The 140,400-nt window shown below is 34.0% G+C and overlaps 15 protein-coding genes and 1 long non-coding RNA gene across 24 annotated transcripts in view; 9 read left to right on the forward strand and 7 right to left on the reverse strand.

Moving 5' to 3' along the window:
* LOC132037988 (uncharacterized) overlaps window positions 1-2,127 on the reverse strand; it is a 3,528-nt gene extending 1,401 nt beyond the window's left edge. Inside the window, exons 1-2 of one of the 2 annotated variants that reach the window (XM_059428702.1) lie at window positions 2,004-2,127; window positions 1-71 (exon numbers count right to left, since the gene is read on the reverse strand). The exon at window positions 1-71 is cut by the window's left edge and continues 1,401 nt beyond it. In XM_059428702.1, coding sequence (XP_059284685.1) covers window positions 1-50 — 50 coding nt within the window. In that variant the 5' untranslated portion in view covers window positions 51-71; window positions 2,004-2,127. Of the gene's footprint in view, window positions 72-1,927 lie in introns of both variants that reach the window. The other variant, XM_059428701.1, reaches the window with a different exon arrangement.
* An 8,512-nt stretch (window positions 2,128-10,639) lies between these two features.
* On the forward strand, window positions 10,640-17,208 carry LOC132036476 (kinesin-like protein KIN-12F). 2 transcript variants are annotated; one of them, XM_059426829.1, is made up of 16 exons: window positions 10,640-11,047; window positions 11,619-11,753; window positions 11,958-12,041; window positions 12,167-12,292; window positions 12,377-12,436; window positions 12,521-12,574; window positions 12,669-12,761; window positions 12,925-13,020; window positions 13,221-13,369; window positions 13,777-13,926; window positions 14,205-14,334; window positions 14,426-15,358; window positions 15,443-15,541; window positions 15,621-15,755; window positions 15,837-16,601; window positions 16,688-17,208. In XM_059426829.1, exons 1-16 carry the CDS (start codon window positions 10,751-10,753, stop codon window positions 16,943-16,945), a joined length of 3,564 nt encoding a protein of 1,187 aa, XP_059282812.1. In that variant the 5' UTR covers window positions 10,640-10,750; the 3' UTR covers window positions 16,946-17,208. The 2 variants fall into 2 exon arrangements, with proteins under 2 accessions (XP_059282812.1, XP_059282813.1); XM_059426830.1 differs by having other exon boundaries at window positions 14,426-15,334.
* A 3,088-nt stretch (window positions 17,209-20,296) lies between these two features.
* LOC132036215 (chloroplastic import inner membrane translocase subunit TIM22-2-like) lies at window positions 20,297-24,440 on the forward strand. Its single transcript, XM_059426492.1, has 5 exons — window positions 20,297-20,611; window positions 21,912-21,976; window positions 22,094-22,166; window positions 22,241-22,294; window positions 23,968-24,440. The coding sequence occupies exons 1-5, from the start codon at window positions 20,389-20,391 to the stop codon at window positions 24,207-24,209; spliced, it is 657 nt and encodes a 218-aa protein (XP_059282475.1). The 5' UTR covers window positions 20,297-20,388; the 3' UTR covers window positions 24,210-24,440.
* A 1,283-nt stretch (window positions 24,441-25,723) lies between these two features.
* LOC132037270 (uncharacterized) lies at window positions 25,724-27,995 on the forward strand. The gene is made up of 2 exons (XR_009409815.1): window positions 25,724-25,905; window positions 27,768-27,995. It is a non-coding gene; the product is annotated as an uncharacterized LOC132037270 (long non-coding RNA).
* Window positions 27,996-29,531: 1,536 nt separating this feature from the next.
* LOC132037127 (transcription initiation factor TFIID subunit 6-like) lies at window positions 29,532-31,304 on the reverse strand. Of its 2 annotated transcripts, XM_059427587.1 has the most exons (4): window positions 31,157-31,304; window positions 30,938-31,075; window positions 30,175-30,299; window positions 29,532-29,628 (listed from the first exon to the last, which is right to left on the reverse strand). In XM_059427587.1, the coding sequence occupies exons 1-3, from the start codon at window positions 31,268-31,270 to the stop codon at window positions 30,222-30,224; spliced, it is 330 nt and encodes a 109-aa protein (XP_059283570.1). In that variant the 5' UTR covers window positions 31,271-31,304; the 3' UTR covers window positions 29,532-29,628; window positions 30,175-30,221. The 2 variants fall into 2 exon arrangements, with proteins under 2 accessions (XP_059283570.1, XP_059283569.1); XM_059427586.1 differs by lacking the exon at window positions 29,532-29,628 and having other exon boundaries at window positions 29,925-30,299.
* Window positions 31,305-46,417: 15,113 nt separating this feature from the next.
* LOC132037886 (heavy metal-associated isoprenylated plant protein 32-like) lies at window positions 46,418-47,716 on the forward strand. The gene is made up of 3 exons (XM_059428524.1): window positions 46,418-46,631; window positions 46,754-46,829; window positions 47,168-47,716. The coding sequence occupies exons 1-3, from the start codon at window positions 46,578-46,580 to the stop codon at window positions 47,557-47,559; spliced, it is 522 nt and encodes a 173-aa protein (XP_059284507.1). The 5' UTR covers window positions 46,418-46,577; the 3' UTR covers window positions 47,560-47,716.
* A 1,035-nt stretch (window positions 47,717-48,751) lies between these two features.
* LOC132036756 (cytokinin riboside 5'-monophosphate phosphoribohydrolase LOG4) lies at window positions 48,752-55,829 on the reverse strand. 2 transcript variants are annotated; one of them, XM_059427136.1, is made up of 4 exons: window positions 55,555-55,829; window positions 50,298-50,426; window positions 49,791-49,975; window positions 48,752-49,272 (listed from the first exon to the last, which is right to left on the reverse strand). In XM_059427136.1, exons 1-4 carry the CDS (start codon window positions 55,750-55,752, stop codon window positions 48,897-48,899), a joined length of 888 nt encoding a protein of 295 aa, XP_059283119.1. In that variant the 5' UTR covers window positions 55,753-55,829; the 3' UTR covers window positions 48,752-48,896. The 2 variants fall into 2 exon arrangements, with proteins under 2 accessions (XP_059283119.1, XP_059283118.1); XM_059427135.1 differs by having other exon boundaries at window positions 48,752-49,287; window positions 55,555-55,827.
* Window positions 55,830-59,582: 3,753 nt separating this feature from the next.
* On the forward strand, window positions 59,583-62,550 carry LOC132036613 (small ribosomal subunit protein eS8-like). Its single transcript, XM_059426984.1, has 5 exons — window positions 59,583-59,719; window positions 59,841-59,913; window positions 61,269-61,602; window positions 61,901-62,067; window positions 62,258-62,550. Exons 1-5 carry the CDS (start codon window positions 59,716-59,718, stop codon window positions 62,343-62,345), a joined length of 666 nt encoding a protein of 221 aa, XP_059282967.1. The 5' UTR covers window positions 59,583-59,715; the 3' UTR covers window positions 62,346-62,550.
* A 2,373-nt stretch (window positions 62,551-64,923) lies between these two features.
* LOC132036048 (pirin-like protein At1g50590) lies at window positions 64,924-68,498 on the forward strand. The gene is made up of 6 exons (XM_059426275.1): window positions 64,924-65,138; window positions 65,697-65,746; window positions 65,872-65,910; window positions 66,025-66,053; window positions 66,913-67,079; window positions 67,916-68,498. The coding sequence occupies exons 1-6, from the start codon at window positions 65,041-65,043 to the stop codon at window positions 68,427-68,429; spliced, it is 897 nt and encodes a 298-aa protein (XP_059282258.1). The 5' UTR covers window positions 64,924-65,040; the 3' UTR covers window positions 68,430-68,498.
* Window positions 68,499-72,648: 4,150 nt separating this feature from the next.
* LOC132035788 (beta-1,2-xylosyltransferase) lies at window positions 72,649-77,755 on the forward strand. Its single transcript, XM_059425905.1, has 3 exons — window positions 72,649-73,490; window positions 75,563-75,712; window positions 76,597-77,755. The coding sequence occupies exons 1-3, from the start codon at window positions 72,783-72,785 to the stop codon at window positions 77,317-77,319; spliced, it is 1,581 nt and encodes a 526-aa protein (XP_059281888.1). The 5' UTR covers window positions 72,649-72,782; the 3' UTR covers window positions 77,320-77,755.
* A 376-nt stretch (window positions 77,756-78,131) lies between these two features.
* Window positions 78,132-80,350, reverse strand: LOC132038262 (protein FAR1-RELATED SEQUENCE 4-like). The gene is made up of 4 exons (XM_059428950.1): window positions 79,600-80,350; window positions 79,248-79,375; window positions 78,801-78,881; window positions 78,132-78,215 (listed from the first exon to the last, which is right to left on the reverse strand). Exons 1-4 carry the CDS (start codon window positions 80,348-80,350, stop codon window positions 78,132-78,134), a joined length of 1,044 nt encoding a protein of 347 aa, XP_059284933.1.
* Window positions 80,351-80,424: 74 nt separating this feature from the next.
* On the reverse strand, window positions 80,425-81,327 carry LOC132038263 (protein FAR1-RELATED SEQUENCE 5-like). The gene has a single exon (XM_059428951.1). The coding sequence runs from the start codon at window positions 81,325-81,327 to the stop codon at window positions 80,425-80,427; it is 903 nt and encodes a 300-aa protein (XP_059284934.1).
* Window positions 81,328-83,558: 2,231 nt separating this feature from the next.
* LOC132036473 (putative MO25-like protein At5g47540) lies at window positions 83,559-88,518 on the forward strand. Of its 3 annotated transcripts, none has more exons than XM_059426825.1 (11): window positions 83,559-84,146; window positions 84,832-84,993; window positions 85,142-85,260; window positions 85,591-85,665; window positions 85,936-86,029; window positions 86,768-86,827; window positions 86,932-87,000; window positions 87,210-87,308; window positions 87,705-87,749; window positions 87,840-87,942; window positions 88,019-88,518. In XM_059426825.1, exons 1-11 carry the CDS (start codon window positions 83,901-83,903, stop codon window positions 88,075-88,077), a joined length of 1,131 nt encoding a protein of 376 aa, XP_059282808.1. In that variant the 5' UTR covers window positions 83,559-83,900; the 3' UTR covers window positions 88,078-88,518. The 3 variants fall into 3 exon arrangements, with proteins under 3 accessions (XP_059282808.1, XP_059282810.1, XP_059282809.1); XM_059426827.1 differs by having other exon boundaries at window positions 88,040-88,518; XM_059426826.1 differs by having other exon boundaries at window positions 83,562-84,146; window positions 88,037-88,518.
* Window positions 88,519-94,557: 6,039 nt separating this feature from the next.
* LOC132037111 (glycerophosphodiester phosphodiesterase GDPDL4) lies at window positions 94,558-102,709 on the reverse strand. 2 transcript variants are annotated; one of them, XM_059427568.1, is made up of 9 exons: window positions 102,570-102,709; window positions 101,577-101,870; window positions 100,617-100,732; window positions 99,927-100,428; window positions 99,041-99,079; window positions 97,779-98,063; window positions 96,823-96,965; window positions 95,544-96,021; window positions 94,558-95,261 (listed from the first exon to the last, which is right to left on the reverse strand). In XM_059427568.1, exons 1-9 carry the CDS (start codon window positions 102,679-102,681, stop codon window positions 94,963-94,965), a joined length of 2,268 nt encoding a protein of 755 aa, XP_059283551.1. In that variant the 5' UTR covers window positions 102,682-102,709; the 3' UTR covers window positions 94,558-94,962. The 2 variants fall into 2 exon arrangements, with proteins under 2 accessions (XP_059283551.1, XP_059283552.1); XM_059427569.1 differs by lacking the exon at window positions 102,570-102,709 and adding an exon at window positions 102,408-102,429.
* Window positions 102,710-114,677: 11,968 nt separating this feature from the next.
* On the reverse strand, window positions 114,678-122,682 carry LOC132037001 (uncharacterized). Of its 2 annotated transcripts, none has more exons than XM_059427434.1 (6): window positions 122,222-122,682; window positions 117,767-117,878; window positions 117,489-117,660; window positions 117,198-117,397; window positions 116,116-116,267; window positions 114,678-115,071 (listed from the first exon to the last, which is right to left on the reverse strand). In XM_059427434.1, exons 1-5 carry the CDS (start codon window positions 122,614-122,616, stop codon window positions 116,142-116,144), a joined length of 1,005 nt encoding a protein of 334 aa, XP_059283417.1. In that variant the 5' UTR covers window positions 122,617-122,682; the 3' UTR covers window positions 114,678-115,071; window positions 116,116-116,141. The 2 variants fall into 2 exon arrangements, with proteins under 2 accessions (XP_059283417.1, XP_059283418.1); XM_059427435.1 differs by having other exon boundaries at window positions 117,767-117,900; window positions 122,222-122,495.
* Window positions 122,683-125,799: 3,117 nt separating this feature from the next.
* Window positions 125,800-129,601, forward strand: LOC132036081 (putative protein phosphatase 2C 76). The gene is made up of 6 exons (XM_059426315.1): window positions 125,800-125,979; window positions 126,085-126,380; window positions 126,827-127,038; window positions 127,118-127,253; window positions 128,058-128,232; window positions 129,170-129,601. The coding sequence occupies exons 1-6, from the start codon at window positions 125,966-125,968 to the stop codon at window positions 129,426-129,428; spliced, it is 1,092 nt and encodes a 363-aa protein (XP_059282298.1). The 5' UTR covers window positions 125,800-125,965; the 3' UTR covers window positions 129,429-129,601.
* Window positions 129,602-140,400: the final 10,799 nt, after the last annotated feature.

Here is a 140,400-nt window from a genome sequence, read left to right on the forward strand (position 1 = left end):
AAAACGGAGGAACCCTTAAACGGTGACACAACAGACTGTGGAGAATCCATGAAGCTGACTACAAATAGAACCTAAGAAAATTGAAGGATAAGTTATTATCAGATATTACCATCAAACAAGAAGTATCAACTGTATTTAAAGTGAAAAAACTTAACCAATAAACTCATTAACCTAACTAGGAAACATATCTAGATCAAGTGACAAGAATTCAGAGCTCATAACTCATAGCATAGCAAATAAAGGATAAAAGCTGACAACAGTATCATTTTAAGGAGGAGAATAAGAACTCCATACAGGAACAATCAGAATGAAGTAAAAGAAGGCAAAACTGCAATCTTTATCCTATATTAGAACCAAAATAACCAGTGGCGAAATCAGAAAAATCACTAAGGGATTCAAGATTTATATATATCTACAAAAAATAACTTTTGATCTATATTCACTATAACGTCATTTTTTATCTACACAGAATAATTTTCGACGAAGAGTGCATATACCTAGGCCACTGAAAAGAACCCTATAGTGAAAGATTGAGAATGGAGCTCCATATTAACTTTAAAATGAAGGATAATATAGCATAGAAAAATTAGGAACCGAAATAATGATAAAAGAATCAGCACAAGCATACTAAATAAAGTATAACCAAGAGCATAAGCTCATCAAGAAGCAGAAAATTCAGAATCTAATCAACTGGTTAACTCAAGCTGTCAAGCAATCCTCCCAACTTTAAAAGGAATTCGGCTTTTTACTCATAGCAAACTGAGAAAGCTAAAAGGAGGGAAGAAGGCCCAAATCAAACAAAAAGAATCACTTTAAAGCTCAGGTACTCATCAGGAGAAACAGCTTAAAGTATCAAAATCACACAACTCTGATCCAAGAAATAAACTGAATCCATAAAGTGTCAACTGTTAACTATCCAGCCCCCATGAGAAACGAATAAAGCTACAATCTCTAGCTTTCTCCTCAAGTGTTATAACTTAAATCCAGCACCAAATATACATGAATAAAGCCACAATCTTTAACCTCTTTTCCCCTTCAAGACAAAAAAATAATAATAATAATAATTACCTCAAAATCAAGAATAGAAAAGAGATTCAACTAAAAAAATAAAGGGGTGTTAACTATCCAGCACCATGAAGAAGTGAATAAAGCTACAATCTTTAACTTTCTCCTCAACTGTTAACTTAAATCCAGCACCAAATATAGTTGAACAAAGCTAAAGTCTCTAACTTTCTCCTCAAGTGTTAACTTAACCATGAAGAAGTGAATAAAGCTACAATCTTTAACTTTCTCCTCAAGTATTAAACTTAAATCCAGCACCAAATATAGATGAATAAAGCTACAATCTTTAACCCCCTTTCCCCTTCAAGACAAAAACAACTTACCTCAAAATCAAAATTAGGAAAGACACTCAACTCAAAAATAAAGAAGTGTCAACTGTCCAGCATCTATGAGATGTAAATAAAGCTACAATCTTTAACTTTCTCCTCAAGTATTAAACTTAAATTCAGCACCAAAAAAGATAGGCCAATAAAGCTACAATCTTTAACCCTTTCCCCCCTTCAAGACAAAAACAGAAAACTTACCTCAATATTAAAAATAGAAATAAAGAACTGAACCAATAACTAAAGAATCCATAAAGTGTTAACTATAAAGCTGCAATCTTTTACTTTCTTCCCAAGTGGTAAACTTAAAGCACCAAATAAGATGAACAAAGCTACAATCTTTAACCCCTTTTCCCCTTCAAGACAAGAAACAGAAAAACTTACCTCAAAAATCAAAATTAGAAAACAAACTCAACTAAAAAACAAAGAAGTGAACCAAGAATTGAGCAGAACAAGTCAAAAACAGTAATATTGTGAAATCAAGAAAGAACAAAAGAAAATATCACACAAACGACTAAATTTCCAAGAACCCCAGTTCTTACTTGCAGGTTAAGCGTCTGATTATTGAGCAAAAAACTATTCAAAAGAGTAATATTTTTTGTGGAAAATGAAGAATACCCTAGCTCGAAAAACGAAGTGCAGAGAATAAAATCAATGGAATGATGGTGAGTGGATTTGGTAGCTTGTCGGAAAACTCCTATATTTGTGCTCTAATTTATACAGAAAATGGCAAAAATGGTCCCTTGAGTTTGAGCCTAGTTTCAAAATAGTCCCTTAAGTTTTGATCTTTTAAGCTTGTCAAATACATGTGCATATTAACGGTTAAATCAATAACCCGAATCGATTATTGAGTTATTGGGTTAATGGTTCGGGTTAATGGGTTATTAGTTCGGGCATCGAGTGGTGTCCTATGGTTATTAGGGTATCGGTTCAGGTCTCAGTTTGACAACTTTTGTTAATGGGTGAACCGATAACCCGATAACCATTTATTTAATTACAATTATACCCTTTCATATATAAAGTCATTTGACTAGACTTAGGGTTCACTTTATTTCTCAAAGCATCTCGTATCGAAGATGTAGCAGTAATATTACTTATTTGAATCATTTGAAGTTCTTTTCACTGTTTTACTCTTCTTCCATTCCTCTTGTATCAATTAAAACGGGTCAGGTTCTCCTGCTTGAATTTCACAAATTGGTACCTTTAAGAGTTCCCTACTTCGATTATATTCTTTAGATTCTTGCCTCAACTGGATGGACTCTTTGTGTTGTGTGATGACAATTTTTTTTTTAAGCTACTTTCAGTTTTGAAAATGTGTTCTTTGTTCTTGAAAATATTTTGTGTGAAATCTTAGCGGTTGAACCGATAACGATCAACAACCGATTAACCAATAACCCAGTAACCAATATCTTAACGGTTCTTTAACGGTTTAATATGTCTACAAATCGATAACCGATAAGTTTAACCGATAACTTTCATACCCGAACCGAACCACCCGATACGCAGCCCTATTGCCAAAAGTTAACATTTTAGTCTGTTAAGTATTTACAGAACTATGTTTGTTAAATTTAACGAAAATTATTTAAAAAGAAAAAAGAAATTAACGGGAGCTTACATTTAGAGTTACAAATTTTGTAGTTTTGTTTTTTTCTGATTTATTTCGCATAACCTTTTAAGATGTAATTTCTGCTATATTTTTATATCTCTTTTAATGCAGTCTTTCATGTTGCATTTTACGATTTGGTGTAATTTTTTTGGTGTTTATCGATAAATTTTTTTCTTTCACTATCTTCGTTGAATCTTTTTTTTTTTTTTTCTTTTCCATCCTATGTTCGACACCCGTATTGTGCTTGGCTAATTCGGATTCACGCTGCGTAAGGCTCATTTAAGGGTAAAGCGCTTCCTATCAAAGATTATTTTTTTCATATCTTAGGCTTGAACCAGATACATGTGGTTCGAGGTTGATGGATTCTATTTATCCTGCCACAATCCTTGTTGGTTGTTTCTGTCAAATCTCACAAACATAAATTATTAAATATTTTATAGAGACTAAAAGTGTTAATTTTTAACAAATTTAAAAGGCCAAACTACTCAATGAATATTTAAAGGACTATTTTGAACCTATCATCAAACCATAAGGATCATTCTTGTCATTTTCTCTTAGTTTGTATACTCATATTGGAATTTTATACTAATATCAGTAGATTAGTATTTGGGGATAAGGACTTGCTTTCCCTTTTTTAATTGCAAAAAGTTAATACCCCACAATAAACACCGACCCATTGCAATTGGCTCACTACTCCAATCAATCAATGGACCTTCTAGTGCGTTTAACAGTTGGTATCTGCACATTGGGAGAGTGTCTACCACTTTGCAATTTTCTTGGGATGTGATAAATTATGTTTGCATGGTTGATAATCAGAGACGGATTAAAAATTTAAACTTTTGAAATCATGAAAGTAATTGATTCTAAATATAATTATTGAGTTTAATTGAATCCGAATATTTAAGCTTATGACTGTCCTTTGAATAATAATTTCATACTTTGCATAAGTTATAGTTTCTTCAATGAGTCGTCTCGTGTAAAATCAATAAAATACAAAGATTTGGAAGTTTGATGTTCAATTTAGTCCAAACACAATTGTATTCCTTTCGTTTTAATTAATATGACGTAATTGACTGGACAAGAATTTTAATGGACATATTGTTAATGGTAATGGTTGACTATGAACTTGAGACTCAACTAGGAAATTTTTCCTTTGTGGACAATTCCGTCAAATGTGTGGAAATGACACCAAGTAGCAACTTTTAGTGCTCTTAGTTTAAAAAAATTATTAAAGTTTAGCCAATTATGGCAAGTTTCATATTGTTCGTGGTGTTGTTGTTGCTTTTCTCTTTCAAATTATAGTTCTGAAGTTTGAAATATAAAGTGTCTAACTTCATATCCAAAGATACTATGTACTTAGTTTGAATTGGTAAAATCAAACTTTCGGACAAAAATTTAGACAGCTACATTGAAATTTAAACAGACAATAATAATTCAAACTCAATCTAAAGTGATTAAACTTTAAAAAAAATTATAAACTTAAATAATGGTTTAAATAGCCTTCCTAAAAGCGGTTATTTATGCAATTTTCCCATTAAATGTTGAACATTGGAAAAGGTATCTTGAAACAGCCATTTTCATTAAATATGGACGGAGAAAAGTTTGGCAAAAGACACGAAAATGTAGCCAAATTTTCTTCCTTGATCTTTTTCGTCAAAAACATGACGTTTCTCCTTCACATGACTTCTTTTCTGTATGACACTTTTTGTTGAAGAAAGGGGACAAAAGGATAAGATTGAAAAGGGGGAAATAAACGTCACGGGTGACCATATTCTACGGCAAATAGCGATTTTAGTTCCTGTATTGTAGAATTATTCCAATTTTGATTCCTGTATAATTCGCCAAAGCATAATTATACCTTCAATTAATATAAACGGATGATTTTGATACCTCAAACTAACGGAAAGTAAAAACTTAATGAAATCATTAATTTTAAAAATATAGAAAATTAAAAAAATAAAGTGAAAGGTTAGTTTGTTAGAAGGCTAACCTCCAGCCTCCATTAACGAGCAGGAAGGTCAATATCATCATCAACTCATACCCTCCAACCATTAAAAATATCATGGTTGATCATCAACCGTTCATGACCCAAACTCAGTATTTGCATCATCAACCGTTCATTATCCGTATTTGATTTCTAATTTTCTATAAAGTATATATAGGTAGATCATAACTCTCATGAGGATTTAATTCAACCAAAAAATTAACAATATTACAATTATAAAGAAATTGAAAACTTTAGCTCAGGACTTCTCAAGCAAGAAGATGAAGACAGAAGTTGGTCGACCTGCCATTTTTAGTTTTAGAGCCAAATCACCCTTTAAGCATTTACCGTTGAATCATATTCTTATTTTTTCTTTTTTCTTATTTAGTTTTAATTAGTGATTCCGTTAAGTTTTTAATTTCCGTTAGTTTGAGGGATCAAAATAACACATTTATATTAATTTAGGCAAATTATACTGTGATCAAAATTGGAATAAACCTATAACACAGGGACCAAAATCGCTATTTGCCCCGTATTCTATGCTTTGTAAGACTTGTAATTTTCAACCACGACTGTCAAGATTGCAGTGAATGATATTCGTAATGCTTTGATAGGAAATGTTTCATTTCCGAAAATGGATCCGAATTCTGAAAATGATTCGTCTTTGATAGGGAGTGTTCTATCTCACAAATGGAACTTTCGCCGTGAACTCGGATTAATTGAACATCAAAATAGGTAAAGGAGTTATATAGAGATAGTTACGGGTTCGGCTAAATCCATTAATTTTAACTCAAATTGTATATTTGTATTGAAATTTTAATTTAATATGTACAAATAATTCTTTAGATTCAAATGCTGATGAAGCAAAAACGTTTATAATTTAGAACCCATAATAAGAAGTTCTTGCTCAACTTCTAAATACGGATGCTGAACACCGGATATAAAACTAAAACAAAACTCTTGTGTTTTTTTTTTTTTTTTGTTGTGACCCATGAAAAATATCTATAGTTTCTCCGCTAATTAAGGTTTTTTTATTCCTTATAAAACAAACCCTCCTTTTTTATTTTTCTTTGTAACTTGCCGCATAATTCAAAGGATTAGCCCTACTGCCCCAATAAGCCAAAAGTAAAAGCTAAAGTGAGATGGGAATTGGATCTTTTTGTACATTTCATTGGCCCCTATTAATTCATCTAAGATCAATTTCGACAGTTTGCTCATTTTCTAGTACTATTTCGCTTTCTTTCTTTTCTAGAGCCTATACTAGCCATGCATCTGGGCCGACCAGAACTATTACAGCATGCTGGCACTATTTTTTTTTTTTAAGAAAAACGTAAAAAATACATTACTATTTTCGAAAAAAGACTAAAAATATCCTCCGAATTTATTTTGGATAAAAAATATCCCTCTCATTTTTAAAGTTTTCAAATATACCCCTGTCTTAATGGAAATTATCCCCCAAAATAATCTGAAATTATTTTTTAAACCCGCTCCATCATTTAAATCCGACGCAACTAAATAATAACTCATAAGATCCCCTTATTCCCTCAAGCTTCAAACCTACGTATTGGGGGGAAATAAGAAGATCTTATGAGTTATTATTTAGTTGAATAAATTTAAATGATGGAGCGGATTTAAAAAATAATTTCAGGTTATTTTGGGGGATAATTTCCTTCAAGACAGGAATATATTGGAAAACTTTAAGGATCGGAGAATATTTTTGACCCAAAATAAGTTCGAAGAATATTTTCAGCTCTTTTTTCAAAATAAAAGGGTATTTTTGACCCTTTTTCCTTTTTTTTCCTTCAGACTTAGCCACTTAGGTACGAGTTTCAAATTAAAGTAGGATAAGTGAGAAATTAGGGATACTCATAATCAAATGCAATTAGCTAGCGTAGGGAATCGTGATAGTTCAGTTCGAAAGGAAAAATAATTCAATTTTGCCAGTAAATGTTTTTAACATATATGTCAAATAACTGGCTAATGTGTCATTTTTAAATTCCAAATACTACTTTAAGTTGTATTTGAAATTCACATCCAAATATTGATTTTCAAATAAAATCAAATAAAATGAAATAATTTTTCAAAAGAAAGTGAAATAATTTTTCGGAAAAAAGTGAAAACTCCTCGTGGCCAAACGGGTCCTAAAATACCAAGGATCTCTATCTAACAAGACTACAGCTAAAGTGTTGCTATAGTATTTCATTTCATTAAAGGTGATGGGATATGAGAAAAAGGTTAAAAAGAGCATTCTCCCAATTATTTTTAATTTTCCATGATTATGTCCCATTCGAAACTATATCACTTTTTCCAACTTTAGCTGTTTGTTATTTAGTGATTTTAAGGACCTGTTTGGCCATAAGAATTATTCACTTTTTTTCTGATTTTTTTTTTTTACTTTTTTTAAAAATTAGTATTTAGTTATGAAGTTGTATTTGGAATTTGAAAAATAAGAAAAACTTGTTTTTCACTTTTTTTACAACCAAAATAACTACATTTTAACAAAAAATACTATTTGCAAAAATTATGGCCAAACACAACTCCAACTCCAACTCAACTCCAAAATTTAAAAAAAAGTGAAATTTTTTTTGATTTATATGGCCAAACGTCTACTAAGTCTCAACAATGAAGACGACAACATTAACAATAAGGAAATCATATAATCATGGCTAGATATTTATTTACATCAAGTCCCTGCTAAAACAACACTAGTATTCTCTTTTTCTTTTTTAATGCTGATGGTGATTTTTGCCGTATCCCTTATACGGTTATACCCCAAACACTAAGCGAAAGGAAATATAATCAAATTGTATAATTTTGATACTTCACTCTTAAAGGACGTGGTGGAATGGATGAAATTTTTTTCAATAAAGATATTTGATTCAAGTCTCGAGAAATAGAAATATTTAATAGGAAGTGTTTCTCATTTAATGGGCAATATACGACGCTAAACTAGGTTAATCAGGTCAGTGAATATATGATTGTAAAATATATATATATATATTGATATTTCACCGAAGAATGTGGTGAATTAGATGGTATCCCTCTTCACTTAACAAGAGATTCTGTACTCGAATCTAAATTAGATGGTTTGCGAATGATTATACCAAAAAAAATCTTGATACTTCCACATAAAGTGCCCAATCTGATGACTTCACACCAACTATCCATAAAGTATGTTTGACAATTGCTGTTTCATTTAAGTGACACTGTTAGGTACGGCTTTAAAATGGTGCAATTTTGACTTTGTGAACATCCCTTTGTCTTAATCAACTACTAACCCTCAACCAGCATTCTCCCCCATAATTATCTTTGTTTTTTTTAATTATTAATAATTAACGTCATCAAGTATACACTAGAACATGCAGAAAATTCATAATAGTGATGATCGATGTGCAAGGAAACAACTTATTAATAGATTGAACTTAAAATTATAGTAACACGAGTTTGAATTTTAAGGACCGTCCAATGATAATTCAGTTTATCTTTTATGCTCCATTGTTAGTATAATCATACTTTGATGTGGTCTCCTAATGGTTAATACATTTTATTTTAAATTGAAGTTAAAGTAGGAGTTCAAGAATTTTATCAGTATGAATTTTAATTGGAGCTAAGTTCAGTGAATTTATAATTATACAATCCGTAACTTCATCATTATAGTCAACAAGGAAGCATAAAAAGGTTCAATTAACAACAATGGCTCAAAAGTTAATGAAATTTGAACTTACGACGCTGCGATTTAAATTGTGACATTTTGCGCCAGAGCTGTTCTCATCCAAATGAGTTGAAATCAGATTTGAAAATCGCTTTTAGCATTCATATTTGGAACATATTTAACTTTTAAAATACATGTTTTTAAGTTAACCTTGTAGCAACGGTTTCTTCGTTTCTTTTCGTCACACTTTCAGATTTGAAGTTTTGAACCACAAGAGCGTAACTTCAAATTTATGGTATGAATTTGAACTGCATTCAAGTTTCAAATCAGTGATTGAAACTTCAAACACGAAGGTCTGGAGTTTATTGTGAGGTAGCTAAACTTTAAAAAAATTGTACACTTAAACTATTTTTTAAATAATAGTCCTAAAACGGGTCATTAGCACTTACGCCGATATTTTTTGTTGGTTTTAAGTTTTTGGCCCTCAAAACAAATAACTTTTTCGCGGGAAATAAATTATATTTTTGCATTATAATATTCTATAAGTTATTCGCCGAATGACTTTTGCCCTTAAAGAACTTACGTTCACTGGGCATAACTTCGATTGCTAAAGAACAAAAATTAAAGACCAATCCATGTGAAGGATTATTTATGCGATTCCTGCTCCTAAAACGGCTATTTGTGCACTTCGCCCTAAAATTGACATGGGATACAATTCCTGCCAAATATTGACACAAAACAGCCCTGGTTTTAGCTTTTGACATGTAATAGCTCAATTATAAATAATCTCTATCACACAATGTATACACATATCGGGTCAAATGTGCATTATTTGATATACTCTGTGTATTCGGCTATGGAAAATTTGCACTATTTCCCTTATTTGGGGTGGTCTTTAATTTTTGTCCTTTGCCTAAATAACCCGAGGTTCTGGAAACGAACCCCAGCTCAGTCAAAAAGAAATTGCAAGGCACAGTTTTGTAGCAAAATTAGGCCTAAACTTTTGTAAAATTCTAGCAGAGTTTAAAAAAAAAAAAAATCCCTTGCAAAATTTCGCAAGGCAAACTTTTGCCTTAAGGCATAACTAAATTCTGCATTAAGGCAAGACAGAATTTTAGTGAAGCCTTACCTTGCGAGTTTTCTTTTTTACTGAGCAGGAGTTCGAATCCAGAAGCTCAAGGTATTTTCGGTCACTTTTTTAAGTGAAGGGAAAAAATTAAAGACCATCGCTCTAGAAGGACAATCCGTGCAAAAAAATGTTATTTTTTTATGCGGGCGGATTGCCCTTCAAATGCACTAGTCTTTAATTTTTGCCCCTCAAATTGTTGGTCTCTATTTTTTGTCCTTCGCCTAATACCATGAGATTAGAGGTTCGAACCCCAGCTCAATAAAAAAAAAATATCGCAAGGCAGAATTTTGCCTGAAGGCAGAGTTTTGCCCAAATCTCTAGTTTGAAACTTTGATGCTAGGGCAGATGTTGTGCAGATATGTGAGAGGTAATTCATCTTGATAGTGAACTTCTCCAAATTGGACTTACTTTAGCCGATTTTGCTTTGTGTCGGCACTCGGTAACTTTTGATGTTTCCATAAATTTGAGGGATGAGAATGGACACATTATTGAGAACACTCAGGTAATGTTTGAGATTTTTAAGGCAGAGTTTGAAAGTCTGCCTGAAGCATGCAAAACTCGGCCTTGCGATTTTTTTTTTTTTTTAATTTTTGACTTAGTGAGGGTTCGAATCGGAAATCAAGGGGTTCTAAAGAAGGACATAAATTAAAGACCACCCCAAAATAAGGCCATTCCTGCGAATTGCCCAAAAAATGTTGGGCTGTTAGATGCCGAATCACGCCAGATTAAGCCCATCATGTCCTTGGCCCAAACAAAAGCCATCTATAAAAAGCCCAAACAAAAGCCTATTATTGAAAAATAAACGATCACTTAAAAGGACAATTTAGTCAATTCAATCTTTTCAATTCAAACATTTAAACCTCAAATCGAACAACGGTCATTTCATCACTATATACATCTTTAACGTCTCTCTAATTATTCCAAATCTCACATTCAAAACTCATACACGCTCTTCTTCTTCTTTCTTCCAAATCTCTCTTTTTTCTTTCAAAAAATGTCAGAAAACAAATTCTTAAACACCCTTTCAGCCTCGTCGATCCGTAATTTCCTTCCAAGATCAGTTTCAACTAAGAAAAAATTGAATTCAAGTCGATTTAAGAATAAAATGAATACTGAAAATGTTGCTCCTATAGATCCCAACATTCAAATCAGTGATCCCCCACTGTTACCTACAAGTTCCATACTCAAAAAACCCGTTTCGAAGACGATTGATACTGATAAATTGGAAGAACTTAACAGATCTTTGGCCCCACAAGAACAACTACTAGAAGTTCATGATCCACCAGTCAAGGTAATTTGATAAACTATTTCTTGATTTTTTTTTTCGTGTTTTTGTATAGTTGTTATTTTAAGTATGTGGGTGTGGAAAAAGGTGAATTCTTGATTTAAATTTAATGAGTTCAACTTTGCAGTGTATCTTGTCTTACTGTTAAAACTATGTGTTCAAATCAAATGCTTGTTGATATTTTAATACTCCCTCCGTCCCAATTTATGTGAATGTATTTGACTGGTCACGAGTTTAAGAAAAAGTGGAAGACTTTTAAAAATTATGGTATAGGATAAGCCATAGAAATTTATGTCGCTAGTAAAAATGGGAAGTTTGAAGTTAAATTGTTACTAAATATAGAAAGATGTTTTTTTTTTTTGGACTAACTAAAAAGGAAAGAGTGTTGTATAAAGCGGGAAAGAGGGAGTATGATTGTACATACATACACACATATATGGACTGTGTTAGTTTTTTGACAATAGATTTGGACTGTGGGTTTATAAAGTTCCTTTTTTTGTTATATATCCTTCATGGTTGTTGTGTTTTTGGCTTTTATAATGATCTTTGTATACTATGTATGCTGGGTGTTTGACAGGTTGTTGCAAGGATTAGACCTGCTAATGGTATTGAGAATGGAACCCAAGCTGTTCGCAAAGTTTCTGATAATTCAGTGTGTGTTGTTGATAGAAAGTTTAACTTTGACATGGTTTTTGGTTCAAATTCAAATCAGGTTGGTAAAATTAACTCCCAAGTTTCTGCCTTTTCAAGCTTTTTATTTTTATTTTATTATAGAGGATTCATATAGTTGCTCTACTAGTTTGGATAGAGATGCAGTTGTTATAGTTTAGGAGGGATAGTGATTTGGCTGAATGTTGATTTTACAAGTTATAAAAGGGATTTTTATGTTTAATGCTGCTTTTTCTTATGATAACAGGAAGATATATTTCAATCAGTTGGTGCCCCTTTAGTTAAGGATGCATTGGCAGGTTACAATACTTCTCTCTTAGCTTATGGACAGGTTAGTCTTACTTGTTATGTTTCATTTTCATTGCCTCTTTGTGTCACAATAAAACTGTATCTTTTTTTTTTTTTTTGATAAGTAAAACTGTATCTGATGCCTGAAGTGATTCTTTTTGGTCATAGACTGGAAGCGGTAAGACTTATACCATGTGGGGACCTCCTAGTTCCATTGTTGAGGCTCCATCACCTAATGGACTTCAAGGCATTGTCCCGCGCATTTTTCAGACATTGTTTTCTAGTATTCAAAAAGTAAGTCCCTTTATCCAGTCATGAATCAGAACTAAAGACTGTTAAGGCATCTCTGATATTTAGGTAATTTCCCTCATTGATTAGGAGCAAGAGAACTCTGAAGGTAAACAGATAAATTACCAGTGTCGTTGCTCATTCCTAGAGGTATGTATTTTTAATATTTACCCTTGCTCATGTCTGTTGCATATTTGCGCCAAGTCAAATAATGTCTGACTTTTACCTTTTCAGATATATGATGAACATATCGGGGATCTACTCGATCCTACACAGCGAAATTTAAAGGTTAGTTATAAATCTTGGAAAACAATGTTGTTCTGATCGTTATTAACTTTCTGAAGATAGAATGCTGAAGATTTGGCCTGGTTGATTATTCCAGATAATGGATGATCCAAGAGTTGGATTCTATGTTGAGAACATAACTGAAGAATATGTGTCTACCTACGAGGATGTCACCCAGATGTTGATTAAGGTGCACAAGTGCTTTCTCTATCATAATACTTTTAAATTTTGTTGGAAAACTCTTGTAGCTGTGTCAACGCAACAAATTGAGATAACAATTGCTTGCCATGATCTTTGCTTTATAGCTTTCACTTGTGTTATTGTTTCTTATTCTTTTGCATCCGAACTTGTAGGGCCTTTCAAGTAGAAAAGTTGGATCAACGAGCATAAATTCGAAGAGTTCTAGGTCCCATATTGTTTTTACCTGCGTCATTGAGTCCTGGTGCAAGGTATCTTCCAACAATGAAATCCAGTTTCTTGTGTATTATCATTGTCAGGAAAGAATTTTATACATTCATCTTCTTATCAAATCCCGGCATTCATATTACCTTCTAATTTCTCACTATATTTTTTTTAGTGTTTTAAGAATGTGTTCATATTTGAAGACCTTTCATCTTTTCAAGTGTCTAATTAAAAAATATTGCTTTAGGAGTCCTCATCGAAGTGTTTTGGTAGTTCAAAGATGAGCAGAATGAGCCTCGTTGATCTTGCTGGATTTGAAAGAACTGTACCTGATGATGTTGGTAAACAGTACCTTAAGGAAGGGAAGTACGTAAAGAAGTCCACATCACTGCTCGGGTATGGTTTTATACAAACATTTAGTGATTGTTCTTGCATGTTGTGGTTGTTGATTTTAAAATGTCATCTGATGTTTGTTGCCTTTTGCTTTCAAAACTTCCTTTTGCCAAAATTTATCTTCTTCATCTATACATATTGCCAACAGTATTGCCATAGAGGTTCAAATGTTTACATTCTCAAAGTGATGCCTTCATGCTGTAAAAGCTGTTAAAATGTCTAACATGATTACTCCGTTCGTAAATTAGCTCATATATGTTAAAGAAACCTTATGTTAAAAATGCACATTTCTGTTAAAACAAGTTTCCATTGACGTATTACACAAGTGTAATGCTTAGAAAGAAAATAAAATGTAGTTCAAGATATTTATGCATGTTACTTCTATTTAATTGTTTCTTAAACTGGTGCAGGCATTTGGTAAATGTCCTCTCTGAAAGGAGCCAGTCCAGGAAACTTGAGGATGTTTCGTATAGCAGTTCCGCTTTGACTCATTTAATGAGAGAATCACTTGGAGGGAATGCTAAACTCTCCGTCATATGTGCCATCAGCCCAGAAAACAAGTATTTGTGAAGCTCAGTTTTTTAATTAATATTCCAGGGATACTTAGTTTTTTAATTAATATTCGAGGGATGCTTTGTGCTTTTCGATTTAGCTGGGCAAAGCATTTTCTGTTATCTAAATGTCATGCATGAAAATATAACATACTTGATGTTTAATATTGTAAAATTACTGTGGTGTAAGTGACCCTGAATGAGAGGTACCTTCATCTGGAACAACTTGCATATGAAACATCAGTTTTTTTCTCTTTTAAATGTTAATTTGAGGAACATTTTTGTAGACATAATAGTGAAACTATAAGCACTCTGAGATTTGGGAATCGGGTGAAACTCATACCAAATGAGCCATTGGTAAATGAAATATCAGAAGATGATGTTAATGGCCTGAGTGATCAGATTCGCCAACTGAAGGTACTTTCACTTGTCTCAAGGGGGCATCTGTTCTTCCAATTCCTAGAGAAAGTGAACAGTTTCTGATTTTATTGTTCTTTATTGCTTGCAGGAAGAGCTTATAAGAGCTCGGTCAAGTGCAAGCATTTCAGTCGGAAGCAACTATGGATCCTTCAGAGGAGCAAATGTACGTGAAAGCTTGAATCAGTTGAGAGTGAGCCTTAACCGTTCTCTGATCTTACCTAGCATAGATAACGAGCGTGAAGAAGAAGAGGTTCATATAAATGAGGATGATATAAAAGAACTACAGCTCCAGATTGATAACTTACGTGGTTCACATGGAAATAACTCAAAAGCAACCTTTGAGAAGAGAAGCTCTCTCAAATATTCTTCTGGAGAAAGTGAACACTATCTCAGCTGTTCAGAAGAAAGTGAAGGTGAAGAAATTAACTCAGAAGAGATACTGGAGGAGACCCTTGATGATGCTGATCAAGAGATGAAAACAATGCAGCCTGAATACTGTAGTAGTATCTCAATCAGCCCATCCCGTCATTCTGCTGATCTTCAGGGCCCGCTGTTGTCAGAGTCCCCAAAGTTTCGGAGCAACCAGAGGAAGAGCTTAATTATCTCCAGTGAAGATAATATTCAATGTTCCTCCAAAAGTTCTGAATTGTCTGCCCTACCACAGAAACAAGGTGACCTTGTCCAGTCTTCTTTGAGGTCCAGCAGAATATTTCCGGGGCCAACTGAGTCCTTGGCTGCCAGTCTACATAGAGGTCTAGAGATCATTGACTATCACCAGAGGAATTCCGCATCAAATAAATCTTTAGTTTCCTTCTCTTTTGAACATTTGGCAGTCAAACCAAGTCCAATGTCAAATGATAAGGCCAATGCTTCTATTCAGACATCATCCGAAGGGGAACAAACTTCTCCTTTTGTAGCCACTTCATTCCTGTGTCCAAAGTGCAAGACGAAAGGAACTTCCTCTAGTATTGGGACATGGATGGTCCCCATGGAAGAGGCAAGTTCAGATCAAGCGCCTAAAGTATGGAAATGACTAGCTTGCCTCTTTCTTTTATTGGCTCATTGTGACTGTTAAATTTAAATGTCATTCTGTGTTCTTTGGCAGGATTCGGAGAAAGTTTTGTTCCAAGCTCTAGAGAGAGAGAAGCAGCTTGAAAGTGTATGCAAGGATCAAGCGGACAAAATTGAGCAGCTAAACAAAAGAGTGAGTGTTTTCACTTGAGTAATTTGTTTTAATGTGACAAAGTTTTACTTAATTTGACATCTATTACGAATCCTTGCAGCTAGCCCAGTGTAAATGCTCAATAGAACAAAGTTCTCTGATTGAATGCGGCAAGGATGCTGTTGATCTCAAGGACAATGAGAAGCAAGCTTCAATACTCTATCAGAATGGAAGTCAATCACCAAAGAACCCAAAGGTGACTGCCGTTTAACTTTCTTTTGTTGAAGTTTAGCTTTTTCTCATTTTATCTTAATAACTAATTGCTGTTTGTTTGCAGCTCCTGAAATGGGATGATGATGAAAATCCTGAGCCTGAAGCTGTAACAGAGAAGTATGAAATTAAAGAAATTCAGGGCGATGTGGACAACTGTGGTGGCAAAAAATTGTTTGATATGGCTGAGAGAGAAGCAATGCTCAAAGAACTTGGAGGTCTAAGCACTACAAATAAATCAATTGAAAGAACCAGATCCTCTTTGTTGGCACAATCAATGCAGCTTAGAAAATCAATTGCATGTGCTAAAGGTTCTGGTGAAGAACTTGAGAAGGAAAGAGAAAAATGGACTGAAATGGAGAGCGAGTGGATTTGTCTAACTGATGAACTGAGAATTGATCTTGAGGCTCATCGCCAGCGTGCAGAAAAGGTGGCAGCAGAATTAATGTTGGAGAAGAAGTGCACAGACGAGTTGGATGATGCCCTCAAAAGATCCGTCCTTGGGCAAGCCAGAATGATTGAGCATTATGCGGAATTACAGGACAAGTACAACGACTTAGCTGAGAAACATAAGTTGATATTGCAAGGGATCCAAGATGTGAAAATGGCTGCAGCAAAAGCAGGAAAAAAAGGTCATGGTGCTCGCTTCGCCAAGTCTCTCGCTGCAGAGCTCTCCGCTTTGAGAGTGGAAAGGGAGAGAGAGAGGGAAATGCTGAAAAAGGAGAATAGAAGCCTTAGAGTTCAACTTAAAGACACTGCTGAAGCTGTTCATGCAGCTGGAGAACTTCTTGTTAGGTTGAGAGAAGCAGAGGAAACAGCTTCATTTGCTGAGGTAATTTTGAGTTTTACCATTGACACCGGTCTATCCAATGATTAAAAATTATAGTCATTTTGATCATATTCCTTACTTTTTTACAGGAGAACTTTACACAAGCAAAGGAAGAGAATGAGAAATTGAAGAAGCAAATAGAGAAGCTGAAGAGAAAACACAAGATGGAGATGATAACAATGAAACAATATCTTGCTGAGAGCCGATTGCCAGAAGCAGCGTTGAGACCGCCAGTGTACAGGCAGGACTCGGATGTTGCAAACAATGAGAAAACCATCCAACATAATGAGTATGATGATCAATCATGGAGAGCAGAGTTTGGTGCCATTTATCAGGAACATATATGACTTGTTTGATTGAACTGTAAACTTAGGCAAAATACTGAAACAGGCAAAGACCCTGCTCGGGACTTTGCTGACAAAAATTGCTATCCTGATCATTTCCTTTTTGGTTGTATTCTTATTGATCTCATCATTCTTTTGAAGAATTTTTTTTTATCTTTTTTTTTTTTTTCATCATTCTTTTGAAGACTTGATTGACTAGATTTGACATTTGTTGTGAGCTGTTTCTTCAGCTTGGTTAATAACAATGTGTTTCATTTTTACTCAAAGGATCTATTGCAGTGTGCTAATGAGCCTATTAACTCCATATTTTTCCTACCAAATGTGAGTAGTAGCAGACTGTCAACAGTCATAATCATCAACTGCTATCAATATCAAACTAATTATCCGGTTTGCTCAATGTGAGGTTGTAGTTTAAAATGGGAATCTTGTTTACCATTTCTTAGTCCATATCACGTTTATATGACCATTTCAAAGGTCCTGAAGCACAGCAATATCCAAGTATCACGAAAGGCACTCAAATTTGGATAAGTATCGCAAAAAGTCACCGGAACGAAACAACTGAAACATTTACTATAATACTTAAGCTTGACCTTTTTTTATATAAAAAATTGTTTCGTGACTTTCTATGATACTAGACACTTGAGTGACTTTTTCATTTAAAAAAATGGCTAAAGTGATGCAATAAATAAAGAAAAATTTACTTGTCATAGCTACCTCTAAGACCTATTTATGAATAGTAATTACCTTTTATTTTATTTATTGTTCATAGCTAAAATATTTTCTTAAATTACACATCACAACTAGTGTCCTGTATTTCACAAGTTTATCTTTTAAATTGGTTTTCTCTCACCTCTCAAATCTATTTCTCCTTCACCCTCTCTCTTCTCTCTCTCTCGTTCCCTCTCCTGCCCCCGGATACGTGAGATCTACTTCCTTGCCTGGACCTCCGAATGCGCCCTCGATCGCGAGATCTACTTGGTTGATTGGCTTATGATTAGCGAAACCGATCTCGACGCAAATTCACTTTTATTCTTTGACGACCCGAATACCCATCCACAGCTTTTCCTTCCATTAGTTTGCTTGATTCCAAGCGTACTCAAAAATCCTTTGAGACCCTCCAAGTTTCTACGATTTACAAATCTACGAAGAAAAACTCACTTGTTTTTTCATCATAAGCGATTAAAGAAGTCTTATTTTTTCTAAGTGGAACAATTCCAGATTCATCAGTATCCACAGCTCCACAAGTTATCAAATTCCTAAAAATACATGAAGCCCCATTTGAATAGCTTCTACTCTTGTTCAATTTGGGGTTTTTTTGACGTTTTTTCGGAACTATGAGTACTATTTTTTCTCCATTTTCTTTAATATGATTATCTGTTTTCTTCTTGATTTTCATTGAGCCAAAAGAAGCAGAGGAAAAAGAAGAATTTGATGAAAAAGAAGAAGAACTGTTCTCAAAGTTGTTAACTTTTTCTTCGTCTTGAATTTTTGGTGAATCCTGTGTGTGAAAGTTGGAGATTCTTCTTCAATCTACGAAGGGATTTTCTTCGATGAATCCATTGAAGGATCTTGATCTTGTTTGGTTTGTTCCTTACTTTTCTGACACTGCCACTTCTTCTCCGCGGCGGCAGTGGTGGTTCACCGGCCATGGGATTTCTACTGTAAGGATAGTAGTGAAGGCAAAGAAAGTGCAGTGCATCAACACGCCCTCAAATTCCAACGCCCGTCCACCATTAAACTGCTCTTTTGATCGAATTGCTCTCTGTTTTTCGTTAATAATTGTTGAATCTCTTCTCTCACTGATAACGGCGCTATTCTACCGCCCCTCCGGCATGAATCCAACGTATACTCCACCTCTGATGAGAGTTGTGGAGCTTCATGCCCACCAAGTGTTTGATAAAATGTTTTAGTATATTTCAGTGTACTGTTTTAGTATATTTCGCTGTATTTCAATGTATTTCTAATTTATGAAACAGTTTCTGAAATATTTCATTATATTCCATTGTATATACGCATACTGCAATTTTATATTTCTTAAACAATTAACCATATTTCATTGTATTCCGGTGTATATTTTTCTGTATTTGGAAGTATTTCTAAAAGTTTGGAATGGAGCAATTTGGAGAGAGAAACGTGGGTTGTTATGGAACTTCAACCGTTATGCGTGATACATGGTTGATTTAATTTGACTTACCATTTAAAATGAAAGAAGAGAATTTGTTCCATAAATACAACCTATTTTTAATCTGCCATATTTTGTATTTCAGTGTATTTCAAAAACGCGAACTCTGCCGAATTTTATATTTCCCTATATTTAAAAAATGCAAAATACAACCGAATACAATAAAAACTAGCTACAATTTGTAAATATAGAAAAAGTAGCTATAATTGTTAAAAGGTATTAAAAGGTAGCTGTTTATGTAAGTTTCACATAAAAAAATATTAAACTCATTGCAGGATTAGAAAAGACTGAGAGCCCATTTGGATTGGCTTATAAGTTGGTGGGCAATTTGCAGAATTGTCCTTCGCTGGAGGTGGTCATTAATTTTTACCCCTCAAAATGGTGGTCTTTAAATTACGCCGCCGAGAGCGGTGAATTTACTGCCTGCACTATGAGTAAATTTCAGCCCGAAAGGCAGAATTTGCATGGGTAGAAATTCTACCTGTGCCGATGCAAATTCTGTCTTAAAGCCCAAATAGGCAGATTTGCAAAATTCTACTTTGCGATTTTTTTTTTTACTAAGATGAGATTCGAACTCACAATCTCAGGGTGTTAGGTGATGGACAATAGGTAAAAACCACCAATTTGAAGGGCAAAAATTAAAGACCACCCCAAATGAAGGGCAATCCGCGCAAAAAAAAATAAGTTGGTCAAACCAGTTTATAAGTCATTTTTAACTTATTTGAGTATTTGCTAAAAATAGAAAACAACTTAAATTAAGTTAAAAAATGCTTAAAATAAGCCAAAACAAAAAGTTGCTCAACCCCAATTTTTTTTTTCTGGTCTGAAAAGCCATTTTGATTTGACTAAATACTTTATTCTTTTATCCCTTATATTTTCCGTTAATTTCAATACTATCCTTACTTTTAAAAATTCTTTAAACACTTTTATTCAAATACGTAATTGCTTATTTGTAAAATAACTCTTAGCATACTTAAAAATACTTTAAGTACTTATGCTTAAAAGCCATTTTTTTTGGGTTAATCCAAACGAGCTCTGAGTCTATTTCACCTTTTACGGTGACCTACTAATTTTACATTTCACAAGCCATAGGGAGTTGGGACCTACGTAAAGAGGTAAAACGATGTCGTTTGTGGTAATAACACACTGTTTAACAGAGCAAATTTGGCATATCCACAACTCATATCTCATGTCAAATCCTCAAAAATATCTAAAACTTTAAACTGTTCACCAAACTTAGGGTTTAGTATTTTGAAAATTGAAAATGGCGACACCGGCAAATCCACCAAACTCCGAACCCGATTCCGACGACATCGAAACAGCTCCGATTTCAAACCCGAACCCGAACCCGACACCCGGCCCGAATAATCCTCAATTCACTTCTGATGCTTTAACCGCTTCGATTCCGTCTAGTCCTGTCGTATGTCTCCTTAGGTTCGCTGGTGACTCGGCTGCTGGTGCCTTTATGGGCTCCATTTTCGGATACGGTAATTGTTTTTGCATTTTTAGCCGTTAATTTGTGTATTATTGACTGTTTAATTGCTGCAATTTGGTTAGTTTTGTTAGTTCAGCTGTGTTCTCTACTGAGTCATCTGTAACCTATTTTTTGTTGCTTTATGCGGTTTCCTCCCTTAATCTGTCTGTTATGGATTCATTAATTGTTGCAACTTGGCTAGTTTGTTGGTCCAGTTGGAATTCTGTGAAATGAGTTGCTTCTTATACTTATTTTTGGCTACGGGAAATGTTTATGTGTTTTTATCTGTTAATTTGTGTATTATTGACTGTTTAATTGCTGCAATCCGGTTAGTTTGTTAGTTCAGCTTGAATTTTGTGAAAATTTTGAAATCAGTTACTTCTAAATGTTATTTTCGGCTACGGTAATTGTTTATGTGTTTTCCTTGGTTAATTTGTTTATTATCGACTGTTTAATTGCTATAGTTTGGTTAGGTTGTTAGTTCAGCTGGAATTTTGTGAATTATTTTGAAATGAGTTACTTTTGAATGCTATTTTTGGGACTGTCATTTACGTCCGTTAATGTGTCTATTATTGACTGTTTAATTTTACAATTTGGTTAGTTTGTTAGTTCAGCTGGAACTTTGTGAAATATTTGAATTGGAGTTACTTCTGATTGTTATTTTTGGGACTGTTATCTACGGAGTTATCTGAAACTTAATTTTTTTTGTTTTATGCATTTAACAGCTGATGTCGGTCCAAGTTGTAGATATTCATTGTAGGCGCTGTGTGTATCAACCTGTGTAGTGCTGTAGCTAATCCATTTTATGTAGTACTTTGTGCTTGACCAATGTTCCAAAAATAGCTTCTAATACTAAAAACACTTATTTTCCCCTAAAAGCTTGGCCAAACGCCTCAATTTTCTAAAGAAGCACTTTTTTATTAGAAAAAATAAACAATTTTGGCTTCCCAAAAGCTTGGCCAAACAAGCTATTAATCTGGGTCTTTGCAATTTTTTTTTTTTGGATCTATTGCAATAGTATGCTTCTCACTCTTGTATGATTATTGAGTGCTTACATGGACTATAGTCTATAGTTGTGTTACTCCCTCGGTTTCAATTTGTTTGTCTTAGTTTGACTTGGCGCAAAGTGTAAGAAAATAAAGAAGCTTTACCATGCATGTTTCAGAGATTTTTTTTTTTTTTTTTCAATGCCCTACTTCTGTAAGATTAAATGACTTTTGGGATTTCATAAATGGGATTCTTTCAGTGCCAAAGATTTGACCTTGTAAGTTGGTGATGTACTCAATTTTTCTCTATGTGATGCTCTGTTTCAGGGTCAGGATTGATAAAGAAGAAAGGTTTTAAAGGATCCTTTGGGGAAGCAGCAGCTTCGGCAAAGGTATTGCAATCTTTGCTTGATGATATTTTTGGTAAACTAAAGTATAACTGATATTACTGCTTCTTGCTTTGATCTGTGTAATTGTGACTTGGTTAAATTCTCCTTTTTGTGGTCTAGACTTTTGCAGTTCTATCAGGAGTTCATAGTTTGGTTGTCTGTTTCCTGAAGAGATTACGGGGAAAAGATGATGGTATGACACACACCTTGAACAGCCAGATTTGTAATCACCTTCTATTTTCATTTGACTTTCTCCTCTTTCTACAGTTATCAACGCTGGAGTAGCTGGATGTTGCACTGGTCTTGCCCTAAGTTTTCCAGGTATTTCAAACATTTCCTACTTTATAACATAGTTATCAGGTCTATACCCTGCTCTTTTAATTTTCTATTACTCGAAGTCTTCTTAATTGTATTCTAGGCATGGATTCAAATGATTATAGGTCCCTATCAGTTGCAGATAGAAACAAGCACTATCATGATTAAACATGTTTGTTCTGTTCCTGAACCTGATTAGATCCATGAAGTCTAATGGTTTTCATTTTATAATAGTGCAAAAGGCATAAAACTCTCTGACTATTATCCTTACTGCAATGTCTTCTCTTTCCACCTTTTACAGTCATTAGATCATCCATTTTGCACTAAAATTCTGTGATTATTATCGTCAACAATGTCGTTCCTAGCTACCTTTTACTGTCATTAGATCTTCCAAATTCTATCAGTCCAAACCTATTGTCCTTTTCACCAGCAGCAGCTGAATCGGCCAGGAGAAAGTAGACTGATATGACAAATGCAAGGGTATTTTCCCTTAGGTTGTGTGGTGGTTAGGGAGACAATGGCGATGGGATGAGAACGATAAGGGTGGGGATGTCATGGCGGTTTGTTTCTATTTTTCAAAAAGATTTTGAGGTCGATTGGTCAACATGTGCTTAACTTTGTCACACAAAAGCACAATTAGGCATCTAGAGCTACAAATGCCAACACTTACTGCATAAATGGAGAACTTCTATATCTGCGAATGAAAGTTCAAGTATCTCACTGCATTTGTTAAAATAGGTAGGACCTATGATGCTTTTGACTCTATAATGTGGTAAAATATATAGCTATAGAAGCATGGTTGAAAATATGTATTGATTGGCTGGTAACTTGTGGTTCCCCCCAGTTGATTTGCATACTGTGGACAGTCTGACACCAGATAGATAGTAAACTTGGAAATAGATATAAAAAGGGAAGATGTTTAGATTTCCACCCAATAGAGCAGAGGTGTACAAACTCGTGGATTTGAGAAGGTACGTTTTTACACCTCCTCCATTAGGAGTAAATGCAAGAATCGGTGTTCAAATGCTCCCGCAGTTGCAGTATGAGCATTTGCATAAAAGATGTGGACACTGTTGTTAAATAAGGTGGGAGATATAAGGGTGTCACCAGGCTCACCTCCATAATGAAATATGTTGGAAAAATTGGTTTGGGTTGAGAGAATTAGAAGGAAAGTTGGTGAAAAAGTACAGATGAGCAACGGGGCGCAACTGTGTCTTTCAATATATAGATTTATCCCAGCATGTCATCATCGAAGAGTTACTCAGGCTCTTGGTTAAGCTCAACAAATGCAAATTAGATTGGGTCATGTTCATGTATTTCAACAATATTATCGTGAAGTGCGCATGAGTTTCGTTTATAAATCTAAATTCTCGTTGTTTGCTTTATAGAAGCATCTTTCTTCGTTTTCACTATTTTTTGAATTGTTGTTTCTCGTTAATTATACCCAAGTCACGACAAGCTCATGAAGTGTTGCTCATTGAAAGGTTCCTATGTTTCTACTTTTTAGTACAGTACCAAATTCCTAACCTGATTCCCGTTTAACTTGTCTATCGTTTTCTCTTATTAAATTGATCTACTATTAAATTGGGACGCCATGTGGCTTTCACCATAAATGCTTGTCATCCCTTGTGATGAAGTGAAGTGAGGATTAATCTCTCTTTGTTAATGATGTTTCTCAGGTGCACCTCAGGCGCTATTACAGAGTTGTCTCACCTTTGGGGCTTTTTCGTTCATCATCGAAGGTCTTAACAAGCAGCAACCTGCATTAGCACTTACATCTCACATGAATGTCAAAAATAGGCAATATGGGGTGCTTGCTCCTTTATCACTACCTCTACCAAATGAGCTTAAGGAATCCTTTTCATTCTTCTGCCAGTCCCTTAAAAAACGTCACGAGCACAACAACCGCGGGTCCGATTAGATAGCGAAGAAATGCAACAAAATGTGGTTCAACCTTATGTCCATTTTGGCATGATTCTGAAGTTTTGTAAATTGTAATCGACTTTTATTCTGCTTTAAGAGTTATAATTCGTGGCTTTCTAGCTGGCGTGACAAATGTTTCTTTTATTAATACGCAATCTAGATAATTTGCTAGTGACTAGAATTATCTCCTTGAAGGTTTAAATCCATTTTCATGGTGAGTTGTGATTTAGGCTTGTGGTGTTGAGAGAGTACCCCATTAATTTGCCATTGTGGTACTCTTGCTCCTGACCAGAAATTCAGTATAATGTTCATAAGAAGTCAATATGGCGCTTGATAAATATTTATATGCACTGGTGTTTATACCAAAACAAAGTATGTAAACTTTAGTAGTTAAAAGTTAAGAGTGAGAATACATATAACTTAACCATAATTAAGTGATATATTTATGTTTTTCATTCATTGGTTTGGTGGTGTAACACCTTACGTGAGTAAGTTTTTATATATTGATAACTTGAACCAATCACAAAAAGGAAAATATTGTAAACATTCCAAAAGTAGCTTTATCCTCCTTAAAAGTATTACTTTTTGACATTCAAAAAGCGTTTAAACTTTCAATCTTACATTTGACGTCATATACTATATATATATATATATATATATATATATATATATATTTTTCATATACGTATTAAGATTCAAAATTTATTTTTTATCCCTATATTCAATTATATTTTTCTACTTATTCTATAACAATTGTTAATTAGAGACATATATGGCTGGTGTATAAATTCGTAAAGCAAATAAAAATATTAGTACCATTAGGCATTAGGCTATAAGCTATGGCGGTGACATATAAAACTTATCATTGTTATAGAATATACGAAATTTATTAATTTTATGTAGCCTTATACATTTTACTTCAAAGTATAACTCATTTAAGAAGTATAAAGTAGGAGAAGATCTCTACATTTCTATTTCCATTTCCAAATAAGGAGATGATTACTTTTAGATTTCAAGGGATGTATTAATGGAAATTTGTCTTAGAAGATGTTGTGGGATGCATAATAAAAAGGAAACATTAATTAATTTTGTAGAGAGAATCAACATGATCTTTTTTAGCATTGTTACGAAATCAAATCTTTCCTTCTCCATTAAATCTTCTCTTAAAAAAAAAAAAGATCTACTCAAAATTTTATTACTAATACTATGCTAATCTCTTACAAATTAACACTCATATTCATTCGCATAATATCAAAACAGGAATCATGAAGTTATTGAAAGGCCTTTTTCGAATAATAAGTGATTGCTTTGAACCAGCTCCAATTCCCCGTCCTAATGAAGCCAATCTTGCTTTCATGGTTAATTTCCTTTTTTTTCTTCCTCTTTTATTCTAACATTTATGACATATGAATTATGATTAGAGACGGATTTAGTATTTAAATTTGACGCCGAGTTCAATCTTTATGTTTTCATCACCGAACTCGTTGCATATTTTTAATTATGAGTTTAGATTTTTGATATTTATTGGAATTTTGGTGATTCTTTCATACATCTATGTTCCGCCTCGACATATGATTGATGTAAACTTTATTTGACTCTTTGGAATATCTTTTTGCAGGTTTGTGTAATTAGAGTTAAAGTACGTTCTCGTGGTTGGCAAAAGGCAGTCAACAGAGTATTGAGAAGCACCAGAGGTAGAGTTACTTATAATCTGTGTTCGTATATGCTTCAAACATACTAGTAAGGTTTTACACATAGCCAACTCCTTAAGACTTGTCAGGATATTCTATTTAAACACTCGAATATAGCCATGTTCCAATTGAACACCTCTACTGCTAATAAAGTGTTTCAATTAAACACTTTCGGTTCAAATTTTGCGAAAAAATTTGCGTGTGTTTTTATTCGTCTATTGGATAGTTAAGTTAACTAAATAAAATAATATGTCATCTCCTTTAATTATACGCATCAACCTCAAGTAGCAAATGTCTGGGATTTTACGGCTAATTGAGGCGAATGCATATAATTAAAGGAGATGACACAGTTTATTTAGTTAACTATCAAATAGACGAATAAAAACACACGCAAATTTTTCCCCAAAATTTGAACTGAAAGTGTCTAATTGAAACACTTTATTAGGAGTAGAGGTGTTCGATTGGAACATGACTATATTCGATATCCTGATAAATTTAAGGGGCTGCGTACGTATTAAGCTTAAATTTTTACTACACATATCAACAACAACATGCCCAGTATAGTTCCACAAGTGATGTTTAAAGTGTACGTAAACCTTATCCCTACATTGAGAGTGTACAGTATACACATATCCTGTCTTTTTTTGCTCTCACTAAATAAAAATCATTTGCTTGGCAAAAAAGTGGATTATTCAGCCAGATTCTTTTTTTTTCTATAGATTGATGAGTAGATGCGAGAACTTATCATAAGATGGTTTCTGCCACGCCCAATGTAATACGCAGTGATTGAATTTTATGGTGGAGTGTGAAAATAAATTTTATTCTTTGTAGGTGTGTTTGGCATGACAGAAAAATATTTTTCTAAAAATACTTGTCTAGAAAATGAGATGTTTGGTTGTTAGAGAATATTTTCCAGGAAAATTGAAAAAAATGATTTCCTCCCTTTAAGTGTTGTCGACTGGTCGTATTTTTACGTGGGAGGGGTTAGTCTCCTCTTCTCCTTATTTAGTAGTATCTTATTCTTCAATTTTTACTATTACCAATTGCTTTATTTGCTTTAGTCATCTTGCTATTTTGTTGTGGTTATTTTTCTTTTAATCATGTTATGAGTATTCTTCGCTCGAGCCGAGAGTCTACAGAAAACAACCTCCCACTAAACAGGGGTAAGGTCAGAATACATTCTACCTTCCCCATATTCCATTTGTGAGATTACATTAGATTTGTTGTTGTTGGTTTCTTCCCTTTTAAGTGGATATCATTTTCCTTCACGATTATTTCAACTCTTAATCTCATATCATTACTTTAGCCAACACCAACTCATTATTATCAATCTTTAATACACAAAATTTTCATCAAAACACTATTTGATTGGCTAATCTATCTTTGATAAATCAAAAAAGTATTTCCACTTTGCAACCAAACATCGAAGATTATTTTCAAGCTAATATTTTCTTGAAAATAAATCATTTCTTTGAAAACATTTTTCAAAAAGTAACGTTCGCCCTACCAAACACATCCATATTTAATAAACAATCCATCTTGTTTTTTTTTTTTTTTTTTTTTATTTTAATGATTTCTTACGTTCCTCTTATGCATCCTTCATTATTTTGGCACATAGTAGCTAGTGAACCTATTTTTATTCCATTGGTGACTTTTTTTTTTATGGTCTCATCATATTTTACCAGTGGCGTAGCTACATAAAATGAAGGGTAGTCAGTTAAACACCCTTTATCAGAAAATCATACTGTATATATAGAAACATATATTGTGTCTATAAGTCAAAAGATCCCTTTATATATATATATATATATTGGATCTTGAACACCCTTAACGAAATTTCTGATTTCGCCACTGTATTTTATCAGGAGTGCGTCAATTCAGACTGATAGAGGATGGGAAAGTGGAAGTATCGGGGATTGTGGATCCGCTTTTATTATTGAAAAATCTTGCTAAATCTAAAAATTCTGTAGAATTAGAATGGGTCCAATATGGTCAATGTTCCAGCAATTTATTTCTTCCACCAAAACCTTCAAAGGCCCCTGATAATGGGCCATTTAGTCAAGGAGGACCTTTTCGTAATTTCAATAATTCCAGGTATACTTTACCCTACCACGGTGGACCCCACGTCCTACCTCCGCCACCACCGCTGCCGCCACTCGCGCCTTATTCCATGGCTGCCCCGCCACCACCGCCGTATTATGAATCGGATTATAGAGATGGTCATATAAGTAATTGCAATGCTATGTAATAACGTCAGTGTAAAGGAATTTTTATATTAATTAGTGCACTTATTACAGCTAGTTGTTATAGATTTTACTAAATTCAATTTAGTTGGATTTTTTACAATATTTTGTTAATCTTCTTTTAGTTGTCTTATTTAATTTTATTTAATCACTATGATCTTTTTACGTGTTCATGAACTTGAATTTCGCATAACTAGCTACAGATTCAAGCTTTTGCATTCTAGTAATTGAGATTGGGATTCCATTAAAGTCAAAATTAATGAAAATCAGCAGCACAACGCCTGTTCTTTTCACTTATTTTTTCAACTTTAACTTCTAATGCTTTTTTTTCCTTCAAATTTCAACTGAATATTATTCAAACGCCTACTTAAGGATCGTTTGGTTCACTTACCAGTTATATGAGCAAAAGAATATAGTGCAGGAAACCAAAAAAAAAAAAAAAGTGGTGTAAAACATATTGGTAGTCCTTATATTTTGGCCATACTTTGACAATATAGGTAATGTAATCTTTTAATAATAGGTGAAGTACGTATATATACATATTATGAGAAATATTTATGAAACGTGACTATAGTTTTCTATTTAAAAAATAAAAAAAATATTTTTTTAAAAAAATAAAAAATATTTTTTTAAAAAAATAAAAAATAATTTTAAAAAAAAATGATTTTGCTCTAAAATTTAGCACAAAATATGTTATCTAGACAAAATGATTTTGCTCCAAAATTTAGGTATATCTAGACAAAAAATGATTTTGCTCTAAAATTTAGCACAAAATGAGGGCTAAATCCTTACCTATGAGGGCTAAATCCTTCGTAGGTATATCTAGACAAAAAATGATTTTGCTCTAAAATTTAGCACAAAATATGTTATCATAAAAGGAGATGTCAATCTGATACAGAAATAAGATACTATAAAATAACTATGGAGTCCTACAGAACATATCTTTCTCAAGACAAATTCTCTATTAACAGTTAAAGCGGAAAGACATACTTCGCGTACAACTTAACACAAATATTTCAAAAACCTGAATAATGAAAAAGTTGCAGTTATTGAGTATAGCAAGGATAGACTAAGTAAATTTCAAGACGTACTCAACAATGTAGTCAAGACTTTCAATTTACTCTTCAGGAATGTCCGATCTGATGGAGATAGAGAGGCAGGAAGCATCTTGAAATGCTCATACATGCATAGACCCGCAGCACACTGTAAGCGAAAACACAGTTCGAAGGATTTTTATCAGTGATGCAGAATATTAATCCTAAAAGAAAATATTCATGTTAGGCCACATAAAACATCACAAAAGAATTAAGATGACGAGATGATAAAGAAAAACTCTTAGAGCATGCGAAAGAGTTACCATCTAGGCCCCGTATACTCGCCAAGCTTCATGTCTTTTCATTTCATTTTTTTATTTCTCAAGCTGCATTTCAGGCTCCAACAATCGCAAAGAAGCTTCAAGATTGGGCAGCACAAGTAGGGGAACCTGCACAAAATTTATAAATATCACAGATTGCTAACAAACAACAATTGCACCTCAATCCCAAACAATTGTGGTCAGCTATATATGAATCCTCATTGCCCATGTTTCTCACTCAAACGTTACAGATATCTAAGAGCTTTATCTTAAAATTTAGAAATAATAAGAAGATGAAAGAAAATCAGGGACATCAAGGAGATACCACACCAGGTCCAGGAGCTGCTAAGCCCTTGGGATGGCTCCATAATGCTGAGGCAGTGCCTTAGCTGAATCAAGATAAGCATGCAGCAAAGTTTTTTAACTTGTGAATGACACAGTCCCAATTGATTATGGACACTCAATTGATATCATGGAAGTGAAAGTCAACAATTGCCAAACACTGCCATTCAATCAGATTAAGAAATGCTTTACATGTATCAACAATTATACAGATATATAACCACCCCCTTCCCAAGGGACCCAATAAAAGTAGTAGGCAGCAGAGGAGATACGTGCTTTCATAGCCTTCAATGAAACAAAACCAATAGAATGACTGAATAAGGAGATCCCTACCGCCTGCATATTAAACTAACCAACTTTCCTGTGAAGTCCCTCAGTTCCTAAAGGTGGTCAGAGATTTTATTTCCCAACCTTCTCGCAACAAGGCATGTCATTACAGATGGCATTGATTGATGCAACTGGAAAGGTAAACAAGAAAATCATCAGATGCAACTATAGGAATATCATGTTGACCCATAGCCAAAGTTGCAGAATAAACACAAACCAACTTTCCGATTATGCATAAGACACTAATTTAATGAACAAAGTAATTTAAGTACTTATTCAGAAAAAAGAAAATTTAATATTGTTCATGAAAGCTAACTCCATCTCTTTTCTGAACAGACATCTGCTTAGTTATCCAACACCATTCTCCAGATACATATTAAGGTTTGAGAAATCCAATTATAAAAATGACATCCAGCATTATAGAATTAGTTTTTAGTAATGTTTTATTTGGTATCCACTTAGAAAAATAAAAATCATTAAATAATTCCAAATATGGTCATCAAGGATAACCAGCTTTATAAGGATAGAGGTTATAAAATTTTATCTGCATCCCCTTAAAAGATAAAAGGATAAATAAACTGAAGTAAATGGCACTGAGATAACGTAAATGAGAATTCTGAAGAAGGCTCCAGACCGGCCTCATCAAAGCAAAGAGGAGACCACATTTATTCAAATTCTGTGCGACCTAACGTAAAATAGAAGATCACTGGATCATTTATCCCTCACTTACAAATGTTACATTGCCGAACTTGAATTGGCTTAGACTTACCTCATCAGCAACAAAATCTGTGAAATAAGGACCTATAGGATGAAGCCCAGGATCTGTTGCAAAGCTTTCTAGAGCTTCTTTAAAGAGAGGGGAGTTAGATTTGTGCACTGTAAGCTCTGTAATCCTGTCATAATAAAGCTGCAAAACAACCAAAGAAGCATAAGGATAGAATCATATAGGATGGACAAAGAGGATGCAATCATATTGGTACATATGTACCTGAAGCTCACAGGATAAGACATGCTTAACAGGTATTTTAAGATCAGCAGGAACTCCATCCTCCTTATACTCGGTCTTTCGGTTATCAGCAGGCAGCTGAGCAAGTGCTACCATGAAATTAATTTGTCAGTCACAAGCATAAGAATATTTTCTTAGAGTGAGCATGACTTAAAGTAATCCAAAGAGTAAAGTCGCTAGGTTAAGTTTTTGGTAGCTTACTATTTGTTAGGTTGCACTTCTTGAACATGTTAATATTAACTTGAAATACTGTAAAATTTGTTCCGGGCTAAAAGTTCAAGCATTATGCATGATTTTCTATTGATAAACCTTCATGCCCGTTTAAACTTTCATTTACCTGGAAAAAAAAACAAAGGATTAGTAAATTTTTCAATTGCACATACCTAGGTTGATGCCTTCATATTGCGCAGATTCCTTATACATTCAAAGTGGTGCAAAAGACGTAAAGAGAATTCAAGAGGATGAATAATCGCAGTCGCAAAAAAGTACTCCTATGTATGATATATATGTTGCGTGAACAACCAATAACAGAATTTACAGAGATGTATATATAATCTATACTTCGACATACCTCCAGCACAAGAGTCACACAGTGGACTTATAGACTCATCGTCATTTGTTCAGCCTTTAACCTCTAAAAATTTCCTCCTAGCTCTAATTGCAATAAGTCGACGAAATATATGATTATGTCAATCACTTCAATCCACAACAAAACAACATATATAAGCACCGAAAATTTGTTAGGATAATAAAAATACATCAATATAGGTTCGGAGAAAGCTTACAATAGATCAAACAAATCTATATATAATATAAAGCTAGGCATAGACAATCCTATGTGGCACCTCTCTATGACCTCCATTGGCATTTATCTTTTTTCTCCTTTTTGTGACTTTTTCCTCTAATTTTTCTATTTATCTTATTTTTAAAAAGTTAAAAGTGTCTTAAATGCATTCTCAATTAAAGACTAAGGCATTCAATAAAATGAAAACTGAAATTACATGCTTTCAAATCCCATGACTTTTCATCTACAAAGAACGTATAATTAAATACTCTAAGAACGTATGTTTATTCATTTTCTTTGGAACTTTTATAATGTTTGGCATGTAATTTTAATGCTTCAACAATGTTTTAGAATTCTATTCTTCAGCTTCAGCCCTTTCCAAATTCTTCTTATAGTAAAATGTTGCTTCCTCCAAACAGTCAATTAGTTCAACATGCAAATTTTTTTTTCCAGGTGAAGGGCAATATAAATATTAATTCTTGATGATTACAGTTTGCGGCCATCTTAACTATTCAATCAGGTCATCGTTTTCTGAAAGAAAGCTAACTTGATCATTCGATAATTTTGTTGCTCTAAAACAGCAATTCAAGATCTCAGGGGAAAGAAAGAAATTAACTATCCAAAGTTTGGTACAGAGTAATACCGCTCACTGTTATCTTCACTATCTGGTAAATTTGTTCCTTCACATATCTATTTGTTTATTTATGTATTTGTAATATGCATCACGAATTTTCTATTGTGGTGGCGATTTTCTAGATCGTTCTCAGTTTTTTTTAATCTCTTTTGAACTTTGAAACTAAACCTTCCGATCATGATATTTAAGTCTAAGTTTCCAATTTGAATTTTTTGACATTTTGGCTGGGGTTACTAGATTTTGGTGATTCTGGAGGTTCTAAATGGGCAATGGAAAGCAAAAAAACCTAAAAGCTTCTTGCTGTGCCATTGTTTGAACTTTATGACAATGTTTTATTCTCTGTTGCATTATAATTTATTTACCCAAGTAGAGTCAGAGCACACTGCTGATCCTTTGAGTTGCTGGATTAGGAGAGGTGGAAGCAAAATTCAAAAGAAATGGCGGAAAGAGAGGAATGGTAGATGTTTTGAGGATAGGTGTAATTCCAAAGTTAAATGGAATTGTATCATATTCTTGCTTTTTTGGTGTAAAAAGAAATGTATAGATGATGCTGAAAAGATGGTAGATCTTTTGGGCTCTTTGTAATCTTCCTCTCCTTTCTCTGTAATTCTCTTTTGGGTTGCCAGGAATACAACATTACCAGTTTTTATAAAAAGAAAAATATAGGTTTTGTTTCTATTCCAGATTACTCCAGTAACCGATCTGTCAAATGCAAAATTTATACATTGTTCTCTTAATTCTTGAAATGTTACAATGTCAAATATTGGAATTCAAAATGGCAAATTGTTCTTTCTTTAAAACTAAGGAATCAAGCTCATATGAAAATAAGAGGATTCATCCTATGAACCAATTCAATTTCCACAAAAAGGAATCACATTCTCATTCTCAAGGTACATTCTAAAATATGTGTATTTCCTTAAACAATGGAGACACTACCAATTAACCATCCAAATATTTAGAGAAAATAGGTGAGCATATCCCTCTACAATTTAGAGGTTTTACTGTCTTAAGTTCTTTCAACAAATAAGAAAAACTTGAAAAATATTTAGGTCAGAGCTTTGATCTCTGCATTTTTAGCATGATTCCGGTCATGTCTTTGAAAAATAGTCCATGTTCTGGAGTTTCAAATATCACAAGTTATTTCACTTGTGGAATTTATATCTCCAAGACAATGACTATTTTCAATTACAAAAGTTAAAGAGTGACTATTTGTGAATTTTTCCCTAGCTAACATCTCTCTAATGCTTTAGTCTATTTGTTACAAAAGCTGTATATCCCCGTTCCAAAACGTCAACTTATGCAACATAAGGCCAAAAAAAGTGTGTATTACGGCTCTCTATTCATAAAATAAAGAGTTCTTTTTGAAGTAATGCTAACGCATGTATGAATGAAGTGCATGTACGGCAAAGTAACTACCTTATAAACTACTTTTAGCCATCATAAATTTCAGTAAATACAGGAGACAATGAAATGAAGACTGCAACATCAATAACTTGTACACTTATAAGTTGCTTTTGATTGCCAGATATGATCAATACCACAATTGAGGAAAGCAACCTCTTAGGAAGATAACAGAATCTGTCTGTCTTTATGTAGTGTTTTATACTTTCTCCTCCGTTACTACAGAGCTATTTAGCTTTGCAACCTTGTTTTAACACCCATGCATGCTTTCATAAGTTAACATCCAAACTAATACGAAATATACCATAATTTTTAGGCCAAACCCATCGACAGACACTTGTGGTCGTCCACTTTTTTCACTTGAGCACCTAAAGTGCTCCTTGTTCCATTTAGACACTTCAGGTTGACACTTCCTGTTCCACTGAGACACTTTTTGTACTATCAGTCAAATATATCGAGTGAGTGTAATACAGTCGCCGATGACGTGTCAAAACAGCGAATTAAATGAAGACACGTGGCATATATACTAAAAATAATTATTAAAGAATAAAATATGAGTAGAAAAATTATTTTAAAACTATTTAATATTTTTTTAATCAAAACTTTAAAACTAATTAGTAAATTAAAAAAAGGAACAAAAAAAAAAAAAAAAAAAAAAAAAAACTATTTTCACCCCCTCCCATCTAACCCCTCCGTCCTCCACCTGCCATTCCCCCAACCTCACCTTCTTCCTCCATGTCTCCATGTCTTTTTTTCCTTACAGATTCATTTCATTTTCAACGATGATTAATTTATCAAGCAAGCAATTCCAAAGAAAATACAGCAAACCCAGATGAATGGCTATTGCGGGGAAAATTTCTGATTGAAATATTTGAAATTTCACCTTCAAGCTTCATATGAGCTTCAATGGAGTTCTATGAGTTTTCAAGTTCAATCTTAGCAATATTTCAGTTGGTTTTAGCATCGAGTTAGTTCAAACACAACTCCACTTTAGTTTCAGATTCGACAAGCAATACAACTCCAAAACTAATACTCAAGTCGAAGCTCCGTCGGCCAACAATGGCGGATTTAATTTTTTGCCCGACAAATGCTTCAAACCCGATGTAGCTTTCATATTTTCAGCTGTGATTGAACAATTTCGAGCTTACAAACATCAGAATCAGCTAACATCAACAAACAGACCCAAAATCTGAGAATCGAAGCCAAACCAAAATTTCAAACTCAAGCTTAGACTCCAACAATGTCTTTCAAATTTTCGCTCAAATTAAGGAACGATCACGGTTTTCAGCTCTAAATAATTGTTACTCGAAGATTTAAACCCAGATCCAAGAAACTCCATCTCATCAACTTCCAATCAGATTTTTCAACGCTGATAATAATTTATCTTCAAGTTCAGATTTTCAGTCACCCAGTCGAGTTTCAAAGAAAGACCAATGATTTAAAATTGCAGAACCAAAACTCGTGCAATGGACTAGACAAGACCAATACTGATAGATTATTCTGTAATTTTCTAATGATTTTTTTTTTTTTTTTTTTGATGTAAAAGAAAGAAAAAATGAAGAAGAAAAGAAAGAGAAAAGGAAGAAGAAAATTAAAAAAATGCGTTTTTTTAGGTCTTCACGCTCCTATTTGCTGTGCAATTCACCCAAATTGGCAGGTCAACAAAAAGTGTTTAAATGACACAGTCTAGCCCCACCTGAAGTGTCTAAATGAAACAAGGGGCACTTTAGGTGCTCAAGTGAAAGAAGTGGACGACCATAGGTGTCTGTAGATGGGTTTGGCCTAATTTTTAAGCACCACTGTTAACCACTACACATGTTGTCACATCTATACGTAACCTTAGGGAAACATCAAAAATATTCTAAAATATAGAAAGGAGATGGAAGCCCCAGAACAACTACATCCTACAACTGTTACTACATATTGGGCTTACTTTATTACTACTTACTACTCAGTTTGTAGACTTGTAGCATATCCGTATATCACAAACATAAGTTTATTAGGTCACTAACAACAATGGTTGTGGCAATGCCTTGTGTAATGACTAATGAAACAAAAGAGTATCAAAAATTTTATCCATCGTTTGCTGGACAGGGGAAGATTAATATACAAGCCCAACTTATTGACTGTTTGAGCTACCCACCATTATTAACTTCCCCTACAAAAAGACATCTCACAAACTGTGTATACACTTTTCTGAAAACGACAAAATCCAATTTTTCCAATACAACCTCGAGGGTCCAATTGCCTAATAGTCCGTAAAGTAACATTAATACACCAAATTTCAACAGCCCAACCTCTCCATGCCGCCTAATTACAATAACTACCCCTCGATCCAAAACTAGTAAGCATCAACTATATGAATATATTCATCCCGCTCCCTTTGGCCCCGTTTCATTCCAATACAAGAAAAGTTACACTATACCAAAAGGGGACAAGAACATACAAATAAAAAAATACAGGCAACAAGTTTCTATCCTAGATTACAGATAGACTGAAATGTTACAATGTCAAACATACACTTATAGCATAACACAGTTAAAACTAAAATTAGGCGACAAAAAACACCAGAATCAGGAATGAAACTCCAATGAATTCTGAGGCTTTCTCAATGGCCTCGGGTTCACTTATGAAGTTTATTTTGAGATTTGGTTGTCGTTTCTTCACCGAAACTACACCTTGGTTGTAAATCCGTGTTGCATAACTAATGTATGATCTGAAATTAGGATTAGACACTGCCCGATTTTTAATTATTTTAGCAAGCTTTTATGTTGATGGATCAAAATGTGCCTTGAGATATGACCCAACATATAACAACCTTGGACCTAACTCTCACCCCAAAAGCTAGCTATTAAGGTGGGAGAGCCCAAGGCTATTTAAATCCACATAAACACATTATGCCCACCAATGTGGGACATAACAAACCACCACGCTCAGCCGACGGTTGTGCGCTAGACATTACTAGCCCTGGGCGAACACTGCCATACCGGCGTCACCATCCAAGGCACAACAGACATGAAGGGAGGTGGGTGGCTCTGATACCATTTGTAACAACCTTGGACCTAACTCTCGCCCCAAAAGCTAGCTATTAAGGTGGGAGAGCCCAAGGCTATTTGAATCCACATAAGCACATTATGCCCACCAATGTGGGACATAACACAACACCATTGCAAAATTTATGAAGGGTTTATAATCAGGGTTTATGATGGGTTTATAATCGAAGTGGCCACATACAGTAGGTTTATAATCATTGTGCGGGGTTTATAATCGCAATGGCCACATACAGTAGGGCTTATAATCGTTGGGCGAATGAGGTGAGAGAACTTTGGATGGGGTTTGATTTTTGGGAAAAAGGTCAAAAATAACCCCTACCTTCATAAATTAGCTACTTTTATCCCAAGTTGAGGCCAAATCTAGCCCTCACATTACAAGTTGGAGCCAAATATACCCCTACTATTTGCAAAGTATTCAAAAATACCCATTGTATATGGTAAAAATCGCTATGATGAAATTGAGTCAGTCCAGCGAAAGGTCGGGATAAATTGGGAACATGGATGTCAAGTTGGGACACCGGTCCGGGTTCGATGATAAGGAGTCAGCAAGGTCCGAGATGAGGTCAGTCCGGGAGCCGAGATGATGCCAGTTAGCCTCAACACGAGAAATCCATGACAGACTGAATTTCTCGCCACCAGATACGCCGTCCGTTATGCTACAGCCGAGGAGACGCCAGTTAGCGTCAATGCGAGAAATCCGGCCTGCCTTTCGGTACCTTCGGACCATTGGCGCCGCCAGCTACAGTAAATACATTTTCACCTTTTTACCTTATTTAGGGGAACATTAGGGTATTGCCTTGTAATATAAATAGGGGTAAAGCCTCATCAGTGAGAGGATTCTACTTTTTTGGCACACAAACTCTATAACACTCATTGTTCAAAGTTATAAGCTATACACTTGTTCAGTTCGGTCAAGAGGCAAGAGAGCTTGGCACCGGACAAATTTTTCAGTGGGATTATTGTTACACCCCATATCTAAGAACTAAGGTTAGACTCATATCATTAGAGTTTTAGTGGAAAAATTAAAGGTTTGAACGTTTTGCAAAAAGGGTTGATAGGCCTACTTCGGGCAGTAATAACTCTTTGATTAGTTGGAAATTTGGGAAAGTACCCTCAATGAAAGTTGTAGTACATAAAAATAGCTTTCTAACGATATAAGGACCGGGCCAATCAGAGATCGGAGCAAGGAGATATGATCGTCTCAATATGGCTAATAGTAAGGCATTTAAAAGTCTATAGAATCGGCTAAGTTTTTGATACGTCTGCCTTCCAGTCGAATTTCGTGAAAATCCGTTGGGAATTTGAGGAAATTTAAAACATGAAAGTTGTAGCCCTTTGAAATATCTTTCCAAAGGTATATTATGAGCCTTGAACAGAGCTATATACAAGAAGTTATGCCTATTTTACCGAACACTGCACAAAACCGACACACATCGCTTCTCGGGGCGCGTGAGGGCGCGTGAGAGCGCGTGCGATGGCCCCGCTTCGCGGGCCAATCGCGCAACTCTGAGTAGTTACCTGCAGAATGTTGCGCGATTCACCCGCATCGCGGACCCATCGCGAAACAGGTCGATTTCGGGTCAAAAGTTGGATTTCGCGTTTTAAGTTATATTTAACCTTGGAGTTTATTTTCCTAACAACCCTAGTCACGAAAAATCACCCTAAAGTCAGAAGGAACAAGTTCCAAGCCTCAAGAACCATACAAGGTAAGTTTTATCATGATCCTAGGTTGAATTCAAGTCCCTAATCTCTTTCTAACGTGAGTAAACCCTTATAATCCATAGAGTTGTGATTGGAACATTATCGTTGGATGTGGAAACCCTAGAACCCAAATTCAAGAGGATTGAACGTCAAAAAGGTAATGCTTCTACACTCTAATCATTCATAATAGTGAATTGATGAGTTCTTGGGAGAATAGTAAATGAGTTTAGTAAAGAGAATTACACGAACTATAGTAGGGTTTTGGATTGTTGACTTGAGATTGTTAGAATCATATGGGTGATGGAGAATGATGTTAATTACACCGAATTAAGATTATAGAATCACCTAGAAGTAATAGAATGGGAATTGGGTGAATAAATCACCATTAATGAAGGTTGTGGAGCTTCATGCCCACCAAGTATTTGATAAAATGCTTAGATGATCAAAGCACGAATATTGTTGCTAATATAGAACCCCTATGACCTGTATTGCTATAGATTAAAGTCGAAGGGATTGAAGGACACTGTGATACGCTCAAAAGCAGGAAGTCAAGGTATGTAGGCACTATCCACGTGTGGGAACATCCTTGTTCTTCCCCCATGTTTCGATATTCCATGATTACACACCATGTTTTAGGATTCTAGGTATATTCATGATAAACCCTAGACACTTGAACCACGATGTATATTATATGGTCGGATTACAATTCCGTTTAATTAGTCTTAATTTACTATTTTGGTGATTGAGACTCGATCCGTAATCTATGAAACCCGTGACTTGTATCCCATGGGTTCTATAACGTAAGATATGAGATGTTGTGCTTATTTCCATGAAAAGCTTGTATATATATTTATATATGTATTTATTTTCATGTACCCGTGTTCATGTCGAAGACTCGAAATCATGTCTTCGGTTATTTTCATGTTCGGGAGTTGTATTAATACGAGAAGGCTCGAGATAGCCGAAACTACGTATGCCAACGTAGGATAAGGATCGCTCCGCCCGATTAGGGACGATTCCTTCATATTTTCCCCATTGAGGATTTTGGATCCATTCGTATCTGTTCGTGTCTCGTGCCCGGCAAGGTACGAGATGGGCTTAGAGCGATCGGGCCGAGATCGGATTCCACGTTTCTCCCCGTGGTGGTTCATGTCGGTATTCTGATTATTTCGTACTTACGGTACTATGTTTATGTTCGGTTCGGTATTCGGTTTCGGTTTCAATCTCGTGTTTATATGTCATGTGCACGCTACCTTCTCTCATTGTGTTTACATACTAGTACATTCAAAAGTACTAACGTCCCCCGTTTATTGCCTTGGGGCACTGCATTTCACGATGCGGTGCGACTTACGGGACGACACGCGCTCGGTAGGGCCGACTCTCGTATCGGCTTTGGGTGAGCCCCGTTCTCTTCGGGGTTTAGTCGGTTGTTTACTTTATGTCATTGATGCATTAAAGGTATCGGGGGCCTTGTCCGGCCAAGTACGTTTTATGTTCGGACTCGTACTAGAGGTTTCATAGACTAGACAAGTCGGTTGGGTCATGTTGGACTTTCGAGTCGACTAGCCATTTTGGCACAATTATCGTATTATCCGCGCTTTTGTTTTTAAACAAGTATTTCATAATTACTATGACGTCGTATGTTTTCTTAAAGCCCATCGTGTTTCATATTATATTTTCGCTCATGTATGCCTCATGATGATGATTCAGCAAGCCATGTGGTTCACTCGGTCACGTCACGCAATCGGTGCACCGAGTGCGTGCCGTGTTACGCCCAGGCCATGGTTCGGGGCGTGACAATTATTCATAATACAGGCTATCATTCTCTTTGTCTGTTATATTCGATTGATTGTTATTTCTTGTTTCATTACGTTAACAACTAATCAAAACACGTATCCTTTAAATCGCGTACAAATTCAATTGTTACCTTTTTAGGGGTAAACACCCATCATTTCTAACATATTCTTACATAAGCAAGCCTAGTCATTAGAGTTGGATGACATGGACGTCACATGACATTTAACTTATTATATGTGGTGCCTGCGCGGCAATTTATTTAAAAACTATTTGGAAATTATTTTTTCTAAAAACAAATCTGGAAAAAATTACTTTTATTAAAAATATGATTTTTTATTTTATTTTATAAAACCTGTCTCTTAAAAAAATATTTTGAAAAATTGGATTTTTTTATTAAAAAATCTGCAAAATGTTTTTTTTTTAAATCATTTTTTTCAGATTTTTAAACAAATTAATCCAGATTTTAAAAAAAAAAAATCCAGGACACTTTTAAAAAAAAAAAACTTTACATTTTTTGCATTAAAAAAAAAATCATTTTGATATACCCCTCTACTTTAGTTTATTAGTCAACTTTTCCCTCCGTTAGCGAAAGTGGTCAAATATACCCTCACGTTAATAAAGTGTACACTAGTAACCTTAAGTGGACGGAAATCCCCAATTTAGCTAAAATTAACCTTCTATCTATCTATCTATCTATCTATCTATATTATTTTAAAAGCATGAATATAAATATTGGTTGACCAAAATATCTTTCAAATATTGAACGACTTTTATACCCTTTTAAATTAAAATATGTCATCACAAAAAGAATAGAATATTGGATAAAATTGTAATATTCAGCGCTTACAGTAAAGGAGTTTGAAACCAACCAAAAAAAATGATGAGATGTTGGATAATAAAATTTTAAAACGTCACTACCTAAAAACAGGAATCTGATGTCAACTCAAATAAATAATAGAATCCCTATAAAATTATGTTCTAAAATGTAGGAATCAATTACTACCACTATAGAAAGCAACTATACGGATATACCTACTGGTACTTAGCTTTAAGTGGGTGATTATTTTTGTCCTCCCAAACGAAAACATTACCACTATATATAAAGGGTTATGTGACTACATTAAGTTAAATGTGCATCTTGAAGTTTTTTTGCATCTCTCTAATAGCTAAATATACATTTAAGTGTACGATGTCTTGATAAATTTAAGGGGCTACTTACGTATTAAGCTTAAATTTTTATTACAGATATCAACAACAACATATCCAGTATAATCCCATAAGTGATGTCTAAAGTGTACGCAAACCTTATCCCTGCATTGAGAGTGTACACATATCCCGTCTTCATTTTTTTGCTCTCACTAAATAAAAATCATTTGCTTGGCAAAAAGTGGATTATTCTCCTTTGTTTTTTTCAGCCAGATCCTTTTTTTCTATATAATATGAGTAGATGCGAGAACTTATCATAAGATGGTGTCTGCCATGCCCAATGTAATACGCAGTGATTGAATTTTATGGTGGGGTGCGAAAATAAATTTCATTCTACCGGAAACAACCTCCCACTAAAACAGGGGTAAGGGTCAGAATACATTCTACCTTCCCCATATTTCACTTGTGAGATTACACTAGGTTTGTTGTTGTTGGTTTCTTCCCTTTTAAGTGGATATCATTTTCCTTCACGATTATTTCAACTCTTAATCTCATATCATTACTTTAACCAACACCAACTCATTATTATCAATCTTTAATACCCAAAATTTTCATCAAAACACTATTTGATTGGCTATCTTTGATAAATCAAAAAATACTTTCCACTTTGCAATCAAACATCGAAAATTATTTTCAAGCAAATATTTTCTTGAAAATAAGTCATTTCTTTGAAAACATTTTTCAAAAAGTAACGTTCGCCCTACCAAACACATCCATATTTAATAAACATTCCATCTTGTGTTTTTTTTTTTTAAATTATTTCTTACGCTCCTCTTATGCATCCATTATTATTTTGGTACATAGTAGTTAGTGAACGCTATTTTTATTCCGTTGCTGACTTTTTTTTTATGGTCTCATCATATTTTACCCATGTCATAGCTACATAAAATGAAGGGTAGTCAGTTGAACACCCTTCATCAGAAAATCATATTGTATATATAGAAAAATATATCGTGTCTGCCACGGTGGACCCCACGGCCTACCTCCGCCACCACCACTGCTGCCACTTGCGCCTTATTCCATGGCTGCCCCGCCACCACCGCCGTATTATGAATCGGATTATAGAGGTGGTCATATAAGTAATTGCAATGCTATGTAATAACGTCAGTGTAAAGGATTTTTATATTAATTAGTGCACTTATTATAGCTAGTTGTTATAGATTTTACTAAATTATAATTGCATACTCGATATGAAGAGTTATTTGTTGATGTAAGTTTATTTAGTTGGATTTTTTACAATATTTTGTTAATCTTCTTTTAGTTGTCTTATTTAATTTTATTTAATCACTATGATCTTTTTACATGTTCATGAACTTGAATTTCGCATAACTATTTCTGATTCAAGCTTTTGCATTCTAGTAATTAAAATTGGGATTCCATTAAAGGCAAAATTAATGAAAATCAGTAGCACAACGCCTGTTCTTTTCACTTGTTTTTTCAACTTTAACTTCTAATACTATGTTTTTTTTTTCAAATTTCAACTGAATATTATTTAAACGCCTACTTAAGGATCGTTTGGTTCACATACCAGTTATATGAGCAAAAGAATATAGGCAGGAAACCAAAAAAAAAAAAAAAAAGTGGTGTAAAACATATTGGTCGTCCTTATATTTTGGCCATACTTTGACAATATAAGTAATGTAAATCTTTTAATTATTCGTAGAAGCGAATATAATCTCGAATATTGAAACATAGTACGTCTAACACTTGTATTAGATTTCATGGAATATTGCCCCCTTACAGAATCTTTCAAGGTATTTTATTTATATTAAAGTAAAATCAAAGCACTTTGGCCTGTAGCAAATCAAGTTCATCAATCAATGAGAGGCTTGGAGAATTCTTTTTTTCTTTTTCTGCAACTTTGAGTACCGGAAGAAGAATATGAGATAAATCATATATTAAGTTATACTGCTAGTGCTAAAATATTTAAATTGTCAATGTATAAAAACTATCCTTTGCAAAATATTAAGAGTGGCTAGATTCTTCTCTCTCTCTTTTTTTTTTGAAATATAAGTTAGAATCCAATTCTCTAACATGAAGATTCTTCTGGATATCTTTTTCTTTTCTTGGTTATATCTCATTATATAAACAAGGTTTGTACAATAACTTAAAATAAATGACGCAAATCTTTTTCTTCTAGAGGAAGATTATTTTTCGTTTTTTAACCCCTTAATTGAGGGCATCTTTTAGCTCACTACTAAAATGGAAGGGGGGAAAATCCGTCTAGGCACAAAAATAAGTTATGGGGAAGAAAAACTAGCCTTTTAATAACAATGATATCTTCCGAGAATTTCAGTTATATTAATTGATACGATACAAAATGTTAAAGAAGATCTTTAACTTGGGCTCCAACTTCCAATCAACCTTTTTTGGGGAATTGACACGTTATACCCACTTCCACAAACAATTGGCATTTCTTTGACCCATTTTTTATTTAGCAAAAACAAGCCTGATAATATTGGCATTTAGGCATTCAAATTGTTTTTTTTCCTTTTTCTTGTTTCGTACAATAATGTATTTTCCTTGTTTACCTCCGGGAGTTACATGCAAACTTTGATTTTTTTCTTCCATTTAATAAGCAAAGTTTCATGATAGAGTTTTATATTACTTTACGTTTTTCTTAGTAAGTAAAACTTATAACTTCTAAGCAGCCGTAAATGAGTTTGTTATTAAAGAGTATTCAAATAAAAGTAATTTGAAAACATTTATTCACAAAATATTTTTCTTCCACTTTGAATTTTGGAATATATTTGATGGTTATAGTTTTGCAAATTTAATGCATAGTTGATATTTTTATCCTTTTTATACATAATAAATATACACATTGTCTAATAGTATAATAATTAGAATGTATACATAGTATTTCACATTATATATCGTATACATAGTACTTCACAATACATATCAGAATGTATACATGGTATTTCACACTATATATAAGAATGTATACATGATACTTTACAATATATACCAGAATGTATACATGGTACTCTTCTTCTCTATCGAATTCACAAAATGTACACGTGATACTCTTCTTCTCTATCAAATTCCTAGAATGTATGCATGGTACTCTTCTTCTCTATCGAATTGTCGTAATCCCGTAATGTATACATTACCATGTATACATGGTACTTGATCTTCTTCTATATCGAATTTTCAAAATATATACATGATAATGAATACATGGTACTTTACAATATACATCAAATTCACAATATATACCAAAATGTATACACAATACTCTTCTTCTATATCGAAATCCCAAAATGTATATATGGTAATGTATACATGGTACTCGATCTTCTTCTATACTAATAAAACAAATGTATATACCAATTTGTTAGATGAATAGAGACAAATGTATACAAATATATTAGATGAATACAAACCAATGTATACAATTTATTATTCTAGTTATACATCAGACCAGTATGTATGCTAATAATATGTATACATATTATCCCAGCCATACATACTAGTATTATCTCATATATTTTTTTAAACTATGTATACTAATTATTGCAAAGTATGAAATGTATTTTGATAGAATAGCTGTTTTAATTAAAAATATATTAAAACAGAGAGAAATATGGCTACCGATCGATGAAGAACTCGAAAAACATTTATGAAAAAAAAGCAAATAGAAAATAAAAAATCCTAGTGGAGGCATCACGAAAGTGTCTATTCTAAAAACTATTGAAGAAAAAAAAAAATTGAAGAAAATAGAAAAGAAGACGTGTTCTTTTTTTCCCATAAAAAGTTGAGTTAAAAAATTAAATATATAGAGTAGATAGGGAAGAAAAAGGAGAGAGAATAAATGTTTTGAAAAGTATGGAGAAGATTACGAAACAATTTTAGGAGAATATATAATGAAAGAGGGGGAAAATGGTAGGAGAGAGAATTGTATGTTCAGCTATTTTCAAGGGCTGATTTATGGATAATGGGATACAAATTATAATGACCCAAAACGTGTGAAAATGGCTATTCATTATCAACTTCTTAAACCACAGCTATTTTATGCCAAATATTTGTGGAAGTGGGTATACCGTGTCAATTCCCCCCATTTTTTCCAAGTCACATATAATGGGTAAATACCTATTCATAATTTTTATTCATAATTTTTATATCAAATCAAATAGTTTTAGTAACAGTTAAAAGATAAAGTGAGTATAAATATTACTTAATCATGATATATTAAGTGTGAAATTTGTATAAGAAACACACGTGCTTTGCATTCATTAATTAATGTAAATATCGGTTGCAGGTAAATTCCTACGTATTCATGTTCACTAGTAACAATTTTATTTGTTGTAATTGGTTTAAAAGTAGCTTGGTCGGGTTCAAGTAGTTGGAATGGTTAACTTTTTGGTAGGAAGCGCTTTATGATCTCTTTAGTCGGCCAACATGGTGCGACTCTTTTAATATGTCGGGTCATGATGTTTTGGATACCCGATAATTAAAAAAAGATATTGTACAGAGTTATTTACGTTTTAGTCCTTATTCATACTTTTTAGATAGTATATTTTATACTCTCACGAAATACGTTCTAGTCCTTATTCATACTTTTTAGATAGTATATTTTATACTCTCACGAAATGTCTGGTTGTATATTCAATGTTTTTCTATACGAATCTTGGAAATTATTTAGTTATGTGGATAAAGAAAATCCCAAATCTTATTTCCATTTAAAGAGAAAATCCCAAATCTTATTTCCTTTAAAGAATGATAATGCTATTGTCTTATAAATATCTTCCAATATTCTTGCTTTCTCTTACAAACAACACTAGCTAATCTTCATCATTTGAGTGTTTATGTATCATCAATACAATGTCTTTCTCTACAACGGAACTTCAATTCATGATGCAAAGTTATCCATTCATGGTAAATACACAAAAAAAAAAAAAAAAAAAAAAGTCTTTTTTCCCTCATTTTTATGTTCATTTTCTTTTATTTGTTTTTTTTTTTTTTTTTTTTCACTCTTTCAATGTTAAACCTTTAAACAGACTTGCATTTTGAGGGTGAATAATCGCACTTCAGGATGGCAAAAAACCGTGGCCAAAGTCTTCAAAAATGTTTACGGTAAATTTACACTTCTTTTTCTATTTATGTTTTAATAGCACATTTTCGATATTCTTCTTCGAGTTTAAGCTCTACGCACGGACATGGTATGGATTTTTTACATCATAACGTTAAGTTGACCTCTAACAGTATGTAACTTGAAATGATAATCTGGAAAATATGGTAACTATTTGTTATAGTTTTTTATGTTGTTAGTGCATGTACCTTAAATTCGTCCACACAGAGACGGATGGAACCACGAAATATCAATATATATAGGGTCAAATTGAAATTATGATTTGCCTCGGGTGATATTTTTTATATTTCCTTTCATGTTTTTGTTCTTTATTTTGTTTCAGGTATCACAAATTGTAGAATGAATGGAGATGGGATGATTGAAGTGTCAGGAAATATTGATCCAAAAGTACTTCTAAAAAGGCTAGCAAAAGCAGGGAAAAAAGCAGAATTATATCGGTTTCAATTTGGTGAATGTTCAAGCAATCTTTTTATTAATCAATCTGATTATTATGGACAATTAGGATATTATTATGGAGGACAATTAGATGGTCGATATCTTCATTACGGAGATATTAATCCTCAATTAAAGCAAAGCTCCAAGAAAAAATTCCAATATTTAGATAATGACACCAAATATGAATGCACCGTAGCAGCACAGGCACGGGAACGCCGCCGTCGGGCTACGGTGGCGTCAGCGGCTGATGAAGGTGTCTCCGGTTGCTGTTTGATGTGATACACAGTTGATGGTTATGAATTGTTATGCTATATTTTTTTGTTTTTGCTAATAATTATTAGTGAAAATAGAGCATGAGTGAAAGCATGTATATCTTGTTTTTAATTTGATGATGATACTTGATATCGTTGGATTTCATTTCTTGATTAACTTTTGTTGTTAGTATTAAAGTTGAGTCATACGCAAGCTTGTTTTTTATTCCAATTAATTTTTCACATGACTCGACCCTCCAATCTATCTGTTGATACCATTGAGCAAACATTACTTACCCGTGACACAAGTTTAGGTTTTTGATTTTATCCACTAACTGTTAAAAAAAAAAATGTTGTTTAAATTTGTCACAAGTTACTTACTCTCCGGTTCAAATACTAACTCATACTTACTGCTGAGAATTATATAGACTTTTTGTTTTTAATCCCTTCCACCAGGAGCAACCCCCTCTTGTGTCATATACATGGCTCTAACCAACCTAATAATGTATAAAAAGTTTACTCCCTATAAAAGTTAAGCCGTCAAGTTTAATCGAAGTAATTAGGTTTGCGAGCTGCGATAAATCAATTATTTTTAGCTTCGGGAATATCGGATAACTCTACATCAATAACAGGCTCTTTTCTTTTCAATCATGAGAAATTATACTATGGCTTTTTCATGCTAGGCACTCAGATCTACTATAATTAGTGTATTAATACTTGATTGATTCAAATTCATTCTTGCTAACGGCCCTTGCCCCTAAAATGGCTTATTCTATTTGCTATATATACGAGGAGAAGAAGAGAAGATTAAAGTAGGTGACATTAGTGAAATCTTTTTCAACTCCGTCGAATGGTTTCACTCCTCTTTTCAAAATACTTCAATTGGTACATGCAAGAGATATGCTAATTTAGCAACCCTTTATTTAAGTTTTGAGAGTCAAATTCTCATCAATATGAGTCAAGGGAATGAACGCCTGCCCTTGGATGTCCATATAAAGAACACGGCGAGCATAAATAGCCACTAGTCCTCCAATAAATTAAACGTATGTGTACTAAAAATCAGGTAATTAATAGTCTCAATAATATGATCCTTAGTATTCATACCTACATAACGAACCAAACGACCCGTAAATGTACCTGTGATGGTAACTGAATTGAGTTTCCTACTAGCATTTTATGGTTAGAAGAAAGTCACACTCCGCACTTTGGTTTAATGTTGATCTCAGGATGTATGTTCAACTTCAGTAAAAAGACATGTTACAGCATGACCAGAAATGGCAACCAAAGAGGGCAGAAAAAGAAGTAGGAAGTGCTGATGAAACAAAAAAGCTTGAACTTTTTCCCATAGCTGATGGATGATAACTGTCAAGATACACTTCTATATTCTGATGATTCAGAATCTTTTCTACTGATCTCTATAGGAGAGAGACCATAAAATTCAGCCAAGTAATCCAAAGCTTCAGAGTTGTTGTTACAAACTTTCCACAATGATGCAACCTCACCCTTAGACACAGTCCCCCACTTCTCACAATCATTGAGGAACTCCAGCAAATTGGAATAAAATGAGTCGTAGTTCATTAGAAGCAAGGGAACAGGAAGTAGAGATCCAATCCGTTCAAGCTGAATCAAAGCCATGATCTCAAAAACCTCGTCGAGGGTACCAATTCCTCCCGGAAGTGCAACAACAGCTGTCCTTTCTGAGCTTCGACATCTCACAACAGCATCCACTAACCCGTGTTTCCTTGCGGAGAAAAATCTGAGTATAATACAATTGATGAACACAAGAAGCTACAAGGGGTCGTTTGGTTGCTGGTTAGGAAGTGAATTACTCATGTAATAAACTAGCATCGTGTTTGGTAACATTTTAATCGTTATGTATAAAGTTCGGCATACCAAGTACGGTGTTTGGTTACCAGCTTATAATCCCGCATAACGAATACATGTATAAGTTATGAGGAACTCAAGTATATAATTTTATGCAGGAGTCATGCAGAATTTAGTTATTCATGTATTAGTTACTCCATCTTCTACCCTGCATAAAATAATACTTGAGTTCCTCATAACTTTAACATGTATAAGTTATGCGGGATTATAAGCTAGTAACCAAACACCGTACTTTGTATGCCTAATTTTATACATAACGATTAAAATGTTACCAAACACGATGCTAGTTTATTACATGAGTAATTCACTTCCTAACCAGCAACCAAACGACCCATAAGAACATAAGAAAAATTATGCATTTGATGTTGTCCTTACCTGCATGTAAGATAACTTTCTGATGGTAAGTATGAGTGAAAATTTGTAGCCGTCCATTCCCCTGCTTCTCTACCTATCTTGAACCCGCCAACGGGCTTCCCTGCTTGTAGAGCACCTTGCGTGGCAGCATCCATTAAGCCCGGCCCAGCCCCTGACCAAGTTGTACAATCTAAGAGGTCTGCAATCTGCCGAACAAGCAGTATTTACAAAACCAAGCTGACGAAGAAATCTTTCGAAACTACAATGTAGTAAAGCTTGTACATTCCTCTCAAATAGTATTTATCTTTAGATACAAGCTCACCTTTTTCTATGTTGCTCGGACTCCACAAAAGTGTTGCCGCACCCGTGTGGATCCTCCATAATTGCCCTACTTTTGGAGAATCCGACACACACCCGTTGACATTTTTGAAGAGTCCGAGCAACATAGCTTTCTTTTCTTATTCTCCTTCGTGTTTATTCTTTCCTTTTCTATTTCTTTAGTCCTAAACTTGGAGAAAGTTGACTAACCTTGCTCCCCAATTCAAAGGTTTTATCATAGTGAGGATGTCCAGGGCCCATCCTTGAAGATCCCAAATACACAATACCCCGACCAAGCCTGCGTATTAATTCATAGCATTGCTCAATCTCTTTCTTGACCTGCATTTTCAATAGATTGTTACTTTAGGAAAACTTTAAAACTAGGTATGTTGGGTAACCAAGATGCAGTAAAAGTAATGTGTGAAATTTTAAGCAATACATCTGAAAGAGATGTGAATCCCTCTCATTCTCCTCATCCACAAATCATATATCAAGGCAATCAGATACAGAAAACTGTGCGTTAAAAACTCAGATATTTAACAATTCACATAGAGTAAATGTCATTGAAAGTAACCAAACATAATTTAGCAACTGATTGCTATAGCTAAAATGTGTGGCTAACCTACTGCCGATTGAAAGAGAGGGCGGGGACATTAGAATTTTGCTTGGTAATTTCTGCAGTAGTTGTTTCTCCAATGGAAAGGAACGCATTGCTGACGAATTCTGCTACATCACTTGTAAGCACAGGACTCTCAAGTTTCCACCGCTGATTGGTTAAATATAGACATGGTGCATAGCTTTTCATACAGGTTCTCAAGTCTAATGAATCATTGTCCATGCTGAGATATTCAGCTGTTAAGCTTCATACATCAGCAAGTGATAAAGAAAGATAGGTAATAAGAGTATCAGTTTCTTTTGAGCCGAAAATCAAATGGGCTGTTATATCACACAGCTATTCTTAGCAAGCAAGCCATCTTTTTGGTTTATCTGCATGTCCTTAGCACTTATGCTAGAAGAATTACAAAGAATCCTTACTTATGAAGTTTGTGTAGCGAAATTAAAAGTTAGGGAAAAGGGTCAAAAATACCCCTCTACTTTGGAAAAAGGGCTAAAAATATCCTCCAAACTTATTTTGGGTCAAAAATACCCCTCCCATCCTTAAAGTTTTCAAATATACCCTTGTCTTGACGGAAATTATCTCCCAAAATAACCCGAAATCATTTTTGAAACCCGCTCCATCATTTAAACCCGACCCAACTAAATAATAACCCATAAGATCCCCCTATTCCCCCAATACGTAGGTTTGAAGTTTGAGGGAATTGAGAGAATAAGGGGATCTTATGGGTTATTATTTAGTTGGATGGGGTTTAAATGATGGAACGTGTTTAAATAATGATTTCGGGTTATTTTGGAAGATAATTTCATTCAAGACAGGGGTATATTTGAAAACTTTAAGGATGAGAGGGGTATTTTTGACCCAAAATAAGTTCGGAGGATATTTTTAGCCCTTTTTCCAAAGTAGAGGGGTATTTTTGACCCTTTTCCCTAAAAGTTATTATATTGACACTGCCCCAGAAAAAAAGGATGCAAATCACAGCAATTTGACCACTTGCACCTCAATATTTTTTCCTTATACTTTAATCTTTTATTTTTCTGGCATGGTTTATTTTTAATTAAAATTTATCATCACATATGGAATGGGGTTGCTAAGGGCAGAATAAACTAATGAAAGAATGGATTAGATATACACAACTTATATCTGCTTGTCGTGATATAGCACTTGTCAATTATTTAGTCCAAAGTGAGCTGCATTATGTATCTTCATATAATAACTGAGGGAAAAGAAGAGAGAATTTCGCTAATCTCGGAACAAATTTATATAGGGAGCTCATAGTGGTGTTTCACATTGAAATTTTCCAGATTCCCTTTGTCATTGTCAGAAAAAGAAGCATTCTTTGGAAATTGAGAAAAATAGGAGACCCAATCTGGACAGTTGTGAAGCCTAAGGTCATTTTAGCTTATTGATCTTCCAGTATGCTAGTTTGAACAAATTTCAACCGTTACACTTCTCCCTAGTTGCTTAGCATATACTATCTAGTTCACCGCTGTCAACCTATATGCCTTCCTTTGAAGCAATCCATAGTTTTTACTCATTATAAATATCATTAAATGGTATAACCTTAACATGGAAGTTATGCATTAAAGTAATGCTTAGGAGTATAATATTAGCTTTTTTGCTCTAGCAAGACAGCTATTATTTTTTCTATGCTGACACTGAAGCAATTGCTTAAACATCTAGATGTCTCAGATTCGCATTTCCCTTTTACAACATAAGAGGGATGACCTTACTACAAAGCCCTTCAGAGTTGAGATATCCTCCCTGCCTATCACTATAGTACAACAACAACAACAACAACAACCCAGTGAAATCCCACAACGTGAGGTCTGGGGAGGGTAGAGTGTACGCGGAGACGACTCCTACCAAGGTAGGACGGCTGTTTACGAAAGACCCTCGGCTCAATAGAAAGCATAAAAGCATAAAAAAGAGGTCGAGATAAGGCCAAGAGATTCAAAGCGATATGGAAATGCAAATCACTAAAGCGACTAAGCCATGATGAAGCAACGATTTGTAAGGTAGCGATTAGCTATCACGGATAAAATAAGACAATCAAAATACGGGATAACAAATAGTAGCGAGGAAATCAAAGCACAAGAACTTATATCGCGATAATGTGACTACTAATATGAAAGGATAAACGTTACTATCTACTGAGCCTTACACCCTAATCCGAGTCCTCCATACCTCACTATCTAAGGTCATGTCCCTCGGTAATCGCTGCGCCATATCGTCTAATCACCTCTCCCCAATACCGGCCTACCCCTACCTCTTCGAAACCATTCATGGCCAACCTCTCACGTCTCCCGCACTCTGGGCATCCGTGTCTCTCTCTTCACATGTCCAAACCATCTCGGTCTCGTTTCTCGCATCTTGCTTCCACCGAGGCCACTCTACCTTGTCCGGATAGCCTCATTCCTAATCTGTCCTCTGGTGTGCCCACACATCCATCTCAACATTCTCATCTCGCAACTTTCATCTTTTCGAACGTGAGAGATCTGAATCGCGCCAACACTCCGCCCCATATAACATAGTCGGTCGACCACCACTTTGTAACTTGCCCGCAAGTTGTGGTGGCACCTTTATCACATAGCACTCGGAAGCAAGCCTCATTTCATCCATCACCCCTAATACGATGTGTGACATCATCGTCAATCTCCCCACTGCCTTGTAAAATAGACCCAAGATACTTGAAACTACTTGTAAAATAGACCCTATCACTATAGTAAAGACTCAAAATTCTCAAGCCATCTAAAATGACATATCAGTCATCACATGCATACTCAACCTTGTACTGCTTGCTACTTCTATTTGGACAAGGTGGAAGAAGGTGGAAGAGAATTACATCAAGGAATGATGAAATGTAGAAAACAAATTCACTGATCTAAAATTGTAGCATCAACCTACATCTTGAAAATGAAATCTCAGATAATGATTTACTGTTCTTTGTTTTCTCCAAGGCAACAAGCACATAGCCTCTTGTGTTCAGGATTCTCAAACAGCAATAAGAGCCAGAATTGAATATAAACATATATATTTCCCACTTCAAAATCCTGAGTCAGCATCTTTGTGTAAAATGATATCATACTGTCCTCAAATTCGAAAATTTAATGCCAAATTCTATCTTCACTCTAATCTAAGAGGACATACAACATCCAAAGTTACACAAAAAAAAAAATCGTTTTGACAAGTTACAAAGTTGGAAACTTCACCCAATTTTTACTTAAATTTACACAAAATGCGACAAAATGAAGCATATGCAGCAGCTAACTAGATAACCGAGTAAGAATTTTTCCTTTTTCATTTGGACAAGTTCCAAAGTTGAAAACTTCACTCAATATGTACTTAAATTTACACAAAATGCGACCAAATGAAGCATACACAGCAGCTAAATAGATAACTAAGATGGAATTTTTCCTTTTCACGTTTTGACAAGTTCCAAAGATGGAAACTTTCACCCAATTTTTACTTAAATATACACAAACTGCGATGAAATGAAGCATATGCAGCAGCTAAATAATAACTGTTTTGGAATTTTTTCTTTTTTCAAGTTTCGACAAGTTCCAAAGCTGGGAACTTTCACCCAATTTTTACTTAAATTTACACAAATTGCAATGAAATGAAGCATTTGCAGCAGCTATATAGATAACTAAGATGGAATTTTTTCTTTTCATGTTTTGACAAGTTCCAAAGTTGGAAACTTCACCCAATTTTTTACCTAAATTTACACAAATTGCGAAGAACTGAAGCATGTGCAGCAAGATAACTAAGTTGGAATTTTTGTTCTTCATACGTTTTGACAAGTTCCAAAACTGGAAACTTTCACCCAATTTTACTTTTAATTTACACAAATTGCGACGAAACTAAGCATTTGCAGCAGCTAAGCAGACAACTAAGACCAACCCAAACAGAAGAAACAAGAAATGAGGTCTTAAAATTTTACCCCACTAGGACTTTTTCTTTCTTCAAAATCAATTGATACATTCTTGCAGCAAAATGACATTCTTGATTGGTACTTGAGCTTAATATAACAGGACATAAAACACCCAAAGTTGGGATTTTTTCCTTTTACATTTCTACAAGTTGGAAACTTCACCCAATATTTAATTTAATTTACACAAATTGCAAAGAAATGAAGCAGATGCAGCAGCTAAGTAGATAACTAAAACAAACCCAAACAGAAGAACAAGAAATGGGTTCTTAATTTTTATCTCATTAGGACGTGTTCTTTCTTTAAAATCAATTGATTCATTGTTGCAGCAAAATGACTTTCTTGATTGGTACTTGAGCTTAATATAACAGGACATAAAACATCCAAAGTTGGAATTTTTTCTTTTTACGTTTCTACAAGTTGGAAACTTCATCCAATTCAACAACAACTACAACATACCTAGTGAAATCTCATAATGTGGGGTCTGGGGAGGGTAAAGTGTAGGCAGACCTTACCCTTACCTTCTTGTTTCCGAAAGACCCTCGGCTCAAGGGAAAACATGACAAACAAGATCAGATAAGGACAAGCAGTTTAAAAGCAGTATGAAAATGAAGCTAACGAAAGTAAAAAAGCCATGATAAAGCAGTCTGAAAAAAAAAAAAAAAAAAAAAGGAGCAGTAGCTGCCACATATTAGTAAGATAACTGAAGCACAAGAAACAACAGCTATTAGCAGGAATCAAAGGACAATAAACTATAGAGCAGAACTGCGACTACTAGTACTAAAGGAAGGAAACTTCATCCAATATTTAATTTAATTTACACAAAATTGCAAAGAAATGAAGCATATGCAGCAGCTAAGTAGACAGTTAAAACAACCACAAACAGAATAACAAGAAATGGGGTCTCAAAATTAACTTACCTCATTAGGACTTGTTCTTTCTTCAAAATCAATTGATTCATTATTGCAGCAAAATGACTTTCTTGATTGGTACTTGAGCTTCGGCGAATAAATATTAAAACCCCATGTTTCTTTTCGCATTGAAGAACCCAAAATTAAGTCTTTCTGATGAAAGCTTCTTAGAACCATTGAAGTGGGATTAACTGCAGCAAACCCCATTTCCAAGATGCTCGTATGGTACTGAGCTCTTGCATAGAAATAGGGGGAGGAGGTCTAATTTGAATGTATCATATTTTTTGTTTTATTGTATATAAGTGTAAATTTGTAATAATAAGAGTTTTATTTCAAGTAAAATTTAGTGATAAAAATTAAAATTAACTTATTGCAGATAAATATGTAAAACAAAAGTTAATGTTTGAGAAATATAGGGAAAAGAGTAAAAGTTACCTCTCTACCTTGGAAAAATGGTTTAAAATATTCTCGTTATGAATTTAGGTAAAAAATATCCCTCCTGTCATTAAAGTTTTCAAATATATCTTTGTCTTAACGGAAATCCCTAAATTTCCCAAAATGACCCGATTTCATTTTTTAAACCCGCTTCATCTAAACCCGACCCAACTAAATAAAAATACCCATGCGATCATAGAGCCAACAATTTGATTTTTCATTCTGACTGGCTTGACTTATTCATTGATTTGATACACGAAGTTGTAATTATGGCTTATTTTCTAGTATGAATTTAGCGATCCAAGTATATTCTAGACGGGTTTAAAAAATAAAATCAGGTTATTTTGGAGAATTTGAGAATTTTTGTTAAAACAGGGATATATCTGAAAACTTTAATGACGCGAGGGATATTTTTTATTCAAATTCTTAATAGAAGATATTTTTAGCCTTTTTTCCAAAGTAGAGGGGCATTTGTGACCCTTTATCCATAAATATATGCGTACATAAGATAAATGCATAATACATATATAAGCAACTTAACTTGGTTTTAATTGGCAAGTAAATATCTCAACTTTGAGAATGCACATCTAAACACCTCAACTGGGTTTAAGGGTGTGTTCGGTGTGCCGGAAAATGTTTTCCAATTTTCTCATATTCATTTGGTCAAAAATTTTGAAAAATATTTTCTATTAGAAAATAAGTTCATTCAAAATAGGGAAAATGACTTCCTTAATCAAAGTAGGGAGAAAAAGTCCACACTTGACATTTCCAAGAAATTCACTTATTTTCCAAGAATACATTTTCCTCCATACCGAACACACCCTAAGTTAGCTATGGAAACACCCCAACTTTGAAAATGCGCATTTATACAACTTAAATTTACCTGTGTCTAGATGTGCATTTTCAAAATTAAGATGTTTATGCGGCCAACTTAAATCAAGTTGAGATGTCTAGATCGAGGGCAATTTGGAGGATTGTCCTTCGCTGGGGGTAGGGGTGTTTATGGTTCGGTTTGGGTCGGTTATTGATTAAAACTATAACCAAATCAATTTAGTCGGTTTTTAAATGTCTAAAACCATAACCAAACCAAATAAAATAATAACCACCGGTTTGGTTATTGTCGGTTTGGTTCGTTTTGGTTAGATTTTTCAGTTTATAACTAACGTGACCATGAGACTTATCAGTAAAACATTAAAAAGTTGAAAAAGACATGTCTTTTTTTTTGTTCAAACGATAACTTTTATTTATAGTTTAAGGTGGAACATACATCATAGAAACATTTTCACTATTAGTGATAGTGCAAAGTCACTGATTACCCAAAAGTTGCTAAACTATTACATATAGAGCTAAAAACTAAGTTAGTAGTGGCGGCACTATTTTTGTCATCTTAATATACATACCTGGAAATAAAGTAGAGCATAGGAGCTTTTAGTTGTTGTCACAAACATACATATTAATTAAACATAAAGACTACCTAAAATTAAAATGAAAATATATGAAATAAAAAAACTTTGTATAATGATCCCAAACTTTGGGGCAATACTTGCATTTTGCCCTTAATCTCCCATTTTATTTAAAAAAACTTTGTGTAATGATCCCAAGCTTCCAATGTTTTTCTATCATTATCCCAAGGCTAGGGTCTCGACTACAAGGAGTTGCTCTTTTATGCTTTTTAGGAGGATTACCCACAGAAGAAGTATTAGGGCATTACCATGTGCTTGAGTTGCAACAAATCTTTGATGTTGCTCAAGTATTTCATAGGAACCTCCAAATGTACAACCTCTGTCCTTTTCATATGAAAAATATTACAAGTTTAGGAACCATTCATACAAGAAAAAAGAAAGGTATAAATTCGAAAAAAAAAGAAGAAGAAACAACCTAAAATCAAATGGTCGACAAAGAAAGGCTAAAAATTTAAGTTAAAGACATTAAACTCTAACGTAAGTCGTTAAGTAGGTTCACTTAACACTTAAAAGAGTTAAAAGACTTAAAGACATGGGCTTGGACATATTCTTAATAATATGGGCCTTAAACAATCATGTGAAATAAGTAGACCAAAAATTAAATTAATGATTAAAAGGTATAAAATATTTATAATTATTTATGACAAACTAATATTATACATATAAATAATTATAAAATTTATGTATAAAATTTATCGGTTTGGTTCGGTTATTTTTTAATAGAACCATAACCAAACCAAATATTATCGGTTTTTAAAATTTAAAACCAAATCAAACCAAACCAAACCAAATGTCGGTTTTTTTATTTGGTTTGATTAAATTTTCGGTTTGATTTTGGTTTTAACTAAAACCGTGAACAGCCCTAGTTGGGGGTGGTCTTTAATTTTGCCCTTCGCTACAAGCCTCTTGGTTCCAGGTTCAAACTCCCACTCACTCAAAAATTAAAAAAAAAAAATCGCAAAGCATAAATTGAGATTCGCAGCCCAACTTATGCCTTAAGGCAAAAAAATAAAATAAAAAAAATTGGTGGAATTTTGCAAACCTCAGCCTTAAGACCTAATTTTGGGTAAAAGTTTGTCTTAAAGCATAAATTGGTGAACACTGCATTAATCCCAACACGCGCCCGCAATTTTTTTTTTTTTTTTTTTTTTTAAGCGAGGCGGATTGACCAAGGAGCTTTGGGTGTTAAGCAAAGGACAAATATTAAAGACTATCAATTTGAGGGGCAAAAATTAAAGACCACCCCCAAAAGAAGGGAAATCCGCACAAATAAAATGATGTTTAGATGAACATTCTCACAGCTAAAATATTTACTTGTGGGTTGATGTCAAGTTAATGTACCTACACGTGTTATGCCTAAGATAAAACTTGAAATGTCAGACTAGTAACCACCAACTCTTTGTCCCCTTAAAAATTTAAGAGTGTGACCGATCATCTTCAAATACATTTGGTTTCATGCTGATCAAGTGATTAATCAAACAAATACATCAACTAGTGTAATTAAACACGATTATATCCAAATTTAATTATAAGGTAACTTTCAAAGAACCTTAAGCAAATGCGCTCGAAGAAAATTCTCAATCGTCTAGAGTTATTTGTATTAGGAAGAAAACAATATGAAAATTGATTTATGAACGTAGTTAGTGCAATCTATTAGTTCTAATATCCATTTACTTTTAATTGGTTTGAAAATAATTAAAAGTGTATAGACAAATATTAATAATAATAATCACTATATGGCCCTCAATTTTTTGTTGATCAAGTAATTATTTGAGTTTAATTACATTCTCTAAAACTAAATTACACAATCACTATTATGAAAAGAAATTCATTTTCTAATATAAGTTATATCAAACTAACGTATTAGCACGATGTTAAGTCAAATAATATCACTTAAATTAAATTATTAAAAAAAATGATAATCCGTTCATTTTTAATTAAAGATTATAAGTTTGAGTATGAAAAATCATGATCGAGAGCTCTACCCTATAACCATACCTTACCCGGCTAAAATTCGAATTACTCAAGACTCCAACACGGCTACAGGACATTTAATGAAAACCAAAAACAAGAAAAGAAATAAAAGGAGGGGATCTAAGTCATAGACCAAACTATAAGGACCAAAATATATCAAAAAAGGTAAGGACAAGATTGGAATTGTGAAGTTGCTAGGGTTTAATAAAGTTATAAGCTGATAAAACCCACCACATTGTACCTGATTGCAGAGCCGTCAAGAAAACCTAAATCCTAGGTTCCTCCATAACCGGCAACAATGGGTAATGAGAATCTATTCATTCATTTCATTGCATTTCTCTATTGTTGTTTGTATTATATGTACTAATAAAATCAAGAAAATGAACTTAAAGAAGCAATTTTTAATGTGATATTGTATTATAGGTATCTCTCGTGATTCTATGCACAAGAGACGTGCCACTGGAGGCAAAAAGAAGGCTTGGAGGAAGAAGAGAAAGTATGTACAACATTATTCTTATTTAAACAATTTGCTAGTCCTTTTCTTTTTTATATAACTAAATTAATGGATCGGCAAACTTTGGCATGTCTAAGGACATTGGGGTCGTTTGGTTGCTAGTTAGGAGCTGACTTATTCATGTATTAAATTCTGCAAAAGTACTAGTATTATGTTTATTAGCATTCTTTTTGCTATGTATAAAATTCATTTGGTTTGCGATTTAGAAACACAGGTAACTAATACATGTACTATGCTGCTACTTAAAAAAAACCCGCAAGGGTGGCTCAGTTGGTTGAGCATGGGGCTTTCATAATGGAGGTCTCAAGTTCGAAATCCCCTGCCTACCACAGCAGGGGATTTGTCTTCTGGGTCGAGCTCGTCGCACGGGGCTTGCCTAGTGCGGGTTACCTCTCCTGTGCGGTTTGCGAGCTATGACACAGGAGCTGGGTTACCTTGTGCGCGCCTGAAGGGTAGCCCATGTCATCAAAACAAAAAAAACTAATACATGTACTATAAGTTATGAGGGAATCTATACATTATTTTATATAGGATAAAAGATGGATCAACTTTTATATCTCTTTTCAGTTTCAAAAAAAAAAGATGGATTGACTAATACATGAATAACTAAGCACTGCATAACTCTAACCAGCAACCAAACGACCCCTTAGTGTTTAGCCAGATTGTTAGATCTGGAGGTTTTTTTGCCTTGTTATTGCGTTATTAATTTGAATTTTACATGCATCGAATTATGTGGAGTTTAGGCTAATGAAGCGGACGAAACTTGTCAATTCAATTGCCTTGAGGGAAGTTTTATGAAGGAAGCAGCTTTGATAAAGTTTGAAGATTTAGTTGCTTTGGAGATTCCTTTTTTTGTTGCCTAATGATAAGGAGTTAGTTCAATGAATGGGCTGATCGAAGAAGGAAAAATGTAGAAGAGAAAGCTTAAAATAAAGAAGAAAGTTGAACTGTGAATGAAGAAGAGAAGAAAAATAAGAAAAAAGGGACTGATTTCTCGATGAATCTAACTGATTTAAAGAGTGCGAAGAAGAGCCTAGAAGTTGTTCGCTTTCCAGAGCTAATATCGTGCTCTAATTAACTGACAAAAAATATCACTGAAAGAAAAATGACTAATTTTTAGTTCTAAAAAAAGGACTAATTTTTCTGCTGCAAGCATAGTTTGCTTTCTTCATAATTGCCAGTCACGTATAACCAGTGTACCTCCGTTGGTTTAGTCCAAGTCTCTCTCTTGACCCCAGATCTTGGTAATATCTGAGTTAAATGATTGATATGTATGGCTAAATTGTCCTTTTTTGGTTACGTTTTGAGATTGATTTGTATCTCCTGTTCCCGTGAAGGTACGAGCTTGGAAGACAGCCAGCAAACACAAAGCTTGTGCCTAATGCTAAGACTGTTAGACGGATAAGAGTCCGAGGAGGTAATGTGAAGTGGCGTGCTTTGAGGTTGGATACTGGGAATTACTCTTGGGGTAGCGAGGCTGTTACAAGGAAGACTCGTTTGTTGGATGTGGTGTATAATGCCTCTAACAATGAGTTGGTTAGGACACAAACCCTGGTGAAGAGTGCAATTGTTCAGGTTGATGCAGCTCCATTTAAACAGTGGTATCTCCAACACTATGGAGTTGAAGTTGGTCGCAAGAAGAAGACTGCTGCTTCCAAGAAAGAAGGAGAGGTATTTGAATGTCTTTATTAAGTCCATGCTTCTGCTCTACATTACACGTTATCTTCTTTAGTCTTTACCAATGATTTGCGTAATCAGTTTTCTGTTGCTTCCTCTGTCTTGAGGATAATATGTACGGACATTCTTAATCATAAGAGGCTGTGTCTTTGCAAAAGAAGTAAAAAACTGTCTTTTCAATAAATGTTTTCTTGAACTTGCATCTGTTATCATTCGATTGCAGCTTTAGCTACGCCAAGATACAATGGGAGTCTTTCTCTGTTTTGATGATTTATGCCTGATTGATTCACAGGAGGCTGAGGCTGTTCCAGAGGAGAAGAAGAGTAACCATGTCCAAAGAAAGCTGGAAAAGAGGCAACAGGATCGCAAGATTGACCCACATATTGAGGAGCAATTTGCTAGTGGGCGTCTATTGGCTGCAATCTCATCACGACCTGGCCAGTGTGGTCGCGCTGATGGGTATGAATTCTCTTCTCATCTGTATGGTAATTTGGTGAAAAGTGCCAATCCCAAATGAATGAATAATGGATGCTATATTCGCCTAAACAGAAATAATCATCAATCTCGTTGGTCAAATGTTTAAGTACTAATAATTAGACCGGTTCCTAGTTGCTTGCAGTTTTCATTTTCTTTCGTTGAACTTTGACAGTTACATCTTGGAGGGTAAGGAACTCGAGTTTTACATGAAGAAACTCCAGAAGAAGAAAGGGAAGGGTGCCAGTGGTGCTACTGCTTAGAGTTGCAGCTTCATTTTCTTATATTATCAGAAGTTCAGAACAAATTAGATTGGTTGTTCTTCCCTTTTTTCTTTAGTGTCGGTACTACTCTTCATTGGAAGGGAATGATAACTTTTTGTATCAGAGTTAGATTCAAGTTTGTTTTACATATGGTTAACTGAGAATTTTGAGAACGGCCTGCTTTATCAAAAAAGAATTTTGAGAACAGCCTTGTCTTACTCGATGACTGGGTTTTTCTAATGTCATTAACTGTTTTTTAATATTGGTGTTGAGATAGACCTCCCATTGATCTTTGTTTGTTGCACTTTCATCCTTATCTCTTCCAATAGATAGTTTCAATTAAGTTACGGCGATCACAGGGTTTCCTATGGTCTAAAGGTTAATTTTATAGCAGCTTAAGCATTTGTGAAGTGATTTCGTGACCCTTTATCGGATTGTGCCATAAAAGTTTGGAAATGGCATATTTTCTATATAGTTACCATGACTGTTTTTACTAGGAAGAGAATCGTAATTAGTCCTAAAAATGATGCCTTTAGAATTAGTGTGCTAACTGATCTGTGTTGGACTCAAACATGCATTTACTTCAATTACATGATGGTTAAATTGAAAAGGAAAAACAAGAAACTTCTTCCAAGAGGAATTAAGGCTTCATGAACAATGGGTGTTTCATAATTGGTATGCCTAGGAGAGTTTTAAGCAAGTGTGACATCTGCCAGTTGTTTAATTTTCCACGTTAAGGCAAATGCGTAGAATCTCTACTCCAAATATGTAACCAAATAAGTAGAGAGTATTTGGTCACATCCTTGAATGCGTTTTTAAACATGCCATGATGTAGCCTTTTCAGTTACAACGTCACTCGTGTGTTGTTTGTTAGGACATAAATCTAGAACATCTGTCCCAACACATTAAATTTAAAAAAAGAAAACCAGAGTATTGCTCCAAAAGTAAGAGGGGACAGACTTATAACACATGCGTCAAGTTTATATATGCTCTTTTCCCCACAAGTCTTTAGGTAAACAAAAGTTGCCTGTACCAGTAATTTACACCTAATCACGTAAGACATGTTTTTCATGTGCAGATTTATCACTTAATCATTAAGTGAGATGTAATTTCACATTAATTTTTAACTGTTAAGGTCAAATTGTTTAGTTTCGTATAAATATTGAGTGTAGGTAAGTATTTAGACATGAAGTGTTTAGTACAAAAACATCATGTGTGGGTAAGTATTTAGATTATATAAAGTGTCGAAATGAAACCTTGCTTGTTTATTTTTAATATTATTTTATGTTTTTCCAACTTAAAGAAATAGTGGACTCGGCTCTATTGTTGGAGTACGGCAGCATAACGATGGTATTGCATCATCAATTGCTAAACTTTGAACGGTAACATAATAAACTTTCCAAAGATGTCATGTGGAAATTGGACCATATTCATATTACACTCTTTGACTAGAACCTTTTGTAGTAATCCAACTATACATTCCAAATTTGACTAATTAATAATACTAGTTGTCCTGTTTCTTCCAAATCCATATATTCCCTCGGTTTCAATTTGTTTGAACCTATTTCTTTTTTAGTCCGCATCAAAATGAATGACCTCTTTCCTAATTTAGAAACAAATTCACTTTATGAATGATTTACAGCCACACAAATTTTCAAGGCTTATTTTGAACCACAAGTTTCAAAAGTCTTCCCTCTTTCTTAAATGTCGTGCCCAGTCAAATGGGTTCATATAAATTGAAACGGAGTGAGTATTTTACAAGGCTATTATGTGTTCTCGTCATGCTTTTGTTCTTATGACACCAACAAATGAGTGGACCCCCTCAAAGATATTCAGAAAGAGCACACAAATACAATTGGTAATTGTGGGGAAAGACGACCTTTCCATTTTCCAATTGCTCAACGAAGACCACGCACTATTGAGAACCAGAAAGAGACGTAGAATTGTACTCAAATGATCCAAATAGTGAGATTTTATCAGTGCTAGGAATTTGGTATAAATCCAAAGATGACATGATAAGACTACCTTTCAGGATAAGACATTTTTTTGGCTTCTAGGATATATATATGTAATTAAGTTTTACTGTATAGGACAAATAGAAGTGTTTTAAAATAATGAAATTCAAATATAAAGACTTTGGGAAGTCATCTGGTAATTATATCAGATATATACTATCAATTCTCTCCCCTTGTATACTCAAATCCAATTACAAGGGAATGCAAATATCTCTGTTTTAGATCACCATTTCGATTTATTCTTACTTTTAAAAGTTGCAAATATAGCGCTTGAGAGGGATAAAATATTAAATTGTCATTTAATATCTATAAAATTTTAATTCATAGTCTAATACTTTCTCATTAAACTTTCAGTCTAAAAAGTTCCTATTTTTTTAACAACTGTCGGATAACTGGCGAAAATTTCTATTAAAAAAAGAGTTTGAATATGTGAATTGGGAAGTAGAAATGGGGGGACATCATGAAAACGTTATGCTGACGTGAGATTCGAATAGAATAAAGAAAACATTGCATATCAAGGAAACTCCCTCTTCCTTTCATATATTTTGACTTGCTAACTTCATACACACTATATATAGCTGACACTTTATAAGTTGCTAGAGAAACCTCACAAATAACAACAACTCACAAAGAAAGACAAAGTTTCTTAATTTGTTTTGAAGATCAAAGACAAGACAGAAATGTCAGTTGTAACAGAACCACGCTCTATTGCCAGAAAATTTTTGGCAAGGCCTCAACAGGAAGGCCTTGGAGCTGTTGTTAGAAGAAGCATTGGAAGGTATATTCAATTTTTTTCTTACACTTTTGGACAATGTTTTCATCTGAACCAGAAGCGGATCTAGGATTTGATGCTTGTAGTTTCCAACCCATTTCAGATTAAAAAATATAAAGAGATAAAACAAAAAGCTACAGGTGACCAAGGATTCGAACTCTTGACCAAAAGAAACAAAGCTTTAAGAGTTTCTTCTTTGCCACTGAACCAACAACACACTTTATTAATGGATTCCCAAATCGTATTTCTTATATATTTACTGAATTTTTCAATACAAATATAGGATCCGCCCATATAATATGCTAAATCCGCTCCTGATCTGAACACATTCGAAATTTAAATTTGATGAATTCAATCTTTAAGTTATTATCTTGAACCGCCCACATTTCGAAATTGCCGGTTAAAATTTTAATATTTAATAGTAAAACTTTTTTTTAATTTTCTCGTATATTTATGCTCTGCCCCGAAAAAACTGGATATAGTAGAATGAGGCTGCATTCACTCTTAAACTTTTGGTAGTACCTTTAATTTGCTCATTAACATCTTTTGTATTTCCTCTTTTAGATTTGAGTTGAGATACTTTGATCCTTTCATAGTTTTGGATGAATTCTCAGGTATGCTTAAATTCTTGAACTAACTTCAGTTTCTTGCCATTTTCTATATCCATATGTTTAATTACCTAAAATCTTTTTTTTTTTTTTTTTTTTTTTTTTTTTTTTGTCTAATTAAAATTATACAGTTTCTGCTCCGGCTGGTTTTCCTGATCATCCACATAGAGGTAGCTATTGGCAATCTAATGATTTAATTTATTCTGCTTTTTCTCATCTAAAATTTGCAGATTTTCACAGCAAATATATTTTGATTCTCATCACTTATTTCTCAATTTTTACAGGCTTTGAAACCGTCACCTACATGTTGCAGGTACTTAATATACAATCCTCTTTATGCCCTTTAATTAAGTCTAATAAAATGATGATTATATATGATAGATATTTTTAATAAGTCTCTTTCACATGCTGTTTGTGTACATTGTCAATGACTGCTCAATTAAAAGTAAAGGATTAAATTGATTTCCACGTTTTAGAAAATTGAAGGAGTAGTTGAATAGACGTGCTTGTCTAACTTAGAAGAAAACCACATACATTACTACTTGTTTAAGATTATTGAAAAACAAATAGCGTGGTCAAATAAGAAAAAATATATTTGTTGGCTTATATATGACTAATGGCATTGGCAACTCTTTAGCTGGCTTTAATTTCATTAGGGGACTATCAGTTTCCCTCACTAAATATTGTCTATTTTTTTAGCTGGGTTTTAGTTGTAAACATTATTATGTAAAGAATCTTTTATACTATAGTTTAACTTAAGATAGTCTATTAGTTATCATTTTATGAGGTTATACTGACCGTGTAGCAACAATTTACGTAATCAGGTCAAACTTAAATTACGAATAGAACTCTCGATAGTATACTTAAAATAATAATTAATTTGTTATCACAAGTTAAAATTTATTGATGGTATAAAAAAATCCTTATGGTCTGAATAGATATAACTTAAATCCTTACCTTATAAGAAATTTTATTATGTAAATATTTTTTATATCGTCATTGCATAGAACTTCAAATTGATAAATGCAAGCATATACATTTTGTTTTGTTGTCTCATTCATGTTCTGGACTTGTTTAGGACTTTGGTAGATAATTTTTATAAATATTTTTAGATTAAGTAATCATAGTAGTTGAGATTAAAGCAAGGTTTTAATATTTTATTTGTACAATAGGGAGCTTTGACACATGAAGATTTTGATGGAAACAAAGGCACAGTTGAAGCAGGTGATTTACAGTGGATCACTACTGGAAGAGGAGTAGTTCATTCAGAAATGCCTGCAGCTGAGGGAACTCAAAAGGGTCTACAACTGTGGATTAATCTATCCTCCCAACACAAAATGTAAGTCTATTCTCTCTCTATTAATTAATTGGAACATACTGTTGTTCCTATTTATCGTAATAGGTATTAGTGATAAGCCGTGCGAATTTAAGAATTTAAATTTATTTGTTTTGTTTTTTAAGATAGCAATACGACTGCGATAGGAATAAATAGTTTATACTATATATTAAATAATTTCTTAACACAAATACAAAATTTGAGTAAAAAGTACTGAGTTCTACCGAAATCGTAACTTACGGTGTAAATTTGCCCCTGGTTACCGGTAAGAATACAAAAAATCTTCAATCTTGAAATTTTGTGACAGTACATAATTGAACTTTCGGATTGATTTTTAGTATTGTCACTGAATTTATCTACTGTAAAAATCACGACATAATTTTTTTAATCATTAACTAAATTTTATTCACTATACTCTTCAAATCACAAAACTATCTGCTTTTCGCTTTAACACAGTAACTGAACTAGGAGTATATTGTCCACAAAATACAAATGGTTGAAAGGCTAAATTTCCAGCGTCGGATAATCATTTTTTCCTCTTTTTTTATTACTTTTTTTTTTATTGCATTTTGTTTTCAAAATATAGGCAGTCAAATTTTTTTTACAATATGAAATTTCTTATTCTCTTTCATTTGTATTTTTTCTTAGCTGGAAATATGACCCTTCGGTCATTTGTAATTTTTAGGCAAACTACACATAATTCAATTACTTTACTACTATAAGATACAATCTTGCGACTTCACACCGTTATAGCGAGTAAAGTTCAATCACCATACCTCATATTAGATCAATATTTTCTTACAAGAAAATAATCCAATTATTTCAATGGTTTATAACAGGGTACAGCCAAGGTATCAAGAAATATCAAGTGAGAACATAGAAGAAGCTACAAGAGATGGGATAAAAGTGAGAGTTATTGCAGGGGAAGCACTAGGAGTAAAATCAACTATACACACAAAAACTCCAACAATGTACTTGGACTTTACTCTAAAACCAGGATCTCAAATTCAACAACCAATTCCCAAATCATACAACTCATTTGTATATATTTTAGAAGGTGAGGGTATTTTTGGCCAAGATTCAAGAACAAATTCACCAATATCTTCACATAATTTGTTGCTTTTGAGTGGATTTGGTGATGGGCTTGTGGCATGGAACAAGGGGACAAAAATACTAAGGTTTATATTAGTAGGTGGAGAGCCACTGGGTGAACCAATAGCACAATTGGGACCTTTTGTGATGAATACTCAAGAAGAAATTGACCAAACAATTGAAGATTTTGAGAATTTTAGTAATGGTTTTGAGAAAGCTAGGCATTGGCGATCTCAAGCTAGAGTTGAGCTGGGTTATTAATTAATAAGTCGGAGATTCGACTAATTCATATCTCGTTTTTTAAGGTCCATTTAAAGAGAAAGTGTGCTATATTAGATAGAATTTTATCGTTGATTCTTTTGTTGTTTCTATCTTTTCCTTGTTTCTATGCATATTTTAAATGGAAAGTTGAGCCAATTAATTAATTTGGATGTGGAAAATGTGGATGAATCTATTAGTATTTGTTTTTTTTATTATCTAAATATAAAGCTTTATGAGGGTATATAGCTCTTTGTTTGTATTGATTATTGATAGTGCTTTATGAGGGTATATAGCTCTTTGGTTGTTAACTTATACGAATCTCAATTAATTTACCATCACAAATACAAAATAACATTGCTCATAAAAAGTTTAGATAAATATGAAAAAACCATTCCAACATTTTTTCGCCTCTAAATTTGAACATTTAGTCTCCTACGGTCAATTTCCAAATTTATTAACCACTTTGTCACACTTTTGAGTATTTAGAGGTGTGTCTTCCGTATAGTAAGAACATCACCAAAAAAAAAAAAAAAAAAAAAAAAAAAATTGTAACGAAATATTTATGACGACTATGTTCGTCCCAAAACTGTGACGAATTGATGATGTTTTTGCAAAGCATGAATTTATGACAAACTGTTACATCATAAATATTTTTTATCTTGTCCCAATAGGAAAAAGAATACGTATGAATCATAACGTGGCCACGTCACAGAGGTATGCACACTGTAATGCTACTTTGTGGGAACATTTATTCTACTCAAAGATCGTTGAATGGTACTTATGGGAAAATTAGTTGTTTTTTCTACTCCACAAACTTAGGTGGTAGGCAATTAGCATGGTCAGATATTAGCATTATTTGATTTACCTTATTTGCTATAGTCAGAGTCCCACCACATGCAACTGAGAATTGGATGGAATGGTGAAATTTTAATAGTCGAGTTTGACTAAATGGAAACTAGGAATTTTTAGAGGAAAAAAAGAGAGAAAGTACAAAGAAATTTTCTTCTTTGTTTGGTTTAAGTAGGAAAGGAAGAAAAAAAAAAAAAGGATACTAGTACTATAAGTTTACTTTTGGTCCCACCATCTTCTCTTTTATTTTTTCTGATGCTCTTTCTTTTTGGGCTTTTCTCTTCCCACCCTCTAATTTGCCAAAAAAAGATACTAGTACTAGTGTTAAATATTTATATACACTAGACGGATTTATGCTTTAAAATCTTCGCGCACGCCCAACGCTTTAGATTATAGATCGTATGTGTATGTAGTTGTGTTTGGATAGTGATTATATATATATATATTATGTTCAAAACACGATTAATATAACATTGTAGTTTATGCTCCGTATCTAAAACTTTATTATATTAATGTTTCTTTATGAATACAAAATCGACAAATTTATTAATATTTTTTAAACGAGAAAACTTGTTTAAAAAGAAACTATTTTCCTCTCTCTTTGAGATAAAACAATAGAATATTTAAGCATCGGTTGATACTTTCAATTTTAATTCGATTAATTTAAAGGTGTAAAATACTTATTATCTTTATCAAATTTTGATTTTGATAATTCTAATTCAAATTATTAAATTAATTTTACATGTTTAAAACAAAACAAAGTAGAAATTGATTTTCTATTTAAACGAAGAAATACTATTTTTTAATTTTTGGTAAATATTCTCGGTTTAGCTCATTACTTGTCATGTTGTCTTTTGCATGATTTTTTTAAGAAAACGTCGATTAGAGTTATAATTTGACTAATTTACCTTATTCATTATTTGATCTCAATTTGATATTTTTTTACGACATTAATCTCTTTTCACATTTATTAGAGTAAGAATAAAAATAAAAAAGTAATTAAATTCTATCTTATTTTAAAATATAAATATTTTTAAGTATATTTATTTTAGTAAACATAACAAATAAATGACATGACGGAATAGCGAATACAACAGTTTAATATCTAGATTAGATCTCGAAAGCTAATATAAAAAAAGAAAAGAAAATTGTATGGTTTGACTACTTAACCTTTTTTGAAGAAAAGCAATTTCATTTGCTTTCACTAATGGATTGATACGCACGTGTGATAGAATCCATCATTATTGAATTAATGAGATACTTTGGAAATTACATGAATATTGTTTGATTTTTTAATATGGGGTGCACTGTTTTTTTTTTGACATTATTAATTTGCACTTTTTTTATGCATATATATATATATATATACACACACACTATGTTCAAAACACGATTAATATAACATTGTAGTTTGTACTCCGTATCTAAAACTTTATAATATTATTGTTTACTACGAATACAAAGTCTGCAATATTTTTTTTTTTGACATTGTTTTTTTTTTAATATGGGATTCACTTTTTTTTTATATTGCTTGATTTTGTTAATATGGGGTCTATTTTTCTTTTCCGTGAGTTTGGAGTTGGTGGGTTCCACTTTTTTTACTTCTTTTCTTTTCTTTTCTTTTCTTTTTTTTTTTAATATTGATTGGTGTTTTTTTTTTTTTTAATATTGGTAGGTGTTTAATATGGGGACCACACTTTTTTTTTTTTTTGTGTGGGGATTTGACGACGATCTTATATATATATATATATATATATATATATATATATATATATATATATCTATGTTCAAAACACGATTAATATAACATTGTATTTTGTACTCCGTATCTAAAACTTTATTATATTATTGTTTACTACGAATACAAAGCCTGCAATTTATTTTTTTTTGACATTGTTTGTTTTTTTAATATGGGATTCACTTTTTTTTTTTATATTGCTTGATTTTGTTAATATGGGGTCTACTTTTTTTTTCCGTGAGTTTGGAGATGGTGGGTTTCGCTTTTTTTACTTTTTTTTTTTTTTTAATATTGGTTGGTGTTTTTTTTTTAAAACATTGGTTGGTGTTTAATATGGGGACCACACTTTTCTTTATATATATATATGTTCAAAACACGATTAATATAACATTGTATTTTATACTCCGTATCTAAAACTTTATTATATTATTGTTTACTACGAATACAAAGTCTGCAAATTTTTTTTTGACATTGTTTATTTTTTTAATATGGGATTCACTTTTTTTTTTTTTATATTGCTTGATTTTGTTAATATAGGGTCTGCTTTTTTTTCCCGTGAGTTTGGAGATGGTGGGTTCCGCTTTTTTTTTTTTTTTATAATATTGGTTGGTGTTTAATATGGGAACCACACTTTTTTTTTTGTTTTTTGTTTTTTGTTTTTTTTGTTTTATGGACCGGACGACGATCCTTACTACTACTGTATAGAAACTCGTGTTTCTATATAGTAGTAAAATGCTATCATACATGTAATTAGCTTGGTATAAACTTCAGACGTGGTCACGTGGACAAACTTTCACAAAATTATATACTCCATATTTTGACTACTAAGTATTAAGTTCAATAAATAATATAGTTACTTTCTTTCAATAGTCGCATTACATTAATAGTTAAGATCACATTATCATGCATTAGATTAGCTTGGTATAACTATTGGACGGACTTGGACAAACTTTCACCAAATTGTATAATATTTTGTCCACTATTAAATTCAATAGTATCTACAATAGTCACATTGCATAAATAGATAAGATCTATTTTAATAAAATTTAATGACCTTGTAACATATATAAGCATACAACTTACCCATAAATTATATCTACAAACTCAATTAATCACAATTTACTATTATGTACTTCGTCAAACGTATGAGAAAACCACACAGTAAACCAAACTTAGAACACTAACGAAAATTGCCACTTCGAGAGACATAAGAAAGAAAGAACAAGAAAAGGATAAAAAAGGCAGCCCGGTGCACTAAGCTCCCGCTATGAGTAAAACAAGAAAAGGATGATGAACAAAAAATAAAAGCTCAAAATTCTTCTATCTCTCTTACATGACATGTTTAAGATCACAAGATTAAAGATCATTTTGATATATTACATACATTTTTAATTCAAAAACACAAGATTCAAAAATCATTCTTTATTTTCTTAAACTTCGCGTCAAATTAAAATCAGATAACCATTTTGAAACACATGGAATAGTACATATTTTGTCTACTATTAAATTCAATAAATAATACTAAAACTACAATCTACAATGGTCAAAATTACATCAATAGATTAGATCTATTTTAATAGAATTCAATCACCTTGTATAACATAGATAAGCATACAAACTGACAGTAAATTGGAACTACAAACTCAATTAATCACAATTTACTACTAAGTACTTCATTAAACCATCTGCACAAGAAAAAACCACATAATACAACAACCAAACATATAACACTACGAAAACTGAGAAAGACAACAGAAACAAGAAGAATGATGAGCAAAAAAAAGCTAAAAATTCTTGTTTCTCTCTTTGCTCTAAATTCAATAACTCTATATCTCTACTTCTCTTCACACCCAGATCATTTCCGTCACAAAAAATATCCTCAAAACCACTCCCCCATCACCCAAAACCACTTTTCTTCATCGGAAAACCGCTTTTACCCATCGGAAAACCACCAAAATTCCAAACCATGGCCTATATTACCTTCCTATCTTCCTTGGTCACAAAACCCAAACACCCCTTATCGATCTTGTGAAGGTTACTTTGGAAATGGGTTCAGTAAAAAAATCGATCTTCTCAAGAACTCGCCGGCGCTTCACCGGAGCTTCGACGGAGCTTCACCGGAGCTTCGCCGGAGCTTAGGTGGAGGGTGGTTTAGGTGTTTCTTTAGTGAGACATTGCAGAGTTCGATATGTGAAGGAGGTGCTGTAAAGATGAATTCGGAGAGAATTTCGATGTCTCGTGGTGGTGAGAAATTGGATACGGTTATCGGTAGAGGAGAAGATGAGGAATTACCTGTTTTTAAAGAGGGTGCTTTTGAGATATTGGTTAATGATAGGAAGAAAATTGGGAAAAAATTGAGTGATGAGGAGTTCTTGAGTAAATATTTACCTGAAGGTGCGATATCGAGGCATACTATGAGGGAGTTAGTTGATTCGATTCGGTTGGTTGGTGCTGATGAATTTCACTGTTCTGAGGTTAGATTCTTGAACTTTTGTTTTGATCTGGTAGTTAAAGATTTGAACTTTGAGAATGTTGGTAGATATGGAATAGAGTAATGGACTTTGTTTGATGTACTCAATGAAGATTGTCTTAATCTAAGTGTTGTCTTAGAAAAAATCTTTAGTGTTATAAATATGGTTTAGCTACAGAATTAAGAGAAATGCTTAAAATCTGGACTGGATGACACCGGTTAGTTAACTTTTGGATTATGGAGCTTTTGAGATATTGGTTAATGATGGGAAGAAAATTGGGGGGAAATTGGGTGATGAAGAGTTCTTGAATAAGTATTTGCCTGAAGGTGTATTTCGAGGCATACTATGAGGGAATTAGTTGATTTGATTCGGTTGGTTGGTGTCGATGAATTTCACTGTTCTGAGGTTAGATTCTTGAACTTTTGTTTTGATCTAGTAGTTAAAGATTATGGAATAGAGTAATGTACTTTGTTTGATCTTCCATTAAAGCTTTGAACTTTGAGAATGTTGGCAGATATGGAATAGAGTAATGTACTTTGTTTTGATCTGTTAGTTAAAGTTTTGAACTTTGAGAATGTTGGTAGATGTAGAATAGAGTAATGGAGCTATTGAAATAGAGGTTAATGATAGGAAGAAAATTGGGTGATGAAGAGTTTTTTAATTAGTACTTACCGGTAGGTGCAATTTGGAGGCATACTAGTGAGGGAATTAGTTGATTCGATTCGGTTGGTTGGGGTCGATGAATTTCAATGTTCTGAGGTTAGATTTTGAACTTTGTTTGATCTGGTAGTTAAAAATTTGAACTTTGAGAATGTTGGCGATATGGATTACAGTAATTTACTTTGTTTGATCTATTTAATGAAGATTGTCTGAATCTAAGTGCTGCTTTAGGAAAGAACCTCAGTGTTATAAATATGGTTTATCAGCATCATTAATGAGAATTCCTTAAAATTCGGACTAGATTACACTGGCTAGGTAACTTTTGGATTATGGGTTGCATTTATTAGATCAGATAAAGTTGTCATTTTTGATTGTTTTACTAAAGAATTTGTCAAGATTTCAGAGTTTTTCTGTAGGCGTATTTGGAATTTTGGGGTTGCGACCTGTTTTGGATTTGGTTCTGTTACTGAATGAATAACTGCACTTATATTCCCCAGTCTAGGAAGAAGTAGATCAAATTCAAGGAAAAGGTCAGGATATTATTTAGAATAGCTACCTTAAGTAAGCAAATGGCGAGGGTATGTGATCTAAGATGAATCCTACAACTTTTGATGTCTAACATTAAGAAATTAAGTTGATTTGCGCGCTTTCCCTTTCCCTTTACTGATTTTGATTTTTCAATTCCTTTGCTTGATTGATACACAAAGTGAACCATAGACAGATTTAGCTATAGCAAAAATGAAGCAAGCCATGAAATGAGCGGATTCTGGGATAGGAGGTCTTGTCGGTATGGAACCTACCCTTCCGGAGTGAAGGATTGTCATCCTATAGCCGAGTGTTTTCTCCTTTCATCTATTTATTTCCATTTTACAAACGGAATATGGTAGAACCTGTCTGAGCTGGTTAATTTTGTTCCTGAAAAATTTCATAACTAATGCGAGTAAATGCCTTTTGAAGCTTACTTGCACAGCTGGTTGTTGCATTTTGAGGACTATCAACTTGCTTTAACAATGTCCCCAAAACGGGAGAAAATACCAAAAAGAGATAGGGAGCTTTCACTTGGTTATGATCTACTCAAAGTTCCAATATGACCAGTTAATTTTAAATCTCGTTATGGTATCATTTAGAGTCTAGTCAAAATCTGAAGTAATATTGTGCACTAACAAGAGGAATACATGAAGGATGTAGCACTATTAGGCTACGTCACCTTATCCTTTAGTCAAAAAAGAACTAGCAAATGATGATAAGTGATCTTATACATGCTGATTTAGGTTGCTCATGCTTGAAATATTTCTGAGATGAACATTTTTCAGTTCTTTATGTGCTAATAAATAAATTATAGCCCTTCATGCCATCTTTCCGTTATCAATGCCTCACATTGCTCATTGCTGTCATTTTTCTAATTTTCATTTCAGTGGATTGAGGAGCCATCACTTTTGATTACACGATTTGAGTATGCAAACCTTTTCCACACAGTTACTGATTGGTATAGTGCATACGCGGCATCTAGAGTTACTGGTTTGCCCAGCCGGCCACATTTGGTTTTTGTAGATGGCCATTGTGAGGTATGTTTGAAAGTACCAATGACTATGGCATGCTGCATTTTACTGTGTCATGGATGAAAGTGAAATCAGTAATTGTTCTCTAGCTGGCAATGCACTTGAGATGCTTGTGTCAATTTGTTCATTTAATCCTGAGATTCTCTTTGTTTCAGCTTTCTATTTGACTGACCACAATGATTAACCTAGCACCTAATTATTGCGATTGGCTCATTCTTACTTCTATTTACATCTATCTATTTCGTTGATGGTTCTTGGTGGTCAAAAAAGCTTTTTGCTATAAAAAAATTACTCCCTCCATTTCAATTTGTTTGTTAGTTTGACTGGGCATGGAGTTTAACAAAATAAATAAGCCTTGTGAATCTTGTGGTCTTAAATTGAAGATTTGTATATATGTCATCAAAAATTAAAAGTATAATGTACCAAGATGCCTTTTAATCTCGTGGTTTTAAACATGCCATATCGGATGTTGAAATTAAAGAGTTGCCAAATTGAGAAAGAGTGCCAAATTGAAAAGACATTCTTTTCGAAACAGACTAAAAAGGAAAATAAGACAAACAAATTGAAACAACGGGGGTAGCAAGGATTTCATTTCTGGTGCAATTTATTTTTTCCTTACATCCAGTCTTGAAAATTGCTTCTTGTTGCATACTTTTGTGGGATTCACATAAGGCCTAGTTCTGCAATAGATACTTTCATGTGTAGAAAGCTCTTTCACTCCATTACTTTAAGTTTCATGAATTTTACTCAGCCATGATTGTTCTTTTGAGGGCGTGTCAAGATTGTTTTTTTGAGGGCGTGTTTTGTTTTATCTTCAAATTCATTTTCTTCATGTTATTCTTTTGAATAGTTTTTTCTTTTACTCTTCTTTGTTTGGGAAAAAAAATCAGACACAATTGGAGGAAACATGGAGAGCATTGTTTTCAAGCCTCACTTATGCTAAAAACTTTAGTGGTCCGGTTTGTTTCCGCCATGCTATCCTCTCACCTTTGGGATATGAAACTGCCCTATTTAAGGGACTGACAGAACACATAGATTGTAGTGGAGCTTCTGCCCATGATTTGTGGCAAAATCCCGATGACAAAAAAACTGCACGGTTATCCGAGTTTGGGGAGATGATCAGAGCAGCCTTTGGATTTCCTGTGGATAGACAGAACATCCCGAGAACAGCCACAGGCCCTAATGTCCTCTTTGTTAGACGTGAGGATTATTTAGCTCATCCACGTCATGGTGGAAAGGTCCAGTCTAGGCTTAGCAATGAACAACAAGTATTTGATTCCATAAAAAGCTGGGCCGGGAACCACACAGGGTGCAAATTAAATGTGATTAACGGATTATTCGCACACATGTCCATGAAAGAGCAAGTTCGAGCAATCCAAGATGCTTCTGTAATTGTTGGTGCTCATGGAGCAGGTCTAACTCACATTGTTTCTGCAGCACCAAAAGCTGTAATACTAGAAATTATAAGCAGCGAATATAGGCGTCCCCATTTTGCTCTGATTGCACAATGGAAAGGATTGGAGTACCATCCCATTTATTTGCAGGGGGGACATGCAGACCCACCAGTCGTGATCGACGAGCTCAGCAGCATTTTGAAGAGTCTTGGGTGCTAAATCTGCTTTAACAGTTTGAATAGTTCGGCTTAACTTGGAGCCTGAGAATCGTGTAAAATATGTTTTCGGAATCTACTAACTTATTAGCCCACTCGGTTATGGACTATCAGAGCGGTCGTATCACGGAAGTATGGAGTACTGATTGTGAAATGGTGAACTCATTGAAGAGCATATTCTTTATGGTGCTGAAAGATAACAATTCACAAGTGCACCTTCGTATGTGAAATATTAGGTTTGGTACACACTTCCTTACAATTCTTTGTCAAATTGTTTTCCATTATTATTATTTTCTTGTTCTGGGAAGCGGCAGATTAACAAACATGTTGAAGTAGCAGATCAACAACAATGTCCATGTGGGGTTCATGTTCAGTGAACATATGGTTGTAAGTTGTAACCAAACAAATGAACTGAGAATTTGAACGAAGATTTTCGCATATTTTTAGCTCTCTGCCTATGCTATTCTACCCGTCCCCTAGTGTTCTTCAGGGTTGTACATATAACTTATGGGGAAAAACTTACCCGCACCGGGTGTATACACCCAACTAATAAATAAATGACACTTGTTACATTATTTAACTATAAATATTAGTACTTAACCCTAGTTAACCAAATTTTTGCACGTAAACTTAATTAATAATATAAAAATATTCTCACACTATTTCTTTTATCTTCTTAACAATAAGTAATTGACTGTACTTTTTTTTTTAACTTATCAAACACTTTTGTGCCAGCAATTAACTACATCTCAAAGGTCATAACTATATGTATTTTCAATGGTACACCCACAATACATAAACAAATATTGTTGTTGTTCATACATGATTCTTATTCCAGAAAGCCTGAAGGCTCTCTGTGTTCCTATTGAGGAGATGCCAAGTTGCAACATCTTTCCTTGGCTACAAAACGCTTATACAAAACAATATCTAAATATCGTTCAACAAATATTAGAACCATGAACCACCAAGAAAACCATAGCTACACTCCGCATACAGATTTCGAAAACTAATCAAGGCGTGTCAACTAGTTTCCTCACAAAATAGCTTTTAAGAGTATGGATGTGATAGACGACAAATACTCTACCTAAATATAATAATCAGAAATCTGCAATAACAAAGAAGATTTCGGTAATGAAAAATTTGTGTTCAACTAGCAGATATAAGTTGTTATTGGTTGCTTTAACCAACGAACCAATCAAAAGTTTTCTAAAAAAAAATTTACCATCCAACAAAAGAAATTAAGGATCTTTTACGAATGTGTGTAAGTATACTACTATCTAAAAATTAAAGGACTAGCTTCTCCTGCCCAAATGCCTCAAAATCATAGTATCACATCATTCTCGTGAAGATATGACACTTCAATTGTAGTTTCGTCGATTTCCATGTACTTGCAGATGATTGCTACACAAATAAGAAATAATTCGAATTAAAAAATATTCAAATATATTAATCATAATTATATTACCCCTAACGTTGTGAGAGTACCTGTGTAGTATTCTCAACACCTTGTAACAAGGTTAAAATTGAGACATTTGAGTCATCCAAATCCAAGTCAAAAGCAGTATCCTTAAAAAAAGACAAATTAATAATATAGAACAATTGTTTAAGATAAGAAATTTATATGAAAAAGAATAAAAGAAAACTAACTTGTAAATTGACTTGATATAGGCGGTGTTGCTTGACGAGGAGTGTATACATTGTTCTCAAACAAACTTTTTATTGGCGGTGCATCAACTTTTTGAGATTTCACTATAATCAAACAAAACTAATTAGATTATTACAAAAGTATATTATCAAATGAAGACCTACATAATACTTACTAGTTCTCCCATGAGTCGGTTGAGTAGTTTTTTTCTTTTTGGATTTCTCCCAATGATTTTGAATACGCTCTTTGCGAACGCCTGGTGCTCTTACATACAGAGGATCCAATACCTTGTCTTCTATATTTTTCTTACCATTTTTTGCTGAAGAATGAACAGTAGTGTTGTCCAATTTGCCTAGATAGTCATCCAATTCATCTGAAGCATTTTCGAGATGTCTTTGAAAAATTTCTCGACACTCTGTATTAGATTTGCTAAGATAAACAAGATTGTAACAAGTCTTCATCACACTATTAGTGTAAACAATCTCAGATGATACCGAATTTCCATTGCTAGAACAGCTCTTGCTTGGCAAATCTTTTATTCTTTTCCTCACATCTTTGGTCCATCTCTTCAAAATATATTTTGAATTTCTCTAACCTTATTAGAAGTGAAAACTAGTAGACAATGTGCACATAAAATACCCACAGATTCAAACTTCTTGCAAGTGCATGTCACATGTAAAGTTGTGGAATCCAACTCCACAAACCAATTCTTGGTTGAATTATGCATTCTTACTTCATATTTGGACACTTGATCATCACAATATACTTGTGCCTCAATATAACATGCCCCGGCTCCTTTGAGAAACTCTTTCTCAAACATGTTATAAATCTTGTGAGTGTAGACGATAGAAACCTGAGCTAAAATTGGACTACCTTTTACAGCAAGAGTAGGTCTACCTTGTTTACAGTTGAAGTCTTCATGTTCTTCACTCAGCCGCCACTTATTTACTGCATTTTTCTCATAGTTAGTGACAAATATGTGCAAATAAGTGCTCAAGTCACCAAGCCCGTTTAATACATGATTAGTACTTTCACTTCGAGATGAGGCTTTCAATCCAGCACTAAAGACATCATTATTAAAAGCTGTGGACCACATGTGTCGAATATTGTAAAGATTCTTCAACCATTTATGTTCTTCTATATTATACATTGTAAGCATCATCTCCCAGGTTTCTTCAAACTCAGTAATAGAATCACATTCTGACATACACTTGTTGAAAAGTTTAGAAAAACCTTTATCATTATTAAGTGAGCCCAAATGAGATGGGGCATTCTGGGATATGTGCCATTGACACAGTCTATGTCTAGTTCCAGACATCACTTCTCTAATAGCAATTCCCATTCCTTGAGCTTGATCAGTTATAATAGTTTGCGGGGCAATGCCTCCCATTGACTTTAAAAATGTAGAGAATAACCATTTGAAAGATTCTGCCGACTCATCAGATAAAAAAGCACAACCAAAAATTATATTCGCCGTTGATGATTTATTCCAATAAATGGTGCACAAATCATACGATACTTGTTTGTCCGATATGTGGTATCAAAAGAAACGACATCACCAAAAAATCTCATAGTCAATTCTAGATCGACCATCTCTCGGAAAAAGTTAGCCACACGCCCTTCGTAATCAAGTTGAACATCCCAATAAAAGAGACTTTCACTCGCTTGTCTATTATTAAATTCATTAACAACACTTTGAGCATCCCCAGCTTCCACCTTAGATTTCATCAACTGGTTTATAAAATTAAAACAATCTTTCTTTGAATAGCCTAAAACATCACCCCTCCATTTCTTCTTACGCCGGTGTAAGAATAGGTTGCGATTGGCTTTATACCAAAGATTAACCATATTTTCAATAACTAGCTTTTTGGCTTTAGTTATAGAACGAGCTGATTTTAGCAAATGTCTCTTTTTCGGTGAAGCCATCTCATGGTTATGCTCTTTAATAAATCTATCCACCGTGAAAGGACTATTAGGAATTTGACGCTTAAAGATTATCATTGCAGGACATTTTGATCGCGTGTCAATATGATTGCAAGACACCTTACTGGATTTTCTTAGCCTTTCATCTTTTTCCCCATGCCTATAGCATACGAAACGTTTTTCTCTAACCACTTCGCTACCTTGAAAATAATATTGCTTATCCTTCCGTACACTGAAACCTTTGGAATGTGCATATTCACAATATAACATATAAGCCTCTTTCTCGTCTTTAACAATTTGATTTTTCATTTTCCCTTCTAATTCAATTATGACATCTTCTGAAACTTCCTCTTGATTTTTTTTCTCATTCTCATCTTCCGCTCTAATATCTTCTAATAATTCTGCGTCACTCTCAGCATTATTTGCCTTCTCAAAAGTTGACATTCTGATATTTCAAACAAGGAGAAAAATATTTATAACAAGTATAATCATAGAAAAGGAGAAATATACATGCAACAATAATCAAAATTCCCTCAAGTTCATGAAATAAAATATAAAAGACTAACCTAATACTAATTGAAAATAAAAGGAAGCGATGTGAGAAAGAGACATTAGCTTGTTTGGTTAAAATTCGTATATAATATTTGATGATCAAATAGTTGAAACTAATTCAGATTATTAAGAAGAATGCTTGATAATTCATTAAAATATAACAGATATAGACAATAGCTTACATGCATATAGACTTACGTATGAAGTTAATAAGGAATCACCTATTTGAAGCCAATTTCCTTATTCCTAATAAGCTTAATTTGAAATCCCCACCCGCTCCAAGAATGTTGCAAAGCTTCGGAATAGGCGAGAATGCTAGAAGAGGAATGAGCAAAGAAAATTGATCCAATGACGGCAACCCTAGCTTAACTGATGTGACGTTAATTTTGCTACTTGTTTTAAATTTTTTACTTTATTAAAAAATAGGAGTTTAAGCCTTAGTTTATTATCTATGGTTAACTTAACTGAGTTGGGTGTATACGCCCAGTGCGGGTAAGTTTTTCCCTAACTTATGTTCATATTTTTTAGACGTTTTTGTGGGACATTCAACATACTTTTCATAGGATTTTGCCATGGATTTTTTTTTTTAAATGCTGCTTTGAATTGCTTGTTCTTGTGAGTTGTGTTGAGGGTCTTCTGGAAACGGTCTCTTTACCTTTCAATATAGGGGTAATATTTGCAGACACTCGAGTCTCCCCAAACCTCACTTTGTGGGATTTCACTGGGTATGTTGTGAAGACAAATACATTTTTTTTCCTTTCCGTTCTTGTGCTTGAATCGAAGGAGAGCCTCGGAGCAACTGTAAAGTTGTTTCTAGGTCACGGATTCGAGTTGAATTATACTTAAATCTATCCCATAGAGAGCAACCTTTCTGAAAGTGAAAGGGTAACATTCAAGAATAGGACTACCAACTTGTTTGAAAAGTATGTAGTCGGGTGGATTAAAAATTTGAAGTTTACATGTTCTTATAACAACTTGAAGTTATATTCAATAATAATTGGATTTATTATCTAATATTTATAGGTATTTTTTTTTACTCTGTGAGCACTTAAAAGGTAACGGCTGTGGATTTTTTTGGGCCTTGTCATAAAAAATTCATAGATATTTGGTGAATTTTTTTATTATAAATACTCGTCTGACCAAAAGCTGTTGACATTTTTATTTTTATTTTTATCTTGTTCGCTTCCAACTTAGAACTTTTAAGGTTTCTATATACCAGCACTTGGTTGGTATCCTAGACTAGTAGATATAATTTCTGCCGTCAGATATATATCAGGTTGTGTAGTGCAAAAATAATTGAAAATTTGATTGTTGCAGTTATCTATTAACGATTTTAACGGGAAACAAAAATAGTAGTACTATAAGGATGTGTGCTACTGAAAAAAAAAATAAGAACAGGTCGTAAATCTTTCACTTAACCAATAAGTCATTTATCAAATAAAATCCAGTGAATAAAGGAATATGTTTCTATAATAATAAAAATAGGTCAAACAATAACAAATACTCTCTCCGTCCCAGTTTTAAGGGAAAAAAAAAAAGTCTTTTGAAACTTGTAACCTTTGATTGTATAATTTTTTTGTCCATAAATTATTTAATTAAGAGTAAAATAGGAAATTTGAAATTAATTGTTGCACAAATATGAAAATATGTCATTTTTTTCGGGACTAGCCAAAAGAGAAAGAGTGTCATATAAATTAAAACAGAGTACGTAATTATATCATGTTAAATTCTGCACCTGATATTTATACTCGACTAATGAATGCAAGATATGTGTCTTTTATACGCAAATTTATCACCTAACAATAATTAATTAAGTGATACGTATTCTTATTTTTATTTTTAGTTAACTAAGATTAAAACGATTAGTTGAGCATAAGCATCTAATGCGGGTAAGTATTTATCTAAAATCCGATCCGAGCTGTAATTTTGTTTTACTCCTAATATTTTCGAATGCAAAACAAAAAAAGATGAAAAAAATATTAACTGAGAATATTAATATGATTTTTTTAACTTAAAGTGTACTTACTAATCTTTTATTAAAAAAGTAAAGTGTATTATCTAAGAGATTTTTTTTTTTTAATAAAAAAAAGGCCCAAAAAATAAAAAAGAAAAGTTGCAGAAAAACAGATATATGCAAAAGTACAAAGATTATCGTTTGAGGAGAAGGAGGTTGGTGAGTTTTTCCGATTGTAACACAATTTCAATGTGGAATCTGACATCATTCCAAATTCTCCTCTAACTTAACAAAAATAAAAAATAAAAATAAACAATCTTTCTTTTCCTTTTCCTATCATATGATGTTTTCAAGATTTCCTAATCATATTAGAAAACGCAACCTTCATTCATACATCAGATTTGCATAAATGGCATTGCCATTGTTATTTTCTCTAACCTCATTTTATTCAATTTGCAAAAAAGTGGATTCTTGTGCTACCCCACATTCGGATCAATTGTTTTGAATAACAATGCCGATTCCGGCGACCCAAATCGCTGGGTTAGCGAATGGGGTAAATGGGTCTAAGTCCGTGAAACGATCTTCGAGTAATTTGAAGAAGTTGTTTACTAAGGCGTTGCGTTCCACCGGTGTTAAGTCCATCTTCAAATCAAAGGCTAAGCCTAAGCTTCCTGCGGACGTTGTTCGTCGTGTTAGGTTATTGCTCGAGGCTGTTGATTCCCTTGACGACAATGTTGATCCCAAGCGTTTCGATAAGGTGATGATCAACTGTTTTCTGAATACTTTTTTTTTTCCCTTTCCTATTTCGTTTAGCATATGTATAAATGTATTCATTTTAGGTTCTTGCTTGACATTTTTTTCCTTGGGGCAGGGTAATTAGTAATTGTTTGTGGTTTGCACAATTGTTTTTATCTTTTACCATAGGTATGTTAATACCTTATCTGCTTTAAAATGTTAAACTTCAATGTATTTGGGACTTCTTGATATATACTCCTTATGTTATCATGCTTTATTTGTCAAGTTAATCTCCCTGGAGAGGATTAAAAGGACTTTTCGAGCATAGTTGAGATTAGATATAAAAGGATTGTGAAAAATCAAATCCAAATCCACATTCTTTGGAAAGGAAAGGTGCCAACCCTTTGAATATAATAGTTTTGTAAGAAAATTATTAGAGGAGAGTGATTGGAGGATACAATTGGTATTGTGGAAAAAGCAATTTTAATGCTCATTTTTTAACATCCTTTCATTTAAGTAGTATGTCTCATAGATATTAGACATGAATCATGTTTATTATGTCTACTTGTGTTTCCTTTTTAATGGGAGGAACTGGTTCGTCCATTTATATTTTTGTTAGGGGTTGTGTTGTTAGGCCTACCTTCACGTGTATGTTCTTTCCTAGAATTTGGATTTTTCTGTCTCTTATGATACATAATGTTTTTTAGATGCAGGAATTGGATACTCTTTTACATGAGATGAAATCCATCTTGTATGGAAGTAATGAATGTGAACCCGCTGTTGAAGCCTGCGCGCAACTGACTCAAGAATTTTTTCGAGATAATACACTCCGTCTTATCATCGTTTGTCTTCCTAAATTGAACTTGGAGGTGAGTATTTGTACATTTGATTTTTTTAAGAGCTAAGCTTCAAGATCTTACTACTCAGGCTTTCTGCTATCCATTGTCTCTAGTTAACTGATGTTTTACCTTGTTCTATTGCCCGAACTTGTTACCAAAATGATCATTCGTTTCTTAGGCCCGAAAAGATGCCACGCGAATTGTTGCCAATCTGCAAAGGCAACCAGTTAATTCGCGCTTGATTGCTTCTGATTACTTGGAAGCCAACACAGACCTTATGGATCATTTGGTATCTGGGTAAGCTAATCCTATCTTTTCTCCTTTTCCTTGTTTTCCTTATCAGGTTGACGTAATGTCCTCTCTTCTTCCTGATCTTTAACTGAAGCACGATCTGTATGTTGAAAGTAAAACATTTCGAACATTATGTGTTTTGTACTTTTAGTTAGTGTATGATCTCCTTCACTAAAGGTCTTATTTCTCACCATAGTATATCCCATAAGTAAGCTAGATATTTATACTAGCTTTACCAATCATGGTACTTGTCAGTCCGATAGAAAAAGTTACTGTACTTGTCAGGAAAAGAAGTTGATTACAGAGAAGGAGATGTTCTAACTGTTGTTGTTATAGGTATGATGATCCAAGTCTTGCTTTGCATTATGGAGCAATGTTGAGGGAGTGCATTCGACATCAGGTTGTTGCAAGGTTAGCAGCTTTGAGAACACCCGTCATTATGTTAATTAGAAGTTGCTCTTATCACTAGTGTTTTTTTTTTTTTAATAAATATTATTAATGACTCCAATGTTTCTTCTTAATTTACCGATGAATAAGAGTGCTTCTTTCCTTTTTGTTTCAACAACTTATACTTTTTCCTTTTCTCAGTTCAATGTGTGATTATCCTCTGATTGATTTTATATTGTTTGCTTTATCAGTGTCTATGGGCAGTTTTCCCATAATTTGTCAAAATATTTGCAGATATGTGTTGAAGTCCGAGCACATGAAAAAGTTTTTCGACCACATGCAAATTCCAGAATTTGATGTTGCTGCAGATGCTACAGCGACCTTTAAGGTTATTATCTTATGACGCCTCTTTCTCTCAGCATGTTCCTTTAAACTCAGCTATTGTGTTCTTTATGATGTCTGGTCCTATTGTGGTGCACCGTGCACTCCTCAACCTGATGTCAAACCGGTACATGATTTGCTAAAATATTTTATTAGTTATATTAGATCTTCTTTCTTTTGGTGATTAGGGAGTGCAATTCTTATTAGTTGTTTAGATGACGGTACATGTGCTTGCGGGATATTGAGGTGGACCTAATTTATTTCACTTTTTATGATAGAGTTGTTGGGTGAATATTTTGAAATAGCTACATATTTCAAGTTGTTGAATTTCTTGTATATATAAATACCAAAAAGCTCCAGTTGTCAACATCAAAATGGAGCAGGCAAGTTGCTAGTGCTGATGAAATTTGCATGTTGCATAATAAGTGCATCTCTGTGTGTTCGGCCTGTGCAAAAAGTATTTGACTTGCATGTTATATTAATTTCTTTCTCACAAGTTAGTATTAGATGATATAGCTTCATATAATCTGGAGGATTCAGACGCTTTCCTGAAAGTAAAATAGACTTAAACGCTGCCCTATTTCAAAGAGACATTTTTGAAGTCTCATTTCACTAGTTCTTTGATGGCAAACTTTCTTGGACTGTTTCATTTCTATTAGCAATGCATCATTACCGCCAGCCACTGAATATTCGTCAGATTGTTACTCAAGTTTGATCATTCGTTTTCTTTTGCCACTTGCTGCAGGAGCTTATGACCAGGCATAAGTCTACAGTTGCTGAATTCCTCTTTGAAAATTATGATTGGGTATGTTATGATCCCCATTTGCCGGTTATATGGTTTTCTTTATGAGCACCAGCCTTATCCTACGACATACTACTGTAACATATTCTTCACTGTTTTGGTTTTAGTTCTTCCCTGAATTTAATGCAAAGCTTTTGGAATCAGCAAACTACATTACCAGAAGACAAGCTATCAAGGTAAAGTAGTATATAAGACTTTTTTGTTGTATTCTCGTTTCAAAAGACGTCAAAGTGTTGATTTGATGGTGGTTCAACTAGAGCTTCAATGATTTTCTTCTTCTTTGTACCCGTTTAATTAATTTTTGTTATATTTTAACTGGATGGCGGTTTCTCTCATGTGTATTAATAGATCACCTGCTTTTCCCACACTTTATCTATTTTTCCAGCTTTTGGGAGATATTTTGCTTGATCGCTCAAATTCTGCTGTAATGACACGATATGTCAGCTCGAAGGATAATTTAAGGATTTTGATGAATCTTTTGAGGGTATGTCATTCTACCAACATTTTTCCTTTTGAACAATTTGCGACATCATACAAATTCTCCCTGTAACAAAGCAGACAAAGATGGAATAACCTTTCCGTCATTTGATTCATGAACTTTTAGAAGATTATAATTGATATTAAGAGGGTAGACTTTGCTATGACAAAAGCAAACCCTTATCATAAAATATAGCTATATAAGTCATAAAAAGTGTATTTTATATAGGTTTCTGTCATGAAATTAACTCTCTTCTTTTGACTATTCATGTCCACGTAATATTTTTGCAAGTCCTATTATTTCACTATGTTGACTTGACACATTGTTGTACCACTCGATCTTGCTGCTGTATTTGTTACTTACTGTTCTTCAATTTTGTTGGTGGGTCTTTCCATGTTTCAGGAGGCCAGCAAGAACATTCAGCTCGATGCATTCCACGTGTTTAAGGTTACATTTCTGATGTTTGATTACGTTACCTAGTGTTCATTTATGACTCCTATTCACCTCTTTGTGCTTGTTATTGTATTCTGTTGACAGCTTTTCGTGGCTAATAGAAACAAACCTTCTGACATTATCAACATAATCGTGGCCAATAGAAGCAAGCTTCTACGTTTCTTTGCAAGCTTCAGGATCGATAAAGGTAGCAAAATTTGCTTCAATAACCAATATATTGTCTAGTATCATCTCTGTATGGGAAGTGGTATATATAATTACAGAGCATTGTTTGTTTGCAGAAGATGAACAATTCGAGGCGGATAAAGCTCAAGTTGTGTAAGAAATTGCAGAACTTGAAGCGAAAGGAACTCTTTTTTCGGGGGAACTGCATAAGTTTCCCGGTACACCTACTGCTTCAGGAGAACTGTACAAGTCACCAACCGGCCTCTCGAGACAACTTATATAATTTCCCAAAACTACGCTGAAGAATTGTATAAACTTAACAAGAGACGAAGAACCTGCTCTGGAGAATCGCAAATGCTTTAGTATACATGTCATTGTTCCACAAATTATACAAAAAGAACACATTTCTGTCTTTCTCTGCTCAGATTATTAGAAAGAGCATAGAATTGATTGAGAAGGCAAAGGCACATACGATGTAGAAACACGATTTGTCAAAATTGTTTATGTCTTAACAGCTTTATATAACTTGTAAGTTATAACTGTTGTGTTCTTGTTTACCATAGATGAATTGGGAGAGAAACATTCTAGTTTGTGGCCACTTGCTTGCTGTATAGCATAAGCATTTGAAGATTTAAATAAAGTCTTATCTAATGAGAATTGAATTCTGCCAAGAACTAAACTGTTTATGAAATGGCCAAAAATTTCCCTATTATTTTTCTTCAACTGTGCAAATGTCTTGTGAGAAACAAAAAAGGAGTCAGGTTCTTGTAAATGTGCTTTCAGCTTATGAACTTCTTTTGTAGTAGCCAGATTTATAAGACTTATTATTAGGATTTACTCTAACTTTAGGCCTTTTCTTGCAACAAGTGGTTGTTTATTTTTACATTTTTCAATACAACAAGGTTTGTACAACTTTTAACTACAAAAACTGAAAAAGGGGATTCAAAAGGCATACTGTTATTATGTACAGTTTTATTTAACTACAACTATTGTAAATCTTCCTAGTTTCTACCATTTGAACTTTGAAGCTATAATGACAATTTTTACAGGCTACTACGTCTATTTACCAAATAAAGTTGAAACAAAAAGACGGTGAGCTAGTGAAGGAACTAAAGCTCACTAGTCTAGCTCCACGGCACCAAAAATGTATAGCGGGAGACCTTGAAAGCTGGGGAATTTGCGCATATAGCCTTTTTCAAATCCATTTTTTATATCCTGTCACCATTAGCTCAGCCAATGAACTAAGGAAGACAGAATTTAAAGAGTGACCTCAAATAAGGCCATACAGTGCAAATAATCCCCTCATGTACAATCAAAAATGACAAAAGAATAATGGGCTGAGCTATTGCGGACTGGAATATGTCTCTATGATCTAGAGCAACTTCAGTTGACGAAGAAATTGGACGGTTTTCCCTTCAAATGGGCTGGTCTTTAATTTTTATCCTTCAAAATCGAACTTATGTCTAGCGGGGCGTACGTTTTTTAAATCTGTGGGTATAACTTGTGAGACGTTATGATGCGAAAATATAAACTTATGTTCCGCGAAAAAGTTATTTATTATGAGGCACAAAAATCAAAGATCAACACAAAATAGGAGCAAAAGTGCAAATGACCGAATTGCACGATGTATCTTCAAATAGGCTGGTCTTTAATTTTTGCCCTTTAGCAATCGAATTATGCCTAGTGGCATAAGTTTTTTAAGGTCATGAGGCATAACCCGTAGAATATTATGATACGAAAATATATATTAGGCCCACGAAAAAGCTGTTTGTTAAGCGGATCAACCAGCACAAAATAAGGACATAAGTGCCAATGAACCACAATCATATGACACTAGAATAATGGGCTGGGCTGTTGTGGGCTGGACTATTTCTCTATGATCTTGAACAACTTCGGTTAACGGGCCTACCCAAAAAGCCCAAACAATCTTGGGTATTCATTTAAATAGTGAGTTCTCAAATTTGAGAAAAGGACATAAATGGTCCCTCAACTATGAGAGTAGGTTCAAAATAGTCCCTTAACTATGCACTTAACAGTTTTAGTCTTTTAAGTTTACCACAAGTTAACAAAAATGGTCCCTTAACTATGAGGGTTGGTCAAAAATAGTCCCTTAAGTATTCATTTAACAGTTTTGGTCCTTTAAGTCCGCCAAAAGTTAGGACTTTTAGTCTTCGATAAAATATTCATCGAACGTTGTTTGCTAGATTTGTCGAGAACTATGAAAAAAAAAAAATTAACGAGAACTCACATTTAGAGGTACATATTACTAAAGAGAAGACCAAATACCCTGAGATAAAACCGACGTAAGTAAATTAGAAATAGCAGAAACTACAAAAATTATCACTATTAAAAACAAGCGAAAAACCGATGGACGAAAACTTTTTTGTAAAAAAAAAAAAAAAAAGAATCGAAAGTATTTATTTTTATACCGAGTTTTGAGTAAAAATGAGTCTAGTGTATTTTACGTAGCTGATGGACTCCCTCAGTTTCAATCGACAGAGTTTGTCTATCTTTGTGTTTCGAAATACTATTTTCTGACATTATCAAGTTTGTAGGTTTTTCCTATAATCGACTGTCGTCCGTCCGGTTTGTTCCGAAATATTTGGTCTTTTCTTTAGTAATGTTTACCTCTAAATGTGAGTTCTCGCTAATTTTTTTTTTTTATAGTTTTGTCAAATCTAACAAACAAAGTTCGATGAATATTTTGTCGGAGGCTAAAAGTGAACTTTTGGAGAACTTAAAGGACCAAAACTGTTAAGTGCATACTTAAGGGACTATATTTGACCAACTCTCATAATTAAGGGACCATTTTTATTAACTTATGAAAAACTTAAAGGACCAAAACCGAGTTAAGCGACTATTTTGAACCCAGTCCTTTTCTCTCTCAAATTTCCAATTTCCATCTTGTGATAAGAGTTTTCAAGTTGGAATCTTGGCTTCCCTTTCAATTCAAGATTGCTGTTTATACTCTGATATTCAAGATTTTGTGAGATTCGTTGTATAATTCATATAAAATTGTTGTTACCATTTGTGGTAACTTTTTCAACGATCCCCAAAATGGTTTTTTGCTACCCATCATCTCCTTCAAAATTTGCTGCCACGTTGGCATGTTTTTTTGGTGGTGCTGCTTTATTTGCTTTTGGAGTACATTATTCTTACATCAATATTGCCCCTCAACAAGCTCGGACTAAGGCTAGAAATGACTTTGTTAAGGACCGTTTGAGAAAGAAATATGGTCATTAATTGGGTCTCTGCTGTTTTGGGTAACTTTTTATTTTCTTGTAAGTTTGATTACTAACTTTGTTGCTACTATTTTGGGCTTTTCATGTTTTTTTATTTGTTGTAATATTCTTGTTGTTTTGTGTAATTTTAGCTTGATATATCAAGGGGTGAAACTAAATGTTTACTTTGTTGTCTAACTATATGGTCAAGAGAATAATGCTAGTATGAATCTTTGAGTGGTATACCTTAGATTTTGTTAGATTATTTGTAACTATTAAGCAAGATTGTGGTCATAAATTTAAAAGAAAGAGACTTATGAATTGATGATTTGAATCTAAGTTAGAAAAATACTCACAAGAAGTTTTTCGTACGTGCTTAATTGATGATTTATTACATATCCTCATCGGTGATTGCGTGTTGATAGCTGTGGTCGTGCACTGATAAAGTTGTGATCAGTGCTACAAGTTTTGACTAATCCTAGATTTGAGTTTTCCTACACCGAGAACAAGCTCAAATGAGTGAAATCTCAATACAATCACCCAAGTATAGCACGAAATCACCCAAAATGACTCGGGAAAACTCTATATATTTAGCTTATTTAGTACCCTATACTTGAGACTTTGTTCGTCCTGAGCAAACAAAAAGAAATAAAACCCCACATAGATAGTAGACAAATCAATAAGACAATAGGTAAAGCAAGAATAAACCAAAAATTACCTATGGATGTAGACAAACTTTTTCCTGAATTCTATCTTCTTTTTTTTTTTTTCGCGGATTGCCCTTGATTTGGGGTGGTGTTTAATTTTTGCCCTTTAAATTGGTGGTCTTTAAGTTTTGTCCTTCGCCTAATATCCCGAGGAGGTTGTGGGTTCGAACCCTAACTCAGTAAAAATATATATATATATATATATATCGCAAGGCAGAAGTTGCAAAATTCTGCCGATGTGCAAATTCTTTCTTAAGGCAGAATTTCAGCCTGAAGGGCAAAAGTTAAAGACCACCATTTTGAGGGGCAAACATTAAAGACAACCCCCAGCGAGGGCAATCCTGCAATTAAGAACCAACTTACCAATCCACAATGCCCTCACAACAAAAAAATATGCCCACACAACACGCAATGTATCGATGAAGACTAGATTTGGAAAGCATATCAACTATCATTCACAATCTTGAGGAAGTAACTCATGCCCCTGATGATACCATATGCTTGGCACCAATGTGATTCTCCACTAATGTAGGAAACTAATGAGCTAAGATCATGTAGAACTTTTCATTTGGTTATGATGTAGGCTTAGGAACGGATAGGATTATTTGGTCAAGTGAGATGCAATTCCCTTTAGGCAGTCTTAAATATATTAGACTTTAAGCACATCCTCCTTTCTTCTCTACCCAAAAACCAACCTACCTCAATAATCTATTTCCCTTTTTCACAATGGCACAAAAAGAATTCCTTCCACCCTTTTAAAACTTCCATTATTTTTCCTTCCTTCAGTTGCCTGACAAAAATAACATGTTTCTGTCTTTTCTCTCTTCTTTTTGTCCTTTTTTTTCACAAGCAACAGTTGTTAATTCAAGCTCAAGACAACATCATTTTTTTTTGTTTTCAACCACTTATTGTGCAGACAAAATACTTTTCTCCGTCTCTTTTCACCAAAAACTCCCCCTCACTTTCATTTTGCTACTACTCAACCCTGAAACATTTCATTTTGGTCCGAAAACCTTGGTAGGTGCAGTGTCGGCTCCTTTAACTTCGTCAAATTACATCTTGACAGCTTAGCCTATTGCAGCAAAGATATAACTAGCATTGTTGTTTGTGATGTGCCGGTGGAGTGCATGAACGTCACCACTTATCTCAACCATGTAAAGTGTATCGATGGCCAGAAATTCATTTTAAGTTAACAAATATGGATGTTAAACTAGTGTACTTCCAGCATGTTACCTGGAAGAGTGCCCTCATCATTTGGTCTAGTGAGCTAAGGCCCTGTTTTTCCAAATTACTGCAGGTATCTGAAACGGTAATCAACTTGCTGAAGGGTTTGCTGGACACAAGAAGACACCCAAAATGGTCTAGCACGCGAGGTAATCAATATGATCGAGCTGAGGTTGAAGCAGCTAGATATGAGCAAGTAATCAACATCCAAATGCTGATCCTAATCCTACATCATACAGGAGGAGTTGGTCAAATTATGTGGCTGAAACTAAGTAGGGCCTTCATTCTTTGTGTAACTGCTTGTGGAATAAAAATTGCACCTGAACTTTTTACTGCTTTTAGCAAGCAGTAATGCAGCATGTATAGTGCATACTTTACTGCCTGAAGAGAAAGAAGCCAGTAGTTATGCTGACGAACTTCTTAGCTGACAAACTTCTATACTGTTTTATTTATGTTATAAGATTTCTGCGTTAGTTGCAACTTCGATTTGGTTATCTAATCACTCTTATTCCCATTAGGAATTCGCAAATTTCTTTTTAGACTGGATGTAAATAGTAAGCAATTATCAGTGGAATCCTCAATTGCCAATGGAAAGAAACACTGGCATAGCAGTTAACATGTCTATATCAAGTAACTGTACCATAAATGTACCAACAGAAAAGGCTCAAATATGTCATCGAACTATTGAAAAATAACTCATTTATGGCACTCATCAATAGTTTGGCTCATTTATGCCATCGAAGTATTGACTCATTTATGCCATGGAACTTTCAGAAATGGCTCATTTATGCCACTCATTAATAGTTTGACTCATATATGTCATCGCCCGTTACTAAAATGACTCATCCATGTCATTTTTCATTAACGCTGGTTTTATAATACCAGATATGACATGTGGCCTCCAATTAGAGGTCCACGTCGTTTAATTAAACTAGCTCAATTTTAAATCCCAAATTAATAAAAAAAATCCAACCCATACACGCTACCCACCCACAACCATAATCTAGTTGGAGGCCACGTGCCAAATCTGGTATTGTAAAATCGGAGTAAATGAAAAATGATATGGATGAGTAATTTTGGTAACGTGAGATGGCATAACTGAGCCAAACTATTGACGAGTGGCATAAATGAGTCATTTTCAATAGGTCGATGGCATAAATGAGCCAAACTATTGACGAGTGGCATAAATGAGTCATTTACGATAGATCGATGGCATAAATGAGCCAAACTATCGACGAGTGGCATAAATGAGTCATTTCCGATAGTTCGATTGCATAAATGAGCCCAACTGTTGACGAGTGACATAAATGAGCCATTTTCCAATAGTTCAATGGCATATTTGAGCCTTCACGGATTTACAAACATTGTTTTTTGATGTTCATGTTTCAGCTTGCAAATTTCTTGTCACTGAAGTTTTAACGCGCAATAACCATCTTATACCAAGTCTTTTCTCTCTTTACAGAGGATTGGCGGGTAAAATTGAGATCATAAGTCAATAGGTCTGCAACATTTATTTGCAATCGCAGGTTACATGAATGGAACAGAAAGGTTGTGTATGAAAAATACTAACTACACATTGATCATTGCTTATATCCAATACAGAATTCTTACAATAAATAGGCAATTAACCCCAACACCCGCTCAATCTGACCCCAAATGGAAAAAGGAGAGGAAAGGGACGAAAAATAGAGACAAGGAAGAATGAAAAGAATAAACAAAAGCTGAAAATTTGGTACGTGGAAAATACAAGGAAACAATTACATGTTAAGCGAGCTGCTGATCGGAGACTACTGCAGCCGCCATGTGCGACTCCATAATTTACCAGAAGTTTTATCAGTAAGATGCCGAAACAAATTGTACAAAATGGTGCAACCAAGGCAGAAATGGTCATCAAGATACCACGATCATTGCAAGAAGAATTGCAACTGAGCTCATGAGAATGCTAGCAACAAGTGAGGATTGGCCATTTGGAGGAGGATTGGGACCAGCAGCTGTAGACCCATTGTCGCTAGCTGGGTTAATCTTTGCAACAGGTGGAAGAGGTGGCTCAGTCACATCTCTTTCAGTGAGTACCGGGTTGGGAGCTTCGGCTGGTGGCATAAACTGAGGAGCCATGAGACCCAGGAGACTCCCAGGTTGAGCAGGGCTCATATACGGTGGCAAAACTTTGAACCCTAAACAGCGGTTCCCTGTACATTCCCAACAATTGGTATATGTCAGAATTGAGTATATCTAGTTAATCTTGCATTTTGTATGCACAACACGGATATGACCAAGCAAAAGCTTTGGTAAAGCATACACAAATACAGCAGATTGCACCGGAGATGGAGATTCATTTATACCAAATGATGTTTGTGCAGAGTCAGGACGATGCATCTAGAAACTAAAAGAGGAAGGAAAGGCAGAGGGGGAAGTAGGGGTCGGGGTTGGAACACGGTATGAGAAACAACAAAGCTATATAAATAACTTACTTCGGTATCTAACCGCTGTGCCAGGGTAGGCTGTAATAACACCGTTAATGCCAGCTCCAAGAACATGGTTGTTTAACTCAGCAGATGAATCTGAGAAAAAGTCCCATGCTTGAGACACAAACTCATTGTTGAAGAATCGTACATATACTGGGAGATTTGCTGACTGCAGCTTCGCCACAACATTCGTTTGACCAATGAGAAATGCGTCATCCCTGGGGAAGACAGATTCCTTGGTTATGACAACAGATTTTGCAAAGGTCTTGATCTCCAATAAAGTTGAGTTCTCAATATCACCGATATCATCATCAACCAAATAAACAAGTTCGTAACTATTTTTCTTAAATTCTTCCAGAACAGAACTGTCATTTGATTGGATCATAACTTTCTTAGCTGTCTGATTGTTGTAACCAGCTTTGCTTAAGGTGTTCATTACAGCACCAGTTATATCTAATCCCTGCTTTGCCAGGTATGCTGCATTCTGCATGGAGCCAGAATATTGTCAAGTAATGAACAAGGAGGTCAAACCTCCATGGCGCAAAGATATTCATGAACATTAGATTTTTCAAAAAATAAACCAAAAAATCCAGCTACTTAACTACTATTCGTAACTCTTTTTTGAGATGTCAGAGTTTTTAAAAAAAATTCTTATAACCCATTGTATACTGAATGGGTAATAACCTTCAAGTAATGAAAACAGAATTATTTTGATTTCTGCTACTAAGAAGGTAGAAATTATGGTATTTAGAAAGCAGTCAAAATTACTTCAGTTGTAACTTGCAGAGAACATTTCCGAGTAGGGATCTAGTAGCTCAATTGGTTGGCTACCTGAACTTTCACCTTGGTGGTGAGGGTTCGAATCCCCATGTTGTAATCCCTCCCCCCCCCCCCCCCCCCCACCCCGACCCCAAAAAAAAAAAAAAAAAAAAAGAGAACATTTCTGAAAAATTGGAGATGCTTGGTAGCTGGAATGATATACATTGGTATCCTTCCTGTATCCAACCTTCAAAATACCAGTCACAAAGTGAATCCATTTTCCTTTAGAAAACATACCATTTTCCAAAAGCATTTTCTGATTCCAAATTCTTTCATGGGATAGAAGTTTGACCTTTTTCCCCGCAATTAATCACATAGCATAAGAAGCCACTGAATTCTCACTCAGCATGAAAAGTGATAAGGAGTGGATATAACCATTTAGGATTCTAAAGTAAGCTTACACTTAGTTGATGCATAAGAATGTTGGTAAAAATAAGGTCGTAGAACTGTCACTGAATAAACTCACCTCTATGTTTATCATTACACCAGAAACAGAAGTAGCATTTTTGGCAAATGTCAAGAAGTCCGCTAACGACATAAAGTTCCCATCATTTCTGGCCTCTGGATTCCGATACAATCTATACTCTGAATACGGGTTTGATATTGCCGCTGCAAGACATTAGAGCATGTTTAAGTGCAGCTTGAAGCAATAGTATTTCAAAATTTCAACTGAAGTAGTGCATAACCTTGCAATGAAAAATAATTAGAAGAAAGAGTGAACATTTGCGGAAATGTTCAGATAAGAAATGACAGTTTCTAGAAAATTTAAAAACATGTCTTAAAAAAGAGCTTGCCGAAAGAGGTATGCTACAAAAGCATGTCAAAATGGAAAAGACTAAAGAGGCTATTACTAAGACAAAGCTAATTTAAAGCCAAACAAAAGTCCAGTTTTTGTAATTCTTTCACACATTTCAGAAACAATATAATAGTCATTAGGATATACAGTAGAACTGCTTTTCTTATTGAGGAAGTAGAACTGGGATGATGAATTCCAAAAATATTGCTTACCCCTTTTAAGAGTTTATATGTGCAGTTTAAAACAAATTAACAAGCTACAAAATAAGCACCTAAAACTTAGATTCCCTAACCCCTGAAAAGTGTTATTTGTGCAAAAGATAAATGCATGACAGTAAAGAAGTTCCAGAAATGATTGAGATAACAAAAACGATACAGAAGAGAAACCATCTCATTGTCTACAACGTGTAACAGTCTCTCCAAATGAAAGTACTTGTGGCAAAGATACGAGTGTAACTTATTTGCGGGCAAGAATAAAAGTTCTTGAGGCATGCAATCTTCCTTTTTTCTTTTATAGAGACTTAGATACAGATGGTGTTGCACGGAGGCAGAGGCATGCAAAAAGTAGCAGTGAATCATGATAAGCCACATAATTAACACTACAAATTCACAGTTGCTTCAACTTACGTTTCAGCTTTTGAATATCGCTCCAAGTAAGTTTGATGGTGAGTATTCCATTTGTTATCTGAAGCTCTGGGATATCTTTAGCAATGGTACTGAATGACGATTGGGCCGCAGTGGTCTTGTCTACCAGATTTATCGAACCGAGGCAGAAGGGTATTCCATCTTTTGTCATTTGGACAGGACATCCAAGAACATCTGCACCATCAGAAGCAGCTTTTGTATATGCTAAATTTGTACAACCAGGATAGTCACCACTTGCTCCTTCAGGTGAAATAATCTGAAGCTTTACTGCAGACCAACAGGAGGAAGAGGGAAAACAAGAGAGAGGACATGGATCAATAACTGGTCGTTTGGTGAACTAGTTATGCATGGATATCATACAGTTAATATCTTACAGTGAATAATAATCTCAGAACTGGTATATGCTGAATGATAGCAGAGATTTTTGTGCAGGGAATTCCTAATATAAGGTTTTTCATCTTTAGATACTGGTATCCAGGTATTGCTAAATGCTAATACATGTAATACTTTTCCACATTGTACTAAGGGGAAAATAATAGATAAATCATGTCAATATTAATCATGCATAGTTTAATATTGGAAACCAATTCTTTATCTGTGTGAGATTTTTACTGGAAATTCTGTCATATTAGTTACAAAGATATTACTTTAGCAATGCAGAGTTTTATGTTACAAAGTAAATGTTGTACTTCTGTACTTAGATTATTTTTGGTTATGCAGTCAACCCAAATGACCCCAAAGAGCAGAAGACAAAAATGATTAGTAAAAGAATCTTAATAGAACTCCGGCAACTAACAATAACTGAATCCTAGGGAAGTTCAAGAACCATGGTCACATTGTTGGACCGTGTTCACGAAATGGTAGATTAGCCTTACATAACCCATAACAACACCAATAGCTATTTTGCCTAGAAAAGTTCAACTCTCAGCTTTGCTTTAGTCTTTCAAAGTTCAACGTGGTATGTTGCATGTGAGCCAAGTTTGACAGGGTAAAGCTCATTTACTTAGAAAATTAAGTTTATCAAATATAAGGTTTCAAATTTTAGGAAATTAGTTCACTCCATGTTCAATTCACTTTTAACCAAAAGTGTGAATAAGTTCCTTTTACTTTCAATCTCCGAATGTGAATATTTGAAAGCTTTGCAAGATAACGTGCATTGTCAAGACTCAAGATTACAATGAGAACATCTAAACACATAAAACAACATAAATCAGTCTGGAAAAGCATGCATATCAGCAGCGTACCTTGAGGTTTATCATTCTTGCCCAAATGAGAGAAGCAATCTGCAAGATTAGAAAAGTTTAGAAACCAGGATAAGTACCAAAGAACAAAGCAGATCAAAGAAGCATAGCGTTTTCGAACAACTCAGAATATACATCAACATTAAATGCAAAAGAGTTCCAACAATAGGTTCATACTTTAATAGGAGGCAACTTAAATGCATATCCTTTTTCGTAGCGTGACACTGAAAAACACTTTATGAAAATACTGGTCAAACACAAACTGCTACTATCGCAAAAAACTTTTTTTTAAAATCACTTTTGATTAGAACTGCACTTCTCATAATAAGCTGATTTTGACAGCTTGACAAAACAGGCCCTAAGAGTAACGCAAAGCAGATAAAAAATACAATTCTTGGAAAAAATATAAACAGTCAACACGACACCTTAAGGAGGTAGGAGGAGTAGCCCATGATTTTTATAAATCTCTCTCGGTGCCCCTATACACCTGATGGAAGACATTATAACTCAATACCCTTAAACAGGTACACCAAAAGGTTGACTTAGATAGCATGATGTGAAAGAATTTGAGCATAAAAACCAAACTTCAAGGCTAAGAGTGGAGTAGCCAAGATCTTTATGAACCCTTTAGAACCCCCCCCCCCCCCAAACACACAAATGCCCTTACACCCTTCAAAAAAATTTAAATTACTTAAATTTCCTTTTTTCAAGGGCAATGATAGAATACAAATTGGAAAGGAGCATTGAAAGCTTTTCTCAACGAGTTATTATGATTGACAGCCAGATGTAACTCACCTGGAATGAAACAAGTGAAAGTGTGAAAGCAGTAAACAAAGCTTATACTAGCACGCACACTCTCAAGACAGAATCAAACTAGATTGTCACTTACCTATTGATGCAGATGGAGTCATTGGGAAGTCAGATAGCACTCCGTCCACCGAGAACTCACGGTTGTCAATAAACGATAAATACTCAGCTACAGGATCATAGCTATAATTATAAGCAAAAGGTACGTCATTAACAATGTCGCCTGCAAAAATCTCCAGACCTTCCTTATGAGCATCCAAAACGACTGAAGTATGTGGCTGCAAGTACAAGCTGCTGTCCACTGGCCAGATATAGTGTTTGGGAACAAGAATCCCAGAGGCAAAGGTTTTAATAAATGTGAGATTCTTTACTAAAGAACCATATGTTTGATTTGTTGATGGCTCGATATCATCCTTGCCGAGAAACCGGAAAACACGTTTTGTCACGTTTGCATTCAATCGCGATGCGATATTTTGGAGGAAATTCACCTCAGGTGATGAAATATAGTTGACAATGACACTTCTAGCTAGGGAAAGAACAAAGCTTCGCATACTCAGATTACGCTGGCTGTAGAAGGAATCATGCTGGAAATGTATTTGCAGAAGAATGAGTCAATTAGTAGCTATGCCAACACAAATTTAACATACCACACATCAAATGCAGTGATGCACGGTGTGAAAATCACCTTGTTCCTTTTAGATTCTTAGAGATCGAAAAAAATGAAAGTAGGAAACAACTAATTACTAAAAGCATTCTGTAATCAAAGGCCTACCTGGATATTCAACCAGAATCCTGGAGGTTTGACTTGGGTAGCTACATCCTGGACAGTAAGAATTTGCTGGGGAGTGCCATCAAATCTAGGCGGTCGTGAATACACTCCTTGTTTCACTGTTTCAGGCATCAGGATTAATCTCTTTTAAGTAGAACTTCAGATCACCAGAGGCTAACTTTCATTAAGCACATAAACAATAAACAGAGCAACATGTTTTGCCATCACATTTACATTTGACATGATCCCTTTTAGTCCTAAGGAAATACACAGAGCAACTCATTTTCTAAAGTGATTTGATTCTTCATTTTAAACATAAAATTAAGATAGTGGTTGCAGGGAGGGGAGAAAATTTTGTGACCAGATATATCATACAAATAATGCTAGCATATTATGATGCAGAAAGACTGCCAATTAGCACTTCATCACAGAGTCAAACTTTTAAAAGATATGACCATAGTTATTCCACTTAACAAAAACCTAGATTATGTTTTTCATCCGTCAATCCTCCGTATTCGAGTGCAAGAAACAAGTTTTGAAGCATGAGTATGTATAAAGAAATGGTCGTATGGTACAACATGCAGTTCGAACATATCAGAATTGTTTTAGAACCAAATAAATGCAGGTATACGTTGGCTTCAGATACACTATAATGGTAGGGGAGTGACTGTACACCTTGTCAGACCAGCAAAAAAAAAAAACTGAAAGCGAAGACAGAGAAGCTAAGCACCGTTTAAAATTCTAAATGAGTAAAGCCCTGATATTAATTCGTTTATTAAGTAAAATAAAAATAGTGGATAAGCCTCTCAATTACATATAACAGCAAAAACTGGCTGCTTTGGAGTGTAAACCCATTGCCCAAACCAAAATGTAACTGCTGATCCAAACAGCCATACACATATATAGCACCATAAAGTCTGAAGCATATAGTAAAAGATGCAAAAGGTCATGAGTTAATCTTACAGATGACACGCATCAAATCCTTGAAGTTGAAATCTACAGAAAACCATCCTTTCTGAGAAACTCCGTTCACTAAGTAGGTACTCTGCTTGTTTTCTAAGAGAGTATCGATGTTAGAAGCATTGTCGAGCTTGATATCAGGAAAACAAATGCCGACCCCGTCTTTTGTGAGTTGAACATCACACCAAGCAATCCAATCAGCCAAGCTAATTGCTGATGCCAACATATAGGCATTGAAACTTGAATCAGGAAGTAACCCAGAAAATCCGCCGCGAGCTATGACTTTTGGTGCATCTCCTGCAAAGCAGAAAGATGGATTTAATCTAAATACAACAATGACAACTAAAGAATTTTATTCATCATTTTCCTTCTATCTTTTTTCCTTTTCGGAGGAGTTAGTTCCGTTTTTTATGGATGAGTTTCTGCCAAACAGTTGCATCAACTACACTGGGAAATAAGAAGAAACATTTTTTTTTTCTTTCGAATATTGAAAACATCTTGGCAAGTTTCTCCAAAATCTAAAGATCACGGGAAGCAACCGAAAATCAAAACTTAATTTTTGGTGAGAAATAGAAAAAAATAATGGCTTTCATATAATTTTTCAACTTGATGAAATTATTATAAAAATATAGAGATAGGAAATTTTTCTGAAATATTCAAGTCTACTAAACAACTGTTTTAACAGATTTATGGCTGAAAATACTAGTATAAATTAACGCATCCGAAGAACTTATCATGATCTCTTCGATTCCTTTACAACTAATCTGAATTTCCAAAGATATTGTGTAAGAGTTTCAAGTTTAGACTATGAGGAGAAAGGAAAAACGAAGTTACAGCTTAGTGTTTTCCATTTAGATCTTTCATATATGAATTTTCGATGATATTGTAAGCTTATAAAGTCATACACTAAGCTGATTGAGTAGAAATGAAGAATTCCTACGCTTTCACACATTTTTTTCAACTTGAGGAAATTATTACAGGAAAAAAAGAAATTACCGCTGAGTGTTAGCCATTTAGAGGTAACATTGCTAGATCTTTGAGCAGCAACAAATGCAGCTGAGCAACAAAGAAGCAACAACAGCCATAAAACTGAACGCATTTTCCACATAGCCGGCAAAGGAGAAAAAAGAAGAGATTCAGTTGATTTGTGTGAAGAACATAGAAAGCAAAGTGTGGTGATTATTGACACTTTCAGATATAGAGCGAGAGGGAGAGTGGGCTATTTTAGGCTGGCATCTTTCTTCCACTATTTATGTATAGTTGTACTTTTGTTAACGCGTCTCTCGCTGTATTTTAAATAAATACATCTGTAGCGGCTCGCGTTGGCGGCTTCCCCGGTTGGTTAAATCATTTGGTAGCTGATTTGGAGGTGATTATGCAGGTGTTAAATTCTGTATAAGTAATACTATCATTTTGTTAGCTGATTGGAGGTAATAAGTTATTCATGTATAAAATTAATATATAATTAATAAATATATAAAATATGAGAGCATCTATATAGTATTATTTAATGCAAAATAGAAGGTGGAATAATGAATATATGGATATAACTAAACCCTATATAACTAATTCTTGCATAAAACTAATCTGTATATTACTAACACTGGAATAGCGCTAACCACCTGCCAAACACAATTTTCACTAGTTGAAAAAGAGAAGAAAACACTTTTTAGTAATAGTACCTAGCTTTGACGTGCTCAACCTATAACAAGCTGCCTTTGGCATGCTTTTTCTCTTTTCTACTTTGGCATGCTTTATTAATGGCGTATTCATTCTCTATGAAGAGAGTTAAAATGAAACAAAAAATGTAAAAGCTTGATGCACTAATCAATGTTCTTCAAGTACTTAGGGGTCGTTTGGCGAAAACAAGTTAAGCAAGATTAGTTATAGATAAAATGTAATGCAGAAATTGGTAATGCAGTTTATAATAAGAAGATGGACCTTGGATGAGAATTGTTCAAAATCATATAAAGAGATTGATGTTTCATCTCCACAATCCATATCGATGTGGAAACCCGACGGCCTTGCAAGCACAGGACTAGACATCTGTAGCATGGAGAATATAAATGAGAGCGCAACATCAAGTAACCAATGAATTGTGGGTCTAACTCTGATACTATGATAAGAAAATGGAAATTTTGTCTAATTCAATTCAAAAGGTAGCTCATGAGACGAGGATTGTTCAAGACTAATTTTTCATCCCCGCACTGATATGAGAACTCAACGGTTTATGCAGGAAGAGCCCGTTTGGCCATGAGAATTATTCATTTTTTTCCGAATTAAATTTTCACTTTATTTCAAAATCAGTGTTTGGTTATAAAAATTTCAAATCCAACTTGGAGGTTTGATTCCAAAATGTGAAAAGCGCATCAAACCTGTTTTTCAACTCCTCCTTTATGAATTTTAATAATGTATTCTTTTCTCTCCTTTACAAAAGTATAACCAAACAAAACTCCAATTTCAAAAATTTCAAACAAACTGAAAAATATTTGAAATCTATGACCAAATGTCTTCTTAGTAATGTAAAAATTGTTATACAGTGAACCAGCAACTGAATATGAATAATAGTAATATACGGGTTAAATTAATACAACATGACCAAAAAAGTCTTTGCCAAATTTTATAAGTAGATGAATTCTTTACTTCACCAAGAGACCAACCAATCAATATATGCAAATTTTCAATGCTTAGTTTATACCAAAACTAGTTCTCCAACAACCAAACGGGTACTTAAACTGTTTTACTGCCTTATTGATGAAGCTTGTTAAACATAATGAGTACCCGTGGCAGCAATGGCAGTAATAATAACGGAGCCATTTAAGCTGAAGGACCGGCTGACTGGCTATAGTGAGTGGCTTGTTGTGATTGGAAGACAGCTAGGCGGAGACCTAAACATGGGTCAGCGTTCTCTGGCCCCTGCTTACGTGTCACCTTTCCAATAATTAAAATAATGGATAAATGAAAGGTAGTAAAACTTTATCCGAGTGTTTACACAAAAATAAATACATGATTCGTGTTTGTACAGACATTTATATTGTTTAACCATAATAAATAATGCATATTCTTACCATATCAGATTATTTAAAATATAATTAACTAATTTTTTTTTTTTTTTACTAGTTTGAATCTTACTCACGGTAAGATTATTCATTTACATATTTGATGGAGATAATTAGATAAGTATTTACCTAAATAAATATTATGCCTACTGCCGTTGTATAATAACATCGGAAAAATTGGTAAAGTATCATGAAGTCTCAAATTCAAATCTCAACAAAGACAAATATGCTAGATTATTCTTCTTATCTATTCTATTTTATTTAATTATCCGATTCCTATTGCTCAAGATGTAAATTAATCAGGTTCACGCAAAGTCATTTCAGACATTATGGTTATAAAAAATAAAAATAAAAAAACAGAGAAGAACGAGCAAAAGGATCAAGTTGTCCGGAGACCCACTTCTGCCCCGACCCATTTAACAAGTCGGGCCTTAGCCTGGGGTCAGGTATATCCACAAATGACATGCCTGGCTTCTTTGCTCCTTTTACTAGATAGTTTTTTTTTTTTTTTTAAGTTATGGATAAGTCCATTAATATTGATGATGATGGAGAAACTAATCTCTTTCATATATTTTAGGGGAATTGCAGCTATTAATTTGTAATTTCAATTCTAACTTCAACTTTCTTTTTGTATTTTCTTGTTGGTTTTTCCAAACGGGACAACAAGTTGAGATAAAAATGACTACTCAAATAATAGGAAAATACTAGTTCAAATAAAATTCCCCTATAATATCAACCATCAATGTGTGAATTCATATTAGCCAGCTAGTTTTATTAGAATGTTTTTGGCAATTTCTTAGATGTAGGCCACGCAATGAATGATATTATTATCAACACCCTTCGGTCTCGACATGGATTGATGCACATTCCTTTGAAGAGTTTGTGCATTTCAATTTGACCAATTCAGCTAACGCATCAAATAATTTTTTATATATATTATTCGTACATTTTTTTTGTTTAATATATTATCACCTGGTATTTGAAACTCATTATTTGGCAAATTCAGATCGTAGTCACAAGGACCTATCAAAGGAAGGACCGCTATTTAACTCGATACCGTGATTAAAGGTAGAGGGATCTCATCGATCCACAACACCTCTGAGTGGTTTGTACACTTTCCTTGTCCATCTGGAATGTTTCTTTTTCTTTTTTTGTCTTATTTCCTTACTATTTGTTTGTCCTTCTACGAGTACATGTTCCTTTATATTTGGTTTTGCAAAGTTCGTTACAGATGTAAATTTAATTATATGATACTTTTCATATGAGACCAGTAAAAAATAATATGGGATTTATGTAAATGAAACGCATGATATCTTTATAACATTGATCATTTTCTTCTATTGGCATAATAAGTTACTCCATCTGATCTAATTTATGTGATATTTTTTGCTTTTCGAGATTTAAAATGTAAGATGTTTGACCAACATTTTTAGATGTAAATTTGTCACCAAATTGATATGAGCAAAGTTGTTACTTATATTATTTTTCATATAGTTTTCAAATATATAAATTTTAATTTTAAGATATGGAGTTAATCCAATTTAGCTTCAGAGTTTAGTCAATATGACTATCGAAAACTGGGTTTCACGAATTATACTGCATTAAATAATATTTGATAACCCATGACACAAATATATTAGCGGTACAGCCGTACTTATATATCTTATGTCAAAGCGGGTGTTTTTGCACCTTCGTATTGTATAGGCAATTTATTCAAAGTCAGGGATGTAACATAAATCTCAAATATAAAGAAAAGAAGTGAGAACCACCAATTTTGTAAAAATGATGAACAAACAACAGCTATAAAACAGCAAGCAGTGAGCTACAATGGGAGTCTTTGATGTGACTGACCACTATATTTGTGTCATCTGAATGTTCCAATGTAATAATACACATAACTTTAACTTGTATTCTCGTAGTTGTATTATTGCATCATGGGTGTGTTGGTACGGAGGAAAATGTTGTCTACGAAAAATATTTTCGTAGAAAATAAGTGATCTTTTTCAAGTATTTGTTTGTGTTTGATAAGTAAATAGATATATTATCTCAAGACATGTATATATAATTTAAGTAAACACTACGAAGGTGGAGGTGGGGTGGAGGGTGATGGGGGCTCTGTGGGTGAGCTGAGGATGGGGGAATGGGGGTAGTTAGGGCGGCGGAGGGGTTCGGGGTGGTTGGGTGGGGGATGGAGGTAGGGGCGGGTGTGGGTGGAGTGTTTGGGATATCGAGGGAGACAATTAGTGTTACTTGTGGAATTTATTTTTCCCACTTAATTCTCATTTTCTTGATTTTTAAGATATTTCTTTTTCTAAATAAAATATTATCAAAATATTTGACCAACTAAACATTAGAAAATTGAAAATATCTTCTAGATGTTAGAATATATAAAAGGAAGTTTTATTGTTAGCGGTAACTATCAAAATTATCTGCATATTTTCCAAAAGCACAAACATGCATGTTACATACTGTAAATCAATTGCTAGTATATAATTATACTTGACTCCAATTGTACATATATATAATGGTTAAGGTTCCCTTTGTTATCTAAAATGAAATATATAAATATACAATATTACCTCGATTTCCCTATATGTTCTACCAGTAGCGGAGCCAGAATTTTCATCCAGGGGGTTCAAAAATTCTAAAAGGTAAATACACGAAGAAATCAGGGGTTCAGTATCTACTATATATACATAACAAAATAATTTTAATTTTAAAAATACAATATAATTTTTCGCCGAAGATGAACTCCTGGAGCCAATGTGGCTCCGCCCCTCTGTTCTACTCCTTAATAGTTAGTTAGTACTGGTCAATCTATTTATAAATAAGATGAACGTGCAGTGTCAACATCATCCATGATCAGCAAATAAACTTTAATGAGCTTTTGAAAGCTGCACTAAATGCTACCCAAATTTGTCATACCAATGGTTTGTTTGGTGCCTTATTTTTTTAAAAAAGATCTTATTTTAAAAAAGTGAGGTGTTTGGCTAATAGATTTTGAGAAAATAAGTACTTTTGGGAAAGTATCTAGCGGTTGTTAAAAAAATAAATTTTTTGCCTAAAAGCACTTTTTTGAAAAGTAATTTTGAGAAAAAATATACATAAAAGCACTTTTTAAAGTCAGCTCAAACACTAATTATTGGTCAAAAGTACTTTTTTAAATTAATTGGCTAAACACAACTGTTTTAGCTAAAAATTTTTTTGAAAAATACTTTTTGAAAAAAGTACTTTTTAAAATAAGTTGTTTTTAGAAGCGTGGCCAAACAGGCTACAAGTGATTATGATACGAGGCAAAAGTATACTACTCTAAAAGGGAAAAGGGCAATACTATATGTGCCTTTGCAAACTGTGATTCAGGTTTTTATATATGTAAATGAAAAGTTAAATATATCCAGAGTTTCATGGTAATCATCTCATCTCGATTTGGGTTGGAAGTCCCATTTTACAGATAAAATGCTTCTTATCAAATGTGATTTCATAGTAGAGTTCGGATCAATGGCAAAGCCACACAGATTGAAGGGTGGAGCCACCTCTTTAGCTATGGGTTTGGCAGAACTCAGTAGTTTTGGCTCAAACTCGATATTTGTATTTAAAATTTATTTTATATGTATAAATAATATATTCAAAACCCATTAAATAAAAAAATTTATCGTCCAAAACTCATAAACTAAAAATCCTTGGTTTGTCTCTGAGTTGAACACCCTCATTAGAAAATTTATGGTGTATATAAAAAATTATAGTAAAACATACATAGGTAAAAAAAAAAAAAATACGACTTCTCCACCAAAGTCCAAAGTTTTTCCAAGAAAATAAAATAAAACAACATAGAGTTGGCTAGTTAATATTCAACATTACCATGGATGCTCATCGTATTCTAATTTATTTAGTTTTATCTAACTTTTCTTTTTTTATCTAACTTTTATAAATTCCTTTCCAACTGAGAATTATTTTTGGCCATTGAAAAACAATGGTCGGTGAGAAAACTTTATTTTAAAAATAAAATTGACGGGTACGACGGTTGGTGAATAGATTTTGCATAACATTATGAAATCACGACTTAATTAATCCAATCCATACGATAAAATTAAAATAAGCTTGTTATTGTTAATGGATGGAGCATAAATTTATATTTTAATTTGACAACTGAAACAAACCGCTACCATAAAAAAGATACAATTAAGCACTACGCAATGTTCAATGGAAAATATATAATTAATAATGTATTACGTGCATAGTATTCTGTTCATATGACATAGTGGGTACCAACGAAGGTATAGTCCCCCGAAAAATAAAATAAAGTAAAATAAAAGATTATGTGCCAATAACGACATGTCCAGTTGAGATGTTTTGTCCAAAGGAAAGGAATATTTTAGTTCTAATAATAATTTATGCCTATTAGTACAAAACAAAATATTTGCAAACATTGCATGTGGCCAACAGTTAAAATAATTTGGTGAATTGGTGCTCAAGACAAAGCTAACGGATTTTTGTAGTGTTTCAGAGGCTAATGAAATCTATGGACTCAGTAACAGGAGCCGAGCTAGGGGCGTAACGGGGTTTATTCCGATTTTCTTCGCTAAGAAAATTATATTGCATACATAAAATTAGAATTATATATATATATATATATATATATATATATATATATATATATATGTATGTATATATTAGATGTTAAATTTTTAATTTATTTTCTAAAAATTCTGAATTCTCTTAGTAAAAGAATTTGATTCTGTCATTAATTAGACTCTAACACAAGATCCATGGATTTAAAGCCAAGTAACAGTTGCCTCCTATGGGAAAGCATATCTTAATGATAAAGAAGTTTTTATTCAATTTAGAGGCTCACAAGTTTGAATCCCGACTTGACAAATGACCCCATAACTTCAAGAGAAGGGGTGTTCTATTTTTTTAATTAGAAAAGTAGCATACAATGGGGGTAGCGACTGTTTTAAAAAATACAAAACTCTGCTAAATGGTAACACGATGGATAAAGTTTGACACCTGACCGGTACTGGAAGGTTGGAAGGAGTAGTGTTATAAGCTTTGAATGAAAGGCCCGATAAATGGTGACAATAACTCTAACTATCCTAAAGTAACGAAATTTCTTGTCATATAAGTAGCAACCTGCACGAATGTTGTAAAAACTGCCCCCTATCTCCGACATGGACCCGATCAAAGTAAATAATAATAGTTTTAATTCTCTATTCAATAAAATTTGTTCTAAAACTTAACTCCAAGATCATCATTTTAGCAATGTCTTGCACCTTAATAGCCGTGGAACACATGAACTATTTTTTCAATTGGACATTAAAGGGATAGGTAAATTTTTGGATTTAAGGACAAATGATTGATTAGTCAGTTCTCCCATACAGATCCTTGGAAATAAAATTAAACATTTTTTAAGGCAAAAATTGTTTATATTTGTTTATAGTGAAAGTATTACAATATCTGTGATGTGTGGATGCGAGTGCTTATATGAAATATGATGCAAGAGCTTATCTCACATTATCGTACTTCAGATTCAGACCCATAATATCATATGTTTTTTTGTTGATGAATTTAATTACTTATGAGGAGTAACAATATCTTAAGTAATAAAAAATGTCACCAAATTATTGTATAAGAAAGTTCCTACATGGGTGCTAGATTGGCATATTCTCGCACATGAGTTGGCAGATGGGAGGGACGGCTCTCTAATAATTCACGTTAAAATGTGACTTTTGATTGGTTCCAAGGACTTAATCAAGAAATATTATCTTATTGTTTAAAACTATAGCAGGGCTAGTGTAGTCTTATCACGAATCCAATATAGATTTTACTCGAATATCAACTAACTTAATTTACTTGACTCAAGATTTTACTAACTAAATCCAATAAGAAACCTGCAACGTACTAAGCATTGAACCTACATCCCATTAAAATTAGACATTTCATTTCTTATTATAAGAATTAAAAGGGGAGATTGATTGAAAATATGGTCTTTTTTGTTCTGGCCAATGTTTGCCACCCACTTTAAGGCTCTGATTAATTCGAATTCACCCGTCGTAAGATCCGTTAAAGGAGAAACGCTCTCTACAAAGTTTTTTTTTATTTTTTTTACATTCCTAAGGATCTAATTCGAGAACTCGTTAAATGTGTGAAGCATGCCGTCAATTTGAATATATAATTTGAATTGAATGCGTGATGCCTGCCACCAAATTTTCATTCCGAGCCTGAATTCAACAGTTCTAAGGTAGAATTGGTGGTGAGACCTATTCGCATAATGTATACTAGAACATTAGAATTTGAAGTCTCATTAAGACATTAACTACTATTAAAATCTACTTTTTGGTTTCTTATTGAAAAATATGAAACGAAATTCTTAAGCAGAGTTGTCACCTTTTGATCAATCTTGATAAATAAAAGAAGAAACTACTATTTGGAAGAGAAACAAACAAAAATAAAAAAATTGATACATTTAGATTCGGTATAAAAAAAGTTGGAGAAAAAAAACAAGACTAAGAAAGATTTCAAGAAATGTGCACTAAATCCAATCCCCAACTTTGATCTTTTCAATCCTCAAAAAAATTACAAAACGAAAAAGAAAAAGAAAAAGAAAAGGTCCACAAATTTTGAACAATGACGTTTTGCTCCAAGTTGCCGTTGGATATATCATATATTCAATCGCAACGGACTATAGTGGGATGAATAAGATTTCTCTACCTTAATTTAAAATCTTGACTTTGAGTTTTTTGATAGAAAAAAAATCCTGATAGTAAATACTTCATTCTTAAATTTGTCAGACGCGAATTCAAATTATTCGATGTTCCAATATAAATATCGAACACCGAGTAAAAAACTTTTAAAAAAAAACATATATTGAAGGAGCGCACTCGGATACGCGCTTGTGTGGCCTCATAGAATTGTTCAACAGAAAATGACGCTATAGTTGTTTGCACGTTGAAGTAATTTATTACACAATCAATTTGCCTTCGCAACTTGTTTGTTATTTTGTCGATTACTTCCTAGTATTATTGTTTTTCTTCTTGTTTTTTTCCCTTTGTCATGTCGTATTCACTAGTTAATTAAAAAGAGCTATATGATGTTGTCGAAATTTATTTAATACAATATAATACGAACAAAGACTTGACTTCTTGATTTTAAGATGCTCGTAGTGAAGTCAATATTTAGATGTATATGGGAAAAATCATACATGTTCTGGTAGTTTCATCAATTTTCTAAGTGGGCTCCTCCTGAAAAACAGCCCTATGCTTAATTCTGGATAATCTTCAGAGGGATTTGCAGGGTTGTTCTTCACTGGGGGTGGTCTTTAATTTTTGTCCCTCAAAATGGTGGTCTTTAACTTTTATCCTTCAGGCAGAATTTCAGCGCAATTAGTTGAAATTCTGCGCACTTACTTGGTGAGCACTACAGTAGAATTTGACACATATTTAATTTGCAAATTCTGCCTTACATGGCCAGATTTGCAATGCAGAATTTTGCAACTTCTGCCTTGCGATTTTTTTTTTTTTTTTTTACTGAGCTGGGGTTCGAACTCACAAACTCGGGGTATTAGGCGAAGGACAAAACTTAAAGACCACCAATTTGAAGGACAAAAATTAAAGAACACCCCAAATGAAGGACAATCCACGCAAAAAAAAAAAAGATCTTCAGAGACAACTCCATATCTCAAGCCCATTGGGCCCAAGCTGAGGTGGGCTTCCATTTTATCAACAATTTATTAGTTGACAAGGCTTTAGAACTCCTCTTTTTTCTTAATGAACCAACTAATATACATTTTTGGCAGCTAAAGGGAGAGAACTTGTGAAGCAAATAGATAGCTTACACATATGCAAACCTCTTTTAAATAAATTTTGTGAACCTTTCGGAATGAATTTTGTGAGGTTATTCTCTCGAAATATTTTTGGGATTATTTAGAGCGTTAACTCTAATTTTGTACTCTCTTAAAATAGTGAATGCTATCATCTCCGGTTGTGCATGTAGTTTTAACGACAAAGCTAGCTTAAATCTCTGGGTATCTCTTTGTTGTATCATGTATGATATATCATCGTTGGGTTTAATTTTGTTAAAAAGAAATTATAATTAGAAAGTTGTCACATACTTTGTTTTGCCTTTTTCCTTTCTTTCTTCAAGAATGGTAGATGCCGAATTCCCCCTACGTGAGTTTGCCTATATTTCCAATCTTAAGCTCGTATAAAAGAGTATACTTGTGGTAGTTTAACAAAGAACATAAAATTAGTCAATTCATGATGACTCCTCACTATACTACTACAACAACCCAAACGAGCTTAAATAAAGTATACTCTACGGTGAAAATTCATTTAGTCAATATTCTCAACTTGCTTAGGATTGAGACATAGTTATTGTAGTCGCTGGGCGTGAGTGTGGGGATTGAGAGAGGGAGCTCAGATAAAGCTAAATATTGGTCAACTTTGAATATGGAACAACAACTAAAATAAAGTTTATTTAAATTCTGAAAGAACAGAAATTACAAGCACACATTTAGAATATCAACTTCACAAGAAAGTGAAGTGAAACAACTCAAACAAATCATGTTAAAACACATGCCTTTTTAATTACTTCCAACACAAAATTTAGCCTTAACATCCACGGGGAACATTAATACTACATTGCTTTGGCAGTTTCATAGCAGCTTTAGGACTGATTCCAAATTTTCCCAGTTCAGATTTTTGGTTGCACATACACCGCAAATCGGCCTTGTGCAGTACCGCGCAACAAGCCGGTGTTGGTGGCGGCGGTTTCTGCCCCATCACTGCTGGTAGACATTGTGCAAGCTCATTGATTGTGACCCTGCAAATAGTTTTTGGTGTTCCTGCACCATTTGATATTACAATTTGTACTGTTATGAACAGTGCAAAAAGCAACATGGTTATGCTGTATGATTTGCCCATTTTTTGAAGTAGTTGATTGAGTGAAACTGCACTTTGATGGAATGTTTGTGAGCAGCAATTGTTTGTTGTTATATAAGCAATAAAGGGTTGAAAGAGGACAAGATTTGGATTTGTTTACGACTTTATTCTCTCTTTCGGTGTCACTGTAATTCATGTGAACTCAGCATGAGATTTCAGGGCCACGGACTTTTGATATTTAACACAGAAAACAGATCGTTGGCTATTTAATATAATAATCCAACGTATCCAGGCTCTAATATACCTGTGAGAATAAACTTGAGATTATGCCGCCCCTGCAGATTTTGTCTAGTAAAGAATGCTACTACTGACAAGACAGTCGCTTAGTATGTTACAAATTTGAACCCTGCAATGATGTATTTAAGCCTAGTATTTAAGTGAAAAAGGTAAAGGGACGGATCATTATACACAGACTAACAACTGTGCCTCACTGACCTCGAGAATTTATCGATCGTAAAAAGAAGTTTGGGGTTATCTTCCTTGAGCTTTGATCTAGTGATAAGAGAGCAACATACGGTGTCCGGATTAGACGCACGGCACGGGTCCGAATACCGCAGGCTTTTGTCTGTATTTAAGTAGAAAAGGGTAGAAGAATGACCATTATTCACCGAATTTCGAACCATGAACTACTGACCTCGAGAATCTATCGGCCATAATGAAAAGTTTGGGTTATGCCGCACCGGGCTTTGATCTAGTGGCAAGAGTGCAACATGTGATGCGGATTAAATGCATGTCACGTGCATTCGAACCTTATTACAACAGAAGTCTAACTACTGGTATTTAAGTGAAAAAGGGTAGTGGGACGGTCATATAAAAAAAACGCGCATATCACTATGAAACACAATATGGACGGTGAGTGTTTAAAATTGAGAGGTAATTGGTAGGTTTATCCCGCTTAATCATGATTTATAATTGACAATGGGTTTCAACCCACAAAAAGATGAAATGGATGTAGTTCATATATGACTTTTCTTCATTTGAAAACTAATACTGTTAAAAGAAGGTTATTTTGCCACCATCTTTCAAAAGGTTAGACTAAAATCACTCTTAACCCATAAACAGAACATAAACAGGCAGCAGTAGCAGGTTAAAGCTTAACATACTTCGTATGCAAACACAACCTGAGACTTCTATATATACAGAACATAAACAAGGCAAAGTGTACAACCAACAAAACATAATACTATGTTTCAGCCTTAATACTATCAAGAAGGCAGGTTGTTAATCATCTTTACATTTCTCCATCATTCTACGGTCTGCATCTTTACAGGGGTTAGTAAACTACCTATGAACACCCACCCTATTGACAGGACCATAATTAAGCTATAGATTAGAACTTAGCAAACAACCCATAGAACAGCTTCTACCCATACGTTACCTTCTTGAGCAAAATTTACAAAATCTGAACAAGTGAAGCAGGTAATGCAGCTGAATTTTCTTCCAGGAAGTGTGTTACTGTTAGATGATGTCAAGACAAAACAGGTTAGCATCAGCACCTTGTACCTGCAAACAGAAATTGTTTCTTAATATCTGTTGTAGATAATCCCATGCAAGTGGATCTACAAACAAATAACAATTTTTTTTATAGTATTGGATGACATATCTTTGCCAAGAAAATTAAACAATAAGAAAATAGACTAGATGTGACAAGCCCAATAACTTTAAAAAACTACCAGCACCAAATTCAGCTAAATAGAACACTATGAATTATGTCATTAAAAAGAACACTATGAATTAGAATAACGAAAAACAAATGCGAGCATGAGAAGAACCTAAACCCAACGTTCCTCCACTACAGCTTTTAAGTTGTCAAACTAAAGTTGCTCGCTCTGCCCAGTACGTCATTATGCGCTGAACAAATTAGTCATTAATTATGAGGGTATCTCTAATTGTACCATGCTCTTCAAAGATTGTAGGTGATTAATAAAAAGAAACTTGCAAATGTAAAAGTGACAAAGAGATCTAAATAGAGAAAGAAGATACGATAAGATGCTTCTCAAAAAAAAAAAAATACAGTAAGACATAACATAAGGAAGCTCAACATTTTGCATATTCAAGATATACATATCTGTAGCTCAATCACAGGTGCTGAAGTTCTTTACCCCAAAAGTGGTGCAAAATTTACCAAGAATAATTCCAGAATGCTTTTGTGTTTTTCAGATAATGTTATCTGTAAGCCATCGTGATAGACACGTATGACCTTTTGAATTGTAAATTTGAAATAGAACCTCTTTAATTGTCTTTCTGTAGACCTTGTATCAACTCTTTTGTTAATTAAATGTCAGTTTCCCTTTATTTGATTCAGCATTCTTTTGGTTATCTTGAAAGCTTTGGAATACATAATGAGACTGTTTTTAAGAAAAAGAGCCTCATGCCATTATGTTACACTTACATTAATTGTCGGTAATTTGATATATAATTATAAAATTCTTTAAAGAAAATGGAACCCCAGTAGAAACAAATAGCTCAATATGGAGTGTTGACAAAGTATGATAAAGAAAAGTTTTTTGATGAAGAGTATGACTATGATAAAGAAAAGTTGCATACCCGATGTTTACGAGTCAGATCAGCGGTCATGATTTCTTAAATAGGTGATGTCTTGCCAACATCTCAGGTATACCTAGTGCAGAAATAATTTCACACCCAAGCAGCACTTGGAGTTTTGCGTCACATTGTATGACCATTGCATTTAAAGGATCCTGGAGGTTGGGAACACGAATTATAATAATGAAATTCTCAAACGTATATATAGAGGAAATTGAAGAGGCAAGAAGCAGGTTGCAAAATAATCTCACAAATTACACACACTAGGAGAAAACCAAGACCAAGAGATTGATAACTAATGATCCGCTCAATAATGTAGAACTTGTCTGTGGACAAATTGATCTAGATTTGATCTTACAACTCAAAGAGAAATAAAGATGAATAAACATGATACAATTGGAATCCAACATCAACAGTTGAATATTTCCAATATACAATAGGGAAGCATAGTCACATAGCTCTTCATGCCAAGTAACATTTGCAATAGAAGTATTGACGCATAGATTGATAAAGAAAATAATATAACGCATGGAAATGATTCATCACATGCTATAGAACTGCAATTATTAACTTGGAGGCAAATGTATCACCAGATAAACACACAACCACGAACTTAGAAATATCTATGCAGGAGGGAACAGTATACTGTCAGCTTTTGCCAATTTTTTAAAAAGGGCAGTTCCTAATGATAAACATTCAGCCTGCTCTCTTGATACAGATTATGCGTAAGCCTGTAACCATGAATGCTTGTCTGAAGAACTACATGTGCAGTGAAGACAGCAGAGACATACTTGAGGGTCATACTTCTCTCAAATTTAGCTGAGTTCTCATAATCTGTGTAAACTGAAACTAATCATGAAATAGCAGTAACAAGGAAGACTTGTACAAATTAATAGACCGGAAATGTTTACTTGTCCAGTTTTGCCGGAAGTAATGTGAGTTGAAGTGTCTATATGGAATTACTCTTCTTAAATTTAGCTGATTCTCGTTACACGAGTAAAATGAAATTAATCGTGAAATTGCAGAAACAAGGCAGAATATTGGACAAACTAATATAAACTGGAAATGTTCACTTGGACACCGACCTCAAGCTGGTTCACCTTTATATGCTCCCAGACCTGCCTCAGAACTTCTGCTTGTGACATCTCCCTTTCTGAAGTACCCAAAAAGTTTGCAAGTGCTTCTGATATTGCTTCTGATATTATCACAACTGGAACAGCTTCCTCGCTTTTACTACCAGATTCCTCCCCAGTCTTCGCTCTTTTAGGATTCTTAGCAGTCTGCTCTGTAAATGTCATAACCGATTGAGAGTCTATTTAAGGGTCATAATCACCCAACAGAAAACCATGAGAAAACAATTGCTGATGGAATCATACTTGAAGGTTCGAGAGAGATTATATGTTTAGCTAGCAGTCTATTCATCTTGAACATATCAGTACAATCCGTCTCAAATACCAACCGCAGCTCATCGTTGCAAATAATCTTCCTTTTGTTATTCGGATCTTGAAGGTTATGTTTCCTTATGTATGCCCACAGCTGCTTGACTATCTGAGTTAAAGTGGAAAAGTTTAAGCAGAAAGAGTAGAAACCAAACCATCTTTAAGAAAAAAGATCAACAAGAAGAAAGGAAAGGTTGCAATATAAACGTAGAAACCTCAGTTCTCGGCAAGGTTGCCTGGCCAACAATGGGTTGGAGTTCAGGAGAGACACCACAGAGTTTGTTTAATCCACCAGGGCCACCTCTTCTTTTCTTTCCACTTGGACCACTAAAAGTAGAAGACAAAATCCCTGGTTAAACCTAGAAGAAGTAAACTGTTAGCAGTCCTTGGTGGTCTCCCAATAGTTTACAGTAGTAATTATTTACAGTAGTAGTAATTTACAGTAGTAATTATTTACAGCAGTAGTAATTTACAGTAGTAGTTATTAGCAGTAATTATTTCTTTTTAGTAGTTATCTGCAGTTTCTTATTCTAGTAATGTTAGGAAAACATGTGCTAGTTATTAGGGGTAGTTATCTTATCAGTATTGTATTTAAACTCTCTGTTTATTCAATGAAGTTAGGCAGAAAATTATTCTAGTTTTTGAGTACTTAAAATTCAAGAGATCGCAGGTTCTCTCTTAACGAACCAGCATCATAGGTCAAAAAAAGAAATCATTTTCTCTTAATTCTCTCTACGTTAACTCTGATTCTGTCTTACGTCGTCCCTTAACTCGATCCATAACCGGGGATGGTAACAACTTGGTATCAGAGCCGGGAGTTATGGGAGATCAAATTCAACATCAACTGGCACAATTGGTAAACTTGTTCCAAGAAGAACGTGCAGACAATTTAGCCAGACAGGAAGCCATAAATGTTCGTTTGGATGCACTCACAAAGGATTTAGCAAATTCAAAGGCCGATTCTGAATCAACTGAAAATACCAGTCAAAACCGAGGTTGGAAGGGTAAAGCTACAGCGGCAGGGGGGGTCAGGATCAGAAACAGGAGGAAATTCCATCATTCCTAGATATACAAAGTTGGATTTCCCACATTTTAATGGCCAAGACGATCCTTTGGGATGGTTGAACAGGTTTGAACACTTCTTTCGACACCAACAAACTTCTGAAGAAGAAAAGGTTGGACTTACCTCTTTTCATTTGGAAGGGAATGCACAACTTTGGTTTCTTCAACTAGAGACAGATATGCCTCATCCGTCTTGGGATGAATTCAAACGTCATTGTAACCTTCGTTTTGGGCCACCAATCAGAAGTCAGAAGTTGGGCGAATTGGCTAAGTTACGCCAGATCGGGTCTGTGGCAGATTACCAAGAAAAGTTTGAGCAGTTGGTTTCACAGCTGGTACACTCACACAGACGCAAAAAATTGAACTTTATATCAGCAGTCTTGTTGATTATATAGCAATTGAGGTTGAGTTGCATAATCCTCCAAATTTGGCTACAACGATGAGTTTATCCAGGCTTTATGAACGCAAGGAACAACCCCTTTGTTCTCAAATGTTAGATGCCAGCATATCAAAGACAGCAGATTTCTCACCTGAACAACATTTGTGAAGAAATTGACCAAATCTGAGATGCATGAAAGACGACTTAAGGGACTCTGTTACAACTGTGACGAACTGTTCACTCGAGGACATCAGTGCAAGAAATTATTCTGGATTGATTTCATTGACGATGAGGAAGAATTTGCTGGAAAAGAGGGAAATACTAGTACTTTCCACGCTTAGCGCTTGAGGACAAGCGCGATTTAAAGGAGGGAAGTAATGTTAGCAGCCGTTGGTGGTCTCCCAATAGTTTACAGTAGTAATTATTTACAGTAGTAGTAATTATTTACAGCAGTAGTAATTTACAGTAGTAGTTATTTGCAGTAATTATTTCTTTGTAGTAGTTATCTGCTGTTTCTTTTGTAGTAGTTATCTGCAGTTTCTTATTCTAGTAATGTTAGGAAAACATGTGCTAGTCATTAGGGGTAGTTATCTTATCAGTATTGTATTTAAACTCTCTATTTATTCAATGAAGTTAGCCAGAAAATTAATCTAGTTTTTGAGTACTTAAAACTCAAGAGATCGCAGGTTCTCTCTTAACGAACCAGCATCATAGGTTAACTCTGATTCTGTTTTACATCATCCCTTAACTCGATCCATAACCGGGGACTGTAACATAAACTATCAAAATAAACTATTAATCGATGTAACATAATGCAACAGCATACAAATGTAAAGTTGCACAAGAATTTACTGTTACGAGCTATAAGGTTAGGAGGCGCGCAAAAAGAAACTACCAATACAAGCATTTCCCATTGTTAGAATATGTGAAGATTCTAGCATATATATAAATATAGTAGGTAGAATATTATGTAATTAGGAATTGATTTGTATTCATTTCCTTTCCTTTTTAGGACATGTAAACTTAGCTATTTAAACCCCAATAGCTTGAGGGAATAATAAAGCCAAGTTCCTCTCATTTTCGCTTCCTCTGTTGTAGCCTTAACCAGGCTCTGATACCATGTGAATCGGAAGAGAACATGAAAGGAACTAGGCTTTATTATTCCCTCAAGCTATGGGTGTTTAAATAGCTAAGCTTACATGTCCTAAAAAGAAAGGAAATCAATACAAATCAATTCCTAATTACATAATAACGTCAAAGTATTTACGGTCACCGAAGCCCAAAGGTTGTGTATGCGTCTTCAAAGCTATGGGTAAATGTCGTAAACCAGCCCATACTCGTCCCGCCAAACCATTGGCTCTGATAAGTGCATAGGCAACACACCACAAGATAATGATGGCATGTTCATCAAGACTTCAATTATTAGCACCTCGCTATTTTGACATGAACAGCCTATATCTCCACCGCCACTCCCCTCCTAACAGAAGGAGAAAAAAAAAAAAAAAAAAGAGGAAAATAAACCTTTTGGAAGAAACCCTTTTCAGTATTTTATCTGTGATATTTTCTTCAATTACTTATTGATCATAACTTATTAAACTCAGAGATCACCAGTGAAAGAATTACAAACAAAATGAGCTTCACTGACTGAAAGAGAAAAAGATACAATAAATTAGCTGACTCTTCCCAATATGTCACCACTGGTAATGTAGAGGCCTCTGTGTTTTGACAGCAGATAGACTACCTACATGTTATAGCAGCACTAGGAAATCCATATTTAAAAACTCATGCTTTCATCAAATATATCAGTTTAAGTCAACCAAATGAAATTCTACAGTATAATGCATTCAAAATTCAGTTCATTTAAGATGCCATTTTTTGTGTGACATGAGATGGTGTCTGACAATAAATTTACGTACCGTAAGAAACTTCTTTTAACAAAATAAATGGGAGGTGACGGATACTTAAGCAGAATTTGTCATGCTTTTTCAACTAAGTAGTATACAAAGCCTTTAAAATCATCAATAATGAGGCCAATAATTAAGCCTAGCACAGCATTCTAGAGGGCCTAAACTGATGAATACCCCCACTCCAAACCAACAAATTCCCCTCAAACTTTGTTCCTAGTTTCTGTTTCATGCATTGGGTACACTAAGGACCATTTCATTCTTACATTGCAATGACTGAAATATATTTACCTCTTCCCAGTTTCTACCTGTAACTTTCAATCTGAAATGGGTAGAAATATCAGAAACGAATTGGCTAACCTTCATAAATGCAAGCCGTGAATGCCCAACAATCAACATAATCACCCAAGACTTCATTTTAAGAGTCGATCAATTTAGAAGAGACATATACGTCAACTAAAGTTGACATTTAGTTGGCGAGTAAACGGGGGTAACTTTGTCTAACACACAAAAGAAGCTTCAACATCTCACCAAGCACAGAAGCTTCCTGAAAATAAGTACTCCTCCATCCCAAATTATGTTGGACACTTGTCTTTCTAGTCTGTTCAAAAAAGAATTCAGTTTGTTGTTGAGGTCTATCCTGCAAGTACTCGAATTGGATAGGTGATCGATTTGTAGGTTTCTTCGTAAACCCAATTGGTTATTAATGTCACATTTTACATTTAGAAGCATTTAAACTTTGGAATTCCTATTTTACTCTATCAAGATGACGGATAGCCACACAAATGTCTAACGCTTATATTAGACCACAAGTTTCAAATTTCTTACTTTCTTTCTTAAACTCCGCGCCAATCAAACAATGCCAAATAATTGGGACGTAGGGAGTAGAATTTATAAATAAAACGAAAAAGAGTACCCATTAACCTCTCTTTTGGGGATTCAACCAAGACTTCAGTCCAACAGTCAATCAATTTGGAAGAGTCATAAAAATCAACTAAAGCTGAAATTAAGTTGGCGAAAATATGAGGGGAACTTTGTCTAACACACAAAAGAAGTTCCACTATCTCAACCAAACACGGAAGCTTCCCTTAAAATAACTACTTCTTTGTCCCAATTTACGTGGCACACTTAAGCTTGTCCCAAAAGAATGTCACATTTCTTCAAATTCCTATTTTACTCTATTAAGATGTTTTATTGCCACACAAGCTTCAAAATTCTTACTTTCTTCCTTAAACTTGATGCAGAGTCAAACAATGTCACATAAATTGGAACGTAATGAGTAAAGATTATAATAAATACAAAAAAAAAAAGGAGTACCGACTAACCTCTCTTTTGGGGATTTAGCAGGCACCACAGCAGCCTGAGTGGTGGCAACACCAATAGGGAAAGTCTCAGTCTTGGAAACCGAATGCAGCAGGTGATGACGTGGCGGTGGGGATGGGCAGAACGAGCAATCTTGGAGACCATAGGACCTAAAAATAGGGGTTTGGAAATTGGGGTGGTGGGTATGGAGGGCAAAATGGTGATTTTGAGTTTGATAATGATGGCGGTTAAAGAGGTTTTGGATCTGAGCACGAATAAAATCAACCTTGTGAGTTAAGTCATAACCAAGGTTAGATTGAAGCTGTTGAACAATGGTGATTAAAGTTGGGTTAGGGTTAGGGTTTGGTTCACGGAATAGAGATTCCAAAGCTCCAGCTATGTCCTCATCAGACACCATTGTTAGTATTATGTTCAGCTGATAACTGTCACTGTTTCTTTCTCTCTATAACTGAAATAACGGTCTTTCTTTCTGTTTCTCTCTCTAGCTCATATTCGCTCCTCTTTTTATTTTTATTTTTTACTCTCCCTCTTTTACTCCATTGTCGTTTCTCTCTCTCGCTGTTATATTTTCACCCTTGTTGATCATTTAAATGACTGGATTGCCGTTTAAGGGTATGGATAGGATGACAAAGTTGGGGGTCGTATGTATAAAATTCAAAATACACCTAATAGTGTATTTAGTTTGCAAATACACTTAGTAGGATAGAAAATGGATTAATTAATACATGAATAACTAAATTTCATGTAACTGATTCGTGCATAAAATAATACTCATATATAGATTTTCTCATAACTCATCTCTTAATTACTAACTAGATGGTGGCACGCGCGTCAACACTTTAGATTATAGTGTATTTATGTGTATATAGTTGTGCATAGGTAGTGATAATATATATATATATATATATATATATATATATATATATATATATATATATATATATATATATATATATATTTTTATATTATATTGCTAATAAACATACATAAGTTTGCACTATTTTTATACATATATATATATACTATGTTCAAAATACGATTAATATAATATTGTAGTTTATGCTCCGTACCCAAAACTTTATTATATTAGTGTTTCACAAATACAAAGTTGCAAAAATTTATTAATACTTTTTAAAAGAGAAGACTTGTTTAAAAGGAACCTATTTTCCTCTCTTTTGAGACAAACAATAAGAATATTTAAACATCATGTGATACTTTGAATTTTAATTCGATTAACTTAAAGGTGTAAAATATTTTTTTGTTAATGTATGTAGATTGGACCTAAACAATACTTATTATTTTTTATCAAATTTTGATTTGGATAATTCTAATTCAAATTATTAAATTAATTTTACATGTTTAAAACGAAACAAAGTAGAAATTTGATTTTCTATTTAAACGAAGAACTACTATTTTTTAATTTTGGTGAGTATTCTTGGTTTAGCTCATTTTACTTGTCATGTTGTCTTTTGCACAATTTTTTAAGGAAATGTCAATTAGAATTATAATTTGACTAATTTACCTTATTTATTATTTGATCTCCATTTAATATTATTTTTTCTTTTACGACATTAATCTTTTTTCACATTTATTAGAGTAAGAATAAAAATGAAAAAGTAATTAAAATCTATCTTATTTTAAAATATAAATATTTTAAGTATATTTATTTTAGTAAACATAACAAATAAATGACATGGTGAATAGCAAATATAACATTTAAATATCTAGATTAAATCAAGTATTATAAGAAAAGAAAGGAAATTGTATGATTTGGCTACTTAACATTTTGAAGAAAAGCAATAATATGGGGTCCATGTTTTTTACTGTACAATAATTTCATTTGCTCCCACTAATGGGTTGATATGCATGTGACAATGAATCCACCATTATTGACTTAATGGGGATACTTTGAATTACATGAATATTGTTTAAATTTTTAATATGGGGTGCACCTTTTTTTTTTTTTTTTTTTTTGATATTGCTTGTTTTTTAATATGAGGTCCACTATTTTATTTTATTTTATTTTTGATATTGCTTGATTTTTTTAATATGGGGTCCACTTTTTTTTCATGAGTTTAGAGGTGGTGGGGTCCACTTTGGCTTTTTTTTTTTTTAAAGGGCAAATAATTGAGGAAAAAGATAAATGTCTTTTCTTGTCTTAGAAAGCGCCACATCACTGGGCCTATGTCTCTCTTTTATATATACTAGCAATGACTTGCCCGTGGTGGCCCAACACTTATGTCTAAGTATTAAGTGAGTGTCACCAAATTAATGGTACAAACTAAGATATTTTAATTACAACTTTTCAAATTCGTTACTACGGAAATAAGAGTTACCAAAACTAAATATATCTCCAACAAGTTGATGGAAGTCCATCGGGTCTTCTGCCATTTGAACTCTCAATTCCTATGCCATTGGAAAAACATTAAGTGAACTTTCAAATTGTCTGTCATAGAAAACCATTAGCTAGGACGAAAAGAGTTCAGAGGCTATGTGGACTTTGAAAACTCACGATCCACAGGATTAACTTGACTAACAATAATGTTGCGGATGCAGGAACTACCAGCAAGAGGCTGATTCAAAAGATTCAATGATGAAAAAGTAGGAAGCATAAGGGCCACATAATTGACGTGGGTATGAGAACACCATTTAGAAAATATATCTTAGTGATTAATTGGAGGAATTCAAGTGTAAAAATCTAATTATTACCACAAAGAAGTCAACTGAGCAGTGCAAGGTCAACGAAAAGTGTTAATATAGCTTTGATATGCAACAGCACAAATAAAAAACACAACTTGGTTCTAACAATTCAAAGATAATAAACTTAAAAATTAGAGTAAATTATTAATTCATGAAACCAACAATGTGAAGCAAAGGAGAACCACAAACATGCTACTACATGTTACGATATGTATTTTGAGGTGCACAACTATCATTCACCGCTAGCCATTTAGTCAACCTGCATAAGTGGGCTGATTTGTAGTACAATATAAAAAGATGAATAATTCTTATAACAACTAAATCCAAAAATTATTACTAACATTTAACTTACCTCTGCATTAAAATATTGCAGCACTTCTACGCTTAATATATGGAGGATTAAGTGGTCTACCATAAATGATCTCGATTATTATCTTCTAATTGAATTCCAAGATCATTATGTTTGCGAATACGTAATAATAAACCAGTTATCATTTAATTTCTGTCACAATACTTATTCTTTGACTATCCTTCCTCTGGTACCTCTCTCTTTAGTAGGCACCTTTTTTTTTTTTTTTTTTTTTTTTTTTTTTTAATACATGAGTTGGAGTGATTTACCTAAACCACCCCCAACTCATGCTTCTAATATAGTGAAAAATATATGCATAACTGTAACGACTCATTGGTGTTTGGATGGTTCGTGAATGCAAATAAAACAAGTAAAAACAATATAGATTTTAAATATATTAATAATTATAATATTTAAAAGACTAGTATAAAAGATGACCGTCAAAACTGTTTAAATCTCGAAATTTAAAACATAAATTGGTAAGGCGAAGTATAATTTAATTGGGTATACTACAAATTAAAGCACATTCGACGAAAATATAGAATTGCTTTGTGATTAGAGATGTATATATGGATAATTCGTGCAAAAAGCGTGTCCCTCCCCAAAACTTCTGTTTCAGTACAACAGAGCTAGGGTTCATCATCTCCATTTATCAGTTGCTAGTGCTGCTGTTTTCTCTCTATTTTCGCTGATCAACATGGCTCGACGTAGGTAATATTTGTCTCTCTTTTTTTCAATACAATATAAGTTTCGAAATTTTGAAGAAGAAGGAAAGCAGCAAAAAGTTCATATTTGTTTTCGTTTTTTCTTCTCCAGAGGTAAATCTACGAAACAACAACCGATCAAGGCTTGGAATATTGTCATATTTGGATTTTTTATTGCCTGTCTTGTTGGAATTGCTATGAACTTTAAGGTAGCTAAGTCTAAGACTGAATTGGAACCTGAATCTGAAGAAAAGTTGGATGAAGAAATATTAAGAATGTTGCGTGCAATTCCAAACAAAACAGAGTCGATTCCAACTCAAAATTGTCACTTCGCATCGTCGGAAGGAAGAAGGTCTTACCAGGAGGATAGAGTAACATGTGACCTTAATCTTAAGATTCCTTTGTTTGGTAATGTTTATATTGTTGTGTTTGCAGTTGTTTTGTTTTCTTAATTAGCTTAATTTATATTAGAGATAATGGTCAAAAACACACCTGAACTATCACTTTTTCGTGAGTTTCACACCCCAATTATCAGTTGTTCCCTTTTCCTACGTAGACTATCACCATCTATGTATTTTAGGTAGGAAAAGGACACTCCTGATAGATGACCTAGCCAGCATCGAGGTGTGTTTTTCAATACATAGATGGTGATAGTTCCTGTAGGAAAAGGGAACAATTGATAGTTGGGGTGTGAATATCGCGAAAAAGTGATAGTTCAGATGTGTTTTTGACCATTAACTCTTTATATTATGCATATACCGCCTCCAAACACACACTTGTTGGACATTACCCAACAATAATTGACGTATGAGCTGAGGCACTTGACTAAGGCTATGCTGTCCTTAATGATGTAGGGGCCAGCGGCCTTGAAGAGGTCAGGGTTGGGGCGGTGGCAGTCTTTGATGGTCATATTGGATCGGCTGCTAGTGAGATGGCCTCAAATATCTTTTTGGATAAGTTTCTGCTTAAGCTCAATAACAGTATTGAGCAATCATCTAACTTGAAGGAGTTGCTAAAATCTTCATTAGAAACAACCATTAATGATATTGATGCAGAATTCTCCGAGGCAAGGACAACTTCTCCTATTTTTTCTTTTTTATTTCAATTTCTTACTTTTTAATGACTTGGTTTTTCAAATTCTTTAGGCTGCTTTCAAATATCATTTTTATGCGGGATCTACTGCAGTTGTTGCCCTCATATATGACAATCATGTTTTAGTTGCAAATGTTGGCGATTCAAAGGCTTTTCTTTGCTCTCAGAAAAAAATATCACAAGAAGCCGGTGAGGGTGATATTTTCTTCTCTTCCGTCGTTATGCCCTTCTATTTATGAGTTTGATGCTTCTCAGTTTTCCTTTTTCTTTTTTCATAATGATGTTTGTAATTTTGGAATGAAATCTTTAAGTTTCCCTAGAGAGATAGTAACACCATAATAAGGATTATATGGAGAAGGACCGCATCAAAGCACTTCATGGGTTCAAATCCTGCCGCAGAGAAAAGCTTGGTAGTTAAGTGGAGAGGGATAAAAGGGGTGGACCCATTATTCACCTAGTTTCAAACCTTGCGCATTGGCCTTTGGAGATTTCTTGATTAAAAAAATTTAGATCCCTGTTTTATGCTTCCAACACTAACTTATTGACTACTAGGGGCTCAAAAATGAAAGAGCGAAAGAAGCAGAAAAATTGACGTTAATAACTTGCAAAAAGGGAAAAAAACAAGGAGATAATACAAGATTGAAGTTAATACAGTTGCAAAGTTGGCTGATTTCTTTAGTTGTTGATTGCCTTTGCCCTGTGGTCTCTGGATGTGCATTGTAAGCTCTATATTTCAGGTCTTCTGATTCCTTATTATGCTACATCTAGTTATATTTCCATGATTATTACTGGCAGTAGTAGTACTATTGTCATCCCCGGTGATCAGATGATACTGTCCATTATAGTTTCTCAAATATCCTGTTGCCTAGACTCTAGACTCTAGACGTTTATGTTTTTAGCATAATTCAAGTATTGCAGGTGACAACTACTGCCGCTGAAATTTTAGATGTTAGTATAGTATTCTGATCTGTGTTCTGAGACATCACTGTGTAGGTACGGCTGGTCTTCTCGCCGAGGAGTTGACGAGAGATCATAATGCACATAGGTTGGATGAGAGGGCTAGGATTGAAGCTTCTGGAGGTGTATTCAAATTCGTCCATAATTTTGTTCCTCTCCTCATGGGCCACTTTCCCATGACCCGAGCTATTGGTGATGTTCCTTTGAAAAGGTACTTCTAAAAGGCAGTTAATCTATTCAACAATGAAACCTGCTATATGTTATGAACCGTCTTCTCTGCAAATCATCTTATGTTAGGCATGCATTATGTACTGCAGTCTGTCAAAAGCAAGTCAATTTGGACTTTGCTCTTGTTCTCCACAACATTTTGTCAAGCCACTGTATCTTGTTCGTGGTATTTTGCTTTATCAACAGCTTGTAGCATGAATTTACGGGCAACTTCCCATTCCCCAAGCAGGGAATCTGCTATATCATCGTGGTCATCAAATTTTCTAGCCTCTTGAGGACTCGAACAATAGGTTGACCTTATAAATTTCCTTGTCAAATAAAGTCCTCCTGAATTTTATTCTTTCCACCTTGCCGTGTACATTCTGCTTCATAATATTCCTTATCCTTTGCAATTCTGGATAAGTCTGGAAAATCTCCAAACAGCCACAACGTTGTAACCAGCAACTGCTTTTGTGCTCCCCTGCTTCCTTTTACCGTACTTGGCGTTAGTTACTTTCTTCCATTAGTCCTCCTTTTCATCGTTGTATGAAACCTTTTTCTTTCTTGCCCTTACTCTTACATGCTGGATCTTCCACTATTCGATGTTCTTACTGAAAGTGTGCTAATCCCTATGTTTTGGGGAGCTGAGTATCTTTTGTTGGTTAGATCAAGCCTTTCCTTTAATTAAATATATAAATATATAGTATTGCAAACCTTAGCAAGTGCAACTCATAAGGATCACAGGTCTGAACTTTACGAGACTAGGAGAGCTTTAAAGCTCATCACTTAAATCTTTTTTGGACAAGGGACAAGCTCATCTCTTAGTTGAGAGTATCAATAGTTTGATTGTTGGTTGCAATAGTCGTGATACAGATTATGATTTTTAAATTTTGTGGCTTATTTACGACAACATTAATGGAAACGTTGTGCTATTTTTCCAGATATGGCATCATAGCTAATCCAGAGATGACTGATTGGCGATCTTTAACCTCAAAGGATGAGTTTTTAGTGGTGGCATCTGATGGAATATTTGAAAGCATAGCTCCCCAGGAAGTCTGTGATTTTCTAACTGTAAAGGACCATTCAGATCCATCATTATTGGCTGAACAACTCATTCAGAAAGCATATTTAGAAGGCAGCTACGATAATTTATCAGTTGTTTTGGTTCCCTTGGGGTCGGGGGGGAGCTCCTGTAGATGATTTATCAGCTGTTTCTGGTTCCCCTGGGATATGTAGAGGTTGTAGAAAAAGTATCTTACAACTCGGGCTGGAAATGTTGTCAGCAGCCCAAGATGCACTTAACCATCATCCTATGGGGCACATGACGAAACAGGACCCCCTAAATACCTTTTTATAGACAATTTTTATAATAACCTAACATGACAATAGTTTCAAAAGAGAGCAAAATAAGCCCTTGATTTATGTGTCCAATTTTGGAACGTTATTCCTCCCATTCTATCCACTTTTTTCTTTCTCACGTCTGTTAACGTCAAAATATACCGAAATCTTTACTTTGTAATTCTCAAAAACCGTTCCATCCATACAACTTTTTAAAAAGTAGGAGGAAAGCACAATTATAAATACAGCTAAAAAAAACACCTTATCAATATTGTTTCATGCAATGTACATAACATGACTCGTCAGCTGATACGTCCAGTTTGTTCTATTTCATACTTTTGATGAAAAGTGACGGTGAGACTCAAACTCAGGACCTCTACCCTTTTACATGCTCCGATAACATGTTGGATTGTATGATTAACTCATCTATAAATTTAAATTGTTAGAGATAATACACTTATATTTAAATTAATCGTGTCTTCAACAAGCTCGTTGCTTCGAGAGGAATTCTTTTCCTTCTTAACCAGAGAGATGCTCAAATAGATAAGACCTAGAAACAAATATGGTAACATAAATATATATAATATAATATAACTAGGTAAGGTGACCCGTGCTATGCATGGCCTAACGGGTGGATAGCTGTAATTTTGTTTTAATGATGTTTTATGTATAATTTCTTAATTTCTTTTCTTATTTGAGGATAAATTTTAGGGAATTCTACATGGTGTTGAGAACATTAGGAGTTATTTATATTTAGTAACTATACTTTGTTTTAATTACATCTCATAGCTAAATGTTATATTTTAATTACACATGGTAACTAATACCTCTTAACACACACTTCCCTCAAAATCATTCCACTTTATCAATCTTTTCATCAACCCTCTCTCTCTTCTCCCTTAACTATCTCTCCTTTTTCCCTCTCTCTTCTCCATCCATCTCCGTCGCCGCCATCAACCACTATATCTTCTCCGGCAATAGTGACAGTAGCAACAGATCGTTTACCCTCTATCAGCTGCCTGATACTGACCCTCTGAAACATGATCATGCATACGCCTAGCCTCTCTTGCCTGTCAGATACCGTCCTCGGCTATCCGTACAACCTGCCCAGCAAACTCCGCGTTCTCGGGGATAAAAGTATGTTCTAACCCCAATTGGCGCAGTCGTTGTACAGCCACCAGCTGCATTTGTTTTCAATAGTAATAATTAGTTAACAATTTTAAATTAATAATTAATACTGCATCATTACAACCAATAATTTATCCAATTGCAACTAATGTTTGGATAGACTGTATTATTTTTTGTCGTTACATAATGACACGCATCAACAATTTAAAGAATAAACCTACAAGAAAAATGAAATACGAGATAAAGCTATTATAAAAAAGACAAGATAAAATGGATTATTAGTTAGTAAGCAAAGACAAAATTTAAAAAATAGAAGAAGATAAAAATTTATCACACCAAATAACAACGATGAATTTAGAGGGTGTTTGGATTGACTTTTTGGAAGTAGCTTATAAGCGAAAGGCCATACGTTGGAATATTCAACTTTTGACTTATTTTTGGCCTAAAAATAGGTGTTTATAAGCACTTTTTATCTTTCACAAACACCACAAAAAGTAGAAAAGAGCTTAAAAGGCAATAAGCACATAAATTAAGCCAATCCATACACCCTCTTAATAAGATACAATAAAATTTTATTAACAATAACAAATATTGTATTTTAAACTTAAACCGCAATACAATACTATATAACAACCATTAATCTGTCTTCCAAGCTTAGGTGTGTATATATATCTACTGGTATAAAATAAAATAGTCACACAGTTTAATTGAAACAAAATTACGCCATAGAGACAAAGAAAGTAGAAAAAAAAAAGAAATGGAGTATGATGGAATTCTAGAGAGAGAAAGGTATCAACAAAATTAGACTCATTAAACGCATGCTCTTCAGTGCGTAGAAGCTCATCCAAGAGCCCAAAGAATACACCAGCTTTCATGGGCTTCAAAATATCTGAGCTCGGTAGATCCACTTGGCTTTTTCATTGAATTTACTGAGGGAATACACAATTCTTTAGATTCAAAGAATTTCTTGTAAAAATTTGAAAGACACAGAGAAGATATAATATAACTCACATCATCTAAAGGTATATAGTAATCGAACATCTCGAGGTACATATCCACTTCAGGAATACCATATATCCTTGGAAGAACATATGTAGAAGCAATCAATGGAGGACGATGACTCTAGATAGCTAGTTGAAAAAGCTCCTTGAATTTTTGGAGGACTATTGATAGCTCAACTAATATGTTGCTCTTACCTACAAGTTTGTAATAATTGAGTTAACCCAAAGACAAATATTAACGGAAGGGGAATAACATTTATAGAGTTATATACCATTGACAGTGTCGTCTCAGTATCCTCCTTCTTGATGTTGCAAATCCTAATATTATCATCCCTTCCAATCATTACACCTTCGTCGAGTAAATTCGCATGCGGAATTCCAGATTGGTGAAGGTCAACAATTGCTTTCCCGATTTGCCTACAAATCATTGAGAAAAATATTTAAAAAGGTGTAAAAAGTAATTATCAAATAAGAAATTTAGTATGAAAGAAGAATAAAACTCACCGGAAACATGCTTGAATTCATACCCAAATCCAACACATGTACCTTTAGCATCGAGACTCCACATCTCTTTAGTTGTATTTTCTAACCACTTTTGAAAGTACTTTAGAGGCTCGAAAAAATCCAATACCTACTTTCCTTGCACAGCCTCACATGCATGGTATGCCTTTGCCACAAAAGGAAGGTTGTCATTGTCATACGGTAGCTTAACGCATTGTGCAGTCTCACTTAAGCTACCATAGTATCGCATACAACCTTTCATGTCTACACTGCCAAACTTCAAGGCCGATCTTATATAGGAGGTGTCGTCAATGCGATGTCCAAGCTCATAAGGGGGTCTCTTATTTTTATCATGTCTTACATAGTGGCGATCATCTTGATCATCTCTGCTACGGTGGCGATCATCCTGATCATCTCTTTTTCTTTTGCTACCACTCATATTCTGCAAAATCAAACAAAGTTGAAAATATCAAAAAGACAACACTCGATAATTTCTAATTAAAGATTAACCAACGCATAAATATTTAATCAATGACGCAAAATAACAATGAACAGTAGACATTATACATGCATGCACAACATAAAGACATAAGAAGCGAACATGGAATAAGCAAGCATCAATAGCTGGCTTGAGGAATGTTCATCTAAAGTTAAGCAAATTGTATTAAATCTACAGCCTCAAAAATAGGAACTTCAGACAGGTTCAAGGAGTTTGAGCAGGCTTATCAACCTGAAAATGAAATTGTTACCCAAGAGGAGGAAGAGCGGGATCATGGGTGTCTCAAATATTTGTGCGTTCGATAATTTCATTATATACTACAATATCGTACATAGTACAATTTCACGGAACCCTTTTGAGTTGTATTTACTCGTTGCAGTTTTGACTATAGCAGTTTCCATGAGCTTATAACGATTGTGGTATACTGGCACAAAAATATATGAAAAGACTTTCTCAACATCCTCAAAGGTTTGATTGGCACTCTTGGTGTTCTCACGATGAGCCCTGTAGTTGCGTATGAACTGAATCAATCCATAACCCTTCTTATAATTGAAAGTATTTTTTCATTTCATGATATAATAGGATTTAGTAAGAAGATTATGAACGCTTGGACTAAGATCTCTCTCATCGCTCTCGATGTAGGTTAAGCTAACCAACGGGGTCGGACTGAGCTCACTTTTAGGGGTCGGGCTGCTTTCACTTTTAGGCGGCTGGGCTGACTAACTTTTACGTTTATCACCACTTTTTACTTTTGTTTGTGTACTAATAAAATTTTGATGTTGACTGTGTTTATTTAAAAGAGGTTTTCCTTATGAACCCTCCATTCGTTTTTTTCTTTGCGTATCTCTTTCTCATTTTTCCGGATAACCTCTTTTTCTGCAAATTTTTCAAATATTTCTTCTATTTTTCATTTTCGTGAAGAGGTATGAAATGTTTTACCTTGGTTTTCTAAATCTCTTTTACCTTGGTTTTCTAAATCTCTTTTTCTTTGCAAATCGAGCCTCTTTTGAGTTTTTTTTTTATTGCCCATTAAAAAAAAATCTTTTCCTATAGCCATTTTTTTCTTTGCGTTCTTCTCATTTTCGATTTTTTACTGTCTATTAAAAAACTTCTTACCCTCCAATCGTTGTTTTTTTCTTTGTGTTCTTTCTCATTTTCTCAGTAATCTACTTAGGCTTCTTTTCCTTCTTATTCTACTTTCGAAGGCCATTTACTAAAAGAGTTTGTCTTAATTCATCTCAGTTGAGTAGGTACTAAAAGTCTTACTGTGAATACTTAATTTTATTTTCAAAATATTAACTTAGTTGGTTGTAGAATAGACTAAACTTGTCTAACACTATGTTGTGACACACATATTTTGCTTTGGGAAGGAAGATAAAAATTAAAATTTAACTTTAATTTGTTGTAGCCATTTCTCTCGAATTGCTGGTAAAGTCATATATTTTCTTCGCTAATGTACATGGCTCTTATTCAACTCATAAAACCAATAACATGGAATTGACATGCTTTCATAATCCTTAGACCCTAAAGCTCAAACATGAGAAACAATAAACTGGAGGCCGCGGCGAAGACACATGCTCAATTTTTTGGGATATCTACATGGCATAACTAACTACTAGTACATATTTATATTTAGTAGTTATAGTTTAGATTAATTACATCCCATAGCTAAGAGTAATATGTTAAATACAATTAATAGCTAGATATATATTTAAAGTAGAATACTTTATTTTTATTAATTATTAAAAAAATAATCTTTGACTGTTTTACTGCTCACCGCCGCCGGAGCTCCGGCCACCAACCAACAACCAGATCTCAGACACCACCAACCACCAACCACAAACACCCCTCGACGTCGTGGCCACCGTCACCGCGACATCTGGCGGATTGAAATTTTGTTTCTCCGGTGCTTTTCGTCGGTGCTTTCGCTGGCGGTGACGGTGACGCCGCCAATTAATAGATCTGCCACCACAAAACCTAGTAGAAAAAATCCTTCATTCAAAAATATACCAAAACACATATTGGAAAGAAAAATGTTTCGAATTAACAGCAGATATCACTGAGGCTTGAATTTCCAATATTATTGCTTGAGAAAGAACAATGTTTCGAACAAGTCTAAGTGATTTGGTGATAACAACAGAATTTGCTTGAGAAACTTAAGATAATAGGGATAGGAAAGACACTTGTTTTGTTGTTGTTGTTGCGAAATTTCCGGCTGATCTGGCCGGAACTAGTGGTTGGTGTTGTTGTATTCAGGAATACGGCGATTATATTCACTTTTTTGATTTTTTTTTGTTAAATTTTTAGATTGTATTTATTTTTTTAGGGTGTATTAGTTAATTTTTGAAGTATCTATGTTTTTATGTATTCAGGTTTACTCGTTGTATTCATGAATACAGCGAGTCCGTTTATGAATACAGTGAAAAAGAAAAAAAAAATTCATTGTATTCATGAATACAGGGAAAAAATGTATACAGCAAAAAAAAAAATACAGCAAAAAAAAAAAGTAGTTACGCCATATAAATATTGAAAATGTAGCTATGCCCAATTTTAAACCCCTAAATTATAGTCATTTATGTAAAATTTCCCAATTTTTTCTACTTATTATACATGTATATTATAGGTGAAAAATAATAAAATGCATAAAAAATAAAAGGAATCCCCTTGATTTGAACCAAAAGCTTGATATAATCTACTTTTATAAAAATTGAATCCCCTTAATGAAATCTTTGGCTCCGCCACTGAATGTGACAATGTACTATATATATCTTTTCTCCAACATGGTATTTACCTATATGTATATTATTTTCTTTTCCATTTCAGCTTATGATCCGTGGGAGAAAGATTATGTAGTTGTCCGGAAGCTAGGTTAATGGACATGATCTTTCTCCCACGGAAAACTTATGATCCTGACTTAATTTGGGAGTTTTCCTACCGATGGACTCAGTGGTGTTTTCAGGTTACTCTGCTTCAGTTAATCATTCTTCCTTATTCACAGTATCTCAGTTTTTCCAAATCAATTCTCAATTCCCCCATTCATTTTCAAAAAATCCAATCAACATGCAAACTCAAATTCCTATTCTATCCGCCCAATTCCATCACAATTCAGTTGCCTCTCACATATTCTGACAATAACAATTCACCCAAATTCTTGTCCCTAACCAGTTTCAGCCGTACCTATACCCTTCTCACCATTCCACAAATGCCTTTCCCTGGCCAAACATCTTTTTATTTCAATCCTTATTGAAGTACTTTAGAATTGAATTCCCTAGTTTCAATGAAAGGGGTTTCAAAATTAGTGGTATAAGGTGAAACAATTCTTCTCATTGAATGAGGTGCAACCTCATCAGAAAATACTGTAGTTGCTTTACATTTTGATGATATGGAAATTCATTAGCATCAAGCCTGTATGAGGAGCAAGCAACATCTTCCTCCTCTAAGTTGGTTGGAGTACTTATTTGCATTATCAGACAGATTTGGTACTGAATATGATGATCCAATCAGTGAGTTGGTAAAACTGAAACAAACTGGATACTCTGTGATAGAATTTCAGGAAATGTTTGATAGGGGAATGGCTAGATTAAACTTGGATATTGGTCATGTCATCCGTATATTCCTTAATGGACTGAAGCCTGAGCTGGTTGATGCTGTCAGGATCTTCAGACCTTACTCCTTATTCATTTACAGAATTTGTTTTCTCTAGTTCTATCAAAGAAGTCTTTTTTTTCTTTTTTGGTTACTTTTAGAGGAACTTGTTTTGAAAAAAAGACCTTTTCAAAATATTTTGACCTATCAAACATGAGAACATTGAAAAATATTTCCTTCTATATCAAATATATGTAGAAAATAATACGAAAAGTTTAAACTTAAATAATTTTTAAATTTGTAAATATTAATTTTTTTGCAAACTTCAAACGGCGTACACTACAGTTGCATCATTGGGATAATTTCAGAGATATTCCTCCAGATTTAGCTTCATAACGCTAACATCCCTCGTGATTTGCAATATTACACTTACCTCTCTTGTTTTGATTTCTTTGTAACAAAAGTAATTTAAATGATAAAACTTTGTAATATTCCTAAACTGCCCTTTATCTAGATATAATTACTACAACGATTAGTTTTTCTCATATGTGACAACGAATGTATAGTTTCCAACCGTCCTTTCCAAGTGTTACAAATGGAAAAAAAAAAACGCATTTCTTATTAGGATTTTATCATTTTAAATAATCAAAGGTAAAGCAATAGACTTATCATTCTAAAATATTGATTTACCATAAACGAGAATCGCCACTGATACTTCTAACGTGTAACGCTAGCTGATGTATTTTTTTAACTTCTTTTCTTTTTTTCTTTTTTACAATACGTGTGTGAATATATTTGCACTTGGTGATGTATATTTCTTTCTTATTTTTAATTTCTTTGTATGAATGCTTGTCTTTCCTGATATGTGACTTTGTTTCTTATACACCAATCTGGGATTAAGCAACAATACCAAATGATTTGAATCGAACTTTTCAATTTGCTTTTACACTTTTGTTACAGTTAAACTATGGCTTTTTCATGAAATCCAAATTCTTTTCATTGACTAAACAGTTGTCAGTGTAATATTACTACATACACTAAAAATACATTTAAGTACTGTTATTTCCACTTCAATTGTTTAAAATCCATATATAAAGGAGGATTTGTTTTCTTTTGTCGTGTTTTTAAAAGAGAATATTATCAAGTATCAAAATAAAAATTCTAAAAATTATCCCGTAGAATTAGTTCAGGTGCGTGCAAGCTGGCCCAGACACCACGATTATAAAAAATAAAAAAACAAAAATTATACACCGGTTATGTAATAGAAAGACAATTTGGTGTTGTATCTGGGTCTAAAAATGGAGTAACATTAATAACAGAATTACAAAGGGCATTTTAGGAACATTAGAAGGTTTTGTCATCTAAATTAAATTTTGTTACAAAAAAAAAAAATCAAAACAAGAAAGGTTAGTGTAATATCGCAAGCCACAAGGAAGGTTAGTATTATGAAGCTAAACTTATTGGGAAGTCTCTGAAAATGTGAAAAATAGTCGTTTAAATAACACAAGTAAAGAAAAAATATAATTTCAAAAAAAAAAAAAAAAAAAAAACGAAAGAACTGAATAATCACTGATTGCAAAACGCCGGGGTGAGAGTGCTAGATGTGGGAGGTTGGTGGCACATAGTCAGAGAAAACGACATCTTTAATTCTTTATTATTTTGTATTTTATATATGTATAATTAAATATTCATGATTCTCCTCTTTTTGCCTTTCTGTTTTTTTTTTCGTCTCTCTTTTTCCCAATTTCCAACTTTAGCGGAGCCAACTGCTTGTAGTTGCCGTCCTCAACTTTATTTGCAAGAACAAGAATAACATATGATATTAGTGGCTTGAATCAACTAATTTTAATTGACAATATTAAAACGTGTCATCAACACTAAATACCCAGGAGCACATAGGTAAAAGTTTACCCCAAATATTTAAAATCAACTTGCTATAATTAATATTGCGTTTGGTGCGAAGAAAAATATTTTCTACAAAAGGTGTTTTTTTTGAAAATTAATCGGTTTTCTTGTTTATTTTCTTATTTAGTAAGAAAATAGAAAATATCATTCCAAAGTATTAAATATTATATTATTTTAAGCAAGGTGGGAGATAATCAGTGTGAAATAGTCCTTATAAAACTTATTTTTCTTAAGCAGTAAATTGATTCTACAAAAATTAAATGACTATAGTAATGCAACTATTCTTTTTCCATTTTAATTATTTGAAAATGAAAACACTAGTTCTGTTTATATTTATTATTATGATACATGCAATCAAAAAATTGTGGGCGAAAAATGACATGATTTGTCGGCCGACCATTTTCCAAAAATAATAGTATAAAAAGAGGGAAATGAATATGTCTTTTCCAAAATTTACGTATACGTTAAAATTATGTCTTTATTAGGAAAAGATGTCATGATCCTGTCAATTTTCTTCACAATTTATCCCGTAACAAATTTGATCTTGTCAAGTTTCTTCACCCATAAAACATATTTGTAAAACTCTGAAAAGGCCTTCGTGATAATTGTGAGAAAGAACAAAATAATATCTTATGTTTGAGGACGAGATTGAAATAGTGTTTTTGAAAAATATATATCAAACAATTTTAATCTTTATATTGACTAAAACTAAATACTTTTATGCTTTAATTGTTTGCATTTAATGAAAGCCTTAATCTTAGTTATTCAGTTTCAGTCATTAAACCTGTTTATTTTTTAGGTTGAATCATAACCATTCAGATCTTAATTATTAAGTGCTTTTTTTAATTTTATTTCATAATTATTTAATGAGTCTGAATAAATTTGAATAGTAAAATCTGGAGCGAAGTCTTTCATTAAGACACATACTCAATGGTGTTTTATAAAGATGACAGTTCCCAACTACTTCATCCACTTTCACGATTAACCGATGCCGCCAACTATTATCAATAATCCTTTGTCCACCAGCCACAACCACCATCCTTACTCACCATGACTTCACCATCAATCATCGAATAGTTACCGTTATCATTAAACTCCATTCACAGTCATTACCACAAAAATCATCAATCACTACTACTATGTATAGCCAACTACGTTATCATTCACCATCATCATTAGCTATTAATATCATTAACGACAATTATCATGCTACCACCAACCACTACCAACAATACCACCATTTATAATGTATGCCAGCCACCATCACAACTAGCTAACTATGCACAACCAATATCATTGGCATTGACACCGACAACCACTGCCAACCATCAAATAACAACTTCAACAACAATAATGAACGCAGTGTAGTTCCACGAGTGAGTCAGGAAAGGGCAACGTGTATGCAAAGGCAGAGTCAGGATATGAAGCTTGTGAGTTCGAAATTCTAATTTGTTTAAGTTACTGAGTTTTGAATTAAAAATTTATACATATTCAATAATTTTTTCAAGACAAATACTATATTTGAATCAAAGTTACTGGGTTTGGCCGCCGAACCCCGAAGTACCATGCTAGCTCTGCCCCTATGTACCGGGGCGAATTTAATTAGAAAATTTGGAGCATGTGAACTCATGGTCTCTTAATTAAAGGTTGAGTTATTTACTTGAAAGACTAAGGATCAATTCTCACTTAATACATTTTTTCCTTTCTTTTTTTAGTGGTCAACCCATGACCTTACTTTATCTCGAGAATGTAGAGAGGTCGTTCTCAATAAACCGTTGGTCCATCTAAACCACCCACCGTCGTATATTTTTCTAAAAAGAGTATTCTACTTCTATTATTATAAATATATTAAATTAATTTAATATTCAATCTAAATTTTTTTTTCTTAGCAGTAGATAAATACTGTTGGGCACATTGAGAGAGGTAGACCCGAAAAAAGAAATGACGTAGTAAATGCCAAGGTGTAATTTAGAAGGATGAGTTGTTGAATAGAAGAAACTCATAACATAAAATTTTGCCCCACCTTATCAAAGTGGGCCTCCATCACTACAGTAGCCTCAATTACTGGTTTCATCGCCTCATAGTCTTTGCGTGTCCACAGCCCAAAACTTCTCTCTCTTGCTTCCGTGTTTTTGCTCTACATCCAAGCAAACACCACATCTTTCTCTCTCTATTACTAGAATTTTTGTATCTTTTGACAAAAATAGTCAATAGG

This window comes from Lycium ferocissimum, chromosome 11 (assembly GCF_029784015.1).
Source record: "Lycium ferocissimum isolate CSIRO_LF1 chromosome 11, AGI_CSIRO_Lferr_CH_V1, whole genome shotgun sequence".
Taxonomy (NCBI): Eukaryota; Viridiplantae; Streptophyta; class Magnoliopsida; order Solanales; family Solanaceae; genus Lycium; species Lycium ferocissimum.

Coding starts and splice junctions, on each gene's coding strand:
- LOC132036476 (XM_059426829.1), top strand. CDS start 10,751: ATGTCAGAAAACAAATTCTTAAACACCCTTTCAGCCTCGTCGATCCGT. Junction 11,754..11,957: donor TTGGTTCAAATTCAAATCAG/GTTGGTAAAATT, acceptor TTATGATAACAG/GAAGATATATTTCAATCAGT. Junction 14,335..14,425: donor ATCAGATTCGCCAACTGAAG/GTACTTTCACTT, acceptor TATTGCTTGCAG/GAAGAGCTTATAAGAGCTCG.
- LOC132036215 (XM_059426492.1), top strand. CDS start 20,389: ATGGCGACACCGGCAAATCCACCAAACTCCGAACCCGATTCCGACGAC. Junction 20,612..21,911: donor GGGCTCCATTTTCGGATACG/GTAATTGTTTTT, acceptor GCTCTGTTTCAG/GGTCAGGATTGATAAAGAAG. Junction 22,167..22,240: donor ATTACGGGGAAAAGATGATG/GTATGACACACA, acceptor CTCTTTCTACAG/TTATCAACGCTGGAGTAGCT.
- LOC132037127 (XM_059427587.1), bottom strand. CDS start 31,270: ATGGTAGCACTTGCTCAGCTGCCTGCTGATAACCGAAAGACCGAGTAT. Junction 31,076..31,156: donor TCTTATCCTGTGAGCTTCAG/GTACATATGTAC, acceptor GTTGTTTTGCAG/CTTTATTATGACAGGATTAC. Junction 30,300..30,937: donor CAGATTTTGTTGCTGATGAG/GTAAGTCTAAGC, acceptor TTACCTTTCCAG/TTGCATCAATCAATGCCATC.
- LOC132037886 (XM_059428524.1), top strand. CDS start 46,578: ATGTCTTTCTCTACAACGGAACTTCAATTCATGATGCAAAGTTATCCA. Junction 46,632..46,753: donor TGCAAAGTTATCCATTCATG/GTAAATACACAA, acceptor ACCTTTAAACAG/ACTTGCATTTTGAGGGTGAA. Junction 46,830..47,167: donor AGTCTTCAAAAATGTTTACG/GTAAATTTACAC, acceptor ATTTTGTTTCAG/GTATCACAAATTGTAGAATG.
- LOC132036756 (XM_059427135.1), bottom strand. CDS start 55,752: ATGGGGTTTGCTGCAGTTAATCCCACTTCAATGGTTCTAAGAAGCTTT. Junction 50,427..55,554: donor AAAGAACAAGTCCTAATGAG/GTAAGTTAATTT, acceptor TTGAAAATGCAG/GTCAAGAAAGAGATTGAGCA. Junction 49,288..49,790: donor GAAAGTTATCTTACATGCAG/GTAAGGACAACA, acceptor TATTATACTCAG/ATTTTTCTCCGCAAGGAAAC.
- LOC132036613 (XM_059426984.1), top strand. Junction 59,914..61,268: donor GCTTGGAGGAAGAAGAGAAA/GTATGTACAACA, acceptor GTTCCCGTGAAG/GTACGAGCTTGGAAGACAGC. Junction 62,068..62,257: donor CAGTGTGGTCGCGCTGATGG/GTATGAATTCTC, acceptor GAACTTTGACAG/TTACATCTTGGAGGGTAAGG.
- LOC132036048 (XM_059426275.1), top strand. CDS start 65,041: ATGTCAGTTGTAACAGAACCACGCTCTATTGCCAGAAAATTTTTGGCA. Junction 65,139..65,696: donor GTTAGAAGAAGCATTGGAAG/GTATATTCAATT, acceptor TTCCTCTTTTAG/ATTTGAGTTGAGATACTTTG. Junction 67,080..67,915: donor CTATCCTCCCAACACAAAAT/GTAAGTCTATTC, acceptor GGTTTATAACAG/GGTACAGCCAAGGTATCAAG.
- LOC132035788 (XM_059425905.1), top strand. CDS start 72,783: ATGATGAGCAAAAAAAAGCTAAAAATTCTTGTTTCTCTCTTTGCTCTA. Junction 73,491..75,562: donor ATGAATTTCACTGTTCTGAG/GTTAGATTCTTG, acceptor TTTTCATTTCAG/TGGATTGAGGAGCCATCACT. Junction 75,713..76,596: donor TTGTAGATGGCCATTGTGAG/GTATGTTTGAAA, acceptor AAAAAAAATCAG/ACACAATTGGAGGAAACATG.
- LOC132038262 (XM_059428950.1), bottom strand. CDS start 80,350: ATGGGAGGCATTGCCCCGCAAACTATTATAACTGATCAAGCTCAAGGA. Junction 79,376..79,599: donor CAAGAAGTTTGAATCTGTGG/GTATTTTATGTG, acceptor AATCTAATACAG/AGTGTCGAGAAATTTTTCAA. Junction 78,216..78,800: donor GTGTTGAGAATACTACACAG/GTACTCTCACAA, acceptor AGCGTTTTGTAG/CCAAGGAAAGATGTTGCAAC.
- LOC132038263 (XM_059428951.1), bottom strand. CDS start 81,327: ATGTCAACTTTTGAGAAGGCAAATAATGCTGAGAGTGACGCAGAATTA.
- LOC132036473 (XM_059426825.1), top strand. CDS start 83,901: ATGCCGATTCCGGCGACCCAAATCGCTGGGTTAGCGAATGGGGTAAAT. Junction 85,261..85,590: donor ATGGATCATTTGGTATCTGG/GTAAGCTAATCC, acceptor TTGTTGTTATAG/GTATGATGATCCAAGTCTTG. Junction 87,309..87,704: donor TTTTGATGAATCTTTTGAGG/GTATGTCATTCT, acceptor TCCATGTTTCAG/GAGGCCAGCAAGAACATTCA.
- LOC132037111 (XM_059427568.1), bottom strand. CDS start 102,681: ATGTGGAAAATGCGTTCAGTTTTATGGCTGTTGTTGCTTCTTTGTTGC. Junction 101,871..102,569: donor TAAATGGCTAACACTCAGCG/GTAATTTCTTTT, acceptor TCTGCTTTGCAG/GAGATGCACCAAAAGTCATA. Junction 99,080..99,926: donor GACTCCATCTGCATCAATAG/GTAAGTGACAAT, acceptor CTAATCTTGCAG/ATTGCTTCTCTCATTTGGGC.
- LOC132037001 (XM_059427434.1), bottom strand. CDS start 122,616: ATGGTGTCTGATGAGGACATAGCTGGAGCTTTGGAATCTCTATTCCGT. Junction 117,661..117,766: donor CAACCTTGCCGAGAACTGAG/GTTTCTACGTTT, acceptor ACTTTAACTCAG/ATAGTCAAGCAGCTGTGGGC. Junction 117,398..117,488: donor AATCTCTCTCGAACCTTCAA/GTATGATTCCAT, acceptor TGACATTTACAG/AGCAGACTGCTAAGAATCCT.
- LOC132036081 (XM_059426315.1), top strand. Junction 126,381..126,826: donor TCTTAAGATTCCTTTGTTTG/GTAATGTTTATA, acceptor TTAATGATGTAG/GGGCCAGCGGCCTTGAAGAG. Junction 127,254..128,057: donor AAAAATATCACAAGAAGCCG/GTGAGGGTGATA, acceptor ATCACTGTGTAG/GTACGGCTGGTCTTCTCGCC.